General features: G+C 38.2%; 1 protein-coding gene across 7 annotated transcripts; it reads left to right on the plus strand.

The window, feature by feature from the left end:
- The first annotated feature begins 19681 nt into the window (after nucleotides 1-19681).
- Nucleotides 19682-85829, plus strand: FGF10 (fibroblast growth factor 10). 7 transcript variants are annotated; one of them, XM_052778332.1, is made up of 5 exons: nucleotides 19682-19918; nucleotides 20330-20404; nucleotides 20664-21063; nucleotides 78310-78413; nucleotides 82743-85829. In XM_052778332.1, the coding sequence occupies exons 3-5, from the start codon at nucleotides 20727-20729 to the stop codon at nucleotides 82938-82940; spliced, it is 639 nt and encodes a 212-aa protein (XP_052634292.1). In that variant the 5' UTR covers nucleotides 19682-19918; nucleotides 20330-20404; nucleotides 20664-20726; the 3' UTR covers nucleotides 82941-85829. The 7 variants fall into 7 exon arrangements, with proteins under 7 accessions (XP_052634292.1, XP_052634287.1, XP_052634289.1 ...); XM_052778327.1 differs by having other exon boundaries at nucleotides 19683-19918; nucleotides 20500-21063; XM_052778329.1 differs by lacking the exon at nucleotides 19682-19918 and adding an exon at nucleotides 20043-20240 and having other exon boundaries at nucleotides 20500-21063.
- Nucleotides 85830-144179: the final 58350 nt, after the last annotated feature.

The raw sequence follows: 144179 nt of genomic DNA on the forward strand, positions 1-144179 counted from the left end.
ACTGTAGTTGTTCCTTCAACAATAAATAACCTTCTACCTTCTTTACAGTGTTTATTTTCATCTAGGAACTAAACACAACATCGTCAAGCAACATCTCTCAACAGTCATGAAGTATTTAGCACAATATTCACCTGAGAGCATCACCTAGTACAGATTTTCAAAGCAACAATCTTAGGTTACATTTGCATTGGGTTTCCAGGAAGAAGTATGAGTTTTCCTATGCAGATACACAAGGCCAAATTCACCTCGTCAGTTCACTTAATTCATGTCTGGAATTAATTTGGGCTATTCTCTATTCAACTGTGTTGAATTAGACTTTGCATCTTCAGCTTTATTTAGATGGAAATAATTACCTGAGAAAAGCCCCACAGAATATTCATTGTTTAATATAACAGTATTACAGAGAAATATGCAAAATTTTGCATAAAGTTCATTATACACTGTATGTTCTGCCAGTTATGACTGGACAGCTTAGGTGAGCAATTCACCGGGCCAGTAATGTACATTGTGGGGTTTGGGGCTTTTTTGATCACTGGGGCAATACAAGTACGAGACGAAAGCTTAAAACCCTAAAAGCAAGCCATTCTTCAAATACTGAAATCTAAATCCCATTTTATTATGCTGTCAATGAACTGCCGAGATTCTCCTTTGCTTGTTAACATGATAGCAGACAGATGAGAAGAAATAAAAAGTACTGGCCTGTGAAAGGCAAATCGGAAGGGGAGATTGAAGGGATTTCTCAAGTTACTCAGGTGAGTCTTTAAGCCCCAGCCAGTGACCCAGCCAGTGGTCAGAACGGTGCAGGTTCCGTTTGGTTGCTCCACACGCTTAGACACGGTATCCAACTGTCTGCCCAAAAGGCTGAGAATTTGCAGTTTCTTTGTAAGCTTACTGCACAATAAACAAAAGAAGGGAATTTGATACTAACTAAACAGAGAATGAATAGTCAATAACATTGTATAAACTTTTTCAAGTCACAAATCTTTATGCAGCAGGAGCAACTTTGCATGTTACTGGAGTCTTCTACTGCAAAGATTTTTGTTCCCTCCCCTCATTTTTTAAGTGTAAAATGTATTTCTCTAAAATGAAACCCTCAACTGTTGGCAGATAATGACACCGAATCCCTAACTTCTATAAAAGAAAGGTAAACCATAGACTAAATAGAAGTTAAAGTGAATGAAGAAAACAGAGAGCACTGTGGTTATAGAGATACTTAAATATTCTACAGAACTGCAAAATAATTATATTACTTTCAACATGGGTGGCATAATGTTTAGGAAATAGATTATTCCAGTAAAACAAAGTATATTTTTTCCATTGTTGGATCTCAAGTTCTTAAATTTAAAAAAGCTTTTAAAGTATCACGACCAACATTTTTAATAAAAAATTAAAATATGTAACAAGTTCCATGCTATCATAACTCAACAACCATGAAATGAGGTGACATGTGAAGAAGAATCACAGAGGACAAAATGCAAACAAGGATATTTGTACAATTCTGAGTGCAGTTAACCAGAGTTTATAGACCTAAACCTGAATACTCTTACAGTGGAAACATTATTGTATGCATCATGGTGTATATTTCTCAGAATGCGCTAGCTGTCAAGTTTAAGTAATACCTTACATGCCCTTTTCAAACTTGCAGAATTAGCTTTATGAAACCCAGCTGTTCGAAATAAACCCTGGACTAGCAGTGCCATCTAGCATCTTTAAAAAAAAAACCAACAACAACAAAATCTCTGTGCACTTACAGAATTGGTAGGTTAGCATTTATTAAGACTATCAATCTTTGTAATAGATCTATGCATCAAGTTGTAACCCTCAAGTGAGCAACAGGACATGTTTTGATAATCACTGTATTACCAAATATAACATCTGTACACGTCACAAACCATCTGGACAATAAAAGTGTCAAACAAAACTCTTTAGCCTTTGGAAGAGCTGAACTAAGACTGGGAAGAAGAGGGCTGCATTTACTCGTGCAGTGTTGGGTTATAATACATGGATAGTGTGAAGCTGCAATAAAGATGGGAAGAAGGAACAGCAAGAGGTTTTCTTCCTTAAGCAATTCAAATACGCAGAATGCTTTAGATGACCAAAGAAAATATTTGCTTATGCCAGTAAAGAGAAACGTCTGCTTTGCATGGCTTAATAAATAAATTCCCCATTCTGATATCTAATAGACTTCTGCTTTGCACAGGTCTATATTGACATGTAACGATGCATATGAAATATATTCATTTGCTCCTCTCTATATGGAGTTAAAAGTCTTAAGATTTGCTAAAGTATAACACTGAGCGAAATTTCACCCACTTTTATTGTTTGTTGAACAGAATGAATTGCTTGGCATTGCATAAGACAAAACATGAAAACAAATACTGCCTCGCAGAGCCTACAGTATAGAAGACAGGCTCTGAAATGACAGGATGTACTGGGAAGCCTTGAAACACAGTCATTAATTATCTCCATTGTTAGGAGCAAGCCTTTAGAAAGAACTTGAGTGCAAACAAGGATGGGAGGACCTTAGCATAAGGAGCTTAGAGAAAGAGAAGTGAGATGAGTTATTACAAGCTCAGCCACAGCAGCCCCTTGGCACAACAGTGTACAGATAGGCACACACCTTTGCCCCATAGCTACGAATCATTTCTATATTGCATAAAACAGAGGAATTAATTATATCATAGGCATGATAATTAGATTATGAATCTTTCAGTTGAAAGCCCCTGAAGAACCATTACATTGTGAAAAATTACTAATGCCTTGGTGACTTCAAACAGATTTCATCTGCTACTGTTTTCCCCTGTTCCTGTGCATTTTTGCGTGGACATTCCCTGATAAAAGTTTCCTTGATCTAGAACTGTAAATTTAAGATACAGCTTGCAATACCCTCGATTATGCTGTTCGTAAAGCAAAATTCTTCCCCCACCACGGCAAAGCTTTCTTGGAATAGAAACAAAACCAGAGTACAAAGATTTAAACAAATACCTCTGGAGCAAAACTAACCCCACCGAGTCTAGATGCCCAGTTACTCAGCTCAGATAACCAATGTGTCCAGTCTATGACGCACCACAAGCAAACTTTGTTTCCACAGAAACACATACAAAACAAACCAACTGAGAGACAGTTTAATACACTATTCTGCATCTGGCTTACATGTTAAAAATAAACTCAGTTATGTCAGTGTAACTGTTTGGCAGCCACTGTAAAGTCACCTGGAAATATCTCAAAATCATTGCTTTGTTAGCAGCCCCAGTAGGAAAGTGCTATATCTAGATATATATTCAGGTGATTTTCTATCAGGGAACAAGTGCCTTTTATCAGTCAAAAGACACACTTTATTATTATCTACTTATTGCAACTGGTATTACATAAGGTTTTGTGACCTTCAACTATGGCACAGCATTCAGCTGAGTTAGATACAAACACTAAATACATATCCATGATATTCTCATGTTCCATGTAAGGACTTGGACTGTTTGATGTTTATTTTTCCAAAACACTTTTCTTCCTAGAGAGAAATACTACTCTGTAAAAACAGTTATTTTTAAAATACAATGTATCTGCAGTACTTTCAAAAAGACCAGCAGGTTTTACATAGAGAAGTGGAAAAGCAAACTGTCAACACTATAGTCTGTTAGAATATTTTTACCTTTGTAAAAGAATATACAAATGGTGGCAGCATGCCATGCGTTTTCCAGTGCAATCACCCTAACTTTAGACCTACCAACAGAAAGGAACAACATGCACTTTGAGAGAAAATCTGAAGGAAATGTGGGAATGGAGACATGGCAGATGTTTTACAGAGCTCCCTTCTGCCCTTAGTTGCTTATTTTAAGCTTGCTAGAAAGGAGGTGGTAACCAAGAGAATGTTTTCTTTTCACACTCTTTTCAACTTTCTGTTTAAATGCAAGTTAGTATCTTACCTTTTTGCTGTGTTCTAATTAAGAAACTTTTATTTTCCCTTCTTATTTGCGTTACAGCAGGCTGGTGTGACTGGGAATTCATCCCCACTGGATGACTCTCTGCTTATAGACCTAGGGAGGCAAGGAACCTTGTACACACTAGTATAGCTATTTATGCAGTTCACATCAGTTTATTCAGAAGACTTATCATATCCCTGCAGAGGTCAGGGCTTGATACAAGAGTGCTCCCATTTATTAAGCATCATCCCTTTAATGCTTAAACAGTAAGAATGTTTCCAAAGGAAACCAGCAGCAGAGAATAAAATACTGGGAAGGGGGAAATACATTCAAACTAGACACCCCCACACACACAGCTAACCCACTGCAACAAAACTGATTAGCTGCCTAAGGCCACTGAGAGCATAGGCACAGGATGTTTTCCTAAAGGGAGGAGGGGCTAGCTTGACCTTTTAATTTATAAAGGGAAACCACACACCCAGGTGTTGCAGCTCTGCTCACTAGGAGCAATTAGGACATAATCTGGGTTGTTTATTTTGTTGGGTTCAGAGGTCCACGCTGAAAGATCAAAAAAGACTTATAGTCACTCAGTAAGCTCCATGCATGTGATGTTTTTCAACTGGCTTTTGTGTTGGTACCATCTAGTTATTTGTCTGTTTGGAAAGAAAAAACAGTCTCTTTAAGTAGGAAATCCCACTTGGGCTACAACAAGGCAAATCACCCCTTCATGTTAAAGTTGGATTTTAAAGGAAAAGAAACTTGAAAGGAAATATGTGCCTGTACAGTGAGCAGCAGCCATTCAGTTAAAGGTGTATTCTTAAAACTGATACAGCCAATCCTTTCTAGATGAATGTGCTTTTATTGAATACTTTGTGACTTAAGGTATATTCTTATAAACAAATTAGTAAAAAGATTGATTTAGTATATTTTAAACCAGTAACAGGCTTCAGAGGCTAGAACAATTCTGCTTGTTATCCGTAGAGACGTATAAGAGCAAACATATAGCCATCAATGAGAACAGGTGCTTTAAGGGACTCTTCTGGGCAACAGTGACATCAATGTCACAGCCAAAGTTGCACAATTACCTCTGCAACTTTCCCAGAACGAAAGAGTCAAGCTTGCATGGCTCTTCTGACACAAACTGTGCCAGCATGGCAAAGAAAGTTGGGCAGTATTTCAAACAAGCAATAAAAAAATGTTTCTCAGGCTGTCAGCACAGAACCAATAGTGAGAGGAACAGAACATGCTGTGGTGTTCCCAGCCTCTGGCATCCTGAATCTCTCCGAAGATTTACAGGTGCTGTCCTAAAAGTGCTGCCTATTAGTGTGGTCTCAGGTTTCTTTAAAACAGTCCTGCATTGAAGATGTGCACAGTAGACCCTTTGGCCTTCATACTGGTTCAAGGATAAATCTGACTGCAACAGCTTAAGTTACTTTTTTTTTTTTTGATGGAAGTGGAATATAGTACTTAAAGGATGATTGCTTGTGTCATCCACCCAGGAAATGTAGGTCCCCCTGTGGGACAAGACTTATCATGTATTGTATGGATATGCAACTTTTAGCATATTGTAATGTCTCGGACAATCTTCAAGCAAGCAAGAGATTCCTCCCCTCTACTAAAGTGCTTGGTAGTTGATCTGTCATCAACTACCCACAAGAGAGAAAGAGGGTAAAAATAGCCATTCTTCACAACAAATTCCTTTCCAAATCTTTTAGATTCCCTGTCAATGCCTTTTCTGTGGTGACTGTTCTTGCAGCTACACGGGACCTTGGCCAACAGCATGGCAGGCCAGCCATACAGTGGAAACTCTCTGAAATCTTGAGATTGGCACAGAAAGATGTCAAAACTCGCCAACAGTTACATTACTGCAACGACTAACAACAGGCTGGGATACCGCAATCTGGCCACTACCCTTGCAAAGACTTGTACGCAACCTCAAATTAACATACTGGTAGCCTGATCCAGAAAACACTGATATTAAAGGAGACCTTTTTCCAGCTGATGTGACAGATCTTTGGCTCAGGAATTGTAAACAGCCTTGTTTGTGTGAGTATGGTTTCTTTCAATGTGTGAACTTAAATCATGAAGGTTATGATAGCAGCACCTACCTGGGACATGTTGGGGTTGAGCAGCCAAAAGCAATAGAAAGGAATTAATACAGGGTGCTTTTTTTCTTGAAATATTCTGCTTATTTCTAATGTTTGCTGACATTTAATCTTACATCAACAAGAAACTTTAAATGAAGATAAACTGGCTGTTTGGTCTTGTCTTCACTATTTAGAAATTTCCTCTCTAAGGTTTTCATGGAAAGAAAATAAAAACCAAGTCTAATATCTCAAGCTTCCAGAACAACCCATAATCCTAGACATGTCCACTTCTTTTCTTTTTTTTTTCCCACAAATATGAAGCAAGTATGTTTTTCTAAAGGAAATGGCATATGAAAAATTTGGCACTGTAAGATCTGATTCACTGCAGCATCTTCTTTTTCCATTCCATTTGGACTAACACAAAGACCAGTGATGTAGAAATGTCAGCCCTCATTTTATATGACATTAATATTTTCCACAGCTTTGATACTCTAAGACAAAAATTACGACAGAATCAGTTCTGCTATCTTTAGCTCCAACGAAGAAAAACTACAGCATTCTATAAGATTCACAAAACTCATTTTTCTTTCATCAGAGCTAAAAGCTAATTTGCCATGGCACAAACAGCAAAGAGAGAGAAAATCTGTTTCTCAATGCATCTGTTGGTTATGAACATAAATTAAGATTAGGTTTTGTTCTTTTTAACTGATGGAAAAGTTTAAAATATCAAAAATACAGTAAGAGCAGAAAATAAAATATAGAAGTTTCAACATTTCATCCAAAAGTAAATTTCCTGAACTTAGACACCAATTCCTTCACTTTTATGTAACTGGAACATGTTTTCATTGTTTCAGTTTTGATTTTTTGGGAGGTATGGCTCTTGTACAGATTCATGAATTTCTAGTCCATAAGCCAGTGGATGTCATACTCAGAGCTTGTTCCTCCTCACAGTGTTGACTAGAATCCACTGTTGGAAGCTTCTGGAAAGTTACTTTTAACCACAAGTTATTGTACTAGCCGCAGGAATTCTGTGGAAGATAGATACGGGAAAGAGGAGCTTTCTGTAGTATACATTAGAACACAAGATGGATCTGATAGCCATAATAGTTACTCCTGGCTCTATTGTTCATGAAAAAAATAGAATCTTTACAATAATGGATGTAAATTTTATTCCATATTTTAAAGAGAGCCTACCATGTACAAAGCTACAGAGCTACAAAGCTGGTAGTAATTTAAAAAGAAAGGCAAGATGTAATTGAGAAATAGAGAAGCAAGTTCAATGGTTTATTTCTTAAAATTTTAAACTACATCAGATAAGTAAAATAGCAAAAGAGCAAATAAGCGGATGAGCAAAATCCTATTTTGTCAGCTATTTTACAATCCAAAGTAAGTGGGCACTACATGGGAAGAAAGAATTTGCTGCATAGATGGAGTAGCAGATTCGGATTCAGAAGATTTGGCTCTTACCTCTGTTCCGGGTTGCCTTCTGGGTTGCCTTCAGCAAGTCACTTCACAGCTTGTACCTCAGTTTTGTAGTATGTAATGCGGATTTCCTCTGAAAAGCATTCTGAGATCTCTTGTAATGCTCTCATAGTTAAATTATATTGTTTCATATTTTACTGTGATCTTATCCTTTTTGAACGCAAAATATAGTTTGGGCACGTGGGATATAATTTAACCCATGGCACTACCCTTGGGCAAATAATGTTAACCCAGGGCTATCTGCAGTATCCAAAATGGGATTTAAGGCAGACTTACGCATCTAATCAACTGAACTTTTGAAAACCTTTGCTCAGAGATTGTTTAAAGTTCATAAGGGCCGCCGGCTTCCAAAAAAGGTGCATTGGCACCTACGTATCAACTTCTAGTGTGTAAAAAAGCACCTAAGCACCTAAAACTGGACAGGACCAACCAACTCTGCACACTAGTGCATACTTTATGTCATGGTGTAAGCACATGTTCTGCTGGAATCCTGAAACTAAATGTGCTTGTTTCCATGAGGGATTCAATCCAGTGGCTGTTAACAATCATACCTGTGAGAAGAGAGACTTGAAGTTCAGTGCCTGCTTGAACTGCCTCTTATTTATTTTGCATTAGGCAGTCATAAAATGCATAAACATACCATGGAGCAATGACTGGAAGCTACATCTTTATTTTAAGAGGAAAGCTTTAACCCTGGGCCACAGCTGGTGTTTTTCTGAACACAAGTGCATGCAAAGTGGAAAAATGACATTAGAATTGAGTAATAAGAAGATTATTTCACCTAACATGGCTCAAGCACTTTGTTGGACTGGAGATGTGCACCTAAATCCTCTTCAGGCAGAGGGATTTGAACCAAAAAGTCCCATCGCGTTAGTAAGAATCTGTGGATGAAAAGCAATCATCACTTGTGCTTTCACCTCTGTTTCAAAGTACTGATTCTTACTTCACTTGAAGAAAGAAGATTTACCTGAAGTGTGTGTCTATAAATTTAAAGGAGAAGGTGGCATCATCCTCTAGTATGGAAACTGCACCTAGGTCTCCAACAGAGTGATAACCAGGTCAGAATGTTTTCTTCTAGGTATAGAGACAACAGTCTAGATGCAACAGGCTGTAGCTTCTTCTAGAGGAGCCAAGCATCTGATACTGACGGACTGCGATGATGAACATCACGGTGCCGAAATCCTTTATTATGAACAGATGCTCATGGTGGTTATACTGCACAAAAACAGGAACTCAGTTGTAGACATGATAACGTCTCCAGACACCCAGCAACTTTTGGCGGTTCTTACCATGTTTCAGTTCAGATTTCAACTTTTTAACTGACACATTTTCTCATAAAAATATGTAGGAAGTTTGATTTAGATATCTTGCACTTACCAGTAAGAAATTACATTCTGACAGTCACATAAAGGCATAATCAGTAACTAATCTGACATGAGTCAAACACCGTCCCTGTCTAGTTGAGGTCCTTAGTACCTTGACCCACTGTCATATTTATTACAGCTAATTTCAAGAATGTTGCAAAAACCTGTTGGGGGAAGGGGTGGAGAGTGAGGGTGTCTGTATGCACACACATTTCTGAAGAGGTTGATCCAGTCAGGATTTGCGGCAGTATAAACTACAACTTTCTGAGTTTTTATTATTGAATAATTTATTTGAATGCCGACTATCTGAGGATATGATTCTTGATACAGTTCCCTGTTTTTCACATCTTTTATCTATTCAGAAAATACCACAAAATCTGGCTCAATAAAAGACAAAGACAAGACTACTTCAAACTGATGGAGTATTTACACAGTTAAATTTTTGACACAATTAACATGGTTAAATTTTTGACACAATTTAAAACCAGCAGGAGCTTTACAAGTAAACAGGCTGCAGAATTGGTCTAGGACCATTTACAGGACCTGGATTATTATTGTAGCCTTGAGTAAGAGTGACAAATAAACAGCATCATGACAGAAGAAGTCCTTCTGAGTCAGATAGCCTCTCGTGACTTTTTTCCCCCTTTCCATGAAGGTTGATAATATCACCAGCAAAAGATTCTTTCCTCTAACTCAGCATCAGAGGGTAAAAGGAACTTAGTCTACCTATTCTCTGCTACCACCATCCCCAGCTAAATACCTTGGTGCACCAAGCACAGGCATGCATAGCTCCTACTTACTGCTGCTATAGCAGACCAACGTCCAAGACAGCAGAACAAGGGTAGCTGAAGAGGTTCTTTTTTTCTCGGCCGTAAGGATGCATTCTTCAGACTAATTGGTTACAAATGTTCACTTAACAAGCAAAGTTATTCATATGTTACAGTAATGCAATAGTGAGTCTTGAAGACTTTAAATGTTGTTCACTTGTCTTTCTAAATCAAAATCACCCAGCAATTATTATGGGAAAAAAAAAACCAGTATGTAAAGCAAATGTCATTTTTAATCTAGGGGAAATTTGTATCCCAGAATTTAATGGATTGTTAGCATTCTTTTCTTTTTTTTTTTTCTTTTTTTTAACCAGAGAGCAAACCCTTTACATGAATGCATGCCATAGCTAAAAAACCCCAAGGATTAGAAATAGAAGTAGAAGACTTTTGCTGCTATGCTATTGATTTTTTTACTTAGATATGATCAAATAGTCATACTGTCTGACAGGTATTCAGTGCACTGTGTTAAACAATCTGCTAAGTCCAACTCCTAGGGGATGTGCATACATGACACAAATATACTACACTGGAAAAAATATAGGAAGAATGAAAAAAATCAGCGTGCACTGAATGAGCATTAATTACTGTCTTCCTTAGTCTACACTGGAAATTTCCAGGGAATTTCTAGAATTGCCACGCCCTGATGTATTTTCCGCAGTTTGGTCAGTGCAGGAAAACCACATAGAATCTGTTGAAGTCAGCTGCCCAGAATCAACTGAAATTTGAGTCCTGTTTATTCTCTAAGTTTTGCAGAATCAGAGTTTTAGACAGAGAGGATCCTCATAAAAAGAAATGGAAAATAAATTATTGTGAAAGGATGAGAGAGCTTGCTCTCTTCTTGCTTATGCTGTAGTTTCGCAGGAGATGTCACTTAGTAATGCAAGCATTTTGTTAAGCTTTTAATCAAGAGCTATCTGTTTTCTTCAGAATCATGAAAATCATAAAAAAGAATCCAGCAATCATCTAAACTGAACCCTACACCAGATCAGGTCCACCTAGAACAACCCAACAAATTTCTTTCTAACTTACTTTTGAAACTTCCCATGAAAAAGCTCATACAACTTACTGGTTCCTTGTAATACCAAAAACACCGAACATTTTTTCCATAATAATGACCTTCTCCTGAGAGGATACGTAACAGCTACTTTGGTACCATTCTTTCCAGTTATGAAAATGTTAGTATCTTTCAGACTTGAAGAAGTGCCACACAAAAATAGATTTTTATTCCCACATTTTGGGTAGTTTTTAATTCCTTAAAAATCTTGATAATCTCAGTCCTGATACTCAGATTTCTACAAGGAGAATTCCACACTTGAGGAACTTCTTATAAGCCAGCTGAAAGTCTGAGTAGAAAAAGCCGAATAAACCTCCCCTAAGAGTACTTAAACATACATGTAGCTCTGAACTTATGTGCTGTCATATTGAATTTATTGGAATATGCAGGTGCTTAAGCACAGGCGTAAGAAATTGTCTAGATGGCTGCCAAAGGGCTTATATTTCTGTAGGGCCAAGCCCAGCTTTGCTTGAAGATTGCTAATAGATTAGAGGGTCTTAATTATGGATAGTGTTTTCTATGTCACGAGTTGGTGAGTTGACTTGCGTTTATTTCCCTGACATTAATCTCAGTAATTGTCTCTCCACAGATATGACTTGCACATTTGCTTCTGCTGTAGAGGACAATACTTCTTACATATTAGCTGATATTGATTTGCTTTTGTCAGAGATACAGGCTGGACATAGTCATTCCTGGTGGCAGGCTGCTCCCTACTCCCAATTCTATTCAGTGTTCAGAAAGGAGATCTACCTGTGTCAGCCATCAGTCAAAAAAACAGGGAGATGACAGCCCAGTCTTCAGTTCTCTGCAGATGCTCCATGTCGGGAATGGGATAGGCAGTTTTCAGGGTCCACAATATGGTGGATTTCTGAACAGATCTTCAAGGCCAAGTATTCATTTTGGAGGATGTATGGCTTCTCCCTAGCTCCCATTTGAGGATACTAAGCGATTGCAAGAGAATGGAAGGAAATTTCTTCTGAAGGCCACCAGGGAGCAACTTGTCCAGTGGAGCTGTGCATAAGTTCCCAGTCTTAGACTTCTGGAGGAGCACCTTTTACTGCAAACTATAGAGTAAAAAGAGCTTTATTTCCCTCACACCCCTTTCCTCAAAGAGCTGACGTGTGGTGGCTTATCTGATGGTGTGATTTGTTGACAAATTTGAATGCATGTCCATAGGGAACCAGGACCAGAAAGACTGTTTGGTCATTAACTTGTATGATCTGAGTTAATACATTATTTGTAAATGCTTTTAAAATTTTTTTCACTAATTGCCATTCAATAACCAAGAATCTAACTAGCTGTCTCTCATACCTAGAGTTTTTTGTAGGGAGCGTTCACCTGCCACTTTACTAACTAACTAACTAGCTAACTAACTAACTAACTAAATAATAGAATTGTTAATTAATTGAAGAGTTTTCTGCCTTTTGGTGCATGCCTGACACAGGCACCAACAAGTGAAGCTGACCTGGGGCAGAATGAAGCAAGGGTCACCACTGCTTTTTTAAATCACTTGTACAACAGACTCACAGAAGTTCAGAAGACATTAAAAGCACTAGTGTTGAATGCCTCAGAAATTAAGCAAATATTTTTACTCCTCCATCATCTGTGGATATTGTAGGTCAGCCTATCTATTCAGTCCTTCCATATGCTCTCCTCTGCTTAGACAGTGCTTTGTATTAAGTAGTGCTTTCCCACAGAGAACAGTCAACATTTGCCACAAATAAGTAACTGGCTCTTTGTTGTTTCTACTTGTATCATTCAGATACACAAGAAGGGCTCCAAGAAGATATTCTTTCCCCAGCAATCACATGAATAGGATAAATTGGTGATTCAGGGCTGGAAGGAATACCAGAGACAAGGCAGCATGACAAGCAGAGCAGAAGAGAAAGAAATGGACGTGTCCTTCCTTCTTTGGCTTCCTCCCTCCATTCTTTGGGTGCAGGAAGTTCTTGTATGCTTTTAAAAACTGCTCAGAATGAGCTTATACCATATATGCAGGCTTCTACTGCTTGTTATGATCAGTAATGTCTCTTGGTTTGGCAAATTCCAGCCTTGTTTAGGGGGTACATATCCCTGAGCTCCACTGAAAAAAACTGCAGCAGTTTTTTTAGTATTTAGAAATATCCAAGGAAGGTATTTTACCAATCATTGGCATGCAAAAACAATGTGTGACATTTTCAAAGTTCCTTGCTTTTAACTACATGTAGGATACATGAAACGTGATGTCAAGTTTACTGAATCCGGTATTTAGGAGATAATCATTATCATCAGTAACTTGCAACATGGTTAAAATCCACAGTAATTTGGATCTGTGTGGCCAGTTGTTACCCATATGCTTTAAAGAAAAATAATCTCTTTAAGCCTTGCAGAATGGATGACTGCTCTTCAGAGAGTTGCTTAAATCTTTAACATGCTGTAAACATTTCAAATAATGCTAGAAAGAAGATACCACATTGTTATCCTTTGTCTCTGTGTTTTGATCTTAATAAAAAGCTAAACAATCTGCTAATAAATATAGAACTAATTAAGCTGCATTTCCACAACCATAATCAGCAGCTGGAGAGTACCCTATAACAGAAGAAAATATTCTTTAAAAAGATCGCAGCTTAGCAATAAGCTGACTTTGAGGGACTCGTTCTTTGGTACACAGCCTAGAACAGCAGTAGAGCCTGGCTGTTCTTTCTGATATCCAGGACTACATAATAAGAAGGGTGTATCTAGCCGGGCAATTATATCTGAGTCATGGTGTTCTTACTAATAACACTAAGGGTACTACTATGCCCTAAGCTATGAAGTGCTTAGGAAAAAATCCCGTATATTTGAGCTGACTCCACATTTGCTTTTTGTCTTCACGGTATCTTCAATGAGACGTGTTTGTCACATGTATGTGGAAAGGAATGTCTTAGGAAAGGTGGTGTCCAGCCCTGCACAGCACTTCTGAGGAAACACAGGTGGAACGTACCCTGAAAGAGATGCTGTGCTGCATACTTCCCATCCAGATGATGCCATGCTTGGGAAGGCTGATAGGCGCCCAGCCTGGCTTGCAGCAGCTCCAGCACTGCCTTCTCAGGGGGAGGCAAGGGGAGCTGTCCCTCGCTTCCCAGCCCTGCCCCACACTTCTCTGCAAGCAAAGGGCTCACTTCCATCACCCTTCCTCACGCTGAGAGGTGCTTGCTCACAGAAGTCATTCCAGTGACTGCTACAAATTAACTGACAAAGAAGAGGCAATGTGTGAGCTCCCCCTGCAATGTGTGAGCTATTAACCAGCTCAGAAGGAGCCCAGCTGGCTACCCTGGTTGCCTGTGGTGAGGCAAGCATGTTCAGCTGTTGGGCTGATGTTCCTAGCTGTCAGCTCTGTTTAAAATAGCTCCACAAGCAATGCCTAGAAGTGACTTCTTCACTCCCTTCCAGTAGCACTCAAGAAGGATGGAGCCTAGCAGAGCTGCCGAGTTTTGGTTTGGCTTTGCTGCCTTTCTAAAAGAGATCTTGGTTGGGTCCAGGATGAGTACCAGATAGTTAGCACCTTTCAGGGTACACACCCTTGTTCATAAAAAAGCTTGTATAACTTTTTTGGTTTTGTCTCAGTTACGTCCCACACAAAGACCTCTTCCAGTAAATTAAGAGATACAATTCAAAGATGACACTGAAGTACCAAATTATCTCTATTTCTGGAAAGTTTCCTCCAGCAAATGGGAGCTATAATGTCACAAATGAGCCAACACCTTGTTTCAGCTGAATGTTTGGATCCTGGGAATGATTAGTGAATATGTTTATAGTGTATCTTCAGAAGAAGTTGTATAAAAACTTAGAATAACCCCGGGGCGGGGGGGGGGGGGGGAATTCATTACCATCAGCATTATCCTTTACAAGTAAAAGTCACAGGTGCATAGGTTTATGTGGTGTGAGGGTATATCAGAATGCACAGAGTATTTCCTCAGAGTCCTTGTAGGTTTCTCCATTGAAAATGTAGGCTTACATGGTGTTGAGCGGGGGGAAAAAAGAAAGAATCTGCAAAGGCCTGACTGACATTTGCGGTTTCTGACAGTTTTGTTCTCAATCAGTCATATTTATAGGATTATTTAAGTGGCCTACACTCATGGTAGTTCTGTACGAAATGAGAAAGAAAAACAAATCCTCTAAGATTAAAGTAAATCCTTGAAAATATTGCCTTTTTAATTATGTTTGTGCCACAGAGTATGCAAAACTGGCTGCCAGCAGACCATTACTAAACACGGTCAGTGTCCAACCCACGCACATAGCTATTTATGGCAATGCAGCTCAATGTCTGGGGGTCTGTAGTCTCCTCTAGCTGACCTCCAATAGAATGCATTTTTTTACTTATTTCTTCTTAATAGCTGTATTTATCAAACAAAAATTGTACAGATATTTTCAAATGTCATACATCTCTGTAATTTCTTTGTCAGACATAGCATAACTATAAACATATTCTAAGAGAATAGCCATAATTAGCATTTTAAGAAGAATAAACAATTTGCTTAATTGTCTGCTTGAAGCACAGCATTCAGACAGTTTTGCCAATACATCCATGAGAGAGAAACACGTACTACTAATTTAAGTAATGGGGCAAATCCTGCCTGGTCCCTCAATTTATATGTCTGTTCACATGAAGATGACCTGTCTGGATGACCTGTGCAGTCGTAAGAGCTGCCATATTTTGATTCTGTTTCTTAAAAGAAAAACATAAAACAATGTATATTCCAGCTAATCATTATTTATCACCCGTGGCAGTACTAGTCCAGCCAACTCTTCATTATTCCACCAGATCTCACAGAGTGAGTACTGTCTCACTCCTCCTGAGGACTAGCCTCAGCCTGGGCAGGACACTTGGCCATTCTCACTAGTGACTCTGTAGGCTACGTGGAACCAGCTCTGGCTGAATTACATTTTCGTTATCTCAGACTCATTTTGCACGTGTCTGTTGTTATGTCTGACCTAGAAATGCAAGTGGTTTTGAAATAAAAAAGAAATGCTGAAACAAGCATTTTATTAACCTCTACTAAAATCTGCTTGAGTTCTTCTCCAGTTTTGGATACTTAGTTGGAAAGGAGTGTGCACAGAGGAGCCAAGGAGTATGCTCCACACACTACCAAATCCTACTACAGGCAGCTAAAATAGTATTCTGACTTTATATGTCTTATTCCAGCTTCATACACACAGATGAGTTACACCGACTTCAATCTTGATCTTTGACAACTTAAGGGCTTATTTTATACCTCATTCTATACATAAAATTAGAATAATATTAGTATTTTGACAATTTTAAAATGACATGGAAGTACATGAAATTATGAAGAATAGAGATAAATACAATAATAGTGATTTTGCAGTTTTCTCAGAAGAAAACAACTGTAATGATGATTTTTTTCTCAAGCTTTAAGACATGCTTTATTCAGATAAAATGCAATGGCCTTCAGTCCCTGTTGTTGGTGGGCATGAACTACTCCACAGTGTAAAGATTTCAGCAAGTAGCGCTGTATCTCAGATCAAACAGATTGTCTCATTGCTAGCTGGTGATTGTGAACACTATATGCCAGTGCCTTTTCTTTATAACCAAGATTAGTGTTTTACAACACTACCAAGTTCTGCAGTTCAGAACTGACATATAGACAGAGGCATCTGAGCCGTCACTGGCATTTGGCATTCCTCACCTCATTTCTGGCAGAGCTGCCTCTCTGGCAGTGACATTCCTGGCCCAAATCTCTCTCAATGAAATCAGTGGCAAATTTCCCAATGCCTTGAATAAGAACAGAATTGGGTCCCATGACTGGAAGATGCATGTGCATCTCTCATCATACTGTAAGCAGCAAATGGTCATGATTGCTATCTAGCAATCCAAATTGAGGGGCTGGTGACATCTGAGAGTGAGTTGATTATATTAACACTCAAAGGCACAGACAGAACTTATTTACAACACCAGAAAAGATAATGCCTTGCCCAAGGGAAATCATACAAGGCAAAATCTATTCCAACTATCTTAAAATATTCCATCTCTGATTCAAGTCATCTACTTAACAAGAAAAAACAAACAACCAAAACACAAACAAAAAAATGCCAAGACATCCCTCCTTGCTGATCAAACGACAGAAACATGACCTAAGCTACTGCTACAAGTATCAAAAAAAATATTTTGTTTAGACCATTTTCATTAAAATTCACCTGTACAACTCATTTCCCTGAACATTCTTTGGAAAGAAAACAGCCTGAAAAGAAAATTCTGAAAATATATTTTCTACTTTTTGCACATTTTTTAGAAAGGGTTTTCTTTATTTCATTCTGGATGGGTCAATGTAATTCAGCATTTATAAAACCGCAGTGCAGGAAACTTCACAGAATCTTAGAGCGCTGAAAGGCAAAACAGAAACACTGTTTTAGAAGCAGCAGGTACCGTTTCTAGTCTAGGACCTGTACTGAAGGCAGCCACTTTTCAAGTTTAGCAATGGAACAATTAATAAAGGAACCCATTAAGGTCTGATTGTTGCTGCTAAAAAGGAAGGTTGAATTTCAGTCCTTTGAAGTAACTGAGAATGATTCAGGCCTCATTACAGAGATATAATCTACATTCATACATTTATGTTAGTGATTCAAATCTATTGGGACAGATTGAATTCCGTTAAATAGTGCATCTTTCCTGTGGAACTTTTCTCAGGCTTTCTCAGGCTAACCTAAGAGGTGACTTGACAATACAAAGTAATGGGGTATTTAGGGATTCAACTGTGCTATAAAAGAAAGGCTATACAGAAGGTAGAAAAAAGAATGAGATATAATCTAAAAAGCTATGTCAGCTTTTCATTTGGACTCTGTTTTGTAAATGCCCTCCCTGTCATCACACGGGATAGAAAAGGACTCTATGCGTTGTAGGAGTTTTAAGTACTGCACTGAAAATTGCACCTGCCAGAAGCAGATTTAATATGAAATTCTGGATATGTGGGCTTTGTTCTTAACCAGCAGATCTTAAAAACAACATACAACCAATCACAAGCTAGAAATAGGTCTAAGCAGAACTCTTCTTGAGGAAACTCAAGACAGTACCTATTTTTTTAATGAGCAGGGCTTAAATATATCGGTTTGACCCACAAACTACTATTTTTTCCTGCCACCAGACATCCTAAAATGCTGATTCATATTCCAGTATTTGACAGGAAAAAGAGAAAAAATGAAAAAATCTTCAAATGTATAATTTTAACACATTATAGTCATTATCTATGATTTAAGTTGTTGGAATTAAAAGGACTTCCATTTTAGAAATAACATGTTGTACCCTTCATGACCTGGACACCAAGCAAACACTGACATCAGCCTTGTAGCTCACATACATGTAAGCTGTCAGGCATTCACCAAAAAGTAGGCTTTTGCTTTTCATTTTGGTTTTATTTCCTTTTTTTATTGGTTGCCACAAAAGGAAAGCCTAAATCAGATTCACAAAAATTTTTCTGAAATGCTTTGCACTCGGTGCAAATACATGCAGAATAAATACTCTGAAGTACCATAAACAACATCATAAAACATATTGATTCTAACATTAAATGGTTTCATTTTTAAGGCTGTTTAAATGCCACCCCCATAAGCTGAACACATAAATTTAGGAGCCAATTCTCTCCAGAATAAACACCATAATTGGAGATAATAATTTCTAATTTCTGTTGTGAAGTTAACAATATATTTAACATCCTAATCTAATGAATCAGTCTAATTTTAGAACTACTTGTTCTTTTCTGCATTTTCTGTTGCTTAAATTAAGATTTACTCCAAATGCCAAATGTAATTGCATAGACGGTTTTCCATTGCATTCCATTGATCTGCATTATTAAAGTGCCTCTATTTCAGAAAAGTTCTGGGTTTATATATTGAGCTACTCACTGTGTTTCGGTACCGCTTCACTTCTCCCCTACTCCATTCTCTTAGCAAATGTTCCACCTACTTGCATTCCAAAACAGTTATTTTACAATACTAAATACTGAACCAAAATATAATGTCTTGCATGGTGCCCATATCCTGTCAGTCCCTGATCCCTTATTCTGGTGTTAAAAGATAGTACATCATATAGAAGATGCCTGTTAATTACTGGGAAAGTTGACAGTTCAGTGATGGGCTAGAAATATGAATCTGTCGTAACTTTCAGTATGTGAAATGACAAATCCATTAGCAGGGATGGAATCAAAGGAAAAACCAACAACATATGCCCCTCCAGGAAAATAATAGCTTGAAAAATCTCTTTAAAATAGCCTTGAAAATGGAAAATTTGTTTCTTTCTGGCAAAGGAAACTGCATTAGTTTAAAAAAAAAAAGACAGCAAAATATTCAGACAGATTTTATGGTGAAACCTTTGCAATCCCAATAAAGCCCCTTTTGCTTTCAAGTCAGATGCGTGATTCAGTAAATGACTCATGTTAGCAATTAGAAAATGGTCATTTAGGGCCCTGATTTCTTTTGAGACAAGGAGGGTGAGGGTGGGGAAAGAGACACAATAAATCGTGAGAGGCTTAAAAGGAAGAGCAGGCTAAAGTGTGAACTTTTTATTTCAGCAACGGAAGCGAGAAATCAGTGATTCATTAAAGGAGGGAGAAAGACCTCCATGGAAGCTGGCAAAGAAGAAGGAAAAGGAGCTAATTATGCCTCTTCCCTTTTTACTCTGACCAGCATATAATCTGCTTTTCCAGGGTCTGCCTGCAGTATATACTTCTTTCCAACCTCTCCACCCAACCCCTCCTCCAGCGGGGGGGCGGGGAGGGGGAGATCTAGCAGGCAACAAGTTCCAGGTGGCTTTCTCAAGCACTTCACTGCCAACAAAATAAAATAAAATCCTCCGCTAGAAAACAAGTTTCTTGGGGGGGGGGGGGGGGCGGCGGCTGTGTGTGAAGGGGGAGGGAAGCCTCCCTAGAGGGGATTGGTTCAGCCTGGAAGACAGGGAAATTAGTAAAGCATGAGTCTCCAAGCCATGCCGGTGGCCGGCGCTCCGAGGAGAAGAACGCTTTAGGAGCAATTAGCAGCGAGCCGGCGGCGGCTGCTGCCGCTGCAGCCCGGGAGGAAGCGAGGGCAGCTCCCGAGGCTCCCTCCGCAGCAGGCACCGCTCGCTCCAGCTGCAAAAGGGTTTCAGATGTCCCACCGCTGCTTGACCCCCTGCAAATAAGGGCTGACCACCAGAGGCACATCCCACCTCTGACTTGTAATCGCTGACATTTAGGCTACAGCTTCCAACCTGTTTACAACCACAGGGGGAGGGAAAGGAAGTGGGGCGGGGGGTGGGGGGGGCGACAAGTTAGGATTTTTCCCTCTCTCTTTCTGGATGGTTGTTTTTTGTTTTGGGTTGTTTTTTTTTTTTTTTAATACTGTTCTGGAGAATTCAAAGCAAAACAAAGAAACTGCCTCCTCTGGGGTTGTCAGTGAGAAAGGACGAGTTGTGCAACTGGCTTGGGATTTGCAAGGGGGTGGGGATCAGAAGAAGGTGCAAAGCCACGAAGTGTGAGTGTATGAGTGTGTGTAAAGGGGTATGTGTGAAAAATCCCTTCCAGCATCCCTTTCCGCTGGTTATTATTTAGTTTTGTTGTTGTTCACTTTGCTGTCATCTATTTTTCAGACCTTTCTGCATCTAAGATGGTGAAGAAAGGAGTGAGGAAGAGAACAAAATAACTACTGGGAAGCCTCAAACCAGGTTGGGGAGTGTGTGTGTATGTGGGGGGGGGGGGGTGGGGAAGAGAAAAAGGAAAGAGGATTAACCACAGCAACCCCCCCAAAAAAACCCAACAGCTCTTTTTTCTGAGGGAGGACTCGAAGGATTAAAAGGCAGCAACTTCTGAGGCGATCTGTCCCCTGAGTTATGGATGTTGGTGCACTTACTTCAGGCCAGATCAGAGCTCAGAGGGATCTAACCAGGAGCAGCAACCACCGGCTCTCCACTTGCCTTTTACCAGGTTTTACCCTTCCAGTATGTTTCATTCGATAAGACATTTTCCAGCGCCCAGAGTTTCAGTACAATGTGCAAATGGATACTGACAAATGGTGCCTCAGCCTTTTCCCACCTGCCTCGTTGCTGCTTGCTGCTGCTCTTCTTGGCGTCTTCTGTGCCTGTCACCTGCCATGACCTCGGCCAGGACATGCTGTCCCCGGAGGCCACCAACTCTTCTTCTTCATCATCCTCCTCCTTCCCCTCGTCCTTCTCCTCTCCTTCCAGTGCGGGGAGACACGTGCGGAGCTACAATCACCTCCAAGGAGACGTGCGCAAGAGGAAGCTCTACTCTTACAACAAGTACTTTCTCAAGATCGAGAAGAACGGCAAGGTCAGCGGCACCAAGAAGGAAAACTGCCCCTTCAGTAAGTACCGCTCTGCCGCCGCGCTGCCGGGCAGCGGCTGCCGGCCGCCCCCAGCGCCCCGGCGGCGGCAGAGCCCCGGCCCCGGAGCCCCCCAGGCCCCTCGCTGGGGAGGGAAGGGGAGGGTGACGCCTGGGCGGGGAGGGGGCGCGGGGCAGAGGTGGGGTGGGCTCCTGCGGGACGCCGCTCCCCGCCAGCCCGCTTCTGCCCATCTCTCCCGTTACGTTTGTTTTGCAAATGGCTTCGCCCACCACAGTTCGTCTCTTCGCCTGGCAGAAGAGCAAATTAGAAAGACTTGTAAGGATGTGGCGCGGAGCTGGGGGGGGGGGGGGGCATTGTCTCCCGAATCTGAAAATCATTATCCCCTGTCATTAAAGTGCCTTGACGAGAACGCTGTATTGAAACAATGCATCGATTTCCCCCCACGCGCGCACGCACGCACACACACACACACGCTCTTCTCCCCGAGCCGCGCAAGAGCTGTCTGCTCCGCGCTCCCTCCTCCCCGAGCCCCGAAGAGGGGCGGGGGGGGTCCTTCGGGCTGGGGTTTTGCCCGGGTTTGCTCTTCGCCGTGCGGGTGGCGTTGCGCGGGCGCGGGGAGGCGTTGCGCGGCCGCGCAGCCGCCCGCGGGGAGACGATGCGGGTGCCCGGCGCGTCCCCGGCGCCCGCCCCGCCGCTCCCGGCCCGCTGTACCGCGACTCGCTCCATGGTAAACATCTGGGGCTGGGTCCGCGCAGACCTCACGCGTTTCATTGTCACTTTTTTTTTTTTTTTTAAAGAAATTATTTCAAAGCAAAAGTCATACGGCTCTTTCCATGGCTGAAGTTTCGAGCTTTTCTCTAGTACTAATTAGGTTTTCAATAATAGCATGCTTCTGGTAATGTATTTTTGGCTGTCAGTGCTAGAAACGTAACGTTTATTCGGTTTTCCTCCCTGTGCAATCTCAAATTGAAGTAACTGTAGTAATCACAATATATTGCATTGTAACTCCTGAGTGGCTGCATCCCACTGTAGTAGCATGCAGAGAAAGTAAGCTCTGTTATGCAACTGTTGGAGGAAACTCTCTGACTTGCTTCACTGGTGGAGAACCACATTGTGGTTCTTGGGTTGTTTTGCATAAATCCGGATAAACCTGGGGATAAATCTTCTGTTGAATTAAAGCAACTTACAGTGCCTTAAGTAGATCTCTTGTTAGCTAATGTGTGAAGGATGGAGTCCTTCAGCAGGTTGCCCTGCTGTATGATAGACACTACTGTTAATTCAGCTGTATTTCTATTAAATACCCATAATATAGGCTTACAAACAGGGAGGAGAGGGCTGCTGTATCATATGTCACTACTCCACTTGCTCCACCTTGCAACATCATACTTTATCACACACTTAGTGTTTGTAAAAGCTTTAAATGTCGAAGCAGCTGAATCTTACCACCGTCCTTTCTGTATTTCATAGGAAGCCAAATGCTTGAAAAACAGAGCTGTGATGAAGGCTTCACTTTGATGAATTTGTGTGGAATGAGGTCCTAGCACTGTATTTCGTAGATTACTTTTGTTTGTGGAGGGCGACAGCATCATTCCCCTAAAATGGGATTCTGAAAGCGTTGTGTTCATCTCCAAGAACATCAAGCCATTCTGTGTAGAACATTGCTGCCAAAAAGGCTATAAGCAGCCCAGTCTGACAACAGTGTACTTGGAGAAGTAACTACTCATCTAAGCAGTCCCACTTAGCCAGCAGAACTGTTCAGTGAGTAAAGTTGCACACATGCATGAGCTTCTGTGAGATCTTGCAAAGGAGAGGTAGAATACACTGAAATGCACATAGACATCTTTCTACTCTTTCAGCCTGCGTGCAAGAACAACCCCCTCCAACTATAGGGTGTGATTCTTTTTTCCTCGTTTTCCAGTTAGTGCATCAGAAAGAGAACTGGCATTCTTGGTGATGTCATGGTTATTGTAACATCTGTAGAGTATCTACTGAAAGAGAGGAGAATGTAATTTGTTTCATATAAAAGTAAAACAATGCATTTATTATACATATTTGTATCCTGTCCCTCAAGTTTATGTGCAGTGAGCGAAGAAAGCACTCCCATCATCTTAAAACTTAGAATTTGGCAACCTCACTTACATCACAAAGTCAGACCTAGTGTACAACATCTTTAAATACAAAACAATTAGGATCTTGTTAGCAGAAGATAAACAGTTGTGCGTTCTTCTTTAATAGTCATTATAATTTGCAATGTGAAATTGTGTTTTCTGTGAAAGTTTATAGTCTGAGACCATTCAAGAATATATTCACTGTGCCTTTATTTCAAGGGTGTCTGTGTAGAAAAGTGTTGCAAAAGATTCAGCAAATCTATGCTTTTTCATAACCTCATGTGTAGCTGTGCCATCATAATACTGCCGTAATCCCCAGCTGGACTGATTCCATGCAAATATATGGTATCTTCAAGATAGTCTAAAATATGTAATTACATGTGAATAGATTTCTGCCACGCATAAAGGGTTAGCCAGCCAGCCCACTAAATTGTAGCCTGTTTAACATTAAAGGCTATTTAATCTCTCATGCAAGTTCCTCTTTCAAAACCATGCTTTCCTGAACAAAAAATAGTGACTATTGACACACAAGACTTTGAAATATTCTAATTTGGGGGCTAATTTTCTTTTCTCATATGCTAATGTTTAAAATCCATTTATGCTGCAGTAAAGCCTTATCTGTAGGGCTGTAAGATCATGACATGTTGTGTAATTAGACAACAGCTTTCATGGCTGGCAGCCAATGAAGCACTGTCAAATAAGAACAGTTGGAGAAAGTCAGAATAAACATTCAGAAAACAGAATTTAGTCTCCAGCCTTTAAATGGCTCAAGCAGCATTCATTGATTTGTTCTATAAATATTGTGCAGAGTGCGCTAAATTAGAAGTTTACTCTGGCAGACGTTTTCCAACCTGATTGCTTGGAACTATTCCATCAGCCTTTCTGTACCTATAGGGCAATGGGAACAGTGGTGGCTTCTGACTGCTCTGTCAGGAGGCTGGGTGAACTTGCAGTATTTGGCACAGCTGGAGTGTGTCTGCCACTAGATAGAAGTAGGACACTTTTTAGGTTTTGTTTTATTGTTACTTACATCTGGAAATCTGTCCCCAAAATGCAACTACTAGCTTATCCTGCAGCACCACAGCTGTGAAGTCCCTTGCCCTGTTACTGATAGAGCTGTTTGCATGCATGAGTAAGGAGAGCTGTGCTGCTTTCTGGTGACTTAGGTACTTGTTGGGGGAAAAACAAAACCAAAAAGCCTCCAAAGAGCAATAACAAAAGCTTTCACTATAACTTCGGATCTGGGATGACCAAGAGAAGCTTAAGCCATATATTAAAATTGAGAAAGAACTGCATGTGTGCAGATCCTGACTTGACTTGCACCCAGAAAGCTTTCCTGAAGATAATGAAAGTCTTTGGGTTTAATGGATGGCATGCATTGGGCTACATGATATAGGATAAGCTGTTTCAGGAAAACTTGACTGTATTTTTGAGTATTATACTATGTTCAATTTACTTTTAAGGCAACCATTAATAGTGCTGTGAAGCACACAGACTTCAAATTTACAGGATAGATCTTAGTAGCTGAAGAATGTGAACACAATATGCAGTGCTTAATTAGCAGCAGCTAACCTGCAGTGTGTAGGGGGAGTTCTGCCTGAGCAAGGATTGCAGGATCGGGCCGTTATTTAGGTACGTGTTTAGGGAGTGGAGTCTGTGTCATTGAGCCTGGATGTTAGTGGGAAGCATTGCTGGAGCGATTCCTGCGGGCTTTGGACCAAGCAGTGCTATGCAAAACCTACGGTAGATGGCGGCACAGCCACTGTCTGGTGTCACCTCTGCGCCACGTAGGTGGACAAGGAGGGGCTGAATCCTCAGCTGTATGAGCTAATTTAGCTCAAGCAAAGCTAAAAGGGCTTACACCAGCTGAGATTCTATGAATTGGTCTTCTGAGCATCCACAGTGGGTAAATCCAAACAGTGCAAAGGCACTGCAGTTGCAGAGTGAGAGCGTTTACTGGGGGGGGGGGGGGGGGGGGGGGCTAGCGTTAAATAATTAGCTACTTCTCACAAGCTAAGCTACCCCAGACTTTTCCCCTGAGTATGCAGTTATCTTTTATACATAGCTTTAGGATCTGCTGCAGACCCTGATAGTCTTTGGTTTTGCTTTAGTTAGTGTGGGATCAGATTAGCAATATAGTGACTAACAGCAAGAAAGTTTTGAGCCTCATTCTGTAGCCCAAAAGACTGTAAAGAACCACTCTAATTACTAGAAATGCTGAACATTACTACTGAGGGTTCTAAGTGTGCGCACATATACATGACAAATACAGATTTGTACTATGTATTGGGTTATATACATTAAAATAGCATTAAATGTGTTTTAAGTACGCTTAGTTTGATACTCATGTGTTTGATAACACCTCAGGTGTAATAAAATCATAAAGCTTGATAGGTACCTTAACCTCAGCTGTAGAGCTCAAACCAGATTAGAATACTTGGTAAAACATGTTCTTTTGCTACTGAACTTTTTTTTTAAGCTAGCTGTTTGGGGTTATCGAATCATCGTGAGCTGGTGTTTGTAAATTAATGTGAGAACTTTTCTCTGTTTTTCTGAAGACCAATCAGTAGGCATATGTGTTTTGTTGTTTTACTCTCCATAGAGATCTGGTTTATTTTTTTACCAATCAAAAGACTTAAAATAGGAAATAATACTCTTTTAGCGAAGTAATTTGAAACAGGTTCTTTAATATGAAATGTATAAGTTCTTATGGAGATGATTTCTCACTTTAAGTTTTTTTTTTTTTCTGGAAAACTCAGTTGCATAATTTATAACCAACAGTATACAACCTTAGGCACTTAGGATTTATGAATGTGGAAAGAATTGTACTATTTAAGGTCTACATGACACTCTCCTGTTACCCCTACTGCATTCCTGCCTTGTGGACCCTCCGTGCTGATTCTGTAGCCCTGTCATAAATCTGTTCAAAATACACAGTTGTAAGAAGTCTTTTTGTCTTCATAAATCTAACTTATAACCACTTGGGGAAGGAAAAAAAAAAAAAAGAAAGAAAAAAAAAAGAGTTAGGGGCAATTGGAAGTTTGTTCTTAAAACCTCACAAGAAGGAAACCAAGGGGCATGCAGGCTTATAGATGCCATGCTGCTGTTTTAATGGGAGGCTTCTCAAGTAGTGGCTACGTCAAAGGTTCCTTGAAGATGGTGTTAACTCAGTGAGCACTATAGAATGTGCTTACACTTCTGAAACATCTTGGATGCATTCACTCATAGGATAAGATCCTCTGTTTTGAAATAAGGTATTTTAAGATGACTTTCAGATGTCTTTGAGCTGTGTGTGTGAATAGGGGCCTTTTCACTTCAAGTGGGAGTCAGATCAGGTCTTGCAATAGGGGAGTTTTTATTTATTCTGCAGAGCCATTCATTTTGGAAAAGGAAAAACCCTTCTATGAGCAAATCTTGTTAACCTGTGTGTCTTAAGTTAAAAATAGCAGGTACCTGTATGAACACAGGGCAGCATCTGTCATGGTGGATTCCTGACTTTTCCTCTGAGAAAGTAATATAATTGCACAAGGAAGATTCTAAATAGGAAAAAAAAAATCATTGTAAACCATATTGTATTTCTGTTCTTAAGCTTAATATTAGGGATGATAGAAATAGTGTCAGCAAAGCAGAGAAATTATTTGGTCAACTTGGGAGTTGTTATAATGCCCACTTCACGGCCTGGTTTTTTTGTTTGTTTTCTCAGTTTCCTGAAGAGCTTTCTGAATCCCTTCCCCAAAACAGCACTGAGTTGAAATTTCAGTTTGCACATTTCGAGCACTTGCTGCCGCTACTTGCAGTCACCATAAGACACTGAACTACCTTACCCTAATATTCTGGGGTTTATCAACCAATGACCTCTTTGCCACTTTGAACAGCACAAATAGTTTGAGTGTTTATCAGCATTAACAAGCAATGCCAGCTTGATGAGACTGCATGGAAGAGTAATCTTTGCTTGCTTTGGGCTATGAAAACCAAATTATCAGATCAGAAATGGAGGATGCATTTAATTAATGTTAGCACACGTATGGGTTTTGGTCGGTAGGTGTGCTAGTACCACTAGTCTAACTGTACGTACTTACCAAACGAATTCTCCTTTTACTTTGACAACTTATTTTGATGCAATATTTTAATATTTTGCAGCCTTTCATTGCTCAGATGCTTTGAACACGGAAAAGTAGTCAATGGTACTTGGCATCTAGTTCCATTAACTAGGAAGATCCTTTCTTAGCTGCATTAATTGCTTCTGTTTCTAGTGCCAGTTTGTTGTAAAACATCTCTGTTAGTTACAACATAGTAAAAAGGAGACAGGAAACACAGTTACATGACTTTTCAAAAGTCAGCCTGGGAAAACTCTCTGTGTTTATGAAGAAAATTAAAATCTTCAAGGGTAGGAGTGAGGAGGAAGTGGCTTAATCTTTAATCACTGAATGGATATTAAAACTGCATTCATTAGCTGAGTGGTTATTAAAACTGATTATGCTACTTCATGAGTACAGTGCAACCAATGGAAGTTGCAGGGGAAAGAAATGGTTACAAGTGAGCCAGGTCACACACTAAATAATGGCTTTAAAGACATTCTTTGCTTTTAAATTAGGTCACTTGTGTTCTTTCTTTGAACATTCAGTTCTAATTGCAACAGTAAATCAAAGAATACGCTCAAAGTAGATTCCCATGTAAGGTGGACAACTGGACAGTGCCTTTTTACTGCTACTAACACGTGCATCCAATTACTGGTTTGATATACTCACAGTGTCAGCTGTGAAGCATTCCCCTATTTTATAGTTAGCCTAAAGAATTATTAGCCTGTCCCTTTTCACATTTACCTCTAAATAATCTGTCAGTAGTGTATGTCTTCTACAGTTAAAGAGGAATTTTCACATGCATTGAAGCTGACTTTCAAGAAAAAGGAAATGTGAAACTACACCAAAAAGTTTCATTCCTTTTCTCCCTCTCCTCTTCCATAATTTCTGGTGTTGTGCAAGAGAGGAAAAGGCTACAAATACTAGAAACATGAATGTTCATGAATTTTATATAAAACCAAAGATCAGATCTTTCATAAACCTTGATTTAGTAAAGCAATATGATGCCTACTCCTTTCATGGTGGAAAGCATATGTGAAGGACAATAAACTTAGTTGTTTTTTGCAGTTCCTGACTCTTCTTCCTACATGGGGAGCAGAAGTGAAAATGAAGGGGCCTGAGGATTCTAGTTGCTCTTCCTTCTTCTGCCACTGATATTAGAGGTTCAAACATTGCATAGAAATAAAGGAAATGTAAATTTTTTTTCAGGTTGCTGATGCACATCTGCGCAGCTTTAGTCAGTGTGTGTGGGAGTTGGGGAGGGAATGCTGAAGCATTTTGGAAGCATTCAGGATGTTGTTTAATTGGAATCAAGGCACGGTACTAAGTGGAGGCTGGGTATAAATCAATGATATCGTGCCCGCATTAGAGGAAGGGGATGGGAAGTGTGACGAGTGCCAGAGCAACACTAGAAAGGATGAAAAAGAGAAATAGGGGCAGCATGTGTCATGAGTGGGAGAGAAGTGGGGAGAAGGGGAGTGTGGGTTACCCATTTTGGCAGCTCTGAACTGTCAGTGATGTTGAAGTGTCTTGTCGCATCTCACTGCATCATCAGTTTGCTCACAGACTAACTTATGAAGCCATTAAGGTGCCTGTTGAATTAGTCTAAAAGTGTGTAATCGGTTTTGGGATATAAACTCTTTCCACTCCCAATTTCATTGTGTCTTCTCTGACCTTATTCTATAGATACTATTTGGTACATGCTCAGGGATTTTCTTCTTCGTGTTATCCTCTTCAAGAGGATTAATAACCTGCTTTATTCCTAATGTCAAAGTCGCTACAGACTACTTGCAAGCAGAAGGGTGGGTAAACTTGCCCTTGGAAGTAATAAGCTATTTAAAGGAGCCACAAGCAAACCTGTGTTAAAGAAGAAAAAAGTTGGGGGTTTTGGCTGGTTGGGTTTTCTTCAATTTTTCACTATGCTATTACTATACACTTTATTTGTTATGAGAAACATATACCTGAAGGACATCAAGTTATCCTCAACTTCAAAGTGTTTTAATCTTTTGAGGGTGGAATAGGGTATTTTTGTGACTGATATGTTTAGTGTTATCAAGTATGTCATATTTTGGAAGCTTGTCTTTAAGATTCAAAGTAGTTACATAGTTACAAGTTCATAAATTCAGTAATTTTGTTACTACAGTGAGCAAGGGAATATATGCTCTAGAATAGGATATAGGATGACTGTATTTAATATGAAGTGGTTTTTGTAAGACTGCAGTTTTAGCGCCTTCTCCTCATACATTTTAATGACATTTTAGGGGATGCTAAAGCTCCTGATATTCACTGAAAGAGTCTTTTGACTTCAGCAGAACAAAGTTGTGTCTCTGTGTATTTCCTAGATACTTATTTTTTCCTTATGGTTTTCCTGGAGGTAAACATGAAAAGTGTAAACCATGTCAATCTGAAGTACCTCCCTCATCCACATGAAGTATCTTAGTAGCTGTGGCACCTGTTCCTTGGAGGCAAGGAAGCTAATGAAAACCTTCCTCTGAACTGTTAGCTTAGCTGACTTCACTGTGCCCTTCTGCCCTGTCTCAGGGGAAGTGGGGAGGTGCACATGGCCCATGTCCTGATGACAGGACACCTTTCCTTTGTCAAAACACTAGTGCTAATAACTGCAATACAGAAATTGTGTGCTGAGGATCTGCAACTGCAAAACTAATGGTCACATGAAAAGAAGCAGCAGAAAGAGTCTAGAGATAACCACATGAGCCAAGGTATGGCCGTTTTTTGTTAGTCTGCTTCACCGTCTAGGCCTGGTTGCTCAGCTGGCTCTTCAGATGCTGAAAAGATAACCTGCTCCCATAAAAGATACATGTGTGGTTTTGGTGCTACCCTTACTGGGTAGCTGGGTCAGCAGTAGGTAGTTTAGCCAAAGGGCTGCACTAAGGCACCGCTGCGTGTAAACTCGAGCAGAAAGTTAGTACAAGCTGAGTTTTGCTGGGTGTTTCTGAGGTACAACCAGACATCCAAACCATTGCAAGCTCTTTAAATTATCACTTTACCTGGTTCTGGCAGAAATAGCTTGAAAAGTGAGTAGCATGTGAGAAATGGAACGAAGTTATGATTCTTTCAGCTTCTTACAGGTGAAGATGCTGGGTGAAGGCACATGTTGTGCAAGTACACCAAGTATTATGAACAGTAATGTTTGCTGTCACATCTGTTAGCTTTTATTCACAGACTAGCATCACCTTTGCTTCCAAGCATCCCTGAGTGCACACAAGCAATGACTCCTTAGGACAATGCATAGTTTAAACCACTTAAGCAGCTAAAACAAAATTTACTAAGGTTAGAACTGGGAAGTGCAAATTATGCCCTTTCTGAGGCTCAGAAGTAGATTAAATTCAAGCAGTTTTGCTGCTTCTCTTGGGTTTTGCTTTGTGGGCAGCCCTAGTCCTAGGCCAAGGGGGATGGAGGGAGATGCTGAGATCATGCAGACTGGCAATTCTATCCATCCTGGCAATGATGATGATTTCCTATTGCCAACTTACAGTGTAAGACACTGCAGGACAGGAGAGGGGAGACAATACTAACAAAAATCTCTGCTTGAAGTACTATGTAGCGAAATGAACCATTTCTCTCAGCTTGATGTGCCTGAATAATCTGAGGAGTGGTAATTGGAACCCAGTCTGTACATCCCCTACATGGCATTTAGACTATGTCACAGCTATATATTACCTAGTTATTCCTTGGTACTTCCTCTTGTCATGGCATAAGCCAGTCAAGAACAGCAACTGCCAGTGCTTCAAAGCTGGTAATTGTGTTAAGGAGCTACAAGACTGAACCCACTGGCATTGCTAAAAACATTTTGAGATCACTGTATGGAAGACACAGAAAGATTACTATTAGTAAATGCGGTGTGTAAAATACCTTGCTGTAGGGCTTTGGATGAGGAAATGCATTTCAGCTGGATGGTATACCTCACAGAACAGCTATTCCATCAAGGTTCCATCTAAATAGGTTGGGAAAGAAAAGGTTCAACACCAGCTTTCTTTGTAGAAGAGTTTGTGGGGGTTTTTTTAACTTTAGAAAGATTCTTAATGACTACAATGGATTTTTTTTTTTTTTTAATCAAAACAAGACTGGAACACATAAGAGCTTGAATAATGATACAGGATTGTGGGACACTAAAGGCTCATGTCCTTCACCATGTGCTGTGAAGATACACTGGGCATAAAGGGAGCTGGGGGACTCTTCTGAGTTCCTCATGCTCCTCCTGCTGATGGTCAAGCAACACAGAGGAGGAATCTGCTTAAAGGGAGAGGGAAGAATATTGAACATTTTGGCACAATGATAGTCTGCAGGAACTAAACTTTGAATATAGGGAGCACCATAAAGTGTTAAGTATTATGAAATATCAGGTCCTATATATGTTTGTTATCCATTGTACCCCCAAATTTATAAATATATTAGACTCTAATCTCTCTTTGGCTCTTTGCTGCTTATAAAATGAGGATAGTAATACTTCCTACATGAGCAAAGGTGTTATGAAAACAAATCATTTGTGAAACACACCAGTAGCATTGTGATGAGTGCCAGGGGAAAAAAAAGCCTACCCTGAGGGTAATCATTCTCTTTTTACAGAAAGTTTTGGGTATAAGGAATAGCAAGGGCAGTTTTATCCTCTTATAGAACAGGACAGAGTAGGCTGCTTATTAACTCTAGCAGACTTAGATGTTTGTCTTTTGCCTAGAAAAAAGATTCCCCAGGAAAAAAAATATTCTATAGTCTCTCTTGCAAGCAATCTGTTAAGATAACTCAACAAATTTTTTGCATAGCATAATACAAAAGTTAATGGCAAGATAGCTCTTAACCAAACAGCATGGGAGTAGGTGCAGATTGGATCTGTCCTTCTGTCAAGCTGACTCTAGATCTGGTTGTGCAGCTTGAACATTATAGTCACAAGTGATGTCAAAATTTATTTTGCTTTAAAGGTATGAGCATTAGGAAGTTTCAGCTCAAGGATCTATATAATTTCCATGATTAAACAGTTAAAATATAATTGTGATTTCACTCTCTTCTCTTTACTGTCAGGCCTATCTATCGAAGAAATTTGAGCATGATCTCCACCTAATATTTATTGTATTTGGCCCTATTATGTATTTTTGGGACGGCCTTAATTTCCCTGAAATGCTGTCTATGCATTGGAATTAAACTACTGGAATTATTTGTTTGGTTTTTATTTCTTTTCCTACCATTTTTTTATTATTGATACTTCCCCTTTAGTGTCACAGATGTTATTCTTTCAGTTTAATTTATTAGTGTTACTTTTACATGTCACAACTTCTCTTTGAAATGACGGCCATCTAAGTTAAAGTCTTTTCAACTTCAGTGAAAACACATATAATGAGGCTGACACTTGGCTCATGTGGTATTAATCTGGTCTCTTGGTCATTTCTTCTGTGTCTCCTGCTGCAGTCTGCTCTCAGGAGGACATATCTGCAGCTGGGGAGTACATAAGATTAACTTCCGCCTCTCTGTGGCTTCTTGCCTCAGACCACACACCAAATAATTGCTCAAAGCATTATCCAGATTTGCTCAAAATTCACCATGCTTGCTTTATTCCTTCAGTTCTGCCACACATGCATTTGTGGACTCTGCTTGCAGCTGATTCTGCTTATGAGACAGGAAACATTTTGCAAAGATGAGGATTTGGAGACAAACACTATTGTAAAATATCGATAATAATTTTTCTGTGGAACTCTTCCATTTTTGGTTTTGCTGATTTTATAAATGTACACAGTAGACCATAAAGGTCAGCAAGATGTAACCTTTTTGTTTTGTTTTCAACTGCAGTCAGGGCATAACAAAGACAGATGTAGCTTTTTGGTACAGACTGAATTATAGCAACTCCTGTCTCCAAAATGAAATTTGAAAAAAGCAAACCACAGTACTTATATTCAGGAAGATCTTTAGTGCTGTCTGAACTATTAAATTCAATAATGCTACAAAAAAATTGCTACTGTGCGGGTGGAGGAAATGTTAGTCAGCTTTATTATCCAGGGACCTCCAAACCTTAATCACAGTTTAAAATCCTTAAAAAGGGAGCTACAGATGTGAGGAGTACAAGTACCCATGCTCACACACCAATGCAGACTCAAGAAGTATCTGTAATGATGAGCAGGAAAACTGTTAAAAACATCTAACTACTTTCTGTTACCTTGTGCTTAATACAAGAAGTTACAGCTGAGGTTACCAGACACTTCTTATTAAGTCCATAATGGGGGTGGGAACATAATTTTGGTGTTTGAGCAAACTTCAGTCTGGCATTTTCTAATATTCTTATTGTTGGTTTTTCAACTAAGTATTTTTTCATGCTAGTTTCAGAATCTTTCTGCTTTTCACAGTAGCCAGTCATAAATATAAACATATATATATATATATAAGCTCTTCATTTATAGATGTGTTTTGTGCACCAAGATATGGAAGTTCTACATGCAAAACTCTTGTTACACTCTCACAGACATACTGATAATGCAAGAGTAGATTGCATGATGATGCAATACGATGAAATTTCCAAAGAATCTGTAAGGGCCCTAACTGAGGAGCACACTTACATTTTTCAGGTGTAATCTTTGTGCAGCTATTGCTGTGAGCACTACTGAGTTTATGATGTGAAAGCTCTCATAATATGAAACGTCTTGAGAATATGTAGAAATCTGTGTCATTATTACAGTATTTGGACACATTAGATTAATGTCTTCAGGAGGACCATAACATATGCTTTACCTAGCAAAGGATGACAAATGTTAGAGACTTCTAGATATCTAATAATAGTTTCAGAGTTTATTCAGTTAAAGAACTTATCTCATCCTCTTGTTCCAACAAATACCTTGCTAATGAATCCTAGTTAACATGACCTTGTAGCAGAGTTTTTTGCTGTTACCTTTTTTTTTTTGCATTCCTTATCCAAATGGTGGATTTGTTTTCTGATTTTGAAGGAGAGCTGATACTCACAAGTCATATGTCACAAGCCACTAAAAGTGTCAAAATCTTACAGCAGGCCCTTGGTGGCTTGTTAATCTCTCCTTCCCTGCCCCCCCCCCCGCCCCCTCCTTTTTTAAAGGAAACAGACTAATTCACTTAAATATAATGAGAGCCATGCTTGCCATAGCCTACTTTTTAAACAGCATCAGCCCAAGTAAGATCTGTCTTATTTCTTTGCCTCCTTTTCTTGGCTCCAACAATTAAACACAAAGCTGAAAAATACAGATTTGTATGGCAGAGCTATTTCATATGTCAAATGAGAAGTGGAGGCTGTTGTTTTCATAACAGAAAAATATACAAGTGTTAGGGCAGGAAAGTGTTTCTTTTCCTTTGTGCCCCTTCTAAATTATCATCAGCAGCATGCAAAAGATAAACCTGTATGTTAAATAGGGAGACCAGATGTATGTTTAACCTCTTGCCCTCATTTTTCTAATTGGCTTCCATTAGGAACAAAAAGTTAAAATATCTCTAAACAAAAATAACTGATATGGTAAGGTGAACTTTTCAACTGGATAAGAGCTCTTTAGAAAAAGACAGTATTACAGAGTCCTGTGTCAGGCCAACAGACTGTTTTCCTGTAGTGATACATCTATATTCAGAACAATAACTCCATGTTGACTTTTGATAAGTAGTGGCAGAATGTTTGTTGAGTTGCAGCAAAAATGAAAGTAACAAGTAGTTAAAATTCTCATCTGTTAAAGAAATTCTAGAAATATCATGCTACAGATGTTAGGTTTGCTATTCAGTGTTAGACTTTTTTACCTCCACAGACATTAGCTAACCAAATCTTGAAATATGGCTGTGTCTTTTTTTCCCCTTCTTCAGAGACAGGGACTGAGGCAGAGAGTTTAAAGACCAGGATTTTATCTCATATCTTTATTCAAGCTTATTCCACCATAAATCCATTGACTGATGATTCTACTCTGTTCCTTGTTTTGTGTTCACAATACAAAGGATGATATTCATGTTCTTAATAGAAATGGGAATTGAAGGGTAAAGTGTAATACTGTTTTGTATAGCAGAGTATGTCTCCAACATAGATGTACATGTATGACAGACTAAATGACAACTTTAAAACTAGTTAAAGGTACAGGAAGTAGGAGAAAAGTCTACAGAAGTGACTGAAAAGAGCCAATAGGCAGTTCTGTCTAAAGACAGAAGTACTGGAAAGTGTCTTCTCTTGGTAAAAATGCCCGTCAACCAGTGGAGTCAAGAAAATTGGCAATGTTTGAAAATGAGTTGTTCTTAATGAGCAAAGCTAGGAGCTGCTGGGAACCCATAAGCTATCCTGTGGAAGAGTTTGGGAACTGAGTTTGTTTTATCATGAAAGATAAATGTTTTAAGTGCTGTTAAAGTATTCACTACAGATACCAGCTGGAGAAACTCTGTCCTTTTGGAAGTGCACAGTCTGAAAACTAGCAGATTTTTCATATGGATTCTAAATTCATAATTTTAATTGCTTCCTTCTCATATTGTTAAGCTTTTATGCATGAGTTAGTGTTTAGGAGAGATTTAACTAAAGAAAAGGTATTCACCTGGGAATAAAATGAAATTGCCTACAGAAAGGCAGAAAAACAGGTCTGACATCGAAAAAATGAAGAGACTATTGCAATCAGGGAATCACTACCAGAAGTGGGTGAGTAGAGGAGAAGCTCTCTAGCAACTTGTTCTAATTCCTCTGCTGGAGGTTACTAAATCTCACCAGCTCATGTTAGCGTTCCATAATCTCCCCCATGCAAAATCACACATCTTAGCTTTACTGGCTTAAATACAAGGTTTCAGCCATCCTGGCTGATATTATCTAAGCAAGTGTACACTCGAGTGTTTGGAGAGCAGCTAAGCCCCATCTGGGGATAAAGACTGGCTGGTATAGATTTTTTTTTTTTTTTCCTTTAGTCATGATTCATAACAGGGACGCAGGATGTTTTAGAACGGAAAAAAAGTAAAGGGAGTGTTAAAAGGAGTGACATTTGATATAAAATCACCAAAATCATTTAGACTTTGAACAGAGAGGATGGAGTTTTGACCCTGTACCTAAGTGTAGCAGTCCAGGATCTCAGTTATGCATTTCCCATATATCTCTGAAATTGGCAATATAAAGTAGCCTATTTATTCACACTGTGATTTCAATTTCTATCAAGAGTATAATTTCAGCACCTTATAAAAGTAATAATACCACCTTAGAACCTAGTCCAGGAGAAAATACCAGTTGATTTTATGGGTTGTGCCAATCCTGGAAAGAGTTGCAGATGTCAGCTTTACAGAAGGCTGGAACAGCCAAAGGAAAAGGTCAGTTGTGGGATAAAGAGGAAAAGGAAATTAAAAAAGAATTCTTTGTGCTGTAAGCTGCAAGCTGATGTGGGGAGGCAGGAGCACTCTGAATTCACACAATAAGCTCCTCATCTTTTGTGCCCTGCAACTATCTTAGAAACTCTGTCTTCTCCTTATCTGCATAAATTTCAAAGGCAAAAGGCTAATATTGGAACCATTCCTACTGGATAGCTCGAGCAGACAGCTTCTGTGGAACAGCAGTCTATGCATGGTATCAACAGCATCTTCACTGCACTTCCCGAACGCTCTCCCACCCACCAGATGGGCACTTCCAGGTGGCCTATCCCGCCTACAAACATCCTGTCTGCGGCACTTTGAGAGCCATAGGGAGGTGGGGAGTGGTTTGTGGCTCTTGGCCTAGAACAGCGAAGTTCTGCAAAGCCATGTCATATGTAACCAGTGAACTTATGGTACCCAAGAATATCTCTACTCATCTTTCTCTGGCTGCTTCTTTTAACATCAGCTTTTGGTGGATGACTTCAGGTTGGTCAGACGAGCCTTGTGTCCCAGGATCAGGAAGCGGCCGGCATTGCTGTGTGGTTTATGATGACTGGGGAGCTCTGCTGCATGCACAGCCTCGCCATGGGCATTTGTTACACTTGGTCAGTGTGTGTCCATTAATTAAAAATGTGTCAAGTCGCAGGAAAGCGGGACCAAGGAAAACCTCCTGGGAACCCCAATATAGCCCCTTTACCGCCAGTGCTTGTCATATAAATTTGTTCAGAAGTTTATCAAGTTCAATTCCTCACCATACTCCTTAGCTGAAGGCTGTTCCACAATCTCAATCCTCCAAGGGCTACAAATAATTCTTATTTCTAATCAAAATACCTTCATAATCAGCACTACTCTCCTGCTCTTTTGCCCCAGTAGCATCCTTCACTGCCCCACAGTTTTTCTTCTTTAGAGTTCACCACCACAATGTACATGTAGGAGGCCATTATATTCTCTCTTTTTTTTCCTGTGCTAAACTTAATATGCCAAGTTCATTGCTAAACAGAGAACAGTGTGCTGAGACATAGCCCACCATCTTCCTGCTGGTTCTGGACATGAAGCAAGTAGCTACTTCCACATAGGCTAATAAGCTATGCATCTTGGTGGAGCATACTACCTCCTGTATGGCACCCTGAAAATGTAATTGTCTTGCTTTCCAAACCCAATTTTAATAGATTTCTGGGGCAGTTTAATTTGAAGTATTTCTTGTGGGTCTTCTGGCTGGTTCTATGTAGACATGCCCTTTTCTTGTAAGATAATGCTTTTCCGTGCCTTTCTAGAACGGCTTCTAGGTGCCTGGTCTTAGACCAGAACTGTGCACCATGTCCCAGACCTAAAAGAAGAATTCCAAGATTGCCAAGACTAATAAACCCACCAAACAGACCTCACATCTGCCACTTGGCAAAGGCTGCCCGCTACCCAATTAGTAAAAGAAATGGGCTATAGAAATGGGCCTGGTTTGCAGTGTGTTTGACAGGGCTGAGTGTTGAAAGGTTGAGGTACTCTGTTAAGAGTGATGGTCAGAATACAGCTGATGTAGACAAAAGTGAATTGAAACAATTTATCACATAATGTTCTACTGTCATTGATTTGCATATAAGACTTCACTTGAAATTTAAAAGGAGAATATGGGTTTATGGGTGTTTTCCCCACTTTCTTAAAGATGTTGAAATGCCAAAGCATTTTCCAATTAGAGTGAATATGAGATATTGAAACAGACTTTCCTACAAAATCAAAGTCCAGAATAATGTCAGTTTAGGTGAAGCATGACATTTTGTGGGAATTAGTTAGAAATATATCATGAAAACTGTCCAAATGGAATTTTTTTTTACTATAGTAAGCTTAACAAGATGTTTCTCTTATTCTTTTAAATGTATAAAAAATTAATTTTATCATAATTTTTAGAAGGTTGAATTGAAAATTTGGTGGAAACCCATTATTTCTATGGGGAAATTAAATTAATTTATCGATATTTTCAAATGAAATAATGTTTGGTTATAAAAGTTCCATATATAGCTTACTAATTTCAAAATAGGAAAAGAATTGGAGAGTGAGCAAATAAACGCTCAGAAGAGAGTTGTAGTATTCTTTGCCAAAATAATCAGGCTCTTCACTGACATGATGCTAAACACAGAGAATGATTATGTTGTGTTTTTCAGAGGTCTGTGTCCAAGTTCTTGGTTCAGGCAAGCAGTTTGACTGTCTGTAAAATGTCTAAGTTAGTACTTGAGGCTCAAGGAATAGACAGTTCCAGCTAGTCCTTGGGTAGCTTCAGTCCCTAAGAGTTATTGAATTACAAATACTAGAGAATGAGGGTGCATACCCATGATGGTTTAACATTGTGCAGAGAACTGTTGCTTTCCATGCAGAAACTTGCCCACAGGTCATTATCTCTCTGTCCCATAATGTAGAAGGGAAGGGGCAGAGTTCTACCTTTACTTCCTTGGCTTCATTCTCCAGTGTTATCAATGGGTTTAGGGTAAACATTAGGAAATACGCTTGTTTTCTGCTCCCCAAGCAAAGCATTGCTTCCCCTGACTTTTTTCAGGAATAGCAAGACAACTGGCATTTGTTCTGGATAGAGTGCAAGCTGAGCAACCAAGACTTTCTTTCATGAAGTTGTATCTTTTTTATGCTAAACACACATGTGTGTTTAGAAAAGCACTTTAGGAAACAGAGTGTTTTATGTGGCTGTGTATTTGCATTTGATATAATCCATACAGGGCTCTTGCTTCTGTGTTGAGGAGGGGTGAAAAGAATGTGTTGACAATTTTTTTTTCCTATTGTGACAGATCTTTTCAGTATAGTATTTCCTGAAGCCTTTAGGTATAATTTTGCTTGTTCCTGCCATTCTAAGATAGATATATCAATAAAAGCTATTCTTAGTGCTGCCCCGATGCATCAAGATGACATAGAAGAAGTGTGGACTGTTGCAGCTGATATATGGAGATAATGGGCACCACATGACAATTTTTTTTTTTCTGTTTTCCTTTTCTTTCACTGTCTGTACATCTGGCTTTAATCAGTGAGTTTCTGTGAAATGTTGCAATTGGGCCTGAAGAAACTCTTTGCTCTTCTCTGATATGGACCTGTGGATTATAGGTGAAACTGCATTAAGGGGCTACAGAGGTTAATTATGCCTGAAAGTTTCCAGTACTATCCACATCAGTTGACACTCTCAGCACACTGCATAAACAATCTGGGAGAAGCTATCATTAGCAAAGCAGGAGAGCTGCACTTCCCCAGTCTCTGCTTGCATTTCGAAGCCTTCACACATGGTTGTACATTTTGCATGAGTCATTTATGCATTCAAATAAGTTTGTTGGTCTGCCACACATCCTGTGTGTGGTATTTCTTTCATATATACAAGGAAAAAGATTCCTACCTATCCTCCAAAAATTTAACACCTAAATAGACCTTTCTAAAAGCTTTATTTTTATTTAAAGTACCAAATCTTTCTTTTTTTAATAAAAGCTTGAAGTAATTTTGGTAGAACACCTGCATATGTTGTACTTGTCAAGAACTTTTGAGGTTCTGTGATCACATCTTGCTCATTTAAAAAATATTTTTTTCTCTGTTGTCCCATGAAAATTCCATGTTGAGCCAGAAGCTAACTTTCACTGGGAAAATAGTAAAACTGGGTAAACAGAAGTGTTGTCAAGAGTGCAGTGTAAGCATACTGATAAATCATTGCTCTCTTTTTAATAGAATCTGTAAGTGTTAGGTTAAAAACAGAAAGCATAAGGTTTTCAAACAAAAGCAGTCCTCAGGACAATCATGTCTCATTTAAGATTATTTTATTTCACACCAAACTGCAGTGAAATCAGTTATCTCCTATGCAAAACAAAGAAATGAAAGGGCAAGTAAGTACCTGCTTCCCTCTATCTCTTGTTATGATGTTTTATTACATTCCAACACCATTTTCTTTACTCTTTTTGAAGAGAAGAGGCAGCTTTATGCTTTGGAGTGTGCAGGAACAAGTTGAGGAAGGGTTGGAAGGTCAGCCAGTGAGCTCAAAGTGTGGCAATTCACTTCTGTCTCACCTCATTCCTGCTTCTTCAGAGCAGCAGCACAATAATCTTTTAAATCTGTTTGATATGGCTCATATGCTTGAAGCAACTTGGACACTGCTTGCATAGGAGCTGTCTTGAATTTGCCTATATGAGATCACAGCAAAAAAAAAAAAAAAATCATAGGACACTCAAGGAATTCTCCAGGTTGCTAGATTTAATTACTGGAATTTCTAAGGAATTCTTTTGTACCAAAAATAATTGGATCATCATTTTTTTAAGTGGATTAGATACAAAAATATAATGTAAACCAGCCATTATATTGAGATATGATGTGGGACATTTTTAGCTGTCAAAATGTGCTTAGAAATGTATAACAAATGCCAACATGATACTGTGAATTGTGAAAAGGAAAAGACACAAGTTCTGCTGTTTGCTGTTGGCAGTAAATGGCTACTTTTGTTTAGACATTATTACTACAAAAGCCAAGATAAGATTGTGATTTGCCAAATGTTGCATTGTGCTGTCCAACTCAGGTTTTGAATTAAAATACACATATGCCAAAAATTATGTTTATATAATATAGTATGTTGTGTAACAAAAGTGTGTTAGGTAGTCAAGTTAATGAAATTATTAAATTTTGGCAGAGTGGTGTTAAATTGACTTTATATTTCATATTGGTTTTGGGGAGAGTGGGTGGAAGGAGAGTTGAATTCTACTTCATATTAATTGAAATGGATTAAGCTGTTGATGTAATAATGCTTGTAAATAGCAATTAACTGCTATGTGATGGTAGGTTTTTCTAAGACGACAACTTAGAAAGAGTTTGTTTTAAAACAGAATAGTCTAAAGTGGAGCTTTTATTCCCTGTAAGCAAGAACGTGTGCAGCCAACTTCCCTTTTGGACAAGTGAGATGTTGCTGGTCCCAAGAGAACCGTGTGCTGGGGAAAAGGTCTTTTAACTCATAGTCCAAATCAAAAAATGAGAGTTAAATATTTTGTGGCAGAAGCTGGCCCATGGCAATTAGCATACCTTATTATCTTCTGTTAGATGAGATCTTGCTTTTCAAAATGAGTATGACCTTTTCCATTTTTTGTAAATTAGAGTACATGTACAATTTAAAGGATCTCATTCTTTATATCAAAACCGTATTGTAGTCACTTGGATAATTTTCCTGAGGTTAAATATCACTTGGACGGAGGAGTTTGCAGGATCAGCTTTGGTTTCCTTGCAAGTTGCCCAGGCACTTTTAGTTGGCCAAAATCTGCAGACCCCAGCTTTTATGAGTTATGTTTGTTGTTTATTTTTCAATTATCAAGATGACCAGTTATATGTTTCATAAGTAGTTTTTTGATTAAGAGTGTGGCAAACAAGCTCCATTCGTTCCTTGTTTGGTTTGAAACCCTTCCTGGACGCTAACACTTAATTAGTCATTGTCTGATGGGAGGAATTTGAGTAGCTTGTTGGTTTTGTTTGTTTATTCCATCCCATCAGTAAGTAGACTAGTGTAAGACATATCTTGAAACAGAACATGATGTGAAATGTCCATGTTGAAAAAATTGTTCATTATGGGTAACAGAAGTTAAACGATTGCAATATTCTTAATTTCATGTAGATTGTGCAATGAGACATGACACTCCTCTAAATTACATATCAGAAAAAGAGACGGACAGGTTGAAATTGTAGCTAGGAATATCTCTGAAGTTTTAAGGTAAAATTAAACACTTTCCTAGGAAGAAAGTAAGTCAAAATTTGAAAATACAATGTATTTAAGCCAGTTTGAAATAAAGCTGTCTGAAAATCAACAGCAGCAGTTGTAAAGGGCTTGTGCTGTCAGTCTAGACATATACTACTCTTTCTTCAGAGCATTAGCTTTCTAGTTTGGGTTTCACTGAATAAAAATGTTAAAAGAAAATTCAAGTTCTAGAAAGATTTCCACATAGACAAAAATACCAGCCCTGTTCCTTTTTGAATGATTTGTATAAACACTTGCAACAACTCAGTCCCAAAATGTTCATTAAAGTCAATGTCTGCTAAGCTTCACAATTTCTGGTTTCACTGTGAATGTTTCCAGTTGTTGCAAACTAGGTAATTGGGGGTTTTTTTTCCCCTTTTACTTAGCATATTTTGCTGTAGCAATAAGCAGAGAGGCAGGTAAAGATGTTTTAAAGTATTATTTTATTTGCATCAATTCAAGCCAAACCTTAACAGCTTGTATTTGTATGAAATCTTTCCCTTCATATTTATTTTAAATTAAAAGAACTTTAAAATCTTTGATGCTGCAAGCTAAGCCTTTGGGTATCCACTGATAGTGTCCAAATGTGCATACTTTTTTGCACATTCAAGCAGTTATAGCTGCTGTCCAGAAAGGTATGCCAAATAATAATCACTCTGTTCACATATATTGCAACAAAATAGTTAGGAGTAGATAAGAAAGGCGAGACAAGGCCCAGAACAATAAGATAAAAGATGAGAGAACTGGTTATTTAAAATTATGAACAAAAATGTCATCATTGACATACATCTCATGAGCATTTTCTTAGCAGAAATATTTATATAAGATGACCAGGTCTGACTGCCCAGCTGTAGGAGAGTATTAGGTGTCTTGTAGTGTTATGGATGTAGAGAAACCATAGGAATTGAAAAGAGTAGGTGTGTGTATGTGTGAGTGTGTGTCTGTACAAAGAACAGATTAAATAACAGATGTTACCCTACTCAAGGTTGTTTACTGCAAAATAGCTTTTTTTGTTGTTTTATTAATTAATTGTTTGGCTTGTTATCTAGCTGCCTGGTTTTGTTCTCATGGCTGCAGTTGTTTTGCCTAGATACACACATGCATGAACATATATTGCAGGGGATTTGGAGGAAGGATTTACAGTAATTTACAAAAGTTAGCCACATGAAATAAAAGCAAGGGCATTCCTGTTAGAAACCTGGCTTCAGCTAGTGTTTGTGTAATCACTGTTGAGTCTAATGAATAGCAATGGAGCCTGGTATTACGAAGTGCAGGGAATCATCAAAGGTAATAAAATTGAGATCAGACCAAAGCAGCATCTGGGAGTGAAGTTTTAAGTAGCAGACGGGAATGTGTACTAATTATTGCATTGTTAATATGTTGCATGTGTTGGTTGAGTAGAGATGGTGTGACTAAGGGCAGGCAGTAGCACAGCCAGTAGCCCTGGATTTTATCCATCACAGATTCTGTATTAAATCTCCAGCTGCTTTATAACTTTCTTAATACGACATATTCCCATGCAAAACCTGTCTGTCCAACTGAGCACACCACTTCTTTCAGATGCCACCAAATTTATGTAACAGCCTAGGACCATTTGGCTTCCTGCTAAACTGGATTGAAAGCTTAGAAGAGACAGCTGGACAATGTTTCACTGCTACTAAAATATTTGCGTTGTATACATCAGACACTCAAGTTCATCAATGTGCTTTGATGGCTTCTTTCCTATATATACAGGAGGAACATTTAGTCGAGGTGATGTTGCAGCATTGCCTTCAAACACAGCATTCCAAGGTGTCTTTTATCCTTAGAGAACACTGTTCTTCAGTCTGTTCCTCCTTTTTATAGATCAGGAGGCTTGGAGAAAGTATTGTTTTCTGTACAAGGTGTGCCAAAGAAATACAGAGCAAGCACACTTCACCAGCCAAAAAAAATCTCTTCATCCTGAATTTTACATGTTTATTATTTGAAGTGTCAAAGCTGTGAAATTAAATGTAACACTAATCAACCTCTTGAACAGAATAATATTTAGAAATTGCACTTCAAATTTTCAAAGCTATAGCAACATAAGCTAATTAATGTTCTGGAAGCACAGGAAGCAATAAAAGTCCTGTAGTGCTCTGAATGTGATGTAGCAGGATAACATAGTCAGCTTACATGTCTGCATAAGAAATAGTCTTGAATATTAGCTGGAGTAATAGTGTGGTAAGTGAAGCCATATTTGTTCTCTATGAAGTCTTTAAAATTTCAGGCTTTTGCCATCAGTATCTGTTTCAAATGCAGAAAATTCACCTGTTAACATCACTGCTGTTTGCATCATTCTCAGTTTATGTCCTGTTCTGCTCCCAGACTTCCTTGGGCTATCTGATGTCAATGAAAAATCATAGGATTATGACAGATGTCAAGGGAATTTGCCTCTCACACCTAGTAGCCTTGTGAAGCTCTTATGGAAAATTCTTGTTTTTCATGCTAGTTTGAATGTTGTCTTCATGTTAGGGAAATATTTTAATTGTTTATAAGTGGTACAAAATTGAATTTGTCTATCAAGGGCATTTGTAGGATGTGGTATCGAATACTTCATGGACAGTCTGCTAATGTCGTTGTAATCCATGATGAAAAATTTTGGTTAGAGTTAGTGAAAAGTAGAGAGGCACTGAAAGACCTCACATCACCATCCCTTTGACCTTGGAGTGGAATTGCATTTTTTATTTGATCAGGAGCATACGTTAGGAACAGTCACGTGTTGTTGTGGCCCCTGTCACAGGGCCATCAAGAAAGAAGGCAGCAGGGCACAGGCTGCCAGCTTGATTATGGTGCTCTGGATCTGCCCTATGATATTCAGGATTTTCTCACCCCAGTCTTAAACTATCAAATGACCAGATGCTGTCACACTGAAGAATTTACATTTGAAAAGAGAAGGGGAAAGTGTGCTGTAGCTCTTCTGGGCTTTGTTCATTCTCCTGTACATTATTTTTGCCAGGCTGCCACGACTCCAATTGGGTTTTTCCTATTCTAATTTTGCTCTCAGACTCTAGTGCTGAGAAAGTCTGATTTATCTTTTTTCCCAACTCTGTAGATTTTGAAACCTATCCTGTCACTATCTGTTTTGCTCTGTGACATATTTTACTTTGGACACAAATACCCACCTATCTGATTCCAGTGGGAGCAGTGGCTTGGTCAGCCTCCTTGGTGCAGAATGGGAACACTTAGGAAATCTTGAAATGTTTCCTGGGCTAGAGAGATGGTTTCCCACCCAGCTCTTCTAGCAGTCACATATTTATCCATGGAATCCCCATATGGCTTTGTGGGTGGTAATGTGTAGAGGGCAGCTTTCCCACCACAGCAGTTTTCCTCAATAGAGATTTATTTCTCTTTTGCTCTGCAGAGTTTTCAATCTTAATCACTGCTAAACTTAGACTTGGTGTTTGTAGGCCAATATTAACTGTATGAGGAAATAGCCTATATTGAACCTTACAGCTCCTTGGATACCCATTTGTTACTTTTGTCTTTAAATTGGATAATTATTTTGAAAGTTTCCTCATCCTGACTAGAGGCGGAATAGAATGTACAAAATCCTGGCACCAAGGCTTTCATTACAAACTCCAGCCTGGAGGCAAATTGGTGACTCTCTGAGGGTTGAAAACCTCAGCCATGCAGAAAGCAAAGAACCAACAAAAGCAGAGTCCTCTGGCTGACTCCTGTAGGTGAGAGTGCTGCAGTGCTCTGTGTACGTAGCAGGGGGCAGACAGCAGTCAACTTTTGGCATCTTTGTCAGCTCTGAAGTCAGCACTCCTCAGAAATTCATGGTACAAAAGTATGAGAGCAACAGGGTCACACTGAAATTGATAAATACCAGTTTGAAAATGTTTTCCATTATATGAAGATTGGCTGGAACCAGACTGAGTGTCACATATCTTGCCCTGTTAACTTGTGAGCTGAATCCAGGAATTTGAGATGTGTACCTGTCTTTTGTTATTAATATGCTTGAAGGGGCTGGGAATTCTTTTGGTTCCAGCCCAGTGGTTACAGATCTTAGCTCAGTTAGAAGATGCCTTTCTGGCAAATATCGCTTATTCTCATACTTTGAGGAAATATTATTATAATATTGTGGGAGAAAAGGGAAAGAACAAGGCATCATTCATATATCCTGTCCTCACTTGAGACCTAGGGTGCAAGAGGCATTTAATGCACACTGTGGGCTTCCATGGCAGTCTGGTCCAAAGGCAAATGTTGTGGCTGGAGACAGCAGGCAACCATCTCTCCTTCTCTTGTAAGGTGCATGAAGTACCACTATCCCACTCCCGTCATACTCATGGGGCCTAAGTAAACTGTAGGCATCAATGTGTTAAGATTTTTTCTTCATTTCATGGAGCTCATTGGAGGTTTCATACCTACAGGCCAAAATTGGTTTTAAAACAGTAGTTTTTAACAATATTACAAGATGATCTTATATAAAGTGTAAAAGCTGTTAGAGGTGTGGGTGTCCATGCAGAAACCTCACAATGGCATGCTAATGTGTATCATCTGGCTCAAGTCTGAATTTTTGTTTTTAATTTTAAGATTGCTTTCAAGATATTCTTCTTTAACTGCTTAAAATTACATGACTATCATCATCTCACCATGTCTTGTTATTTCATAGGTGCTACTGCCTAGCATAATAAAAGTATAAACAAAACAGGAAGGGAGATCAGTTGAGTCTAAACTCTGTATGGAAGTTAAACACTGCCATTCAGATGTTGCCATACAGCTGTCTTTAATGGATGATGTTTAAGCAAAAAAAGAAAGTAAATAGGACCAGTTAATAAAGTACACCAAAGCAAATCTGTCAGTTGCAATTCATAATTCATTTCATTTTGGTTTACGTCAGTAAGTTATCCCTGTATTTCCAACCATCAGAAAACCGAAGTTGTGAATTAAAACTAAGTGCAAGTATATATGTAAGTAAACACCTAGTGAATGCAACTTCCTTTTTGCTAATAAAACAGTCAGAAAAAGAATTTGATTTACTGCTGCTGCAATTGAAAGAAAGATTGCCCTAAATTTTGTATGTTGTTTGCAAGCTAAAGACATGAGATAGGTTCTCCTTTATAGTGACCTTATCCTGATTTAGTCTTTCCATAAAAAGTACTGAATATATTTGAAAGTACACTTAAAAGATGTCAGGCTGTTCTTTCATTGTTTCTAGTTGTTTGGTGGTTTGGGGGAATTTTCTTTGTATGAAGAAGTTGGATTCTGGGATCACAAGTGCCGCTTTATGAGGTGCTGTATGAGCACTTAAGAAAACATAGTCTCAGCACAAGTGAAGCCTTTCACTTGTGTCTTTGGAAGTGGCAAAGGAAAGAGGAGCAGGAAGAGGACATGTCAGGAAACGTCATCAGACTGGGGATGTCAGGATTTGTTGTAATAATTGTAGGACCTTAACCTTAGAAAATGAGGCATTTGCTCCTGGTTTAGGAACATCAAAAGGTTTCCATCTCTGGTTACAAGCTTAATGTAAGAGAATAATGAGTAGAACAACTGCAACATGGTCTGGAGTAAGCTGTGCCCAGGCACATTTGCCAAGTTGGGTGAAAGGGATAAGAAGAGACTGGTTCTTGGTACAAAATCAGAGAATTAGATTGAACTAAGGGAGCTGAGCACTGAAAGGCAGTAGGAAAGGCTCTTGCCCCTCCGTTTGCTTGAATAACTTAGTGGCAGTATATTAGAAACCCCAACTTTGACTACAAGGGAAACAGAAAGTTTAGCAGTTAATGCATGTTAGTGCCTCTTCTTTAGAAGGAAAACTCTCAGAATAAACCTTAAAAAAGATTTTTTTTTTTTTTTTTTTTTACTTTGATTTGCATAGTTCTGATTTACCCTCTTGTTTCTTTGGTCAAAAGCACTAAAGAACTCTTGCTTAAATCCAAGGCAAAAGCTTTCTTTATAATGTAAATCAAAGTTATCTTCCCATGACACTGTGGTGCAATCTCTTATCAGTGATAAATATAGAGTAACAAATTATACTTCTTTCATTTTCTTTCCTAAGTTGGCAAAAGTTAGTTTTCTGACAGAGACAAAGTCAGTGTCACGTCCTCAGGGGATTTTATGCATCTGTGCGTTGTATTACACCATAGTAAGAAAGTAGCAGCTGAAATTGCAGGACCTGATGTCATTCTCCTTCAAACCAGCAGTAGTTTTCCCATTGACTTCATTGGAAGTAGGGCCAGTTTACATTTCACTGGAGTGTAAACCCCTGTTTTCTGAAGAAGAATGGCACTTCTAAAGCAACCCTTGAACTACCTTTCACAATCTTCAAGTGTTAAGAGTGTCATGCAAATTTTATCTCATACAAAATAATCCATTGAAAAAATACTGCCCTAGGTAGAAGTCACTGACAGAGGCATTCCCAAGGGTGGTCTTGGTGCACAACAGATCTTAGTAGAGAGACTACTTCATTAGCAGCAAGGAAAACCTTCGCTCATTTGTCTTACAGTGGCATTTTATTTTATGCAGTTATCGCAATAGCATAGCAGTGTGCAAACTCACAATTTGAGACAGCTTCTTGGATGCCTTAGCTCCAGGCTTATTTATCTCCGTTGAAATTGCTGAGGTCTTTTTTGTGTTTTTAAGTAGCCTCTTAATTTGGTGTCACAAACAGAAATAAAGAAGAAAAACATTTTGGGGGCATTAGTTCTTTGTGGATTACTTTAATGTTCAGCAGGTGACAAAAGCTCTTGGCATCCCCATTTGAAAGTCACTACATAACTGAAATTCCAGAAACCAAAAACTTCATTAGGCTTTTGTGTACCACCACTGCCTTTACATTTCATCCCATTCACAAAGCCCAAACAACCTCATATCCAAAAAACTAATTAAAAGGTTTTTTATACTACCAAAACAATATCAATAAACAGAGTAAGACCTCACTGAGGTGTAAAAAAGGATACTGTATTGATTCCAGGGGAGCAGTTCTGGTATCAACTAGACAAGGGTTTGATCCTTTTATTTTACACAAGTTTTTGTTTGTCTTTGTGAGTGGGAAGGCTTGATAGTATTTTTGCTATTTTGTTTTTGGTATTCAAATATTTCCCTTTAAGAGGTCAAACAGGAAATGCCCCCTTGTATATGTTTGCTGAGAATTGTTGTTAGCGTGATTATAATTATTGTTTTTTGAAGAAAAATATGTCCTTCATTGTAGATTGGTAAAAAACAAGTGTTGACTGTATCTGGTACAGACATAGCTGATCATCAACATACATTAATATGTACTTTTGTTATGTTTTATTTTACAGACATTTTCTGTGTTGTGTGTATATTTTCAGATTGTGATAAAGTAGTATTTATTCTGATTGCGAATTGAGTTTGAGTTGCAAGGAAAGGGACTTCACTGAGATACATGCCATTAAAGGGTCCAGACTGAAGTTCATGGAAGTGTTTCCACTGACTCCAGTGAACTTTAGATCTGGTCCCTAATGAATGCCCTATTTTCATAGATTACTTACTTAAACTTACTGCCCTGCACTTTTGGTTCACAACTGGAAGATAACAACAACAAGTTTCAACAAGAATTTCAGTTCTCCTGTGTAAATCATTATTCTATATGAGAGGTTGGTCCCAACATTGTTAAAATGTGGCATTAAAAAGCAGGTACTTCTTTGTGAGACGAGGAAAAGGAAAATCTTTCAAACATACAGTTGACTTTTATTTTGTTTTATTTTTAAGCCTCTTGTCTTCAAGAGCTACTCTTTACCTTAACTTTTAAATAGGAGTTTTTAAATCAAGTTTAAATGCAGTTCCAGATAAATCAACTTCTAACATGGCTGTCTTGGCAGAATATTTGTTTTAAGTAGACCTAAGAATTAAAATGTGGTTTAGCTTAGATAAAAAGATTGAAAAGCCCAGAGACTGTTATATCTTTGTTTCTCAGAGTACCGCAGAAGATGCCCATTCTATGTTTCCAAGCTTTAATGATCCATAAAAATTACTGTATGCTTGGGATGGATGACAAAGTATCAAATTTCTTGCTTTGCCTTAGACACAAGCATGCATCCTCCTGAAAAATTATCCTGGATAGCAATTTCAACATGACTTCGAATTCATCCTTGACAGCATCTTACTCTGAATACAGTTTTGTCTCAAAGGGCCCTACTGGACACATGGCTGTCCTCAAAGATTCAGGTCTCTGACATCTGGAGACGATCTCACTGTGATTGCTTTCTCTCATCTCCCACCAATCTTCGCTCAAACAATTTCCAACTCATTTTTCTCACACAAGCATTATTATGCCCAGAATTCATCTTTGGGGTATTTTTATCTGCACAAAGAAATGGTAACAGTACAAAGCTATGACTCATTGAACAAAGCCTGTCAGTACGAATTCTGAAAACTGTTACCTTCAGAAAGCTTTGTTTGATTTCTGCTAGCCATGTTAGTCTTTATTGACCATTTACTCCAGCTTTTGCAAATGCCATTGCTGTTTCTTGTCTGTTCCTTCTCACCTTTCTCACACTTCCAAAAAGTCTGTAAAAACTATTATACCAGCCTTTCCAGTCTCTGCTTCCAATTCGTGTATCACAACAGGCCCAGAAAACTGTTGCTAATTGACCTGGCCACACTGTCACAATGTTAACTTGTGCTCACTTATCCTATTTGTTGTATCTTGACAATATCTTTTTAGGGTGGAAACTCTTGGGACGACGGCCATTTCATGTGTGAATACAGAACTCTGCAAAACAGGATGGTAGATCCGGCATGAGATCTCCAAGCACCATTGCAGCTACACAGAAATACTTTCTATGCATGTACTTACATACATAGCCTAAACTTTTCATGTTAGGAAAACTCTTCTTGTCATTGTAAAGAAGCAAGGCACATGCTTTATATGGTTTGTGCAGGACCATGTGGAGATATGGTTATGGACCAAGATCTGGTGTAATTCATTCCTATGCGCAAAGCCTTGTGCATATTAAGTTCAGCTTAAGCATATTTACAAGATAAGAGGAATAATTTTGTCTTGTTTTCCCGTTAGTGTATTCATCCCCTACTTTCAACTGCATGAAGACGGCAAGGTTGTAATGTCTCTTCCATCTGTTGATAAACAAGGACAGACTGTGATTCTTTACAGTGCCCTCCTGCTTGCGCAGGGGACAAACTTTTTTTTCCACAAGACGGATTCGAGCATTTTTTCAGAAAAACACCACTTTGTGAGCTGTTTTTCAAAGGACATAGAATCTTAAAGGCAGGTTTTATCAAAGAAGTGGTATTCTGAGACTTCTGTCCTGTGATAGCTAGCCACACCTATCCATTACATATTCTTTACTGAGTGGCATCAAAAAAAGAAATGGGATGCATTGCCACTGGCTATTATCAGTCCAAAAAAAACAGTTTGGGGATCTACTGCTGATTCAGGAGAAGGAGGACTGCTCTTTGTGATTCTGACTGCTCTTAGATTCTTCTGCTCATTCCATCCAAATTTTTCCTTTTTGGCTCGTCCACACAACTAAAAATCAGATAATCTAAAAATCATAGGATATAATTATTCTCTTCTTCAACATTCACTTTAAATGCATGGAAATAAATAGAAAATGGGTTAAAATTTAACATGGATTTTCCAAAAGGGCATAATGTCAGGGTAATCTGATATCTTTCTTTGATGATTGTTTTTTCTGGACAAGGAAAATAAATGAGATCTCATCTATCTGGCTGGACTTCAGGAGAGTTGATACATTTTCAATGCTTTCAGGAGTAACTTGGCCAACAAAGCAAATTAACTTTGGTGGTGTGACATTGAGAAATCTTGAAAATACAAGGCAGCAGTAGTATATAGGAAGTATTTAATGAGATTGGTGAATGGAGAGGTGGGAGGAAATCTGATAGTTTAAAGAGCAAGACATACCATTATGGGCCAGTAACAACAGTATATATTATAAGCAACTATTGACTAATCTGAAAGCAGGATTTCATCATACAGCTTCATCAAGGAATGAATAAGAATTTCTAACGTGATGTAGCCATGAAAAATATAAACACAAGCCTCTAGTGTTCTGCATTAGAGAGTTGCTGTAGAGGTGGAGTAACTGAGGTTCCATTCTGGCACTGTTAAGAGCTCATCTGAAATAAAATGCATGATTTTAGTCAAGAGAAAAATGGAAATGGGAGCTGAGGCAGACACGAAGCTGTGGATAGCTCTGCAATGGAGAGGCACAGTTTTACCAAGGAGTCTGAAGAAAACTTACTTGTTTAATCAAGCAAAAGAAAGGCTGAATGAAAATGTAAGACTTCTCTGTTAATACATCTAAGCAGGAAGACAAAAATGAGTAACCCTACAGATACAGAAAGAGATGAGATGACTGCTTACACTAAAAGAGACTAATGATACAGAAGAAAATGAGTAAAAACTGACCCTTTAAAAATTTTGCTGGAATTTATATTTTTTAACTGAACAATAAGGAGATTTTTGAAATGCACATTCAACAAAAGCCTAAGCAGGAATTAAGGTTTATCAGTTTATGAAATGACTATATGATGCAGTTGCTTCACATAACAAGTAACTTAACTCAGCTTTACTACCCTACTTTATACTACCATGATTTAAAGCATCAACCAGGAATATTTAATTTAAGAAGAATCATTTGGCATTTGTTGGTTTTAGTAATTTTGTTGGTTCTCAGTGCTTGGTACTGTTTAACACTCCTCTTTGCTAACCACAAAGCATCTGCAGATTTGTATATGCATTGTTATATGGCTTAATGAACAGTTATTCAGGTTCATAATTTTTCCTTTTTGGTTTTGCTAGAAAATGGTGGATGATAAGTTAGTTATTTACAAGATAATCATTTACATATGGCTTTTGTCAAGCCACATTTGGAAAGAAATTAGCATGTAACTCAAAAAATTCAAAAACAACAATTTAACATTGTTTTGTTTGTTAAATTACATTAAATGACATTATGTTGGAAACATAAAGAGTAATTTGTCAAAACATGCTTTGCATTTAGCATGAACTAATTTATTAAGCAAAAGAAGTGTATGCAGTTAGTGTACTGAACTGGCTGTTTCTGGTTACTGTTTCCTTTGGGTTTTTAAAAAGTGGTAGAACTCATCTTCTGACACCTTATTTTTAATCATCAATTTCTTTCCTGTTAAAAATGTCGCTATTTTTCAAAATCCCAGTCACTTCTTAACTTTGAATAGATGAGTTACTGACATGAATAAGTTGAATAAATCATAATGAAGTTATTTTCTCTGCTAAAACTCTGATGCAAAGTGTTTCATCCATGTCCTTTACTACTCAAGTGTTTGACACCTGACTTCATTAGCAAGTGTACTACTTCATTTAATACCATGATTTTAGTGTCAGTCTTAATATGTTGTCATACAGCTGAACTTTCTCATTAAATAATATTTATTAAATGAAAAATAAACCAGATAAGTAAATAACATGTTAAAAGTAAATAACATGTTAACATTGATTCTTTTCTAGTTAAAACAGATCTCATGCTACAGATTTGTATTTTTCCAATTATACAAAAGAGACACGGTGAACAGTTTAATAATGGGGAGTGCTGTATCATTGCCTATAATAATTACTTGAGCAACTTCTGTTGATTCAAAACTGTCATGGTTTAACCCCGGTGGGCAGGTAAGCTTCACACAGCTGCTTGCTCACTCACCCGCCCAGTGGGACAACGGAGAGAATCAGAAGGGTAAAAGTGACAAAACTCATGGGTTGAGAAAAAGACTGTTTAATAATTTCTTTTAAAAGGAAGAAAAAAAGAAAACAGTGAAGAGGAAAAGAAAAAAAAAACCCAAGAAAAACAAGTGGTGAATAAAACCACCCAAAAACCCAATTGCTCACCACCAACCAACTAATGTCCAGCCAGTCCCTGAGCAATGGCAGCCCTGGCCAAATGCCCTCCCCAACACTCTGGTCAGTCGGGGTCAGCTGTCCCAGCTGTGTCCCCTCCCAATTCTTGTGCACCCCCAGCCTGCTCGCTGGTGGGGTGGGGTGAGGGGCAGAAAAGGCCCTGACTCTGTAAGCACTGCTCAGCAGTAACAAAAACATCCCTGTGTTATCAACACTGTTTTCATCACATATCCAAAACAGCACCGTATGAGGTACTATGAAGAAATTTAACTCAATGCCAGCCAAAACCAGTACAAAACCCAATATTGCATTCAGACTTTTGTACACCCCACTACAATCAAAGTAATATCTGTTTAAGTACCTAAGAGCCAAATGCTCCATCAGTAGGTACTGAGGAGGCATAATGTTATAAAGGGATAGGGGGATGCAGGGTTGAAAGAAATTCAGCATTGATTTTAGTGGAAGCAGATTTAGCACGAGAATGAACTTGTTTGCATTTAGGCCAATCTTAAATGTCACTGTGTGTTTATCTTATTTGCCCACTCTACTGGCACAAATAAAATATTACTGCAATAAACAAGGCAAAATAATGTTGCCTTGGAAGTTGTATGATGAACTGTAAGTGTTCTTGTGTACTGTAATATCTACTAATTCTGAAATATTCACTAAACTCTGATTTTTATTATTCATTATGTTTTCAGGGACCTGAGGCTTTTTTCAGGCAGTAGATTGTTTCCAGTGTTGGCAAGACTTCCAGGTTGTAAAATGAAAGTATTTTACGTAGAGAAGTCAGAGAGCAAGCTTGAGATTTAACTATACCTGACACACCTCTACTAAAACTGCTGTCACCACTGTATTTGCCAGCCCTGCTTATGGCTCACAGGAAGAAAAACTATAAACTCCAGCCATTTTGTGCACCCATTTTCAGACACTGCATTTCATAATTACATTTCACAGTTCCTTTTCAGCAAAGCCAGCCAAATGTTTCATTGCAATCTCTTCTTTATTAATGAAGTGTCCCTGTAGAGACAAGTTTTTTGATGATGCTTTCGTGAGGTATTTGAGGTTAGTCTGTGAGCATGCTGTGTGAATACACTTCAGCCCTGTGGAGAAGTGCACATTGCAATATAGTCCATCAATTTCAGTTTTCATTTCTATTGTCTTTTATGTCACTTGACAATGTTTCTGCTTACTTATACTGAAAAATCATGCATTGGGACATCTGGCAGACGGTTTCTGTGGTGTGGAGAGAGATGCAAACACCTGCATCAATAAGCTTAATATTCATCAACTAGATTACTATTAGTGGATATTATTATCTTTAGGGATATATCACTGTAAACAGACGTGTTACCTGATGTCACCAAAACCAAATCCTGTTTTACAGATGTCTGCCAAAAGTTGGCTAAACACAGCTGAGCTGAAAAGATACCCATAATTAGTGAAAAGCTGGGAATACTTTCTGAAAGACATCCTTCTCTGGTTCTAGCTGTTATTTCTTTTGTTTGGCCTTCCTCCAGGTGGGAAATAGTTTAGGCAAGATCTATCCATTAGACAACATTGACATCTGTCTTGTGGGTAGAAATATGAGAAGGGAAGATGAATGGTGTCTCATGCCTCTGCTGAAATATATCAAATTTTAAGAGAAGCAAATTCACCCTGTGCCCTTGGATTACATAAAGTATTTACAAGAGGTCACTATCACTTTGCCTGTATGTAGAATCCTGTAACTTTTCTTTTTCTACATAATTTTCTGTATCAGAAATATTCATTACTAGCTAATGCACTTTATACATGTTCAATATAATTTGAGAGCATGAACAATTTGATAGCTGTCCAGCTGTTTGGCTTCTGATGGGAAATACACCAGGGATTTCACATCCACTTAGATGTACTTCAGAGTTTAGGAGTACATTCCTAAGTTAGATGTGAAATGCTCAATATATATAAGAAGTTTTCATAAACAGTATTTCAGTAGCTAACATTCATATGGTGGGATCTATATTTTTACATCAGAGACATAGTGAGGTACATATATACACAATGATATATATGTTTAGTACATATGCAAGAGTATACATGTGAAAAAAACTTTTCCTACATGCAGTTTAATGTTGTGAACAAGGTGATACTTGCAGGTGCATAAAGATATAACCTCTATCAGTTCAGTTTTGTTGCTGAACTTAAAAGTCATGTGTTCTTTAAGTAAAGGGACAGGTAAAACTGTTCACGGCAACTTAGCCTTTACAACCAGATGCCAGTTTATAAATACTATCTGAAGACACGATATGATTGGAACAAAAGTGGAAACATCACTGGTCAACTGGACCAATGGCCCACAAAAGGATAGCATCTAATGCAGGAGAATAGCTAAGCACTGAGAATCAGAATGAGTCAAACTGAAAGGGTGAGGTTTATTATGGAGAAGAGACAGAAGTATTTCTTCACTATGGTGTTACAAAGCTGTTCAACCGACTTTAAACTAGCTAGGCTGCGTATCAGCAGCAATCAAGCCACTGGGCTGAATTACTCTGCAGAGCTAACACATTGCATGCTGAGCACCTAGAAATGCGTGGTGCTAATCCCGTTATGCTAAACACAGTACACATACAAAATAGGAGGCCGTTCCTCTGAAAAATGTGATGACATTAAACATATTATTTGCTTGGGTTTTATTTTTTATCAGATACAGTGTAATGCCTCTAAAGGCATTACTTTAAAATCAAACAATTTTAATAAAGCAGTGCAGGCTCCTAGCCCACATGGGAGTTTGTCACACAGGCAGGGCTGCTCACTCAGATGGTGAGATGTCTTAACAAGCAGACAAGTCAAGTTTCCTTTTAAAAATTCTCTGTACTGCATCAACTGTTACAAAACCTCTGTAGTTTTGTTTTAATTGTTCTGGTAAGTGATGTTACCCAAGTTTCTCTAGTCACAAACACTAATGAATTCCAAGGATTTCAGAAGAGCTGTTTTCAGTTTACACTGTGGTATTTTCATTTCTCTCTAGCAGTCAAACTCCTACCTCCAGCACCTACACATGCGATTACACATGTTGTTTCTGCACATCATACATATGCATTACTTAGAATTTTATTGTCACAGATGTTCAAAAATCAGTGTTTGAAACCAATGCTTGTTTGATGGAAATGAATGCCAAAGTTACTTTAGTTTAAGTCAGTATTCACTATTTTAGCCTTGCATACCTAGAAGTGGTTGTAGATGTGCTGCTTTGTTTACCATACTGATTTATCCTGTGGTTTCAGAGAAAGCAACAGAGGGAGAATGGAGGACAATCTTAAGGAGTAAAGAATTAGGCACACTTTCTATTTATCTCAAAGGAGCAAACATGTTAAATTTTGATATTAAAATTAAACATATACTGACTAGATAAATCTAATAAATTACTGATTAACTTAGTTAACTTAAAAATATGTACACTTGGGAAAGGAGACTGAAAATGCCTTGCCTCTTAGATTTTGCAAGTTATGTTTTTTCTATTCCCCCCCCCACACACACCTCTTTTTGTGGGTGAAATTTTTGCATTTATTTCTACCTTTCATAGAGTGTTACCTGCATTTAGTAGTTCCTTCATACATGAGCTATGTGTATCGCTTTTGTGAGAAGAAATGATACTCAAATCCAGTTATAGGTAAAATAGCTATTTTTATCTTGAACCAAATTTTTGCATGCTTAGAGTTTTCTGCTTTCTTCTGGCTAAACTTGTTTGTTGCATTTGATTTATAGAACTGAATTTTTCACAATAAATCCTATAGCCAGTATACAGCATGTATACTCCTGCTGTCCCCAAGCACCTATAGTTTATTTCCATCATCCTCATTTATTTTTCCTGTGGTAGATAAATGGTCACCAACTAACAAAAAATGTTTAGTGATCTTAGCTCAGATATTATAGCATTTCTTATAAATGTTAAAACTCTATGTCGCAGTTCAAGGCTGTTAGGAAGCTTTTGTTACAACTCAGCTTTTTTATGGTATGTTTTCTTTGAATTGCACTGCAATGGGGAAGACGAGGAAAAGGCTCTACTGATATCTGAAACACATCAAAGGCTTAAGAAACCAAACATGCAAGACATGCTTTTGTTAACGTGTGCTGTATCACCATCTTTAGCAGCATATACAGCTTCACAATTTGACAGAATTACTATTTTGCTGCTTACTGATGTGAAAATTTGATATAGTAGGAAACAATTGTTTCTGGAGGGAAATCTCATTTTTTACAAAAATTCTAACCTAAAAATACAACTTTGAAGAAAAAGAAAAAAATAGATAATAAATTGCTAATATACAGCAATTCTCAGAGTTCTTAATTGTATGGAAAGGTAATAGCATCTAGTCTGACTGCTTGTATATCGCAGCCTATTGCACTTTCTACAGTTAACACTGCAAAGGGAATAGTAACTTCCACTTTGAGCATAACTAATATTTGACTAATCATATATCCCAGACAGGCATTAGTCTTGGTTTAGACACAGCAATATAGAGAGAATCTTCATTTTTTTCTTTGATAGCTAGTACCAAAGCCTGATCAAAATTTTTCATTAAAGTGCTTTCATTCTTAATGAATTTTCCTGGATTCAGCTTCTACAATTTGATCTCTGCTGAGTCTCTGAGTATTTTACATTAGGCAGTCATTAGGTTTGGGGGGGGGGTTTGTTTTGTTTTTTTTTTTATAATGAGCAGAAACCTCAACACAGAAATAATCCTAGAAGGGAGCAAGTTTGCCAGTATGGTTGTAACAGCAAACCCTTCCTAAAATAGGCCCAGCTTTGGACTTGAGTTCTGAAGTTTGAGTTGGAAACAGTAGGGGAAAGGGAGTGTGGATCTTCCCATTCCTGCATGTGTATAGCCCCAGCTGCTCTTCCCCTCAAGCTCCTGTATTACCAGATTCTGATTTCTGATATTTTTACTTGAAGTAAAACAATAATGGTGGTGATGATAATCTAATAAATTGGCTAATGAATATGAAATAAATTGGCTAATGAATGCTGCCCTCTACTGCATCAACTCTAGGGTATGCATAGGTCTAGGCTGTTTACAATTAGAGACAATTCTTACTAAGTTCAAGTGGTAGAGAGGCCTGTTACTGAGTCCTATCCCCACTTCTGCTTTGTAACCACAAATTTGTTACAGTATTTTACACATACTGCTTTCCATTTGTAGACCTCATTGAAAATACTCATCTCTAAATATTCCCAGCTTTTCCCCTCATTCAGAATATGATATACCACTGGGATTTCCTTATCTTGTTTAAACTGAAAATGGGCATGGACTAAGACTGTCAGTTTTGGTTCATTCCATTATAGTTAAAGTAGCAGCCTTTAGTCATTACCAGCAATATTAGTGCCACAACAGTGTTTACATCTCAAATATGCTTCTAATTTTCCCAGTCAAAGGCAAATTGTTGGTGATATCTTAATGTTTTTTTAGGTAGCTAATGCCAAAATGCAAGGTTATGATCTTGATCTGAATATTTCCCAGATGTGTGGTAAGGTGAAAGGTGGAACAGCTAACAGAACTTGACTTCCTATCCATGTTAGTCTAACTTAAGTGAATTCTAAGTCAGGCATAATTAGAGAATGAGACCCCCAGAAGCCTTCACCTTCACAACTGTTTGAGATGAAAGCTTAGTGCTTGGGTGGATGTAACATAATCCACATGTTGGAAGAGAAATCAGAATCAGCTGTCACTGTCTCCTTGCATATGTTTTACAACGCCCATTAGCCACCACCTTGTCAAAAGTCAGTGATCTTCTCCGAGCTTAATGCTTCTAATTCATTTACAGTGGAATCAGGACCAGATTCTGAATCTGATGCCAGTTCTACCACAGTGACTTCCACTGAGGTTTCAGTTTGCATATGGCAGATCCAGTTTTGGAAGAGATCATTGATAGAGATGGATTCTAAGGATCCTTGATCATGGAAGTCACTTAACTCTTTTCTAGGACAGCCACGACAGCAATAACATAGATATCAAAAAGAAGAAATAGACCAACTTAACAAAACTTTGAATTTGGCCCATGGGGTTTGGACCAGATGACCTCCAAAGGCCTTTTCCAACTTAAATTATTTTCTGAATTGAAAAGGGATCTAGAAATCTTTTCTATGCCCCACAACACTGGAATTGTTAAGCTGGGAAACAGAGATTGATATTCAAATCATTTAAGATAATTAGGAAAGTTTGCTTTTATTAAATATTGTAGCCTCACTGGATAAAACACTGAAATAGAACTCAGATAACAGAGTCCTATTTCAAGCTTTGCTATTATTCTGCTAGGTCACGGCTGCAAAGCTATCAGTCTCTTGAATCAATGGTGTTTACTGGCTTCTCAAACTGATCTTCCTGGCTCTGATACCTAATGATACTGGAATGAAGGTCACACTCTCTATGCTAGTATGTACATAAAGGGAAAATGACATCAGGGGCATGTCTGTTAAGAGTAAACAAGTAATAGCCTGTGTTTAATGTACGTGATAAAAAATATTTTATGAGGGCAGAGTGGGAGGACATTAGAGTGGTCCTATAACAAGTCCATCAGTGATTTGCTTCAGCCCACTTGTTACTAAGGTAAGCCAGGTTTCTTGAAGTAAGATTTAAGTATTCATGCTAGTTGTCTTGTCCTAATAGCTTTTGCATCTGCTGGAAATCTTCATTCAGGTTTGTTAATGAATAGCTCAGAGTTTTCATGTAAACAAAGATATAGCTCTTACGAGATAACAGGCAAGCAAGCAAAGAAGTGACAAATCATTAGTTCTACACTAAGAAAAATGGTAGATTTAATCAACCACAGGCCATAGATCTGCAAGAAAGTTTTTTGTTAGTTTTCAGAGCTATGTATATTTTGTCAGAAGCAGCACAGAAATAAGGAATTGTTGAAGTATCAGCTCATGGTTACAGTATATTTCAGGACAGTGCTGATCACTGGCTCTACATGTTATACATTAACTAAGAAGAAGATATAAGGCTTCATAAATTAGAGCATACTGCTCATTAAAATCCTTCTATTTCTGAGGCTGGACTTAAGATGGTTTTGAGCAAATAATGGGGAACCAGCTGAGAACTGTGCCAGTCTGGTCACTTATTGATTCATCTGACATCTCCTGTTGAAATAGGATTTAAGGAGGAAGGATAGATCTGGTATAACTTAGGTCAGCCTTTGGAAACTTCCAGTCTCCCTGACTGTGGGTAGTTTGCCTCAGTTTGGGAATGTGGCCACAGAGCTCCCTTTTATGTGCCCCACAGCACTGAAATTGTTACATTGGAAATCAGAGATTGATATTCAAAAGTTAAGATCAATTAGAAAGGATTGCTGAGGTCAGTGGGCACTGGGTCTTGTCAGCTGACATTTGGAGCAGTGGCACTGACAGCTTTGAGATCCTTCAGGCAACATGCTAGAACTCCTTGCACCAGAACTGTTCCACTTCGGTACTAGAGAACTGAGAAGGTTATGCCAACTGGGATTTTGTCATCTCTGTCTTATTAGAGATTTTACAGAGCACTAGCTCTTGCTCAGTATGTACATGAAACATATGGGACATGGAAATTAAAAATCACCTGCAACTAGTGTCAGTAATATATTCATGTTACTCTATTGTCATAACAAAGGAAATATTTGCAGTATAATTTCTATCCTGATACAAAAATTTCTTCCATCTTTTCTACCAGAGACTGGTTTATTATCTTCTGTTTTCCCTGAGGGCTTTTATTTTTTCATAGGCAGCTGACAGTGCAGCTGGTGGGACTGAGTGGGTTCAGGCAGTCCAATTGCTTTGTAGTTGCATGGAAGTGAGTTATGATTGTGCAGATGCATGACAATAGATTTAGCAGTGTCTTAGAACTGTTGATTATTCTGTTAGTTTATACACAGCAAGGAGCTCCCAGAGTGTGGTCTTGGCACACACAGATTTCAAAACAGCAAAATAAATAAAGTAAATAAATAGACTGACGGTTTAAAGGAAGCCACTGTGATGCTTAGTCGTATGTTTCAACTTACTCTTTTTCTATCAAGTTCTTTTGTTAGTGTCTACCACAAGGAGAGAGGAGGAAATTACAGTGTGGGCTTGAGGGGGAAAAGAGAGGCACTAGGAAAATCATGAATAGAAAGAAAATAATTCACTAGAGGTGGGCAGAGGAACATGGACCTTAAGAATCAAATTTTCAGAAGTGGTTCTGTTATCTTCATGCTTTGCTTTGTAGAATACTTGCTGTCTATGAGCCTGATTTGTGAAAAGAGTACCCACAAATTGTAAGTCTTGTAGGAACTACAGTTGGCAGTCCAGCTTTCAGATACTGAATCCTAAGTTCTGTAGGATGCACCAGCATGCAAGCTCATTATTTATTTTTGGTAAGTAGAAGTCCCTTCAAATTTCAAACAGGTCTAGTACTGTTGTCATAATAATGCTTTTCATTACAGAAATAAATAGATGTCTCATTTCTAAACGCCACTGACTACAGTGAATGGTTTTTAATAAAACAAAAAGGAATTATGGTCAGTGTTGCATTTGATCAGATATCAATTAGGATCAATAAGCACAAGACTGCAAATGAAGAATGTGAGGATGAGGGACATAAAGTTCACAATTTAGAGGCAAGATCTCCGAAGTTTATACATAATCTGTGAAGATGATGCACTGTGAAACAATTTATGGTCTTGAAGTTTTTGTGAGCAAAATGTAAATGATCACACTCCTACTGTCGCCTAGAGCTACCACATACCTGAACTGACCTCTTCTGCTGTCTAGGCCTTTTAATGATTCTTTGCATTTCTTCTAGAATTCCAATGCATTGACCGGAAATATCATACAGTAGTTCTGACTGGTTTCTGTGTAACCAAAAATCCTGAACAATTCAGGACATCAGCTGCACACCATGCACGCTGTCAGTCCATACATTTCTGGAAGTGTTTGATTTCCTATGCAAAGACTGTACAGAATACTGCTTTGTAGCATAGCAAGTCCAACATTTTCAGAAACATTTGATTGACTTCTTGTGTGTGGTAACACAGCTCTATAGGCTTGGAAGAAATTTCAGGAGATCATGTGGTGCATCCCCTTGTCTCACAATGTACATATGGATGATACCTATCATCAACTCCGCTGGACACTTTTATCACCTGCTCTTAAAGACTGCACACACTCCAAAACATCTTTAATGAATACAGAGAGTTTTTACCACCCTTATTAAAATCTTCTTATTCTTAATATTCTCTCTTATTCTTTTGTGCTCTTGAGCCCATTATTTCTGTTGCCACTTGCATGGAATATTCCCCTCCTCTTTCCAGATATTTTTTAAGTATGTGAAAGTTACTGATATGCTGTCTCTTACCAGATCTCCTCTTCTTAAGATAAACAGGATGAATTTGTTTAATTTTCCATTGCAAATCAATTTTTCTAGACCCATGGCCATGCTGGTTGCCCTCCTTAGACATATCTTGAAATGAGCATAGAGCCTAGATGAAGCCTTCCAAGTGCTGAATAAAGTGGAGAGATTGTCTTTTGCATTTCACACACTATATTCATGTTTAGACATGTTAGGAACATGTTTGCTTTTGATGTTGTTCACTCAAGCCCTAACTGTGGACCACTAGCCACCCAGACACTTTTCTGCAAAATGGCTATCTCATTTTTCTTCATCCTGTATTTGCATTTCTTCAATACTTCATTCCATTTTGGCAGTGAATCATTGAGAATTATTCTCTAAATATGGTTTTCTAGCCTGTTTTTCATCTTACTTAAAATACAGTTTTATATGAAACTGGTGTATTTGTGATAATGTAATGTGATAGTGTCAAAAGCCTAACTACATAGCTTTTTTCATTATATGACCTGTTACGTTGTCATAAAATGAAATTAAACAGAATTTGCTCTTGACAAATCTTTGTTGGCTGTTTCTCTGCTTTCTTCCATTTCTCTATATGAGGGGATGTATATGTAAGAATTAAAGGGCAACTCCACTGCTTCAGACTAAAGGTCAAGTCTGGTTTCCTGTCTCTGACAGTAGCAGTAGCAATAGCCTATTTACTTGTCCTAGGAACATGTTTTTGGAATTAATTGTTCTGATTGCTATTCAGTTCATGTAAACTGACATGCTACTAATGACTACTGTAATCTAACAAATGTGGAAAAATACCTTCTTTGGTTTTAAACATCTGGCCAATAATTTCATTTAAGATTCAGTGCATAGTTGCTCTTTGTTCACTTTCTCAATGTTGCCTACAATTTTGTAGATTCGCGCTCCTCAAGCCATTTCTGTTCCACCCTGCGAAGACCTAGGTTTTATTTATTCCTCAAACAATAGTTAATCCTTATTTCTGACCATGTATGTTGCCCTTTCCTGTAGCTTTTCCAGTTCTGTTCCATCTTTTATGAGATGAGAGGCTAGGGTAGCGTGCATGTTCAAAATGCAAGCACAGATGGATTTAAACTCTGCTGCTATATTTTCCATTTCCTAAACGTTCCCTACTCCTGTACTGTACATTCCTAATTTTTGTTTTGCTATCTATTATAAGAGTAAGAAGTGATAGCTGGGCCATAAGCCATTCTGTAACACATTCCATGTTTATAAACCTAACGTTACTTTCCCTGTGTGCACCAGTTTTTACAACATTCACGTACATTGAGTTTTATCTAGTATTTTATTGCCTTGTCAGCTTGGATCCTGAGATTCTTCTGCAGTTACTCCCAGTTCCTTCAGATTTACTACCCTGAATAGTTTAGTATAATCAGCAGGGTTTGTCATGGCATTACTGTGGATCATTAATGAAAATGTTGAACACAGACAACGCCAGGACTTTGCCGATTACTTTCCTGAGAAAACTGGTTACTTTTGTTCCCTTATTTTAACACATTACTATTTATTTATTGTTATCTATACATGAGCTACACAACATGTGTATAGAAATGTTGATGCTTCTTGAAATATAGGTGTGGAGTTTGTTCACACAGAAGCAGTAAGACATTGTACATAGTTTTATATTTACTGTCTGTGCCCAGGCTGTACAAGCAGCACATGCACTATTGCTCTGACATTGCTCAGAAGTGTCTGTCTCCAAATGCAAAATCCCAGACAAAATATAGCAGCTCTGTTCTTCAGCTGCTCATCTCAATAGCTGTCTAAGACTTTGTCTACAATGTCAGATAACTTAGCTCCCCAGGTGGCTTTTGGATGCAGCACTCCTGACCTTTCACATTGCACATGTTAGTTCACGCTTAGCTGGTTTTGGCATGAACAATTTCCTCCTGGGATGAACCTCCACAAAATTCTCAGGATAGTTCACTGCAGGGACCATTCCTAAGAGGGAATATGGACAAGACCAAGCCAGGCTTGGTTCCTTTGGTTTTATTCACTTTCATGCCAGGCCCTGCAAGAGGATCTCTACATGACCTTGGCATCAGACTATACAAACAGTGAACTGGTGGGTTGCCACACAGTCTTCACAATATGTCAGTCACCCAGAACAGAAAAACCACAGACATGTCTGAGGGCTACGGGTAAAGTCTCTAGAGGTAATAGTCCGAGGAAGATTGAACCAAGAACTCTCAGGGATGCACAAGACCACCCTAGAAGGCGCGAATACGGTTGTCAACCAGTTTTCACCAAATGGCCTAGGGGCCAGGTGCTCTTTGCAAGGTTAGACAGTAGTGTAAGGAAAGGTATCTCTGAGCCTGAAATAAAAGTACAGGAGGTTCTTTGCCCTCTACACATCCCCTGACAAGGATACTGCTGGGATCACAGCAGAAACTGCACTCACTGTCAGCTAAGTAGTTGATTGGGGGTGGTTGGCTGAGTGGGATTTTGTGCTGTTAGACTCCAGTGAGCAGAAACCCCAATTTAAATACAGAAGGTTGAGTAGAAAAGCTGGAAAGAATGTATCAAACCTTCTGAATTGTATTGTCTGTTAACTGTCCCAAGCATAGTTTTGTGAGTATTTGTGCAAGAGACTTACATAGTTCAAGGAAAGGGAATACCAAAAAGATTTCAGCAATCCAGGCTAGGGAATCAGAGTTTGTATAAAAGGACAAGACATGAGGCGCAAGCATGTGCACTTAGATCACATAATCCTGTGTGCAAAACATGCTTGTTAGCTGCTATCTGAGGATGTCAACAGAGGAGATGGGAAACAATATAGAAGGAGACTTGAAGATAATGAAAGCAGAAGGGTGTGAAGTAATTGTGCTCTGCAGATCAGCCTTTTAAGTTTCTGTGCAAGACTGACAATTTTGTCATCCTGCTTTTTGATGAGGTGTTGAATGAACGTTTAAGATGACAGCACTTATCACTGCTCATCAAAGTTTAAAAAAACCTGTTTGTACTAGAAGACTGAAGATACTAGGTCCAGCCAGGTTAGGAGACAGTCAAGTATTAAAGACGAAAACACTGTGAAAGACATATATCAGGTGCTTGCACTATAGCGGGCAATAGTTTACATCTGTGTGCAAGAGTACAGACCTTGTTACTTGCTTTAGTGTTTCAGCATACCTTTGATGATGAAAGAAGTGTACAAAATATGTAAGACAAAGTAAAAATCTAGCATTAAAAATGAGAAGCTGATCAGATAGATAGCATTATAACAAGAATAATACAGTTATTGAATGGTGTCTTTTTGATTGGTTGTAATTTAAGATTAAGTACACAGAATTATTTATGTCAGAAAAAAACAAAAAATGGACAAATCAATGAACTAGTGATCAGAGGTCATTGAGTTCTTTTCAGCTGCTAAACTGTTAGCCTTAACATCTCATATAGTAACAACTTGCAATCAATTTATCTTTATTTACTTAAAGACTGTGCAATAACAATTCTCATAATAATTGTGTCTTTCAATAAATATTTTGTCTGAAAAAGCTTAGACAGTAGTTTGTTTGCAAAGTACCCAAGGGGTTATGAGTTACTCACAACCTATGACTGGTCATCTTAAATCATATACAACATTGACCCAAACTATGCAAATATGAGTATTAGGGTCAGAGACCTGCCTTTCATTTGATCACATCCACGTCAGTTAAGAAAAGAATTTGTGGAGAAAAAAAAAAAGCTACAAGGGACAAACAACAGTTAGGAGTTTTAAGATAGACTGAAATAGTTTGCAGTCATTTACTTAATACTGATCAACCATGCCATACAGCTGCCCTAATCTACACTTCTCAGATGTTCATTCTGTTCCCACAGTCATTATAAAGTTTCCTTAAAAAAGTGATTATTGTGACCAAGCAATACTAGGAATACTTGCGGCATTGTAGAAGAAAACTGCTGAAAGTGTTGATAAGTAACTGCCACCAAAGATAATTATGTGAAAAAGAATGATCATTATAGCTGTCCAGGGGTAGTCTTGCATTATAAACATGTGGATGCCATATTTTAAAATACCATGGATTCCCTGTTCCTGTGTGAGGCGAAGACAGACATAAACCATTAGAACCAACAACTAATTGATGTGGTGGATTAGTGTGTTTGGCAACTTTCTGATTTGCAAGGAAAACACTAAAACATCCTTTTTTTCCAAAGAAATGTAGCAGTAGCAGGATACTGCTAGGAACTGTGCCTAGTCATGGTCTCTTAGAGAGGACCCTGTAGAACTTTGTGATTTTTCTATTTTACCACATTACTAGGTCATTATGCCCATACAGATTTAGAAGAGGATCCTACCTGCCACAGGCAGTGCAATGCACATTGCCAAGCTTTGTGGTACAGTTATGCAGTGAGTTTCCTTCTGTCTCCTACCTTCACCAGAAGATAAGTATTTGAGACTAGCAAATGAGAAACGATATTTTTCCGGTCCTGTTGTCTTGCACAATGGGGAGTCAAGTTGAGATCCATCGTAAGAACAAATGAGGCCCAAAATTAAACATAACTGTTGAAAGAAACTGTTGTCTCATTTTGATGTGCAGCTGAGCAGCCTTAGCTAGAGCAACAACCACAGTATGTGTCAGACAGTCCCAGTAGGAGGCAAAAAACCTGTCATTTGGATAAAGATTGTTGACAGACAAGTAACAGAGGCCATCTGCAGCACACTGACTTTCATAAGTCTCACAACTTCCATACAATGTCTCATAGGGATGCCTTTTTTCATCTCTTTGTACATACTCTGACCACTTTAGCACCCAGGTTTACTTCCATCTGCTCATATGTGTCACTGCCTAAGTAGCGATTGGCTCCATTTAATTATAATTTGTGCCCCACTTGCGAATGTCTGTCCTGTATCTGCTAGAAGCTCCTGACTGAGCAGCAGCTGACTGCCTGAGCAGTGAAGTCCTGCCTTTCCTGAGATTGCAGGTGATGGACAGCTACTCCTCCTAGCAGTCACCATGCATTTTGACTGTTTCTTCTGCAGTCCCACTGCTATGTATTTTCCCTTCCTTGTGTGTTGGGATGGGCAATAAATGGAACAGCCATAACTCCATCCAGTTTCTTCCAATTTGCAATTATTCACAGTGAAACTTATAGAAATGGTAAAATGCAGGAGGTGAACGTAATGACCATGCATGTGAAAGATAACTCGGGATTCCACCTAGGTTGAAGTAGGCAGTTCTGCACACCCCTGAGAAAATTTACTGAGCTGTACTAGTCTCTTATAAGTTTTCCATTCTCCTGTGTATTTCTGTGGAGACCTAGAAATTTAAGATTTGGCAGAAATCCTGAGTGCCTGTTCCTGTCTACTAAATGGAAACATATATGGACTGCCAAGTTTCGATTAGGATTTGGATTGGGATCCAAGTTTCCTTATAAACACATGAAGTAATCTTTCTGCTCAATTCAGTACCCATTATGCCTTAGTTAGAACATTGGTCCAGTCTTGGGCACCTCAATTCAAAAAAATTAGCCAATTGGAAAGAGACCAGAAAGAGAGCAATAGGAGGTCTAGAAAACATATACTACTAGGAATGACTGCAAAGACTTGGATTGTTTAGTCCTTAGGGGTTTAGGTTGATTTGTTTTCTATTCAGAGTTATTTCCAAGCCAGATCATTCCAATGATTTTGTTTATAATGCTGCTCCACAAACAGTTACATTTGAAAGGTTGGTGAACTTCAGCACAGAGGCAGGAAAAAGTATCTGGGGGAAGGGAGGGCTGAAACTGTTTAAGCCATCTTTGTCAAGAGATCTAACAAATCGGATAACTACAACCCTGCATCTAACCATATATACTAGGTGGGGTGGGGTCGAGGGTGTTTTGTTTTCCTTTTTTTCTGTTGGCATATGAATTGCTACCATTTCTTGATCAGTATGAGTCATCAGTTATAGCTCCTCCATCCCCGAAACAGATCAGATAATGGATACTGACACTGTGTCTAACCTACAAGTTATCAATCAATTCTTGCAATGTTGGTGTCAAGCATGCTGAAATGTTCAGACCTTTATATTTTCCATCAACATTCAGGTAGCTGGCTGTATGTCTTCCCATCTTGGCTTAAAGCATGGAGCTCAAGAAATCTGAGCTCTGATTAACAGAGCTAGGTACAGTTGGCCCTACCTGGAGCCACCCCTTGTCCACAGCATGAATTAAATCCATGTGAAGGAAGCAAACATGTTTATCTTCCCTCCTGCAAGACAGTTCTAGCACTTTGGCTAAATCTGATTACATGCTTGCATGTTAGTGATGAAAGTGATGGACAAGGTGTCCTTGAGGGCAGATCTGAACTCATCTCAACTGACAGCATAGATGTGTCCTCAAAGTCACTTCTGCATTTCCTTTGCTTAAGTTTAACCCATCTAACTTTGGACATTTAGGCTAACTGTATTCCTGAATTAATTGTTTCTGTTACGTGTCAGGATGTATACTAGCTAAATTGATTCCTGCCATTCCTGTAGCTAAACTTAAACTCCTCCTTTGCTAACCAACAGCTCTCACTACTGCATTACTAATGAGGTTCTCTCTTCCCGTGTACCCTACTTCTGCCACCTTTCCATTTACTTCCTCTACAGAGGAGCGTTGGCTGAGTGGTCCTTGCTCTGCTCTGAAATTAAAGCCATAAAAGCAGCAGATAAGGAAAAGTGGTTTAGTTTCCTTTAATCCCCTTGTGGGTCTGAGAAAGGGCTCTAATAATTAGTCTTTTATGTGGTCTTTATGCACCAAGGAGATTTCACATCTTATGCTGATATTGTGCTAATGCAGGAAGGCTCAGAGGTCCTGTTCCCACAGCCTTCCAGAAGTTTGGAAACATATCTCAGGCTTATCCAAATGCATCAGATGTGGGAATTGGACTGCAAAGCTCATGGGACATTCACATTTTGGCTATAGTCGATCTAAATATGACACATTAGCAGCTTGCTTTGTGGTCTTTCCGTACTTTCACTTCTGATTTAGAGCAGGAAGGGTGGAGGTCTCAGAAAATAGTAAATAATAATAAAAAGCACCAAACTGATTTTAACTTCAAGCAAAGTTTTAGTTTTAAGTCAAAGCTCAGGTTATGGATCAGGTTGGTTATTATTTGAGATTTCTGCCCATAACTGTGGCATCGTGGGTTGTGAGATTTGTATCTTAAGCTGCCTTCCAAAGACAACCGCAAAGTCTGTAAGAGATTACATTTTAGTGGAACTACTTTGCTTCATTGAAAAAGCTTCCAAAAGCAAGTCTTGCTCAGCCCATCTTCAGTTTTCTAGGTTTGTTTTACCTTCTACTTCCACCATCTTCCTCCTTCTGTTGTCAATAATTCTTATGAAAAACAAATAAAAGATAGGGATAACTATAACTTCTCATTTGGGCGATGTTTTCAACTTGCTTTGCACAGGTGTAAGTGGTGTAACAGAGTGGAAACAGAGTTAGTGGGCTCATAATCCTTAGCACTTCACTCTTTCATGACCACATCCAACCAGTCTCATTTCTTCTAACCAGCTACTAAGAGCAGCTTTTTGATATATCAAATCTTTAACATTATGCCTTATCACAAACTTTGTTTGACCCAAGCCAATGCCAGTCAAAGGTACCCCTTCAGAGAAGCTCCCTGGAGGATGCACACAAAGTTCTGAAAAGTCAGTTTAGAGGAATGTTACCAATTTCCATCCTCTCCACCAAGAGCAGCAGCTGTCTTCACAGGCCCAGCAGGTTCTTGTCACCATTTGGGAAACTGGAAAGTTTTGGAAGCTCTCAGTCATCATCACATTCCATCCAGCTGAACTCACTCTTCATCTGTGGTATTTCTGCAGACAGAAGAAAAGGCAAGGGAGGGAGGGGCTGCCTGTGGGTTGCCATGTATATGGGATAATCTCTGAAAGGGGGAGGAAGGTGCAAGGTGGTCGTGTTCCTTTACATTAAGAGGACTGCAGCTAGGGTTGCAGACATTTAAAGTGCATTTTAAGAACTTATTACACAAATGACGCAGGTACAGAAAAATGGTCACTGCCTCACACTGCAAAGAAGTTGAATTTGGTCCCAGAATCAAGTGGTTCTCTTTGCAGGGTACACTTGAATCCATTGCAGTACTGCCTTGATAATACATCTGGTACTCTGTCAAGTTGTCTTTCCTAACAAATTGCTTGACATAATTTCACTCAAGTTCTGGGATATTTTTTAATTTTTTTGCTTCATATTACCAGCATTTTTATAAAAACATAGGACATTTGGAATTAGCGTACAGAATTACGTAAGTGAAATTTTTCACTTGTATTTTTTACAGTCCCTCTGTGCAGAGCAAGACAGCCAGTCAGCTTTCTGTTGCCTTGTCGTTTATATAATGATCACTTTTACGAACTATAAAAATGCAGTTTATTTAAGTTAAATATATTTGGTTTCTATTGGGAGTATGTTTCTAGCCTTTGAGACCTGTAAAGAGAGCACATGCATAGCTACAGGGCACATCTCAAGTTGATATTTGAAATGTTTCTAATTATAATGACTTGGAAATGGTTTGAGTATTGAAAGCTATGCTTTTACAGTGGATGTGGTCAAAGCGGATTAGTTGTAATTGTTGAAGTTTACAGAGTTATGGCTGTAAAATAATAGTGTGCTATCTGTTTCAAAACCATAATGGAGGCCACAGAATAATTTTTTTTTAAATTATTTTATTTTCCTTTCCAAGTTCCTAAAAAGCATGGAACCGGAAATGAGTAACTACCAACAAGAATTTTCCCCCTAAGAATATTAATTTTTTGTAGTGCTTATTATCAAACATAATTGCAAGTCACATTATATCATGGAAATTACTTTACACATTCTCTTGGAATGAAAAGTTTTAAGGCATGGAAATGCCTGAGCCCAAGCAATGTTATAAAATCAGGTACAAGGAAGTATGCTGAAATGCCTTTTTTGTTTCAGTCTTCACAGAAAAGAAACAGGAGCTCCAAAGAGAAGCTAACATTAGTTGGAATAGAAAGAGAACAAAATGAAAATGAGTCGGATGTTATCTGTTTTTCACTTGATAAAATTTACTTGCTCTACTGAGTAGGCTGGCAAGCCTTTAGAGATTAATTCTGAAAACTTGAGGAGAAAAATGACTCCCCACATAACTGAGGAAGTAGTAGATATAATACCTGTCTTTTAAAAGGGAAAAAAAAAACAAAGACCTAGAGACAAATCATCATATCCTGAGAAAAAAAAAATGGGAAAAGCAATTTTTAAATATATGTTTATAAGCACCTGAGAAATTATCAACCAAAAATAATTAATCAAAGAATTAATCAAAGAGAAGTAATATCAAACCAACCTAATTTTCAACTGTGATGAGATAAAAATCTTCATGTGTAGCAGAGAAGCAGTAGATACCATCAATTTGGGAAAGATTTTTGAAACTAATGTCGCTAATGATATTCTCTTAACCAAGATCAGCAAGCAAAATATAAGTGGAATTCTTACAGTATAGAAAGCCATACTCAGGACTCACCAGTTTTTCACTGCCAATCTGAACAGAGGCATCAAGTTCCACAAAGTCTCTTCAAGGTATCTCATAATCAAAAATTCATAAATAATTTGAATGAAGGAATTGAAAATACGGTTATAAAAGTTGCAGTCAATATGAAACTTGGAATAGTTGCAAGTACTTTGGAGGACTAATAAGAACTCAAAACAACATTGACAAATTAGAGAAATTATAAAATAAACAAGAGGCCACTTAACTGGGGCATGTGCAAAGTACGACATTTAGTTAGGAGTAATCAAATTCACAACTACAGAATGAGGAATGATGCTTACATTTCTTCCATGTATGCAAGGGTGATGGATCGCAAATCAAACATAAATCAGTATTATCATATTACTCTAAAAAAAAAAGGAAGTATGCATAAATGTATGAGTATGCATATATCCTTTGCAGGAAATGTGAAATATTCCTTCATGTATTAACACTGGTAAGATTTCAGCAAGAGTACTATGGCCGTGTTGTGAACAAAAGCAACAGGAGTGTTCAAAGGTCTAGAAAACCTGAAAGCTTTAAGGAAAGCATTGAAAAACTGGGCTTGTTCAGAGAGCAAAAGTTCGTAGGTAGATAGGTAGGTGTGATAATAATTCCTGAATATGTAAAAGGTTTCTGCAAAGAAAAAAAAAATATCTTTTTTTCTGTTAGTTTACAGTTTAAACAAGAATTAATGGGCTCAAATTACAACAAGGCCATTTAAAGTGGATACTAAAAAAAAATTTCTAATGTAGATAGTGGAATATGTTACACGGTAGGTCGTAGAAACTCATTTTTTGGAGGTGTCTGAGACCAATCATCTGTCCAGAATAGCTTTTCTAACTGAGGCCAGTGGAGTACCCACAGTGGTCTGGTATCCTTTCTGCCATATTGTCTAATAGGCTCTTACGTCCAAGCCTGGAGCACTTGAAGAATATGAAATTTTACAGAGTTATTCTTGAAAGCCCATGGAAAATATATTTTTTTTATTGCAGTAATATAGAAGTCCAATCACAGCCTGAGACTCTGCTACATAAACCTTGAAGAAAATACAAAATTATTTGTGCCCTCAAAGAAGTCAGTTCCATTAGATGGTGAAAACACTACAGTTTTAAGCTTCATACTGTATGTCTCGATTTCTTTTTTTTATACATTCCTGCTGAATTTAATAATGACTCAAGAATAATCAAATACATATTTTCACCCTTACATCAAAGGCATTTGATTTAAATCCAGTCTTTTCAAAGTTTTGAAAAGTCCTTATGACTTCTGCTGGTAGATCCATGTCAGATGAATCGGTGCTCTCATGCTGACCTTTGAAATTTGTGTCTACATCACTGACACCTATGGAAAGATTCTTATTGCCTTCAGTAGATTTCTGTCAAACTCGTGAGGGAATCTCCTCCTGAGAAAATCTGTAAATAATACTGAATAATTTGCAATCTACACAAAAGCTAGTTCTGTGCTTGTAACTAGTATGTAACTCCAGTGAATTCTCCAGGGTGTACAGAGAGTAGTAGAGTAGATAAGTACCAAATTATGTCCCTGTTACCCAAGGGGTATTAGATTCAAGACTCTTAGATTCATTTGAAAGAAAAACAGCCATTAAAATTTCCCCTTCTCCCCCCCAAAGTACTGCAGAGATTAGAATATGCAAAATTGTCACTGAAAATTACACATTTTTCAACTTCCAAATATACAAAACACATTCAGTGAGAATAAATCTGAGATCATTGGTGATGAGATCAAACTAATAATATTTCTGAAGAATTCAGCTACATTTGGCTCCAGTTAAATAATAGTGTAACTAGGCATAATTGGGCTAGTTACTGTGGATGTAATGTAAATGTACTAACATTTGTCCTTATGACCTACTTTCAGCTACCCCGCTGTGGATATAATGGAGTTTGAGATTGCAAACAAACTTTACCAGAAAAAATTACTATATTTTCATGAATTATATGAATACTTCTGTTGCTTTAAATTAGGTATTGTACTGAAGAGCAGTGTATCTCCATCATTCAAGTGCAAGAGACTGAAAACGGGTTAATTCAGTGCAAGTTTCTTATTTAAGCACTGTTCTCCTTCAGCTGCAAGTGTAATAGTCAATTGAAATTAACTAATATGGTGTCATTGTTACAAGGATAATTTGACAAAATATAACTCTGTTTAATCCATTTCAACATAAAAATTAATAATGGCATATGTTATGCCAGTTTCTTCTTTTTTTTTTTTTTCTTACTGCTGCTGTTAGAAATGGATCCAGCCTAGTGGATCCACAGTGCCACAGTTCAGGTTACAGCAATTAACTTCTGCAGAAAGAATTAACTAAATTCTTCTCATCACTTTTTGGCATGGAAAATGCAAAAACCCATGTCACTCATAAAAAGAAGTGGGCATTGTAGCACTGCTTGCACCACATTCTTACCCTCTAATAGCTTCTCATCCACTTAAGGCACTCCACTCTAATTGATTTTGAGCACAAATAGTTCAGGAAGTGTCCTGCAGGAGAGTAATATTAAAGACCACTGCTCTGTATTAATGCTTTCACAGAAAATCAAGAAAGCAACTTTGGCTTTTCTTTACTGTGAAAATGAGCAACATTCTAAGAGTAATACAAGCATAATAGGTCTTGGCTGGTATAGACTCACTGATCTGCTTGTATCAACGGCATGACACTGGTATATATGAGCTGACTATCAATGACTCACAACTTTTCTTGAGATAAGAGAGTATAATTCTCTTCATTTTACATATGGAAAATGATATATGGCTGCTTTGCAACAGTAGACAAGTTAGCCTTAAAAGTAGGTCAAGGGTCTTAACTGACTCTTCCCTCACATTTTCTGCTTCGTCCTCGATTACAGTTCCCCTAATTATAGCTCCTCTTATTTCCACCTAAGCACCTTGTGCTAATTCTCAAGCTAACATTACATATAAGTAACTAATGAAGTTGTGTTTAGAGTTTTCATTTACATAACTGGCCATATCTTTTCTGCTTGGCAGTAGTTAGGCAGCTCCAGATATCAGAGGGGCCTTTTCAGAGGGGCCTTTGCTGCTACTGAGTTGGACACCACTGATGATGGAGTGAGCTGATTTTGGAAACTGTTGTTTTTAACCCCCTCACATGTAGCAGACTTGCAGTGCCATATGTAACTGCATTCACTCTGTTTGTTCAAGTCTGGGTTTCAAGCCCAAGAGGCGATTGGTACAGAATTATTCTCACATGGCTCAGTGGATATTCAGATCTTTCACTGCATAGGTGAAGTTTTCTTAGTTTATATGTCCATCCTTAGCACTGCTGATTTTTCATGCTGCAATTAAGAATGTTACCATAAAAATCTTACAGCAGAAGGCTTTATCAGGTTTGTTGGGTTTTTTAATAATACATGATCATTTGTGTCTATCAACATTTATATTTGCATTTTGATACCAACATTTAAACAAAATAATCCTCCACTTTCATGTCTTCATAGGTTTGGACAAGAAAGTTTTTTTTTTTAATAGTATTTCTGGTTTAATATGGTACATTTTCTGAAGGGCTTTACTAGATCCTAGACCTGCTGGTTTTTATCTTACAGTTCTCACTGAAGTCTTTCTCATATGCAGGGACTATAGACCTTGTAGCTGTGGCCAACCTAATGCTTCTTGCTAAGTAAACACAAAGTGTCTGGTAATTGCACTGGAATTTATATATCTTCATATCAAAATTTGTGCAGTTTATATAAGTATAGAATTTTATATATATTTAAAAATGCATCTAGGATTGGTTTTTTGACAATAAAAGGAGGTCTTTCATGTTAAATTGCCTAGTTTGATATTCTCTCTCTTCTTCACATGCATAAACTATGTCATCAGTTTACTTCCCAATAAAAATCAGCTATTACTTTTTCATGCTTAATTCACAGACACTGCCCCGATAACATCAAAGTCTGCTTCTAGTCACAGAACAAGTAACACCCTCACTCCTGAGTTGCATAGACCAGTTCAATAGCCATACAGAATGGCTTTTGCATCGTTATAAAGCATCCATTTTCAAAAAACTTTACAGTGAAAGAACTTCCTCCTCACCTCCGCTGCACATTGAAGTCCACATGGTTCCAAAGTCTGAACAGACAGCATTCAGTTTTCAGGGACAGAAAATCAGCATTTCCAGAAAAAGCACTGAATACCAAGTTACACTGTTGGCTTCAGTTGATGTGTGGTTACCATAAGGAATTTTTAAGTAAATGAAAAAACATATGGATTTTCCAGTACTACCCTACTCAGACAAAAAGCATAGAACATATTTTGGAGGAAATTACTGCAGTTTTGGGGGTTTTTTTATGCAGGTAGAAACTCATTAGTGTTTTTCCAGCTCATCTATTTGTCACATTATTTGTTGGCTTGGTCTAGGATGTTCTTTACAATTTCTCAGCACTTTTGGCCCTCCTTTAATTTCCCCACTGGTAGACCCTTAGACACCACTGAGTTAGATTGGCTATTGTTCTGACTACTACTACTTTAATATCAGGAGTAATGTTGGAGCCAAGCATACTACCTGGATAAACCATTTAGAAGTTATTTGGTTGGAGCCATTTTTATCCTGTATTAAGACTCAATCCTGAAACAACATAGCCATCCAGTTACTCTAGTAATAGCTGAAAAGGGATCTCTGAAGTCATAATGTAAGTTGTAGTAACTTCTACTACTCCCAAATCAGTATGCTCTAGGGCAGAAAACAGAGTGATGAAAATCTCTGTCTCCCATTACTGGCCCCTTGAGCCATCCAGAATCCCAGAGTTTGTTTTAAAGAAAAAAAATTAATCATATCTATTACAAACAGAGCAAAATGTTTCTGATATCTGAAAGACAAAGATAATGTGGCCATTAGGGTTAGTCTTACTATATCCCAAAATGTCAACATACTTGCCAAAAGTGAATTTATCAGGTCAGTGCAGCCAAGAGATTTAGTTTATCTGAATGTCCTACAAGGAATAAATAGTTTACCACTGGTTTTGAAGATTGGGGTAAATCTAACATTCTATTGACATATGCTACAGATTTAATTTAATGCTGTGATTCAGATGTCTCTTCTGATAAATTTCAGTAAACTCGGCTAAGAAGAATGGAGCTGTTTCAGTATTTATGGCATTTAAAATGCAGGGTTAGCAAAGGAAACGTTAATTGAAACAATGTTTGTGTATATTCTTGCAATGGTTTAGAGAAGAATTTAGCTAAAGTTTGCTGGTCAGTTGGTTCTGAATATTAGAAGTTCAGTATTTTTCAAGTTTATTACCTTTTCTATAGTGAGAAAATCCTCTACTGAAGTGTTAAAATAGCTCAATTTTTATTTTTTAGGCATATTGGAGATAACATCTGTAGAAATCGGAGTTGTGGCAGTTAAGTCCATTAAGAGCAACTATTATTTAGCCATGAACAAGAAAGGAAAAGTCTACGGCTCTGTAAGTATTTTTTTACCTTCCAAACGGATTGCAGTAGTCAGCATAGTTCCCTCTCTTACCTACTGAAAACCCCACTTGCCTGTGTATTACTACTAATTAGAGCTGAAATGAGCTGTTCATCAAAATTTCATCCTCTGGTAAAACAGCTGCCCCACTTCCCACAAGCTCCCTGTTGTTTATTAAGCTCATATCATACCAAAGCAGCTGCCAGGATTTATCATGCTTAACTGATTCAGTCAGGTTTCTAATTAAGTAGTGGCCAATGGAGAGGGTCCTACAAAATGTAATTGTTAAGGCTATTTTTCCATGTTTTTCTGCACTACAGTCACATTTAGCAGTAATTTGGGGGGATGGGAGTGGATAAAGTATACCTGAAATCTTGGAAACTTCAGGTGATGGAGCAGACACACCAAATTATCAACTGCAACTTTGGAGAAGATTTGTAGAGTAGCCAGCTTTAAATTGACTGTATTAATACTCAAGATTATGGGCAGTACAGAGAGACATAGGCTTGCATATCAGCAGATAGATAAGCTTTGGGCAGAATTTGAGTATCATTCAAAAATTGTCCATATATACTCTATTTGAATTTGTGTAAGTTTGAGGTTACTGATACTTTCAGGGGGAAAAAAAAACCCCAAAGATGGAAACAAACAAAAAAATAAAACCCAACCCAGCAAACCCAGTAACTGTCAAAATATTTTTAATAGGAAGCAATATGATCTATAAATCTGACTACTCAGCTCAAGTCTACCCTCACTCATCCACATGATTACACAAACACCAGATTGTTCTGGTATTACATCTAGTTTGGTTTGTAATTTTGCCATTTTTTGCCAGTTCCAGTGAGTTTGAGCCCACATAAATGTAAACTTATTCAAGTCATCTGTAAAGGTTATGAGCCAATCTTCAAATTGTCTGGTATTCAGAACATCCATAGGCTTTAAAGAGAGCGTGTGACAGATAGGTGCTGAGGCTGGGTTTATCCTCAGGCAATGTAGCTAAGCCTCCTATGTCTGCTGAAAATAATGCAATAATGCCAGTCTCAACTAAGACTCAAGAGGCTTGAAGTCGTTTGGCCCTCTTTTTTAAGGAAGCATTTCTACAGGATGGGTTTAGTTCATACAAACTATATAAACTGTCCTCCCTCATCTGCACTGTCGCTAGTCACTCCTGGTTCAAATGGTTACTTCTGACTTTCTAAACTTCTGGACAGTGTTGAGGAATCACATTAAGAAAAGACCAGAACACAGAAATGTTTCTTAAGCTCCTGTAAATGTGGATTTTAATTTCTAGATTTACACTGGTCAGAAATACAGGACGATCAGTGCTCAGTTCTGCATCATTGAGAGGTATAAGGGTGTACTGAGTTGCTGACAAGGTTACCATTTGTCAGTTAAGCTACACTCATTGATCATAGGTATACTTCTGTACATATGTGAAGGTGTTAGCATAAATCACCATCTTCAGTTCACACATCTCAGTTTACAGTGTTTAATTTAGTCATTTGTGATGGTCTATCCCAAAGCCAGAGATAAGTTTTCCTATCCAAGTTGCTAGCCGCATCTGCTGTGGTAAGAGTCCGTCCCAACCCTATATACACACAAAAGAAGTCAAAGTAGCTTTCATGTACCATAGGTGGAAACTGCTGCCATAAGATTCAGTAATTCATAGTGTATTAGAAATAGTGTTGACAGGAGGATACGAACGTGGAAAGCCTTTTTTTTAATTCCAGCTGAGATAATTTTTCAATATTCACATCATAAAATCACAACACAATGACTTATCGAAACCTATTCCATAATACTTCAGAGATTTCAAGAATGCTTCTGTTATTATTTTTCCCATCCTCCCAAGACTTGCAGTTAGACTCATATTACTACAATGTGGCAGCTTGCAGATGGATATGAAAAACAGAACCAATAAAAATTTTAAAAACACTCTTAAGCATGTGCACAATAGACATTGGTGCAGGGTTATGCTGAAATTTGTTTGAAATGAGCAAAGCAATCCTGGGCTAACACTCAGACCCCTGCCAATAAGACTTCTTAACCACATCACAACATCATCTGTTCTCTCTTTATTATCTAAGAATAGAGATAAAAGTTTGGATTTGAGTACAATTCTGCATCTGGGAAAACAAGTTAAATAAGACTGTTTCTATGTTTATCAAATACTTTTCCATTTGACTGACTTTGGTTAGAATAAGGGAGCAAAAGAATACTCACTATTTTGGTTTTTTAACAAAACAAGCTGCTGGCAGATAGGAGAAGTTACTGTGATTTAGAACTGTGATTGATGGCCACCTGCCTTCTTAATACCTTGACTCCAGAGGTGGCATATTACAGTAAATAAATATTAAATTATGTATATTTAGCTTTGTGAATACAGGCAGTATCAATGGTTGTTTTGTAGAGAGTTGTCTCTTGATAGTGTCTTCCCCACTAGTCATTGTTCAACTAACTACTAGTCCCAAAATCAAAGAGCATTTTGGGAGCCAAACTGACTTTGAATATGCGCAATCCTGTTAGGAAAACATAAGCTGTGGTCTTAGCAGCAAATAAGTAAAACAATAATTATAGACCCAAAAATTCTTACTGTATCAAAGTACTGAACATTAACTAGTTTAAAAATTCTGATTTAAATTAATAGGAATTGAAAATTTATTTTTTTAATATTCTTATGTCCTTTTGTATTAATCATAGAATCATAGAATCATAGAATCATTTCGGTTGGAAAAGACCTTCAAGATCATCGAGTCCAACCATTAACCATGCCCCCTAAACCATGCCCTGGAGTACCCTGTCCACTCGCTTTTTGAATACCTCCAGGGATGGTGACTCAACTACTTCCCTGGGCAGCCTGTTCCAATGCCTGACAACCCTCTCAGTAAAAAAATTTTTCCTAATATCTAACCTAAATCTCCCTTGCCTCAACTTGAGGCCATTTCCTCTTGTCCTATCTCCAGCCACCTGACAGAAGAGACCAGCACCCACCTCACTACAACCCTCTTTCAGGTAGTTGTAGAGAGCGATAAGGTCTCCCCTCAGCCTCCTCTTTTCTAGACTGAACAACCCCAGATCCCTCAGCCGCTCCTCATAAGACTTGTGCTCAAGTAATGTGGATACTTTCTATGTCTTTATTAGCTGAATATCTAAGGATTTTGATCATAATAAAAGATAAAACATCCCTGAAATTCTTATCTGTACCACGAAAATTGTTTTATTATTCAGACATATTTCTTGTCTTGTTTGTAGACACGTTAAAAATACCACATGTAGTTAGTATATCATACTCTGAGATTCTGACATGCTTCTGCTGAGCTGTGAACACCTTATTTTCTGAAATGCAGAAGCAACAAAATACTAATTTTTGGTTGTAATTTAAGTGTGTTGTAAATGTCCCACTTTCAAAAGCCTTCTAAATGGAATATAAGTAACTTGATAAAACTGTGGGAGTTTATATGTAGGAATTACTTGTTTGTGAAAACAAAGCATTCTTGGCTTCATTATAGAGAAGAAGATCTGTGTAAAAGTACATTTAACATTATAGAAAAAATAGTCTCCCCCTACATGCTTCCACATGCTTGTATTTTTTATTCTTTCTGGCAAACTGACAACAGGTTGTCCTTTAAAAACAGAAAACCTTAATCCCTTGTACCGTACACAAAGTTGCTTTCAAGTTTATTTAGTCAATAAGTTACAGGATTATACACAATTCTTTTTTAGGCTAAGCCCCTCTTCAGGTCAGCAGAATAAACAGGCCTCACATCCATTGTAACAGCAGCTTAACAGTGACTTGCACCCATCCAAAAAAGCCCTTTTTCAGGGCCAGTGTGGTGTAAAGGATCTTACTTTAAATAAGAAGTAGGCCTATGCCATGCATATTTGTTTAACATATGATACCAATAATCCAGTTCAAGATATTTAAGGGTTATATTTGTTAGAACTGAAATATGATGAATGATTCCAAGATTGCTACCTCATACCTTGAGTTTATGACTGAGAATTTAATATTGTTGTCATATTTCATCACAGAGAAGTTTAATTTCAGCTGAGAGTGAATTATATCATTTCACTGCTATAATTATGCACTGCATAACTGATCATGTATTTAGCTGGTTTCACTTTTTGCAGTCTAACTGATGTTGTTTTAAATGCTGGAGGCACAGTGAAAATATTCTTTAAATGTACTGTAGAATGCTAAAAGGGTGTCATATACAGAACACTGAAAACTTCCAAAATATTTCTGGAAACTACCTTCAGTATGCTGCAACTCTGAAAGATTATGTTTATTCTGAATTAGAGTATTTTTTTCTTCTTTTAACAGAAGGAGTTTAACAGTGATTGCAAATTGAAGGAAAGAATAGAAGAAAATGGATATAACACATATGCATCATTAAATTGGAAGCACAATGGAAGGCAAATGTTTGTGGCCCTGAATGGAAGAGGAGCCACAAAGAGAGGACAGAAAACAAGAAGGAAAAACACTTCAGCTCACTTTCTTCCAATGGTAGTAATGTCATAGATGAAGGAACTATTTTATTGATGCAGTTGAACCAAAGGCTTTTATGTCAAGAATATTTGGTAATCCTCTTGAAGCATAAATGCAAAGAAATAATGCAGACATCTGCTTGTTTGAAAAGAGAGCAGGGGAGGCCTTTGAAGGTTTTATACTTATTGCTGGCACATGAAATACTTTTATTTAGTTCAGTGTCATATCTTATAATGAAGATACAAGCTGGATCAAATGGGATGGAAGTTATTGCCAGTGTGAACAATTTTTTTTATCTCTGCAACAGAACTTAAGGGATGTGAGACAATCTGTTGAATTATCTTCGTGGGGAAAGTTATTTATGGAATACTAACTCATATCAAAGACCTTAATTGCTCATTCAAGCCTAATGATCCAATGAACTGTTAGACACGCAAGCATTTACTGGAAACACTTGGGTCATATGCACAAAAAAATGACGTTTCTGGAGAAGCCTTGTGGAAGAATGGATAGGATTAAGGTATATAAGCGAAGTAGTGTAAAACTGTTCTAACAAAACGAATAGTATGGTTTGCTTGTATGTTCTAAATTCATTTCTTTTTATTTCTAAGTTATTTATTTAATAGGATGTTAAATATCTTTTTCATTTGAAATGTTTTCCTCATTTGCTTCTTTGTTATTTTCCCTTTTTCTCAGTACTTCACACAGAGGTTGATAGGTTAAAATGTTAAAACCTCAGAAGTACTCTGAAAACAGGTATTAGACAAGGCTTTAAAGGCAGAATTTAATGTGTATAATCCATTTTTTTCCTAAACTGTCTTGCACTTAAGCAAAAAGACCAAACAAGCAGTGCTTGGATTTATGGTATTGGGTGTCTTTATGTTGGAGAAATTTTTTTACTTACTAGCACTCAAGAAAAAACTTCAAGAAGTATTTTGTTCACAGGGTCTTTCTGCTATTTTGAAATTGAGAGAAGGGGCCATATCTGTGCTTGGGTGTCAATGCATCTGTGTGTATATTCGTTTGACTTTGATTTCAATTTGGAGCTAAGATCTAATGCACAGCAATCAGTGTGATATTCTACAGCAAGCTTTGGGCTGGAACTTAGATGTGGACAGCCCTGTTAAAGTCACTGAGATTGCAAAGGTTAAAATTAAACAGTCTGTAATTCCCAAGTGTAAAATTTGGCCTCTGAAATATAAGTAAGAAGGCAAAACCGTCCTGCACTCCTTATTCAATTAATATGCCCATTCAGCACATTCATCCTTGTTATCAGCTTGTAGAATCACGAGCATATAGTGGGAGCGATACCTAAGTAAGGACTGAGGGACAGGAGATCCAAAATCATGCTCATGCATTTATCAGAGATTATTACTCACATGTATATTATATACGAGAGCCAACCAAAAAGCTGTGCTGGTATCCAGCTTTAGCATGCCTTTCACATCCATCATAGTAACTGAAGGCTCAAAATACATAATATCCAGCACATTTTTATGAAGTGTTACTAGTCCCATGGCTTAACTTGAGCAACTGCAGTATAATAAAGTTAAGCATAATATGAAGTCTGTTCAATTAAAGGTACATAAGGTTTGTTTTATGTTTTGCTTTACTCTGTAATTTTAGAGAGCTCTGGATAGCTCACCAATGTAACCATATTGAGATTCATTTTGTTAGAGCAGATAAATAGAAAACAGTACATCAAACAATTTGTACCACTGTCTTCACATTGTATTCCACTAAATAAATAAATAAGCCTTTGCAGTGTCTTTAGTAAGAAACAAAAGTAGTATAATATTATTTTGTTCTAAATACTTTAAGTGATAACTATGAGATTATATTGATGCTGCAGTTTTATCTTCAATATTTCTTGTTGTGAAAAAGTTGGTTTTATTTTTATTGTTTGGGAACTGTATTTTGGTACAAAGGAAAGCCTTGCTTAATGTGTCTTTTTGAGAATGTTTAACCTCTGTAAAGGCTGGTGGTGTTGGAATCTTCTATAACTTATTTAAGTCAATGTTTAACCAGCACTTCAATCTTAATCTGTTATTTAAATATTAGCTGTTTTTTTAAAAGAAGCAAAAAAAAATAGCTTTCCCATAAAGTACAAAATGGTCAGATTGTATTTCCTGTCCTTAAATAAAGTCAACTGTTTTAAAACCAGGAATTCATTGAGAGACAACATTTTAGCTGATAGCTGACATTGTATTTCATGGTACTTTATCTCCAGCTTTCTTCCTCACAAATGACGTTTTTCTAGAAAAGGAAATAAGAATTTCAGGTTTTAAATGTAATTGCAGGTCACAGCAAAACTTAACTACCATGATAAAAGTGAGTTTCTGTTGTTTAAATTTGTAATCAATAATTAAAACTGACAAGACATAATGGACCACCCACAGTGAACATTCAATGTGAGCTTGGACGAACACAGTATTGGATGACCACTTAAAGAACATTTAGGGTACAAATGAAATTCTCTTTTGACAGAATTACCTAGATTACTTGGTCAGAGGAGGGATTATGCATAAATATTATCATAGTACTCAAAACACCATGCTGCTCAGAGACAAAAATCGGAAAATACCACTTTTCGAAAGTGAGTCAGGAGCCATTTGTGACATGAAAAGTGGTTTCTGAAAATTAACAAAATTAAAAAACCCGTACGGGAATCAATGATTCCTGTGTGTTTGGTATACTGTAATACCCACTGTAGTGGGAGCAAACTGCAGACACTCTATCTAGAGTATCACAGATCCTCAATCATAAGCTCTGTTTTCTGTCACCCTCAGCATAACAGACTCCTGAGCAAAAGGAAAATGGGGAGGGATTTAAAAAAGAAAAGGGAAGCAAAAATCACTAAGCAACAATGTATAGTATGCTATATTTAAATAAAAATAATAAAATGTGGGGAATAGAGAGTAAGAGTATTGTCCTTGTTTGTTTTATTAACCTGAAATGATACTGCACAATAAAAATTAAAAGGGAAAAGATCCATTGTACTACTGGATGTCATTTGGTGCTGTATAGCCCCAAAACAAAACAAAAATCACTTGAACATTTGTAAGTTTCTTTAATTTTTTGCATGTGTGAGTGAGTTATCTCCACACTAATAACAACCAAATGCTTTAGATTCTTCCTGTATGTATTCAAATCCACCTGGTTTATACAGTGGAAAAAGCAACGAATTTGAAGAAAGCACATTTGATGAAAGAATGAAGGGGTTTAGGAAGAAGAACATGTACTCACATTTTTAAAGTAAACTTTAGATATGGAAAAATAGTTACAATTTATATAAGACTTCATTCAAGACATTTCAGGTTATAAAGTTCACTAAAGGTTAGTAAGCTTTAGTAATACAAGAATATCGGTGATTCATGCCCCTGCTGAAACTGATTGTCTCCATTCACACAATGAGTCGTACTGCTTCAAGAAGTGATCTTGAAACTAATGCATGAAGACAGCTCCTCTTTTGAAGTATCAAGTATCATTATTTACTCTATTAAGTTAGACTGCGGGGCTGAATTAATATTCCTAATTTCCTATTAAATTGGAGAAAGGAAAGTACAACACACAACACAAACACATTTTCTGCTGCAGCTGGTCAATGTGTGATTACTGATGGTATTTTTCAGATAAAGCTCATTGACTGAAACAATTTCAGTGCAACTGCAAGTAACACACACATGCAAACAAAAGTTTTTTCCCATCACATTATAAGCAAGAAATAGAATATGAAAAATTAATTAACTTTGAACCTATCAGATTATGATTTATAGTTATGCTTACCTGCTCAGATACTTGAACCTCATGTTTAACTATATGGAAGCTTTCTCCTAGTAAGTTTTGGAATTCTCTAATGAAGCACGGTGAAGCTCAGATACCTGATGAATGTCTTTTCACTCACTAATCCCAGAAAAAAAAAATAGTAGTATGTCTTTTGCCCACTCCAACAATATAAAGAAAATATGGTCCTGTGAAAGGCAAAATAAAGGAACCGTGACTAAGCCTCAAGTAACTGATATGGGAGCACTGGTCTCTAAGTTACTGCAGTATAAATGAGGAGAATTTGCACTCCTGAAATTCCTCGCCAGGACCTTTAGTGATGTCACTGTATACTATCTCATTAATGCAAAATACTAACTCATGCAACTGAATAAACGGACATGCTGGTGGTGACATCAGAAATATGTCCTTTAAGACCATTGTCTAAAGATGAGGCTATGAGAATTGCCATATCTGAAAAAAACCACAGAAAGTACCCCACTGTATAGTTCTGTGCAAAATATTTAGGGCACTGATAGTACATAGATAATGTATGACAGTGGAAAAAACAGACTCTATATTTACATCAAAGATCAGACTCTATATTTATCTTGTAATAATGTAGTAAATGAATAATCAAGATATTACAGGTTCTTTATTACTACTGAAATGTAAAGTGTGCATACCTTTGGTGTAGCCATTCATCCAAGCTCCAGATGTACTATTTAACCATCCGAACTATTCTGTGGCTGCTTTAAGTTATGTTATATGATTTTTTGATTATGAAACTGTTTTACTAAGTGCTTAATGAACTTTTAACCCTTTAATATGCTAACAGTTTTCACAGACGTCTGGGAAAAGGCCAAACACTGGTCTACACCTGAATCTGCACTTTTTTTCCTAGCTATAAGTAGCTGAAAAAACGGATCACATTCAATGTTGTACATGCAGGAACTTGTGTTATTCAGTGACATGTGTCTGAGTGGGATGAAAAATAAATCTCTCCCCTCTATTATCTTCATGATGCCCAGCTAATTTATATACTTTCTTGCATTAGAAATAGTCTTGAAGTCTCACTTCCCCTTGTTTCCAAAATGTACATCACAAAATTGTATGAGCACTTTAGCTTTCTCTTTTATCTCTTTTTTTTTTAATGAGTTGAGACAGCACTCAGCAAAGAAACTGCCTTATCAGGACCCTGTACATACAATATAGCATTCTTTCCAAATTGTACTGAAATAATCCATTCAGGACAATCAAAATGTTTTCAGCTTGGTCATCTAGTATTGTATCAGTAGGCTTCAGATACAATTAACTACTTGAAAAAACTATTTTATTTATACTCAATTGTAGAAAGACTAGTCCAGTAACAGCAGAATCTTGGGAAAAAACCTCAATAAACACCTTCTGGATGTCAGGGTCAATAGGCTGGGACCTTTCAGGCAATATTTCTAACAAATCACAATAAAAAATTGGGTGTCAATAAAAATCACAACATAAGTATTCACATGAGGTATTTTAAATTTTAGAATTTGCACCAAAAATGTGAGCTCAAAACCCACATTCTTCATTTCACCTTTTTGAAAAATATAGTTTTCAGTTTACTTTTATACTGCTAACTATGTGTAGTATATTTCTTGTCCAGTTATGGTAATTTCCTATTTCTTCCTTCATTTACATGTAGTGATGCCCCCAAACAATAAGATTCATAAATGGTTCACTGAGGCAGCTTGCACAACCGATGTCTGCAGCACGGTCTCATTCATGCCACATACGTGACTCTCATTTCTGGTTCCACATATAGAATATGACACAGAGATCCAGTTATAGTGTAGTGTTTTGATAACCCTTGGCTCCCCTGAATACCTATATACTTACTAGTAAACATGCAAATTAGGTTCAAAAGTTAAATATGCATTGTGATAGCTTGGCTCTTACAACCACTACCATGCACAAGATAGATACATTGAAAATGAATATGTATTTTTCTCCTTCTTTCCCTTTCACAGGTTCACTTGAGGAAAGGGAAGCAGAAGGAAAGGATATGATATTATTATTGTTAGTTACAGTCTTCATTGGTTTTCTTAATTGGTAGCCAATACATGACCTGTGCTGGTCTTTGACTGGATCTTAGTTCAGTGATGAAACAGAATAGAGATATCAGCAATCATCTTGTAAAAGAAGGGCCAGCCTCTTTTTTTTTTTCCTTATGGTCAGCCAGTTTGACTTACTGAGTGCTACTGATATAGCGTACAGTTTATGCTCACTTAAATATAGATTAAGCTAAAAGATTCCAGCTTTGGAAGAAGAGATATGGCTCTGCTTATCCTATTAAATGAGTACTGTATCCTTTGCCTGACAGAGACGGATAAGATTTAATTCATTCATTTATTTAACTGATTGCTTCTTAAATGCTCTGAGATGAACGATATAGTGTGAGAGAAAAGTCTTGCTGATAGCTGTAATTATTACATTTCTATGGTAATTGGGAGGTGCAGTGGGAAGGTACAGTGTCAGGACAGTTAAAGTACTTAAATACAAAATCCTGCAGAAAGGTTCAGCCTGTATTCGTACTGAAAGCCACCAATGAGTTGTAAATGAATGCCTGGGCCTCCAGATTGAGGAAGTCAGGTATCCAGAAGCAATGGTAGGCCCTTTGCTCCCCTGACTGCTCTAGTGTCTTAACCATTCTCCATATTAAAGTCACAACAAACTTGACTCTAATTATGTGTACAGATGTAGAATGGGAGGCAAATTCTATTCACAGTCAGAAAGTGTCAATGACTGAGTTTAAGTCATCTGCGGCAATCACGTGTTTCTTCCCCTTCACTCTTGTAACATTTTCCCTGGACTTGTTGTCTGAGTCCTGACACAAATGCAGTTTTTCCTCATTGCACTTGAAACGCGATACAGCATGAGATCTCTAACACCATGCCCTATATATCCCAAGTACTAAGGATTAAAATTCACTTCTGAAAAAGATAAGTGAAAACTGTCAGGTGGCACCTTGCAAACACAACCATTGCTGAAAACTGCCTGTGACTCACAGGACCAGATGTAAGAGGAGACTACTCCTCAGCACTTATGTGACAGGTATTCTGCTTGGAGTTAAGCCTGACGTATATTAGATTTTCCCCAAATATTCATTTATTTTTCCATAAAGGACTTCAGTGAACTTTAGACAGTTGTCTCAGCTTGTCCACTGAGAACTATAAATACGAGACACCAGGTTTTGGCCCAGGAAGTACTTGAGCTTCTTAGTGCTGGACTTTGGAAGTATACTTTAAGGAACTACTATAAAAGTGCTCCATTTTCTCTTCATCCCTCTTGCCACACTTTTATGTTCACTGTTGGAGGAACAACATTTTAGAGGATAGTTTTTAGTCTGGCATAATACGGCTGTTCTCATACTTTATTTGGCATGTCAATAATTCCATTTTGGCTTCTAGACTTCCAAAAATGCCCACCTAGCCACTGCTCTTATGCAGATCAACACATAAGCAGTACTGCAGTAGCTGGGCATGCCCAGCTCCATTCAGACTGACCACATGCACCTCAGTCATTTGTGAAACATAGGTATGGTACGTACAACAAATCCCAGAAAGCCAGACCCTTACCTTGTACTCTACGTGTAATATCTGTGCCCAAGAAAATCAAGATACAATGACACTATGTAAGAAATACTTAAACTTTTCTGCCCAAAAAGGTTTATATCAGATTACTAAATCAAAATGCAATGAAAGAGGTATCCAGTAACAAATTTTGCAAAATAATCATGGATTGATAATCCTACAGACTGAGCTCTTCTCAAAAGTCACAATGCTTGTGACCATCATATGACAGCATTTCCATATCACCCTGTACATCTAGCCTCATCTGACTTTGAGGTAGAACCGCTACTACTGAGGAAGCTGCTCTATTTCCAGAACCATTAGATTAGACTAGTTCTTCAAATATGTTAACACCAGTCAAAACTGGTTGTGTTGATTTTTTATACATATTCAGTTGGGCTATTCTGTTACATTGATAAATGAAATCCCACTATTTTCACCACAGACAGTTTGAGGACAAAATTATCAAAATAAAGTAAGGGAAATTTAAGTTTAAATATTTGCAAAAACCTTCTTAACACTAAGAGCTCTGAAGTAAATTGATTAGGATAATTGTACAACTTTCTTTCTGAGTTTTAAGCATGTAAGAGCTATCAGGAATGGTTTACTTTGTTGATCCTGCCAGACAGAAGGATGAACTAGCTCTCTTCCAAGGTCCCTTATAGCAATATTTTCTATGATTCTATGAACCATCAGCTGAATCTATATAAAACACTAGGCAGTCAGCTGCAGCCATAACTTTCAATTACTACCAACAAGCTCAAACTCAAGCCAGCAACCTGTAGGCATCCTATAAAAAAATACCCGGAGCCATCTTGTTGCCCCCCCACCCCGCCCCAATTACTTTACACAAGTGTGTTGCAGAGCCGAACAGCAAAGAGACATAAGTAGTTAAAATCTTTCTAACTAAAAGAAATCAGAGTGACTAAAAGCAGCCCAAGCATGAGTTTTTTCAGCAGAGCACAAACTCTTCCAGGAAATGTCAGCAAGATGGCATTTGGTCCCTTTTTACTAACCATTACAGAGAGATGCAGTCTGGGTCTGACTCAAGCTTCCATTGCACATTGATTACAGGAAACGAGACTGACCCAGGCAGTTAACAATATGCAAAGGTCAGTACCTACCTCCTTTTGACATTTAGTAACTTCACAAAAAACTGCAGATAATTTTCATAGATAATTGCTATATTTTTCAGTGGTTCTTGCAAGAATAATGCCATAGTGAATAAGCTTTTCCATTAACACACTCCTCCTCAAAATGTGCTATGTCCTAGTATAGGTTGACTTATGGATACTGTCCAAGAACCTTTACTTATTTCATCTGTCACTAACAGCACTATAAATCAACTAGTAAATCAGTTTGTTCTACTTAATGCAAGTTTTTGATCTGATGGCAGCTTAATAATTTGTATTTATCATTTTATGTTTAATTTCTTTTGTTCATTTTTAAAGTAAGCGTGGTAGTTGATCAAATGACGGGCTGACCCTGCATTATATAGAGCCCTGTATTTATACTGGGGACAGCTCAGCCACTCACAGTTTTTTCTTCTCACATTCTGTATCACCATTTTATATAAGCCCTGAAAAGAAGGACTGTTCTAGGGAAGAGGGAAAATATACAGTGTTCATGACTCTTCTGTTACTGCTTAGACTCTGCAAGCATGACAAGGGTTCAGCATAACTGAAATACAGGGAGAAGAGGCTAGCATTATTCTTACAGTTAATTGTAGCACTAATAAGATATGGATATATCATAAAATGTATAGTATGCTACACAACATAAACTCCATTTTCTTAAATTAATTCCATGTTAATGTATACAACATGTAACAAAATTTATACCCAGTAGTCATAAATACCACACACATGCACACAGACTTATACCACTTGCAGTTTCCTGCCAAACTCACTATGTTGTTTTAATTTTTTTCACCCCATAGGAGCACCAATGTTATCCCCTGCTGTTGCTTCTATAACTTAGGTAGGAAGTTAACTTAATCAGCACCTTTCAAAAATAACGTCCATCTCTAAATTTCACAGCTCTTACAAATCCATATGACAAAGCCTTGTACCTCAAAGTCATTGAGGCAGATGTTCTTATTTCTCTGTATATTTAGCAGCTATCAGTTTACTATTCATAGCAAAAGTACAGTTGTTAGCTACAGCTACTGCTGTTATCAAAACTCCATTGTTTTAGGTGCCAGACAATAAAAGGTAAGAGAAAACAGGTTACCGCTCCAGTACAATTACAACTATCTTGCCTGATATGGTGGAATACAACAGAGAACAATAAATAGATGTCAGTGTTATCATTAAAGTATCATTATGCATGCCTCTCCATATCAGGGAGGATGGGGTTATGGTCCTTACTGAAGAGGTGGAATTCAAGGAGTGATTTATAAGAAAATAAAGCAAAAGCTATACAGATTTTCATTTGGAGGGTTTTTTTTTTCCCTCAGTCCAAAGGAAGGAACATGAACAAAACCCCTGCAGACATTCTGAAGGTAGAGGCAACAATCACAGCTAGTGTCATGGACCAGTAAATCATATAAGGCATGTCAGGCAAAATCTCAGTGGAGCCCTCAAGTGTGTCAAAGATAGAAAAACAATGAAAGGGAGCCAAGCCCTGTGATAGAAGAATGATTTTAGCAGCTGTGTCCTTAATACTCATAATGAGGGGACTCAGCACAGCTGACATGCAAGCCAAACAGCAACAGGACATAATTCTTAAAGCATGTGATCATGATGGTCTCAGAACGAGGCACATGTTTCTCACTTAATAGATTCAGGAAGGAATTAGAAATAAATTGATATTTACCTGTTTGAAATACAGTCTCTAAACAAGACTTCATTATTCTAATTTAGAAAACAAAGTTACTGAGAAAAACAGCAATCATGCAAATACTGCTGTGCTTTGGAAGAAAATACTACATGTAATTTAGAGGAGCATAACATGAACCTTGCTAATGCACTGTAATGACCAACATAAATGCTCAGTGTTGTTCAGAAGTGGCAGGATCAACTGTGTCAACCAAGAGCTGCCGGAAGGGGAGAGTGGATAGATCTAGAGCCACACATGAAACATTTATTGAAAATGTTTTACCTCTAGTTACTTTTTCTTTAAACAAATAGTAAGCTCAGTGCTATATTATGAGAATAAAAGGGATCATAGCAGCATTGTAGAGCAAAATTAGAGCCTTAATCTTTACTTAGAAGGTATGCCCTAAGTGCAGCAAGGTGATACAAGTTTTATGCATAGGGGATCACTGCAAGAAACTGCTGGGCAAGGACAGGAGTCATATCACAAAAGAAACAGAAGAATTTAAGTGTGGCTAGACCAGGAAGCACAGCAGTGCTAATAAGCAGTATTGGAAAGAATGAGTTAAAATAACTTTGCAGAACCTCACAGAAAAGCTTCAATTTAATTTTTGGGCAGTGCCTAGGCTTTAGGGAGAAGTTCAAATTTTCTTCAAATCCAGTCCTAGAAGCAAGTTGTTATTTGGTTCTAATTATTAAATTAAATGTTATTTTTTTTTGTTTCAGTCCCTCCCAGATTGTCCGTGTTGTAAACATTTTACTGGTAACATTATTGTGTTTTGTGTAAATATGGAGAATTTTCTTAACTTGAGCCAGATCACATTTAAAACAAGCACGATGTAACAAGGACAGCCCTAATTAAACAGAGGCCAACTGGCAGTACTATTGCAATACATAGAAAACTTGTGCCGTTTCCTGTCTTTTTTTATTGAGCATGAAATCCACAACAGATTTCTTGCCACCTAGGTAAAACTGAACAAGACACACTCTCGCTCTTATTCTTCCCAGTGAATGCATACAGCCAGCACTGTAAGGAGCCACAGCATTGACTGGGGGACTATGCAGCAGGCTGTGTTTACCCAGGCATGTGATACAGAGCCCATGCCAACCCAGGCACTTCTACAGGGAAGAGTGAGACAGTTAACATGCATGGTAAAACAGATCTCTATCATTGAACAAGCTTTAGAAAATTCATTAGGGAAGAAGTTCTTCACATTGTCAGCTGTTCTTAGTTGCCACACAACATCAGACTTCACTCTTTGGAAGAACAGCAATGTAGAGCAAGAGTGGAAGTAGTTTACACAGTGGAGAAAGGGCAAATAGAGGTGATGTAGTCAGTGTTTCATATGACATGTTCGGATAAGAACTCCACTCTGCTCTAAATATTGCTTCCTACAAAGACCAATATAAGCAAGAGGAGAGAAAAGATCAGAAAAAATTAATGAAGTCAAGACAGAAGAGGAAAAAGGCTGAAGCAGAAAATGCAGGAAGCTGGCTGCACAGTGGTTTGGCAGCCTGGGCTTAGTGCAATTATCTGTACTTTAACATACTGTCTGCAGTGACCAGGAGAATTCCATCAGTACAAGAAATGATCTAATCATTCACTGCAAACACTTGACACTGTTTAATGAACCACTGCTTCCACACTCCCATGACTGTTGTGCCTTTGATCATGAGTAATTATTTGACCAATAGTTTTATACACATACTCAGATACAGAATTTTTCAGTAATTGCACTTGCAAACAAGACAATTATCTTGTTCGTCTTTCTCTCATGTACCCAAAAAGCATGAAACTACAAGGGAATATCTCTTGATCTTCACAAATTTCTCTATTGTATCTATATTTAGCTCAATCAGTTTGTAACTGACTACAGCCTAATTTGTGTTTGGCTGAAGCGTATTCTCTTGAAAATGATCTTATCTTGATGGGAGTGTCTGAAGAAAGAGTGAGTCCAGTTTTGTCCCAGTTATGTATGTTATTTAAAATTTGTGTTTGTCTGACTTAAATGCAAATCTTAGTTTCAATTGCATCTTTTTCCACTAGAGCTAAAAGGCAGTGAGAGCCAGAATTTACTCTCTGTTTAGGACCAGAATCAAGTCACTCTCAAACAGAATTCTTTCAGTTGCTCAGCATAAGGCACATTGCTCCTCCTCTGACAACGTTTAAGACCCTTTTTTTGTGTGGCAGTGTCTGTAGTGTCCTATCATGCAGAAACAACCCAAAACTTTCTTGTTTTATCACCCCTACTTTTAAGTCTGAGGATGAGACTGGTTCACCTTTTGCCACAGAAAGTTTTTTTATGAACTTTGTTTTTACAGTTGTGTAAGAAGTTTATATTTATGTCCAGGTCATTGATTAAAATCCTGAATAGTACTAGGCCTAATATGCTCACTTCTGGAACTCCTGTCTAAACCCCTCTATTCAGTTGTTTTTCTCTGATTGCTACTTTTTGCCAATTGGTATGTCATTTAACATGTGTTTTACTGCTATTTCATAATATTGATTTTTGTAACTGCAGTAAGATATGATGCTAAATGGAAAGTATATTAAATGTAGTATATCTACACTGTTAGTTTTATCAAACTTTTTATCTTATTAAAGAAAATCTAATTTACTTCATACGGTCTAAATTTCCTTTGAGGCCTATTAGCTAGTACTATGCTTTCATTCTGTGCTTCACAAATCCTGTAGCAGGAATTATATAATGCTGGCTGGCTCATATACCCCTGAGTTATCCCACATGCCTTTCTGATGATAATTACAATTTTGTATGCTACATATAAGGATTCTGATTTAATTCAATAATTCTGAATGTACTCTGTGTACATAGTTCCCAAAGAATCCAAGGGATTAAGAAAAACAAACCTATCATCAATATGCCTAATTTGCTGAATACAAGTTCACCTCTCCATTTCCATTGAATCTGCAAATGGGCTGAAAATTATTCATCTAATCATTAAGACAGTGGTTTGCTGTAAGAACATAACAAATAAGAAAATCCATGCTGGTTTTCTTGCTTATGAATCATTAATAATAAGTCACATAAGAAATTTGGCAGCTTATCCAGTAAAAAACCAAACAATGAATTACTAAATCTCTCAGAAAATTTACAGTTCATTTTCTCTTTGCCTAGAACTTACTACTTTTATCAGTGAGATGGAGATATAAAACTGATAATTTGCTATTCCAGACCTTTTGTCTAAGGTATAATCCATTACGTAGACCATCCCTGACAGAAGTTCATCCAACAGCTTCAACATATCTATTGATGGAAATTCTGCTGCTTCTCCAAGTAGCCTGCTTGGGTGTTGAACTGGCCTTTTGATGTGAAAGTTTTTCTTAATATCTAATATAATAGTCCTTGCTACAAATTAATCTACCTAGTTCATGTTCTATCTTTTGCAGGGATGAAAACACTTGATCACCATCTTCTTTGCAAAAACCTTTTATGCATTTGAAGCCTGTTATCATTATTCCTTCCTCATTCTTCTCTTTTCCAGACTAAACAAATGAATTCTTTCATACTTGCTTTGGAGGTCATGTTTTCTAAACTGCTTATCATCTGGATTATTTATAAGTTATCTCCAGTTTCTATGTCTTTCAGAAAAATTGTCCCCTCCCACAAAAGTGCTCACCAATACCAGGTAGCATGAAATAAACACATCCTAAATCTAACAAGAAATATGCTTTTAATAACGTTCTGGAATTACATTTGCCTCTTTTATAAATGAACATTCACTTGCATCTGTGTCCCCAACTTGTTTCCTGCATTTGCCAAGCCAGTCCTTGCCCATTTCCTATTCATGTAGTCAGTGAACAATAGGTAAGATAGTTTTCAACTGTCTGTGACCTCACTTTATATTAGTTTCACTGAGACCATATGTCCATAGCTTGCTTCATCATGGAACAGAGGACTGCATGGAAAGCATCCAATCAGTGCAGATAATTAACTCAGACTCTGATAATTCCCATCTAGAGCCAAAATTCATATAAACCAAGAATACTCTCCCTCTGCACTCCAACGTTACTCTCTACAGACTCCTGTCAACCTCCTATCTATTCCTGCTCTAATTTAGTTAACAGGTTTTCCTGAGATCCAGAAAGTAAGAGTCAAGCTAAATTGGCTAGGTTTTCAAATAAACCTCATATAGGCAAGTGTTTATTTTAGTTAGTTTACTTTTATGTGTAACATGTCTACTTTAACATTCGGCAAGCCTCAGTGTCTAACAGACAGCTAACTGCATCTATAACAATCTAAGGCAATCCTACACATCCCAGGTATCGTGTTTTAAATATCTGGAAATAAATATTTAGCCTGTCTGTTGTAACAGGCCATTTTCTGAACATTACACCCAATATTATATAATACAGAAAAAAACAGAAACATCTGTCATGGTTATGAGCAGCTAGTTAATTGAGGTCATCACTAGAAAGCCTTTTAGGTTTTTGCTTCTCTGCCTTAGGACAGGACTGATCAGGATGCAGCACATCAGTGAAATGCACCCAGTACAACTTGTGAGCATGCCCATGGTTATTCTTTTTTTTAATAAGAAAACACAAATCACAGGACTTAGAACTCCAGCAATAATTCCATATTGATCTCATGAAAGAAACAGAAATTTCAAGATGAAATAAAATAACACAAGAGCAAAGAAATAGCTGTGAATGGTCAGACTGAAAAAAGTCCTTCTTTCTGGAAATACAGGTATATCATACCACACAGGTACTGTGCATCAATTAAATCACATTATCCATAGGATTTTCATAAAGGCACAGCTTTCCCTCTACAGTATCCATGTTGTTCTCCTCCACGCTTACTGTATTTTCTTTGTATCCAATAGTCCTTCTTCCTACTTGCCAGTATAGTTGTATCAATTTGCCTTGCATGGTTCTTCTTTCACACCTCACCTACAGGACAGCCAGGCGATCAGGCCCAGTCAGCATGGGTTTATGAAAGGCAGGTCCTGCTTGACCGACCTGATCTCCTTCTATGACATGATGACCCGCTTAGCAGATGAGGGAAAGGCTGTGGATGTTTATCTAGATTTTAGTAATGCCTTTGACACCATGGAGAAACTGGCTTTCATGGCTTGGAGGGGTGTACTCTTTGCTGGGTAAAAAAACTGGCTGGGTGGCCAAAGAGGGCCCAAGGAGTGGTGGTGAATGGAGTTAAATCCAGTTGGTGGCCAGTCATAGGTGTGTGGGAGACTGAAAGAGTTAGTGTCTCAAACATTGTGGCGGGGCAAGTTCTGCCTAACAACAAACCCTGCACAACAAAGCAGCAAGTTCCGCCTAACAAGAAACCGCAGGTGAGAAGCCGGTCAGCAACAGGGCAGGAAGGGCAGGCCGGGGGTGCGCAGTTCCCTGTTCAAATCGGCTGAGTGGGGCAGCTCGCCATGTATGGCCAGAGGCCATGCGAAGTTTATTTGAGGAAGGGGCTCACAGCCGCCCGAGGGACCCTTCGTGACCCGCCCCGGCAATGGCGCCTGTGCACAAGATGGAGAGTTACATAAATCCTTACGGGCGGTGTGCAGAAGACCAAGAGGTGCGTGACTGACGTGAGAAAAGGCGGGAACTGGGCTATGAAAGGCGCCAACATGAGGAGCCCTGTGCGCGCCCACTGGAACTGGACCTCCAGGCTGACTGGACCAACGCTGGACCCAGGACCGGTGAAATCTTTCTCTTTTCTTTTCCTCTTCCTCCCTCTGCCTCGCTCTCTCTTTCTCTCTCCTTTTCCACAATCCCTACACCTCATCCGTTTCGAGATATAAACCGCTGACCGAGTCTGAGACTAAGAGTGGATCCAGCCGCCCCTGGGCCCTTCTCTGAGGAGGAGTCTGGAAAGCAAGGGGGTCTGCTCTGAACCTCGTGACCCAACGGGAGGGATCTCCTTATTCCCTGAATCGATGTATATGGTTACCATGGGTTACACAGTTCACTGAGGTCGCTCCATGCCAATTCCTGTTGTGAGAAACCCCACCACCTGCTGTTAATGCCTTCCAAGTTCAGTTTGCTTCTGCCATGAATAAAATGTTTAACTGTTCTTTTGGTGTCATTTCACCTCAATTTAGCCCGAGGGAATTCCGAACCCACCACGACCCCTCCCTGGTCCATCCAGCACGGGTCGTGACAAAGTGGTGTTCCCCAAGGCTCAATATTGGTGCCAGTTCTGTTTAATATCTTTATCAATAATCTGGATAAGGGGATCGAGTGCACCCTTAGTAGGTTTGCAGATGACACCAAGTTGGGAGACAGTGTTGATCTGCTTGAGGGTAGGAAGGCTCTACAGAGGGATCTGGACAGGTTGCATTGATGGGCCGAGGTTCAACTAGGCTAAGTCCTGGGTCCTGCACTTGGGTCACAACAACCCCATGCAATGCTCCAGGCTTGGGGAAGAGTGGCTGGAAAGCTGCCTTGTGGAAAAGGTCCTGGGGATGCTGGTCGGCAGCTGGCTGAAGACAAGCCAGCAGTGTGCCCAGGTGGCCAAGAAAACCAATAACATCCTGGCTTGTATCAGAAATAGTGTGGCCAGCAGGAGCAGGGAGGTGATTGTTCCCCTGTACTTGGCACTGGTGAGGCCACACCTCTAGTACTGTGTTCAGTTTTGGGCACCTCCCTACAAGAAAGACATTGAGGTGCTGGAGCATGTCCAGAGAAGAGCAACGAAGCTAGTGAAGGGTCTAGAGAACCAGTCTTATGAGGAGCAGCTGAGGGACCTGGTATTGTTTAGCCTGGAGAAAAGGAGGCTGAGGGGAGACCTTATCGCTCTCTACAACTACCTGAAAGGAGGTTGTAGCGAGGTGGGTGTCATCTCTTCTCCCAAGTAACAAGTGATAGGATGAGAGAAAATGGCCTCAAGTTGCACCAGGGGAGGTTTAGGTTGGATATTAAGAAAAATTTCTTCACTGAAAGGGTTGTCAAGCATTGGACCAGGCTGCCCAGGGAAGTGGCTAAGTCACCATCCCTGGAGGTATTTAAAAGATGTGTAGATGTGGCACTTAGGGACATGGTTTAAGGGTGGAGTTGGCAGTGTTAGGTTTATGGCTGGATTTGATGATCTTAAAGGTCTTTTCCAACCTAAATGATTCTGGAAACTTTTTATAGAAAGTTAGTGTCATATTTCAGGATACTTACACTGAACTCAATGGAGGAGACAAATGCAAAGAGTTTTCATCATTGCATGCCACGCAAAAGTTTTCTTTGAGAACAACTTTTTTTGCTTATTTTTTTGTCAAAATGCAAATTATTTTTCATTAGACTTAGTAAACAAGAAGCCAAATGTCAGAAGTGAAAAAGAACATTGTTCAAACAACATTCCTCATTAAAAACATGCTATCTTTAAAAGACATTACAGCAGCTTACTCTGAGCCACTCTAGCACCTCTATGCTTTGAAGAAGGGATTTGGAGGTTGGCAAGAAGTTTGAATTTCATTCTGTCATTCTCCCTGTGATGATATGTCTAACTTGAGCCAATTTATAGCATCTATTACACCTACTTCAAGCTGCCTTTTAATGTAAAGAACGTCCTGGAACCGAGGAGCAGAACTTAGGACTCTTTCTGTCCCTGAACACATCCTCATCCTTGAAATCAATACAAGTTTCCCCTTGCTTCCTTCCTTTCTAACCACACTAATTTGGTCCCTTGGCTCTACAGTAGCGATCCTCATGGTGAGAGGTGGGACAACGGCTACCTCCTGCACACCTTCTAAACTGATGGTTGTGTCACTTTCTTAGAAGCCAGAGGATGGTAAATGCCCTCAGATTACTGTATGACAGGTCACAGGTGGGGCTATTTTCTTCTCTAGTTGTGTTTTAAAAGAAAAAGAAAAAGTAAATGCAAAGGCAATGGCATTTGAGGTATAAAGCCTTTAACCAAACACTTACTCTATCTGTAAGGGACGGGTTCTGCACTGTGACCCTCACTCTCACACACACATTGAAAGCAGAGGAGATGTATGTATGGCCAGGAGACCAATGGGATCTGGGACACCTCTTCCTTCAGTCAGCTTGGGCTCCACCACACTGATGTGGAGGCCATCAAAAATCCTAGTACACTCCCAATTCTTCCCCTTAATTTTTAGGGAACTCATATCCTTCATTCAGGTTTTGAACTCTACTTGCAAAGCCAAGTACCTAGAAACTACCTTGTTTACCTCTTCTCCAGAAGTGGTCACTATGTAGTTATTAGGTAAGTTTTGTAAGTAATGTATTACTCAGCTTTCTTTTCTTTAAGTTCAGACCCCATACACTTCTACGCCTGCACCCCGCAGTGTCAATCCCCCATATGCAGAGTCAGAGCATCATTATCTGTTCATATTATTCACGGAAACAAACAAAAGAAATACTATTTCTGACAAAAATGTTTGGTTTATTTGTTTTCTGTTGTTTAGTGATAGACTGTTCTTTTTTACTCTGAAAAGATACTTGGGAGATTCAGTCAACCTATTGAATAGAAGCAGCAAGTCATCAGCTGCAAGTTCTTTAACTTTTTGTAAAATTTATAGATAAAAAGAAGGCAGCCTCCAGTTCTGCAAGACATGTTTTGGAAAACATTGTAAATATATCTGCTAACATTTTGTCATGGTTTAACCCCAGCCAGCAACTAAGTACCACAAGGCCGCTCACCCACTCCTCTCCCCCCACCCAATGGGATGGGGAGGAGAACTGAAAACAAATAAAACTCATGGGCTGAGATAAGAACAGTTTAATAGTTGACATTAAATAATAATAACAACTATTATTATTATTATTATTGTAATGAAAAAGAAGGTAACAAAAAGAGAGTGAAATGTAACCCAAGAAAGACAAGTGATGCACAATGCAATAGCTCACCACCCACTGACAGATGCTCAGCCAGTCCCCGCGCAGTCATTCCCCCCCCGGCCAACTCCCCCCAGTTTGTATACTGGACATGATGTCACATGGTATGGAATATTCCTTTGGCCAGTTTGGGTCAGCTGTCCTGGCTGTGTCCCCTCCCAGCTTCTTGTGCCCCTCCAGCCTTCTAGCTGCCTGGCATGACAAGCTGAAAAATCATTGACTTAGTACAAACGCTACTTAGCAACAACTGAAAACATCAGTGTGTTATCAACATTCTTCTCATACTAAATCCAAAACATAGCACTATACCAGGTACTGGGAAGAAAATTAACTCTATCCCAGCTGAAACTGGGACACATTTCAACTATATACTGTCTGGGATATTTTCTATGCCACTGTTCCAGTAAAACAAAAGGTTAAGATATTCATGGTACATGGGGTCAGGAGAGATTCAAGTGAGACAGATCTTTAAAACACATTGGATTGTGATTGGGTGATAAATGAGCAGTATGAAGATTAGCTTATCTTTAAGACTAGAAATCTACAGAGGCTCTGATATTACAGTGCATGCTAAGAGCAGGTTGCTGAACATAAACAGTGCCTTACTGAAACTGCTTGATGCTGAAACTAAGATGCAAAGGCTGGTGCCCTGATGTGATTTAAATGTGTGTCTTTAATTACAAAATGACTAGTTAGTTTTGCAGTTATCTAATGCTGAACTTAGGGCCTCAAACAAGCTTGCTTTTCAACTGTTTTTCAGCATGTTCTTAGAGTCACATGAGCAACGAGGCATTAAAGAACCTCAGATGAGGAAAACAGGTTAAATAGTTTGAAACTTCTATTTTATTTGGCTATGATAGAATAAAATTGTCTTTCCAGCCTAAGCTGGGGAGAACAGGAGAAAACACATATTAAATGTATTATTGCAGCCTTATGTTCCACTTCTGAAGGGCAACTGTTGAGTGCTGGATCATCCTGTCACCTCAAACCAAAAGCTATCCCTCTTTGAAATGTTTACTGTAGAAGACAGGAAATCTGTTTGCAATCTTAACCACAGACCAAACTTTTCAAAAGATGTCTCTAGTGTTGAAGCATAAAGATAATCTTGTAGCTAAGGCACGGGACTGGAATTTTGACATCACATCTCAGCTGCCAGAGTGGCTATATATGACCATGGCAAGACATGCAGAGCCAGATATAAATAAAAATGCCTAAAATAAAGATTCAGAAGTACTCCTGTGGCAGATGATAGGTGCCTGCATCAAAATTTGTAATGTGACAACCTTCATTTTGTGGATGCTTAAATTCCATAGGCACTTTTCTCTTTTGGTCAAGATTCCCTACACTGTATGTGTGGTACCTCTCATTGTGATCCACCATCTCACTTTCAAGCTCCCTCCTAAGCATGTTTTTCTTCTGTGTGAGGTACTCATGGGAGCTGAGGATTCAGACAGCTGATCTTACATCAGCAAAACCAAATCAATGAAAAAATATGGCTGCTGTCTTTCACAACAGTGTGACTGGCAGAGCTGTTTTCCTTATCTATCCCTCAGAACAGTGTTCTCAGAACTTTGGTAAGTATGACCTTTTTGTGGATTCATCCACTCTTGTAGGATGAACCCCCTCTCTCTGTCCATCACATTGCAGTTGCAATTACTAAGGACACAAATACTTTTAATTTAATTGTTTAAATTAAGAGAGTAACAACTGGTTGTAAATTTTTGCTTCTGATACTTCGCAGTAGTTAGCTGCCCCTGGCTAGTATAAAAATTCTACAATGCCTCTGACCCACCTATGGCCCATTTGGTGATTAACTTACTGCTTAGACTAAGCTACAGGTTACATCATCTGCCAAGGCAATTTGACATTTACTATAGAATCAAATGCTGAATTGTGAAGATTTCTCTTGAAACCACAGACTTGGGCACAGCTCTGTCTAATAAGTTTAAGTCTTTCTTCTTAACTTGTTCTTCCCATATTGCAGCCTTTTCCTCCCACCACAGACAGAATCATGTGCAGCAGGGATGTTTTCAGAATAAACTTCCAAGAATAAACTCCCAGGAGGTTACCTCTGTACAAGTTAACACTAAGCTCTGCAGAAAATTCTATCAGCCTGAAATGTGTGTCCTGAGAAGTGAGCTGTCTCCCCATTAGCTACAAGAGAAGCTTAGGTATCCAGTTTGGACTAACGTCATAAGGCTGAAGGCAGACTGGACTGTCTTAAGACTTTAATCTCTTCAGGAAAAGTACTGTCTTTATTATGTGCCACATACTTCCACAAAATGTCCATAATCTTGATAGGAGCTTCTGTGGCAACAAACAGCAATTAAGGTGTTGTTATTAAAAATTATGACTTCTCTAAGTTTATGCATTATTTTCAGCAATACATTTTAATAGCAAAAAGCACTAATGAGCATTTTCTACTCGTTGCCCACCACAGAAAAAAGGTAGCTGCTAATTTTTTATTTCATTTGTCCAACTGGACCCACTGGTATGAATTAAGTTCTCAGATCAAGATGAGATTAGCTTAAGTAAACACAGTTAAGCATAGTTCATGAATCTCATACCAAAGCTGTAAAGTGCAGTTCCTCCATTCTGACCCCAAGGAGGTCTGTATGGGGTTTATAAGCTCTTGTGTTTTACAAGCCCTTCTTCAAATGCTGTGTTTGATACAGTTGTTCAATGCTTAAGAACACTACATTGTTACTGGATGTTCGTCCCAATTCAAAATACCACGACATTAAACATTTTCAGCCAAACATAACGTCTAGAGAATGTTCCACATGTTTGGCCCACAGAGAAAAGTTTATAACACTATTGCAATTACATCCTCTACAGATGGCACATGCTGTATGGATTACAGTGTTGCTTGTTCTGTTGCTGTGGACTTGGTTTGAATTGTCTGTGAAACATTGGAACCATAAATCAATTCTTCTCCCTTTCAAAGAAAAGAAAAAATATTTCAAAGGGAATTTTGTGCAAAATGGCAAGGGTCAGGGAGGCTAGGGTAACCTTCCACTTTGTATCAAGGAGAGGAGGCCTTCTGAATAAAACAAAGAAGAGGAAGCCACCTGAATAAAACAACTTTTTTCTCCTGACCTCATACATCAGAAAGAAAATCTCCATTGGAACAAACTATAATGGAAGGCAGACTACATTCAACCATGTCTTGTATAGATCTCCAGGGCTGGCAACTGTCCTCAAGAACAGCTTTACCAGCCTCAGTGGAAGACTAAGCCAAACTCTGTATCTAACACACACTCTTTAAACGCAAACTGTTTGTGGCTAGAAGGATTGCAAAATATTATAACAAAATTATTTTCAAGCTGAGTGTTGAACCAGATGACAAGGTAATGTCATGGCTCTCGATTAAGCCTTATATAACTGTTTTGGTGTATGGTAACATTAAATGTCAGTTACTCTCACTAACATTTATCTTTAATACGTGAACTGATCATTAGAATTACTGTATTTAGAGAAACTCTTTTGATAAAAATGTCAAATGATTTTTGCAAAATTCTATCTTTTAATCTTGATCTTGTGTTGCAATTATTCCCAGACCTTATTGTGGTTTCCTGTACAAAATTATATCCTTAAGCATACCAGTTCAGCATTTAATACAGACACAGGATAATAAAAAGTCAGCAGCAGGAGACAATATGTTTTATATGTGCAGTTAACTTTACACAGTGCTGGAAAATATTGGCAAGTGGCACTTAATTATGGTACCCCTGGATTCTTACAACCTATCACAAAGAACACAAAGGCACAAAGCACTGATTTACTCTGGTTACTTTTAGGAACCCCTTTTCAGAGGTACAGGCATCTTAGAATGCAATTTCAAAATGTTCTAATTTTGCTAATACAATTATTCTTTCTTGTTTGAGTTCTTTGTTTACTTTTAATCAATTTCTGATTAATGATAGTATCAAAAGTGGTTTCATTTGAGACATCTGAGAAATAACTCCAGATAGATCTAATTCCAATTCTTTTACCATGTTGGCTCTGGGTCTGTAAGATTCAAACAATACCAAAGGTAGAGGATTTTCTGTTCCACTATACAATATCTAGATCTGGAAATAGGAGCAGCATTGGAAAGAACCCTATGAAACGAAAGGCAGGGTACAGAGAAACCAACAGTAGGACATTTAAGTTTGTGGCCCATTGAGACTACATCCTAACATGGAACTGCTGGAAATGCTGGGCTGCAAGTTATTCAGAAAAAGAAATGAAGAAATCATCTGATGGTCAAACTTTCCTATTTTCTACTTAGTGGTGCACTCAGATTCCAGTGATTTATTCCCATCTAGCTAATATTGACCAAACCCGTATGCAGAAACTGTATGTCATTTATTTCACATCCTGATAAAATGTTCTACCAAGAAATGAAACTAGCTTAGCACAGTCATATCTCTAGCTAAATGCAATGAAATCAAAAACATATCAGCTGACAGTAATGTGCTGCTTTAGTAGCTTGTGCAAGAATAATTTTATATATCTACATAAAGAAAAATACTTGGGACAGTAAACACCTTCTAAAAATTGTAACTGCAACCTACACTGTAGCATGCCAGTGTACAGTGTACTCCCTCACTGTCTGAAAAAGACTAGCTCATGGTCTGATTCAAAGGTCCCTGGAGGTACTAAAGGAAATTCTGGAAAATATTTGATCAAAATTTTCAGCTAAAGGTTAAAATGGGGAAAAGGGATGGCTGTAAAATACCTTATTCTCATTTATTAAAAATGTTTACCACCTACAAAAAAGCATCTAGAGGAAATGACTGACTTTTCTGTAGATTGTAGGCTGATAATTTTCTTAGTTTTATGACTGAATATTATTAGGAAAGTAAATCCATAATATGATAATCCCATATGGATTCCACAAAACTTGATAATGCTGTACTTTCAATAGTATGAATGTATCTTAAAAAATATTGCCTTTACTTTCACTGAGCGCTACAGACAGCATTACAGCTCAAACACTGTCTTTAGTAAACAACATTTTTGTTGCTACTCTGGGAGAAATGTGCTATTGAGTTATTATTAGAGTCAATACTGCTAACTTTTGAGTCACACATGGAGGAAGAGGCCAACATTTTTTCTTACCAGCCCCATAGTTTGACTTTATTGACAACATTTTAGTTTTGCCAGCTTGATTTAAAAATACTGACATTTGTCTCATTGAAAAAACTTCAGAAAAACAGCCATTCCTGCCATTCTCTTTTTAATTTTCTTATTACTACCAGGACTGCATGTAGCCACAAAATTGCTGTTGGCAATTCAGAAGCACATCTTCTCCTGCCGTCTGGAGATGTTGAGTGTGCATGACACAAGGCCATGTTCATGGGTCTACAGTTCTGTTAGACCCTCTTGCTGAATCCATCCTGACTAGCAGAATAAAAAGTATTGGGATTTGTTTTGCGTTTGGATGTTTTTTAGTAAATTTACACTTGGTTTCAGTTCTGAAAGAAGCAACAGAGAAACCTTTGACCAGACCCTTCTCTGACATGAGATACTGTTCCACTTTAGTGGCATTTATGCTGATTTATACCTGATCAGGATCTGTTTCAGCATGTCTGTGTTAACTCCAAGGCAGAATCTGAATCTGTGTTTAGCTCTCCTGCACAATGAAAGCTGCAAGCTGAGCATAACGAAAAAGAAATCGCCACGTGAGAAGCTGGTATGTGTTTGTCTTCTAGCCTCACTCAAAGAAAAATGGGTGTTGTCTTTGCACACAAGAAGGTGCTTTCAAAGGTCAAAATGGAATTCACAGAAAATGAAGACAGCACAGATTTAAAGCTACATAAACCAAAAAAATTTTAAGATTTAGATTCTTCACCCAGAAAAAGTAATGAAAAGTTCTTTGTGCCAAGCTTGCACTAAAAACTTGGAGGAAAAGAAAGGAATTCTGCCCTGTATCAGCCTGCTAGGAACGCCCCGGTATGTACCTGCACTCACAGAAGTATATGGCTCAAGGAAAACTCACCATCTTACGTTCTTAGTCTCCTTCATATTAAAAGAGAAAAAAAATTATGCCACTGGGTGTTCCCTGCTGTCATAAAGTAAATAGTACATGCTGAGCCAGGTATTTTATGAAGAATTTGCAGTTAGGCTGGCAGCCCAAAAGATGAATCCTTGTTTTCCAGACATTAGTTTAGTAGATTATGGCACATTAAAATTGATTCTTTATTTTGTTTATACTTTGCTAAAAATGAATTACAATTTGAGAATGCATGCATACTTTTCTTTAGCCATTTAGGAGAACCATTACAATATAACCAGTTAGTGTAATTTCACACTACTAGAAAAGCAGGATGCAAATATTGATCCTCACCATATAAACTGATGTTAGCCAATCTAGCATTTGCTTATGGCATCTGGAAGAATGGTATCCTCCTTTGTAGGAATGATACTGTAATGCTGTGTTTTTATCTTTAATTACAATGCACAGTCTGTCAAACCACAAAGATGTAAATAGTTAAACTTTACTTTGATCCTTTAACATGGTTCTATCTCATTAAGCAGATATATTTACAGTTTCCACTTCCTTTTCAGAGACAATATATCTTTGTTTTTCCTACATTTTAATTAAATAAAAAGTGTGCTAGATAGGAAACTCTTTCCTGAAGTACATTTTTAAACCTGCTAGTTCAGATGATACAGATTTATAGATATAGGTTCATCTGATTTATCTTTAGCCATCTACATGGCAACTGGGACCCCTCTTTATTCAGTGTGCAAAGTAACATTTAAGGATGGTAACTCCATCACTCCAGAGGTGACATCCTCCTTCCATCAGAGGGAGTCACTCAGACTAAGGCAATAGGTGAGAAAAATGTCACCCTTAGTTTTCCAATAAAATGCAATGTGTACTTTCAGATATACTGATGGGCATTCTTTGGACACAGGACACTTCTGTAGCCATGAAAAAACCCAACATTAAAATCAAGTGATGCATAATTTCACCACTCTACAGTTTCTGTGGGAAGCATTTTGCAGAACCAATACACACAACTCCACAAAATTTACAGTTCTTTAACTGAGCATAAACAGAATGAGTAAGGGAGATTACAAAATACCTCTGAGATGTCTACGCTTTGGATATCCCTGCGGAAGTTACTTATAAGCATGTATCTATTCTGAAAACTAAAATCTTGCTCCTACTACTTCTTACATACAGTCTCAAGAAGCAGAGAGCCAAGCAGAGAGCCAAGAGGAGTTCTGTTCTGCCCATGAAGAGGCACACGGCATTTGAATAAACTGTGCATTTTCAGCAAGTTAAATCTACCTGAAGCATTTGCAGACCCTTAAGTGTAAGGCAGTTTAGATCTCTATCATGTGGAAATTACACTGAAATATAACATTGAGCCTATAATAAGAGCATTAATAGACAGTTAAATTTACACAAGCAAAAGCTGAAACAGATGTCTTCAAAATTCCAAATTGGCTGTCGATTTTTGTTTTATAATAGCTGTTGGATCTTAAACTACTACTGAGAGGACAGGCTGGCTTGATGGGGTAGAAAGAATTCATCAAAAAGGCACTGAATAAACCAAGAAGGCTGAGAAGAAAAATTGTTAAAAATGAGAGAGTATATTGAAAATCACAGCTATTTTTTCTCTTATTCTTCTACTGCTCTTTATTGTTTGTAGTGAAAAGATACGGTATATGAAACTCTAAAGAGTTCAATGAAATATGTTAGGAGCAAGCTGCATTTAACACCAATTAATCATGTCAAGATGTACAGCAGTGTGCTATTAACCCACTTCTGAAGATACTGAAGCCTCTCAGCCTTTGGTCTCCAGGCTCACATCATATCCAAGTATACCAGCAATCTGCTAATGCACACCCTTGTTGTGGCTTATTATTGTATGTCTCAGTGTGGCTTCCACATGTTTCAGTTTTAAAACTGTCTGACATTTTTGGTTGAGTATGTTGTGGCTAAACATGTGCAGGAGCAGTTTTTCCAAAATTATGCATTTAGTTATTTTAAAATGTTTGTTTCCCCGAGTAGCCAAAGGTACCAGTCCACAACAACTACAGGGTGGATTGGGAGGGCTTGCAAAATTACATTTCAAAAAACAATGCAATATTTGAGTTAGAGAAGTGTGGAACAACATCTGAAAGCAGTAGCTTCCTCTTTTTTTTTTTTTTTTTAGTTTTATTTGTATTTTTTCATTTGCACTACTGTAATTTGAAAAAGAACCAAATGGGTTTCTCAAATATTATGAAAACAAATGTGCTGCTGGATTGAATACCTAAGTGTCAGACTGGGAAAACATTTTTACAACCACATTATAATTCCCTGAAAGATATCAAATGTCTTATTACTGAGTGGGGAATAACTCAGGTTTTAAAGCAGTTCTGTTCTGGTTTGCATTGTTGCACCCATGCCTAGAGCTTCAGCAGTGTTTCAGTGTGCAAAAGGGCAAATATATTAGGATACCATCATAGCTTGTGGAACTCTTGTGATCTGAATGGAAGAGTCTTTGACTTTTGGATGATTTTCTTTTATGCTCCTATCATGTTTTAAGGCAGTTTTTTTCAGCACTTTGGAACATTCAATTTGTTTGTTTGTCTTCATATTTTTCTACTTCTTTTCTTAGCTTTTTCATTTTTTTTTTTTTCACCCATTTAGGCCATTCCTATTCAAAGGTTCTCTTTCTACTAGAAATGAAGCAGAACTGATTGACAGTCAATAATAATCCCTATAAAATATCTCTGCACCTATTTCTCACTTTTATCCTTATCCTTCTTCTTCCTTACTGCCACTTCACTTCAGCCAGTTTAATTACATCCAATTCTTATTCTCATTTTTCAGCATTTCTTTACTTACATGCAAAGACCCCCATTTCCTTCCTTTTGATCTTACTTTTAGTCCTTACTGCAATCAAATTAAATTCGGACTGCTTACTTCCCCACCCACTCCGCTTTACTGAGTTGCTTGCAAAGCAGTAGTTATGCTGTCAGATGCAAATGCCTCACAGCCATCCCAGTGAAGCTGCAATATTATCAGTTGAGGATAACATTGCTAAACTGTTGCACTTCAAGACCACGCCAGATCACAGCAACTGTTTACCACTAAAAAAAATGCATGCACCAAAAGACAACCCATAACCAGGCTATTCTTTGCTTTAAAAATGGTATATACTTTCTCTTTCTACTTACTTAGGTATGGTCTTCATACCATTTCCCTATAGAAGTGACAGCTGACCAACAAGAAGTACAGATGAAAGAAGACTGGAATCCATATATTTATGGCCATTCCTGAGTCCACAAAAACTGAAAGGAGCACCACTTTGTTCAGTGTATGTTGGATGATTCACACTTCTGCAGGATTTGGCCAGTCCACACAGAAATGGAAAAAGAAATTCCACACAACATAGTTGATTTTTATGCAATAAACAAGATGCGCAACATTAAATTTCTAAAGAAATTATTTAAAGTTGCACTTAATTTGCCTGAAAATGTAAACAAAGAATTATAGGAATAGAAAAGGCTTTTGTAGAATTAATAGCTCTTGATCATGGCTAAATGTTTTAAATAAAGCACTATAATACTTTCATTTTATTCTGATCTATTAGAACTACAAAACCCGCCTGTTTTCTTAAAGAATGGATCAATACTAAAAGGCAGGCATCATTCTTTGAACACTGTTCAAGCAAGCAACAATGCAACCCAAAATCAGATTTCCACATACACTGCAGAACATCCCAATTAGTTTCCTGAAACTGAGCAGCTTCAAAAAGAGAAATACTCAGAGAATGGAAAGGTGTGAACAGTGTTTACATCTGCACATGCCAATACATTTACATATAGTATTTATGATTCCAGATACACACCTTGACGCAAAATTGTCACCCTTGTTACATAAACTTACAGGTACAGTCTGAAAGGCCTGGTGGGGACTTCTAGTCTATGTCTCTTTCTAAATCAGAACCAGTTCTTCCCTTTATCATTCCTGAATGATGCCTTTTGGACCCAATTTTTAAATTGTTCAGTAATGTAGATCCCAGAATTAGCTCAAAAAAATCTGCTTTAGGATTTATCTATCTTTAGAAACTGCAAGATTTCTTTTTCCTGTTCACCTTAAATTTCCCATACTGTTACACAAACCTATCAACTTAACAGTGTATTTCCTTATTTTTAATAACCTTTCACATTTTTAAAAACATAATAATGTATTTCTGCCTTCTCTTCTAGGTAAGTCTAATTAATCACAACTACTTAGTCTTTACTTATTGAGCATCCCCAGGCTTGGATGAGCAGAAATACTTTGATCCATTACCTAATGCTAACCAGCCATACCACAGGAAAAACTGAATTATGTTAAATAGAATTCCATTTCATACTGAACTCTGCAGTTCTTAGCACAGCTTCCATTGAGTCCTATGGAAGTTTACAACACTCCAGAGGTTCTCTGTACAGGATAGTTAAAAAATGAAGTATATTAATTTGAATAAAAGTATAAAATCAGTATACCTTTTATTTTTCAAAATACAAGAGACTGCAAAAACATGTTTAACAGAATCTATATAGATATGGACTGTAACCCATTACATTAAAATCTATTACTTATTTCCGTCTTGACCTATTCCTTTGCCTCTTAAAATTGCTTTGGGAAATTCGGTTGCCTGTATCATTGTTAAACAGTAAAACATGTTGGCCAAACTTAGACTTTCCAGCTAGAATAACTTGCAAGCTGCTATGATGCAGGTCCACCAAAACTGTACAGCAGATGGTCTGCAAAATGTCTACCTGAGACTGAAGCTGTTGAAGCAAAGCATGATATTACTGCTCTTGGAATGACAAGACAGTTTTTTGCCTAAGTTAAATTGTTGGATGACTCACTGATGGGCTTACGTCACGTGCACTAATTTAATCAGTCAGGTTTGGCTAAATTAAAAGCTACATATCATGAAGTGGCTTTAATTGGTCTTCCACTTGCATAGAAATTTAACATTAAAGCAAGAAATTTTTTTCAGTTTCCTAAGAATCAACACACAATATTTAAGGTTTTAGCTAATAAGAAACTACTAGCTTAATAATATATGAAAGAAAGCCCATTATTTCCATGAGTCTTTTTCTTGCACTGAAAACATTAGCTTTATTCTCTAATTAAGTACTTGCTTCTACCACTCTATATCCTACCTCCCACTGTAGAAAGAGGAAAACAGACTGAGAATGGAAAAAAAAACAACTTGAGGAAGATTTAAACCCCAAAATAATGGAGCCTGGATGGGAATGGACAAGGTTAAGATGCAAACAAATTAAGTTGGTAACCATTATTGCATCTGCAGACAGGCAGTGTTCAGTACTCACTGACAAGTCATGATGTTGCAGACAGCATAACCAAGATCAGTGAGTCCAGTACTTTATGTTTTGTGAAAGGATGGAAGGACTCTATTTAATTGTGAGCCCACTCAAACATTGTGGTTGTCACGTTTGTTTTCTTTCTAGAATAATGAAAGAGGGAGAAAACCCTGCTGTAAAAGTGAATTAAAAATGAAAACAAATACAAAAAGACACAAAGCAAAAGGGAAAGTGTGATTTCAGAGTCACAGTGCAGAACTACACCAAGTTCCAAAATACATCATAAATTATGATTCAAGACTGCTTGTGCTAGTATGAATGATATGATAATACACAAAGACACAAAGGAATAAGAGTTACTGAAAACCTACACTGCATATCACACAAGTAGAAAACAGGAATAACCTAATTTATTATATACCTGATAAATACCAAAAGATGGTCTGCTCAAACCTTTCAGTGCTGTATGTGAGCATCTTTTGGCCACGCATTAAAAAATGTGATTGACAGTCTCATGTCTGTTCTCCTGTCTTCTCCTAGCTGAGCTGTAGAAGCAGTGGATTGTTTGGGTTTGGAATTGTCCATGTGTTATCCTATATTGCACATGTGTATACATCTCAGTCAGCACTAGAAAAGTCAAGGTCAAAGAAATATGTCTTGCATTAGAATTAGAAGTCAATGAGTTTTGTGATTGTTATTAGACCACACCATAGTTTTGGTCTGTTACAGACATGTTTCCTGCATGAAAGAGAACTGGCACAAAGGAATTTCTTATAATTACATTCAAATATGACAAATAGGATCTTTGTCCTGGAGTTTTTGGAGGTCATCAACTAGCCTAGCCCAGACAAGCATAATCTGACAGCCAGAGAAGCACAGAGACAACTCTCCAAAGGTACATTGTAGGTCACTGCCCGGTTTTTAGGGTTAAGACAGTTTACTAGTATAGGCAGGGGTCATATGATGCTGGTTGGGAACAGTCTCAGTGCCTGGAGATATTCCACTAAATGACAGAGGATGGACGGGAGAAGTACAGGGACCTGGCAATCATAAAGTGGTACCACACACATTTGACTGTCATGCCAGTCTGCAAAATACCCTTGCTATAAGTAAGTTCACCGGTCACTGAAAAAAAAGATAATTGAGAGGACTTAGTATATCAAGCTCAAGAAATACAGCACTCATCGGTGTGTAAAATACCATTTTTTTCTCTTAAAAAGCATTTTTTTTCAGCTGTAAATGAAGCAAAGGAAGCTCCACTATTGAAAAATAGAGATGTGATTAACTTGCCATGTAGAATCATAGAATGGTTTGGGTTGGAAGGGACCTTTAAAGATCATCGAGTCCAATCCCCCTGCCATGGGCAGGGACACCTTCCACTTGACCAGGTTGCTCAAAGCCCCATCCAGCCTGGCCTGGAACACTTCCAGGGATGGGGCATCCACAGCTCCTCTGGGCAACCTGTTCCAGTGCCTCACCACCCTCACAGTGAAGAACTTCTTCCTTACATCTAATCTAAATCTACCCTCTTAAAGTTTAAAGCTGTTACCCCTTGTCCTATGACTACATGCCCTTGTAAAAAGTCCTTTTCCAGCATTCTTGTAGGCCCCCTTAAGGCACCAGAAGGCTGCTGTAAGGTCTGCCTGGAGCCTTCTCTTCTCCAGGCTGAACAACCCCAACTTTCTCAGCCTGTCTTGATAAGAGAGGTCCTCCAGCCCTCAGATCATCTTCATGGCCCTCCTCTGGACTCGCTCCAACAGGTCCCTGTCTTTCTTATGTTAGGGGCCCCAGAGCTGAACATAGTACTCCAGGTGGGGTGTCACGAGAGCAGAGCAGAGGGGGACAATCACCTCCCTCAAGCTGCTGGTCATGCTTCTTTTGATGTGGCCCAGGATATGGTTGGCTTTCTGGGCTGCGAGAGCACATTGCCAGCTCATATTCAGTTTTTCATCCACCAATACCCCCAAGTCCTTCTCTGCATGGCTGCTGTCAATCCATTCATTGCCCAGCCTGTATTTGTGCTTGGGATTGCCCTGGTCCATGTGCAGGACCTTGCACTTGGCCTTGTTGAACTTCATGAGGTTCACACAGGCCCCTCTCTCAAGCCTGTCAAGGTCCCTCTGGATGGCATCCCTTCCCTCCAGTGTGTTGACTGTACCACTCAGCTTGGTGTTGCCAGCAAACTTGTTGAGGGTGCGCTCAATCCCTCTGTCTGTGTTGTTGACTTGTGCAGCAGCTGATTTTGGCAACAGAGAAGGGTTGAATGCCACATTTTGAGCTCCACCTTTTTGCCATACCTCTGCCAAAACCAGATCAGTTTCTACAGTCATTTTTCACTATGCCCAATCCCACACATTAGAAAATCCTTACTGATTTTTACAGACTTTCTCACATCTTATACATAAAGTTGGGTATAAGCACATCATCGGGAATAGATATGAACTGATGATGACTGTTCACTTTTATTTGATGGCCATAAGGCAAACTAAAGCAAAAGTCACCGAATACGAAAAATAGAGAGCAGAGATAGAAAGAAAAGGAATACAAAGTCATTGCTGTGGGTGATATGTTACTTTGGACTTCCATCCAAAAAAACAAACAGAGGGTATTTTTTTGCCCTGTTTGTACATACAAAAAACTTCGTTCTTTTCCAATTCTTGTTGCATATCTCTGAAAAATATTACAGAAACAGAAAAAGTATAAATATATGGAGAGACATGCAGTCGCTCCCCTGGAAATAGCAGCTCAGATCAGATAAAGCAGCAGTAAATCCAAACTGCCACCTAATATGTTAACTTTTTCAAACCTTAACGGGTTTGATAATGTTATTGTTGTATATTTCTAAAATTATTTTCCTTCTTAGGTCTCATTCTAAAAATCACATGAAGACAGGCATTGTCCAAAGGTTTTGCACGTATTTAGTTCTGGACAGACAGACAAAAATAACTTCTCTCCTTGTGATCTATTAACACGTCTAATTTTAATATTTTTCCAGTTTGGTTTTAGCTTAAATAATAAAATAAAAATATTTCAGAATGCACACACCCTTTTGTTATTTTAGGTATTCATTCTCTGCTAATCACAAGGGTATCTCAGGTGCTTTTAACACTAAATATATCCCTTGGGTATTCTTTTAACACTAAATATGTCCCTCAGGTATTCTAAATATGAGATTGTCTGTGTTATGCCCTTTAAAAGGAAAAAAGCACACAGAAGTGGGTACATGTCATAAGAGTTAAGGCAAAATGCAAGTGAGCATAGTGGTTTTGTTCTCTGTCAATAGAGTCCTGCAATAACTACCTGCAATACTCTAGCTTTTCGTCTCATTCTGTCATAAGTGTGGCCAATACTCTGAGATGTCCTGACTCCCAGCCCAGTGCTATAATCATGCTTGTAACAACTTACTCACAGAGTATGTACATATATGTATATATGTGATGTCTCTCTGTATATAACGTACACACCCATCTCAAAAGCCATTGATATGCCACTTGTAGTTCACTTATCAGATACTAAAAAAGTAATGGTTCAGAAAAAAAGTTATGGGATTTACATTTTAACCACCATAGTCCTCAACTACGATAAGTCAGCATACCTCTAAGTCTAAATTTCACTGATTTACACTGGCCAAAGTCTGCTCTCAATGCTTGTAAAAAGGCACTCCATATGCAAAACAGCCTGGTTTATACTAGTGCTATATTCCATCAATGAACTTTACAGTAATTTTTATTCTCCTAAGCACAATTACAGTCATTAATAAAACCATAACGACCTATGTGGATTCTTAATAAATATAGCATAGCCCTATATTTAGATGCTTTGCTCTATTTGCAAACTGTTCCTTATATTATCTAAGAGATTCATGCCTCATGTAACTTATGTAGAAGGTCAGATTCTATGTTTAATTTCTTCTTTCCTGTGTTCTCTGTATTGACAGATAGTTTTCTTACTTAGCTGGAAAGCTGAAAAGGGAGTTTTCCTGTGAGGTCCAAGTAGGAACCAGTATTGATCCACTTAAGAAAAGCCAACATAACAGAAAGAAAAGATGAATTAAATTTAAACAGACAGTGTCAATTTATGGGACAGGCCCAAGCCTTTGTCTTTTTCCCCTTTGGAAGTAAGGCAATTAATAGCCACCTCAGAATATTACTTATAACTTGCTCCCTGTGGCTGTGCACAGACAGTGGAAGATGAAGCTGATTCCCTTTGGACTGCCCCAGAACAGATCCAGTGTACATCCATTATCTGGACTTCCAGTAGTGGAAAACCACTGAAGTAATTATGGACTATAACTATGTAAAATTTTGACATTTTATTAAGGAATTTATACTACATTCAAGTTTGCATGGAAAGGTCCTTTTTGCTGAGACAGTTAAAAACACTTCTGCCTGGGTATCCACTGCCAAGCATGTAGCAAGCTAAGAGAAACACACATAACTTTATATGTAAAGCTTTAAAAAAATGACAATTTTAAACTACACAGTGAGCTAGAAAAAAAGAAATAATTGTCAAACATGTTTCCAGGGTTTGTCCATCTACTTCAGAAGCAAGGTAAGACACTGAAGAGAAAAAGCCTTAAAAAGGGAGGGATTAGACTTAAGCATACATGGTCTAGATTTTAGTTCTAATACGGACTGTCATTAGCTCAGCAGTCAACTAACAACAAACTTTGCAGACAGGGGCAGTCTGATACACATACAGTTTTTAGGGAAAAGACATACACGTTTTATGAGCAATGTGTAAGTTTACATGAAACCTAGCAAAAGAAAAAACTGTAAATTTCATCAATGGATAACAGGAACAGCAAATGCTGCTGTGATGATTTGTGCTGGAAAACATTAAGATAATATTCATTTTTAAAAGTACCGATATCTTGGCATTAAATTCACTGGCACTTTTTAGTCCATATTACTAACTATGGAATAAAGAACAAACAAGGATTTGATCATCACTACCTGTTCTGTGTAGTTTTTATTTACATATGCAAATACAGTTTCAAAGTTGTATTAAAAATTTTTACTAGGGAATTGCCAGATTATACCCAAATCACACGTTTATTGTTCATTTTGCAGTACTAGTTGTCACTTCCTCAGGCATGAAGCCATGTAGGGGAGTCAAAGGAACAGGTGAAAACCTTGTTTTTCCTTTAAGAATCAGGTTTATTTTAGCATTTGTACCTTCACAGAAAAACCTTGAACTTAAAGTCAGAAGACTTAAGCAGCAAAAGACATAAAATCCCAGAACACATTTTATTACATTTTTCAATTTTCAAGACAGTCATTTCAGTGAGGCAGAATTACTGAGTTTTGAGTGTCTGAAAGAATTTCATATATCTAATTGCTGCATGAATTATGTCTGGGGTAATGAAACAGAAATCCAAGTGGAACAGCAACTATATTTTTGCTCCTCTGAAGTGACTCAAAATCTTGTTAACACAGCTAAAGGGGCCATATTGAAATGAATCTTCAGAGTCAGGGATCTGCTAGAATTCCAGGCATCCATATAACTGTTCTGTATTCCAAATGCTTTTTTTAAACAAAAAGCAATAACCAGAATAAGCAAAAAAATGGAGATCTAGATCCCAGCCAAAAGCAATTTCCTTATCATATTAAAAGTGAGATGCCAGGTTTCAAAGTTGTGTGATTGAAGACAGAAAGAAATTAACCTGCTTCAGAAGGAATTTAAAAGCCCTTGTCCTTAATTTTCACGATCACACACAATCTGTGCATTCAGTAACTGGCAAAACTGACAAGGAATAAGACAATGGGAAGGATGATTTCCTTGCATTCTGGCACTTGGGTGTCCTGAACATAATTTCTAATTTAGACTTTCTATGTAACCGAAGGCAATTATTTCACAGCACTCTCTGCCTCAATTTTCACAAAAAATATGAGGCAATACCTCCAAATTTCATACAAGCTTTCTGAGGATAAAATTCATTCACATGAAATGTTCTGACACTACAAAACTGGGGGCTGTGTACCTTGTTTGCCATTACAGTGAAAGGATACAAAGGTCATTTTTTTGCAAGAGGCTGAAACAGGGGCTATGTATCAATACCACACTGGCATGTCATGATGACAGGCCATTTTTTTTATTAGTCTTCTAAAACAAGAAAGAAGTGACTAAAATAGGAATCTCTAAAGTGATTCCTATGCCTTCTACCATAAACTCCCCCCTGTAACCGGTATGATCTTGTTAGAGCACAGCACAAGTCTCTTAGAGCCAGAATCCTCTCTGAGCCTGCAAATTAGGCTCCTTTACAGTACTCCAGTTGGAAAGAGATGATCTTGTTGGAAAGCTCAGAGAAGGATCATAATGCTTTGCATCAACTTGTCTGGAATATCTTGACTCAATGACTTAATACAAACAAAGCCTTGTCTTTCTAACCTGCTACGCAAGTGCCAAAACGTACAACCTATTCTGAATCAAAATGAAATAGATAAAAGCAGCATGGTTCTAGAGTTATTTACTATTCACTTGTTTAGGTCACTTCCTCTCCCTTGCTCTTCATGTATATCTTCTTACAATCCAAAGATAAAATGAGCTGTGCAAACTTTGAGGCTACTCCATCTGTCAGAGAGTCTTCAGAAACAGCAGAAATCTGCCCTGTGTCTGTGTCGGCAGGCATGGGATTGGAAAGACAAATGTTGTCATAACCTCCACCCACTGGAATCTGGTTGTTGGTTTAGTTAACACATCCTCTGGCTATTTGAACTGGTCACTCAAGAAGTCAACAGTAAGTCAAGTTGTCATGCATTCCTTATTAGTCATTTCCTCCCACAGCTGGATTGTCTGCATTCATGTTTACAAATCAGCTGAAATCTTGTTTGTGCTTTGAGAATGAACTGAAGACATTAGAGGAGTATCTACTGTTCAACTCACAAACTAAGTAGATTTAGGTTCCCCCATGCAGGCAAACACCACCAATTTGCTGTTTGCCACCTGTCTTGCTACTGCTGATTTGCATGGGTTTTTCACTATTCGATTATTCTGATTATTTCTTTTTTTTTTTTTTTTTTCCAGAGAGGGGGGAGGGGCACACTCACGAATGACACATCCTCTGATCCCTTCTATGTAAAGTACCCAGGCAGGAATCTCAGCTATTTTCAGTGAAGGAAATGTTTGAGTTATTTCATATAGTTTTTCCTTGACATGGTAGCACTGAGACGTTATGTTTTTTAATAGAAAGAAAGATGTGCATACAATGACTTTTTTGTCTTAATGCAGCAGCTCTTGCTGCACAATATTTCCAGCTATCTGGGCAACTGTTGAGACTGTGAGTCAACATAACTGCTTACTTGTGCTTACTTTCACAGAACAGAATAAAAATTCTACTTTTAGGAACTTCTTCACTTTACTGAATGCAGAACAGGCAGCATATGAAAGCAGGCAAAATGGACATGATATGAAGGAGGAATCTGGAAAATTTATAGCCAAATCCAGCTCATTATTTATGTTATTTCTCTTGAAGTACTGCATTTGTTGGCAAAATTACTCTTTCTCTTCCCTCTAAAGAGTTACCTGAAATACCTGACTAGTATGTCAGTCTTTTCCACAAAGATCTTTGCTCATTAAACACAGAAGACTTCTTCTATCAATTTGGTTTTTTTCCTCAAGTATTCTCGCTGGTCCTATCTGGTTTTTGACATCCAAAAATAATTTAATTCTGTTAAGAATTCCTGGAGATAATGTAGAATTGCTTGTAGAAAAGCAGAATACACCTGTCTTAAAACAAAAGCAGAAACAAATAAAAATCTCCAATAGGTAAATTTTGTTAATCTACTCTGAAAGGCACACTACTTATGCATTAGTCAGAACACATTTATGAATATGTCCTTTAAATATATAAAAAAATACTTTAGAAATAGATACTACCTAACCATCATCTTTTTGGAGAAGGGTTTGTATTCTACTTCTACTTTTTATGACATCCTTTTCCCAAGAGATTAATAAATAGAATGCAGCAGCTGTGAAGGTCAGACATGTCTACTGAGTTGAAACAACTGAATCCAAGACTCACACCCATTTTTTAGAATAGTTAGCCATATATTGCTCTTTGACTTTAGCTGCAGATAGAAATGGCAAGACTGGCTGGTGCTAAGCTGGGAACCCAGAGACTGAGGAATCCAAGCATATCATCCATAAGTGGGAATTCTGACTAATGCTCAGTTTTACAGCACTTGCTTATACAAAAACAAACCCTGTGGTAGAAGCAGGGACAGTTCTCAAGGGCAACATCTGAGTGCTTAATCTGTACAACAATCTTTTTCCCTACAGTCCCCCCAGTTCCATCACTGACCGATAATTGACTGACTGACTTACTATTACCAGGTTCTATAGGTAAGCTAAGAGATGCACACTAACTCACATCACTGCCTAACAATTATGTATTTCCAAGGTCAGGACCCACCCACCAACTAACTGAAGATAAGGCTTCTCTAACTATCATGGGGAAATTTCATTGATTGCCTCTGCTTTAACATGAAAAGTGATATTTCATATTATTACTTTATGCTAAAGCTCCTCAGAAGGCTTCTTCCACAAGAGTCTAAAGCACTGTCAATTTTACAGGAGAGCCAACTGACGGTGATGGGCTGCAGTGAAGAAAAATCTTTCATGGAAGTTTTCTAAATTGGCAAAGAGTCTTATATAATGCTTAATGTATTTACTACCAGGCCTCTTTAGTCATTTCTAATGAATAAGAGGTTTGATGCAAAATAATTCCATTGCTTGTAATGTCAGAGTTTCAGCAAAGTAGATGTCATTTTCATTTGTGTATATTAAGAGGAGGTAAGTACATTTTGCAAAAGTACCTGTTTGCACTGTCAGGACTATAACTTTTTTCTCAGACTTCATCTCACAGCAACCATTTTCTTAGTTCCAGATGAGACTTGTCTTGAACCAATCAAATATACATTATACAGCTATTCCTCCACCTATATGAAGACAGATTAACTGCTTGACACTGAATGTTTTCTTGTGTTCTTGTTGCTAGTAACTAAATGTCACAGCAGAAAAACATGTCTATTGGCACTAAGAAGTTTTTTACCTTGACAATAGAGGGTTACACTCACACACAGGAGACCCATTTGGTTCAAATTCAACTTTGTGCTAATGATTTCACAACCGCTGTTGCTGTTGCTGCTGCTGTGCTCAAGCAGTTACCTTTCTTGTGGTCCACTGTACTCTTAGGCTTATTTCCAGTAACTAATACAAACTGAGTCATGGGATGTACTTGGCCAGCAGATGGAAACAAGCAGAAGGAGGAGGGAGATATGGCTTCCAATGCTTTGATTATGAGAACATCCTTCCTGTCATCAATATCCGCATTCCATTAACGTATGGTTTCAATTCTGCCTTTGCAATGTGGTTCAAGCACTATAGTCAAAGCATATATGCTCCAGTCAAACAGATTTCACTTTATATTTAATCAAGTAAGAAGGGATACTATAACAGTTTCTGTGAAAGCTCTAGCAGCTTACTAACATGCTGCTCCTAATCATTTTCAATGGTACTGCAAAGCTTGACCACTACATAAGAGCAAATTCAACCTCTGATAAAATATTATGGACGATATACATGAAAAATAAGATGTACTCCAAAATGGTTGTGGATTTAGTTATTTATCTATTTTTTTTAAATTTACATGATTTAAACTAACATTCTGTCAAAAAATTGTTTGAAAGAGCAAGAAATGAGAAAGCAAGCCTGAAAGAGAACTCCTAATCATTAATAAATCAAAACCTCTATATATGTTCCTTCATTTCCATAGCATATACACTGTATCCAGGTTCATGGCCTGCCAAGAGCCTTAGGAAAATGCTTGGAACATTGGTATTGCAGAACCAGTAGTTGTAAGACAGAAACTGCACCTGGATTCTGCATTGCCATTTTTCTTGTTTACAGCAGGTGCTGTGTCTAACTTAAATCTGCTTGTGAGAATGTCTTACATGTTTGTTAAAGTCAATATTTAAGACTGATCTATTTCTCCTTCTCTGAAAATAAATAGAACGAAGGTAAAATCATTGGCTCCAGTGGAATTACTCCTGATTCACAAAGCTGAACTCCTCTTCAGCACAGCTTCCTCATGAAAACCAGCCTAATGACTGCTGGAAAAGGGTCTGGAATACTACAACTTCCATATTGTTATAATCAAATTCTCAAAGTAATTTCAAATAGTCTAGAACAGAATAGACTGTTTTAAATGGAAGGCACCTACAACAATCATCTAGTCCAATCGCCTGACCACTTCAGGGCTGACCAAAAGCTAAAGCATGTTATTAAGGGCATTGTCCAAATGACTTTTAAACACTGACAGGCTTGGGGCATTGACCACCCCTCTAGGAAGCCTGTTCCAGTGTTTGACCACTCTCTCAGTAAAGAAACGCTTCCTAATGTCCAGTCTAAATCTCCCCTGATGCAGCTTTGAACCATTCACACATGTCCTATCACTGGATACCAGGGAGAAGAGACCAGCACCTCCTTCTCTGCTTGCCCCCTCAGGAAGCTGCAGAGAGCAATGGGGTCGCCCCTCAGCCTCCTCTTCTCCAAACTAGACAAGCCCCAAATCCTTAGCTTCTCCTCACAGGACATTCCTTCCAGCCCTTTCACCAGCTTTGTTGCTGTCCTCTGGATGCATTCAAGGACCTTCGCAACCTTCTTAAATTGTGGGGCCCAGAACTGCACAGAACACTCAAGGTGAGGCCCCCACCAATGCTGAATACAGCAGGATAATCACCTCTTTTGACCAACTGGTGATACTGTCTTTGATGTACCCCAGGATGGGGTTTGTCCTCTGGGCTGCCAGGGCACACTGCTGACTCACATCGAGCCTGCTGTCAACCAGCACCACCAGATCCCTTTCTGCAGGGCTGCTTTCCAGCCACCCCTCTCCCAGTTTATACTTGTGCCCAGCACTACTCCATCCTAGGTGCAGAATCCGTCATTTGGACTTGTTAAATTTCATGCTATTAATGATTGTCCAGTGCTCCATCTATCTAGATCCTTCTGCAAGGCCTCTTGTCCCTCAAGAGAGTCAACAGCACCTCCCAGTTTGGTATCATCAGCAAACTTGCTAATGGTGCATTCAACTCCTGCATCCAGATCATTGAGAAATATATTGAACAGCACTGGCCCTAGAATTGAGCCCTGAGGAACACTGCTGGTGACCAGTCACCAGTCAGATGTAGTCCCATTCACTACAACCCTTTGAGCTCTGCCCTTCAGCCAGTTCTTCACCCAGCACACTGTGAACCTGGTTATCCCACAGTTGAACAACTTGTCCAGAGGGATGCTGTGAGGGACGGTATCAAAAGCCTTACTAAAATCCAGAAAAACTACATCTACCGCCTTCCCTTCATCCACTAGGTGAGTGACCTTATCATAGAAAGATATCAAATTAGTTAGACAGGGCTTTCCTTTTGTGAACCCATGTTGACTGTGCCTGATGATTACATTGTTCTTTAAACACCTTTCAACAGTACACAGTATAATCTTCTCCATAATTTTTCCAGGAACTGAGGTTAGATTAACAGGTCTGTAGTTCCCTGAGTCTCCCCTCGTGCCTTTTCTGCAGATTGGAATAACATTGGCTAGTTTCCAGTCAGCAGGGACCTCCCCAGACTCCCAAGACCCTTGGTAGATGATCAAGTTGTCTCCATCAGTACTCCTAAATGAATCCCATCAGTGCCCATGAATTTGTGAACATTCAGCTGATACAGCAGGTCCCTTACAATTTCAGTGTCCACAGATGGAAAGTCACTGTTCCCACACTTGTGGTCCTCTGACTCAGGGGACCAGGCAGCCCAAGGTCTGTCAGTTTTATTAAAGACTGAGGAAAAAAACGCATTGAATGCCTCCACTTTTTCTTCATCCCTATCAGTCAGGTGACCAACTTCAACAAGTATTGGTCCAATGTTTTCTTTGGACTTCCACTTGTTATTAACATACTTAAAAAAGCCCTTGTTGTCTGAGACAACACTGGCCAGTTTCAACTCTAGCTGAGCTTTGGCCTTTTGTGTCTTCTCCCTGCATATATGAACCACAGCTCTGTAATCTTCCTGCAAAGTCTGACTTTGCTTCCAGAGATCATACAGTTTCCTTTTCCTCTTGAGCTCCTTGAGGAGTTCCCTGTTGAGCCAAGCTGGTCTTCTGCCCCACTTGCTTGACTTACAACACAGTGGAATTGCCTGCTCCTGTGCTTTTAAAAGGTGGTTCTTAAAGACTGACCAGCACTCATGGACTCCTAAGCCCTCAAATGCAGATTCCCAGGCTATTCTGCTAAATAGCTCCCCGAATATCTTAAAGTTTGCTCTTCTGAAGTCCAGGCTAGCAATGCTGCTGTGCTTTTTTCTCATTACCGTGAAGATTTTAAAGACTCAACTATTTCATGATCACTGCAGCCAAGACAACCACCTACCATCCGATCCCCCATGAGTCCTTCTCTATTCACAAATAACAAGTCTAGGAGGGAATCTTTCCTAGTTGACTCACTGAGTACCTGTGACAAGAAGTTATCTCCTACAAACTACAAGAATCTGAATAAACAGACATAAAAAGAGGGAAAAAAATTATGTTCCCACTTACTAAGTTCAGTTGTTGGAGACAATCAAGCATTCTGGAATATAGACAAAACTGTTTTAAATAAGCATGTCATCTGAAAGTTTCTTGTGGGCAAAATAGCTATCATTTCCTGGAGTGGAGCCTAACTTCACTCTAATAAAAGTGACTCCAATATTATGAGAAAGAACTGGAGTCTGGAGAGATTAAAAAAACAAACATTTGACCACATTTCAATCTTGTGGTGCAGGAAGTGATGGGGAGACACAAAATTACCTGAAATCCTGCCAAAGCTTGCAGAGGATCTGTCAGTTCCTAAAGAACAGGGTGTGCCTCAAAACCATTGCGTGGTTGTTGTAGTCACCAAAAAATGGACTTCATTAATATGAACAAGGTATTCAGGGGTGGGGGTTGGTACTTCCACAGTTCAGCCACTTGGCATTATAGCAACTGACTCTTAAACAAAATGTTCCAGCAACGTGCGTCACAACTGAGAATTTGTGATTGATACGATATACGAAGATGTATTAATTAGGCTTCTCTCTACACACAGCTGAAAACACATGTCTGTTCCCCTGCAGGAATTCAGATGTTGTGACTCAAATACGAAAGACAAGACAAGGGAGCTGCATTCCCAAGTTGTTTCTATTACTTTGAATATTGATTATTCTCCTAGTGGTAGCAGCAGTTACAATGCATCAAAATAGGTCTTAGTTTATATTCATAGGTATGAGAAAAATTAGTTTCAACAAACTCATAATAGTTTTACTGGAACAAATCTTGCTTCTGACACTGTGAAATCTCCCTGACAGCACTGGAAGTGATGTAAGTTCATTTCATGGGAGCAGGGGGTTATGGGCACCTGGATACAGATGTCAGGACACAGAAATTAGGACTGCATGGACCAGTTTGTGGAGGGCCGGACAGTGAGTCACAAGGTTATGTTTAATACTCATCATTAAAACCAGGGCACAAAAATAGCTGTTGGAACTTCTACAGCTTCAGGGTTTGTTTTCACATAGCCAATTAGTTGGAAAGAACTAATTTGAGATAATAGATTACAACTGGCCTCTGAGGGATTTTGTAGGTTTGTAAATTATTGCTGTTTCCTACCCGTAACTAAAGTCCTTATTGCTTGTAGTCCAGCAGGCTAGCTGAGAAAAACAATACAGTAAGCAAGGCAAATTAAAGTGGACATGACCTTTACGTCACTTGTTGCACTACAAGAGAACTGCGGAATGAAAGGCTGAACCTGAATAAATGCTAATTCCCACAGAAGTTTTTTTATTGTTCTGGAATTGTAAGTCACAAAAAAATAAAAGATATGAACACTGAGAGGCACTGGTAGAAGGAAGAAGGCAAAAATACTGCTAGGAGAAAAATGCAACCATTCACAAGAAGCTACTGGACAACACCATGATACCCAAGTAGTCAAATGGGGTATGTCACTCTAGTACCGATAAGAGCTGGCCCAAAGAATCCACAGTCAGATACTGTGTGGATAAGGATTCGCCTAAAGAAGACGACATTAATGGATCTACAACTGAAAATGAAATCACAGTTTGTGATTACAAATCACCAAAAGCAGACACTAATTAATTATCCCTCAAAAAATTCTTTCAGTCCTCCTACTGAAAAAAGAAGCCTAATACAGTTCAAACAATAGAGTCAGTACCATTCACCAGATGACCCAACAGCTCTATCCAGCAATCTAAAATAAAAAGTAGAGTGAAAGAATATCATGTATTCAAGGAATAATTCAAACCAAAATCTAGGAGAACTATAAAATATCCTTTTGCTAATGTTAAGTGATAACATCTCACTACTAATACTGAGCAATGAACTGAACAGGAACACTGGCAGTTTCCACTCAAAACTTCATTCATTTGCAGAGTACATGGATATTATCCATAGACAGCCATGTCACTGGTCAACTATCACTGACTTTCATAGACAGCTTTGTTAGTAGTAACATATTCTTCTCTGCCATGTGCTAGCTTGGTGGTGATACTTACTGTGCTCACCCTTTTCTGCCCTTCCTCAGGCAATATACTAATGGACAGAGTATCTTTCAGAGGGAGCCAGAGGGGTGTGCTGAAGACTGGTCACACACCAAGCCATCCTCCCTCACTTACGAAAAAAAAATCAACTGTAGCAACCGGAACAAATGGCTTGGCCAGGAAGGTAGTGAACTAAGAATCCAGAATTTTGAACAGAATTCACAAATCAATATGGGAATTCTAAGGAGACTAATTAATTGTATACTGTGGTTTCTATCCTAAATAAGTGTTTATTTTTCCAAGCGGCAACCATAAAGTTCTAATTTGGAGCTTTTGTTTTGCCAGTGTAAGACAGATGCACTGTGGTGTCCTCCTTATTTAAATTTTGCTTAATTTTTCCAGAAAGATTACTTAACTGGTCTATATTTATAAGAACAACCTTCAAATCACATAATTGTGTTTGAACAGTCAATACCGTCTATATCCTTGAAGGCTTTGAGGAACTTCTATTCAATAGATTTCCATGAGAAATTTATCTACATGCAGATAAATCTCTTAACAAAGCAGAAACCACTATTCAAAAGTGCAGCTGAACTACACAGATGAAGTAGCAGTGAAGTAACATGCTCATAATTTTTGCCTTCTCAGATGCAGCCAAGAGCATAATGTGCAGTTATGTTATGATTATGGTTACTCATTATATATATATCACAAATAAAAATAGTCTCTGTAAAGCATACATTGATTCTAATTTCTGGTGAAAAGAACCAAAGGGGGTCACTTTATCTGAAATCAGCAGCTGCAGCTGAAAGCCAGGTGAAATCAATAAAGGTTTAGAAAAGGAAAATTCAGCTCTGTAAGAAATGTTGTAGTCTTACAGAGAACAATACTCACTGAAAATTACTCATCTTTTTTCTAGTATCTTTAGATACATAATATGTAGAGAAGTGCATCTCCAGGCTTTTACCAGGGGTCAGATTCATCTCGTCTCTATTTAGATGTCTAATTATTAAATTCTGAAGTCATAGAGAGTCAACATTTAGGCTCTTTCTCTGGTCAATGAAGAGTAGTAAAGTAGCCATAATTACGTGCATTAACAGAGATGTGAGCTTGAGTTGCACCCAATTACTTCAGTGCAATTCATATCGTCTTGAGAGAAGGTGTCCAAAAATCACCTTCCCTGGAAAAAGCCATGGTACTTCAGTGACTCTGAAGGAAGCCTTGGGATGCCCATCTGTTAGATACCTAAATTGGACAAAATAATCCACCCCTCAGTTGCCTAAATCCCACTAATACTTAAAAGCCTGTTAGACATTTATATTTTTTATGCTCAATTTTATTTAAACTAGGGACCTTAAAACCTGGGTTTGGTGCTGCTTGCTTACTTCATGCAAGTGCAAGATTCTCCCTACTGTGCAGTCTTCTGCAATCTTAAACCTAATCACTAATGCTCTGAGGGAAAACTGGGCTCCTCTGAGAAAAGGTGATTAATCTCATTCATTTAATTTTGGACTTTTTTTTTCCTTTAACAGATGGTGAACTTCTCTAACTGCCAGGAATCCTCAAGCCCATGTTGACCTGTAGTCATTTATTCCAGGGAAAGTGTGCAATAGTTTGACTCTCCACTTTACACTGGCTGACCTACAATGTTTTTCCTAATGTTTCTACTCACAGCAAACTGGACTTTTCACCATATGACGGTGACCTCAGAAGCCAACAGCATAATCTGCTACATAAACAGTATGCTTTCAAGATAAACATAATGGCGGATCAAAGCATGATGAGTGTTTCCAAAAAGGGGCATGTTAGCTTCGTATTTGTTACACAATCTTCCTGAGCTTGTTGCATTGCTGATTTTCTTTCCCTTGCATATTAGTTTTCAGCTGTATTTTATATATCCATTAAAAAACCCCATATATTTACTCCAGCAGAGCTTAAATGTCTCAAAGATGGATTTAAGTGCATGATGTCTCCTATTTCTATGTAACTACATTGCCTTCCATCTTGCGGTACTGGTCTCAAAATAAGTCCTCAGTTCCTTGCAATCAAAACTCCTGAGCTAGTTCAAGCTCCAGAAATTCAGCCTACTGAGAGCTCAAACTAAACAGACTCTGGTCTGATGGAGATCAGGCACTTTCCCAAAAGGTGATAATGGATAGGCAGCAGATGGCTGACAGAGGACGAAACAAACGCTCCCGGTGTGTGCCAAAAAAAAAGAAAAATGAGGAAAAAAAAAAAGGCAAAACAAAAGGAAGAGAAAACATTAGCATCAAAGGAAAATAGTAAAACCAGCAGTAGCTAGTGTGTCTGCAGTCTGAATTATCACAACAGGCAACAGGTTCACACACTGAATTTAGTTAAAACTTTTGTGCCATGCTTATTAATACACATCGGTTAAGCAGATGAAGCACAAGTTATGCTTTAGCTCAGCCACAAATTGTTGGGCACCATACAGGCATAAGTAGGTGAATTTGAAAGGCTTATGAAGAGCAAGAGGTCAGTCAGACAGGCCATTCCTTCCCAGCCTGAAACCCTGGAGCCTGTGAGACCCAACCTGCCCCTCAGATTGGGCTCTAATAAGCGTTTCCCTGCAGTCCCTCATCTGGATTGGCCATCCATTTCATCTGCTTGAGAAAGATATTTCAGCTCCATAATATGGAGTTAATGGTTGAATTTCCATGCAATGTCATCATGACTCAATAAAATAAACTTTCATTACCTTTGCAGACTCCAAGGATCTTCCACTCTCTTGTTGGCAAGGTACCTTGAACATCAAAACGAGCAGCTTCAAGAATGATGGAGGCAGCAAGGCTCTGTTTCCAGGCTACACAGGCTTGCATAAAGGCAGACAGTCTCTTTTCCTTCCAGGGACATGCAGCATTAACCTTCCTTTAACAGCTACTCTGGGGATGGGAGTCCTACACCAGATTATAATAGGGTGGGCGCTCCTCACAGCAGCAGGACACAGCTCCTGCTTCATCTTCCATGCTGTGCCGGGCTGCTGGCTTCCCTTCCAGAACAGACCACGAACCCCAGGGGAATCAGAGCATATGGGAGGCCAGAGGAGCAGTGGGGGTGAAGGGAGAGACCAAAATCCTATTGATAGCCCTTTCTCAGATCTTGCTGAAACTATCCTTCCTGAGGAGCAGTGGGACTGCCACTGCAAACCTGAATGCAGTGTCCTCAGGGCAGCAAAACACAGCACTGTCTGTACGGGCAGCCTCAGCCTCAGCCACCATCTCTGTGAGGATCTCCCTAGTCTGGACTCTCCAAATAGTACAAGGATGGATAGAGTCTTAACCAAAGAGAGGGGCTGGACAGCCATGGTTTCCACAGAAATGCAGCGAAATGCAAGGTGAGAGTGGTGTCTAGCAGATGGAACAAGGCAGAAATGGAGGCAAAGGGCAACAGGATGCAGGAGCTCTGGAGCTAGGCTGTGGGGACAGGGTCAGGTTTCAGTGGCTGTGTGTAGCCCAAGGCACAGCTGAGAAGAGAAGCAGAAAATGCCCTAGTGGCCATGCCCTGATGGCTCTGCCCTGATGTCAGAGGCTCCAGGCCTCCTGGAACCTTCCAGAAGGAGGAGCCACGTCAGAGCTGGCAGGCAGCCTGGCCAGGCGACAACCGCGGGTGCCCTGGGAGAACAGGCAAGGCCACACCGTGGGGAGGCCAAGGACGAGCCAGGAGCTGGTGCAAAGCCAACCCTTAGCAGAGAAGGGCCTTTCCCAGGGGTGCAGAGGAGCCTGGTTGGCAGTTGCTGCTGCCTGGGAAGCCACTGGAGATGTCTGAACAGGGAACAAGATGGCAGCAAGCCGTTCTTCCCTCTTCTGCCCACCACAGAGCTGCAGCTCCTGTGGGAAAGCATTATCCCGTCTCCCCCAGCACAACTGTGCTTTTAAAAAGTTTGCTGTTCTGCATTTTTTTTAAATTGCATGGTTTTAGTTTAAAACACAGCTTTGGAGTTTAAAAGGCTCCATTGGTGTTTGCTTGCTTTCAGGGAAATGAGACCTGAGCTACCTCAAAGCTCTGCTTAACTGGGATTTCATCAGGGAAGAGAGGAGGAATTATCTGGGGACAAGACAATACCACTATTGCAATAAACCACATTGCTGGGAATATTACCCCTAGATTCACCCTAAAATACTCTGCTTATATCATTCAAAAAAAGCATAAAAAACATGGGATAAGCTCACTCCCAGTGTAACTACAGGTAAATTTACTGGATACTGGCACCTCCGCAAAGGCAAATTATGTCCATTCCCACTTTAAATATTCAAGAAAGTAAATAAAGCATCTGCAGAGTTGGGGGAATTTATTATCCCACAAAATAAACCGACTTGACCATACTTAAATACTCTGAAGTAAATATATAACTGCAGATGCCTGTGTTGATCTGAAAATCAAATTCTGCAAGGGAATAGATGATCAAGACAAGGCCACAGGTGGCACAAGCCATTGTGTATTTCACAGAGGATCTTCCTACTTCCATTCAGGTTAAAGAATTTTAGTAGAGTTAGTGGATTTTTTAAAAGGAAAGGCAAATCAGTACAGTACTCTTCCTGCCATCATAGGTGTTTAAATTTTTGGCTTAGAAGTTGTACCTTCCATGTATATTGGCTACCACCTTAAACAAAGGAGACTGTAAGTTTTCAAGACAAAGCTACTTTAAAAATTCATATGTATAACAAGCCTGTTCATTTATATCAGTCAGTTTAAAATCTAAATATCATTAGACCTCAGAATCGAAAGGTGCCAAAATATGGAATTTCCACAGCTGTAAACAGTAAATACCTGAAATGGGGAGAATAAGAATGCATGAAACTTCCAGTAGAGTGTGTTTTGCATTAATGTACACAAATCAAATGTTTTGTGAACGATTTAAGTAAGTGGATGAAACATCAGGAATGAAGCAATATAATCCAGTAAAGTAAAGCATGCATACCCTGAGGCAGAAGTGTTTTTAGTTTTCTTGTCATAGCAGAGCATTTTGTAGTGTGTTTGTGAAATGAGGTAGGGGACACTTGAAACAAGGAGCTGAGCAAAAGTCTAGAAGGTCTTTGCAGATATTTCTGGTGCTAAAAAGCAGGTATCTGTTTAGGGTCACAAACCATACACCAAAGGGCTTTGACAAAGTTCTACTTTCCCTCACATAGGTTTTCACTTTCCTCTCTGTTCTAACCACAAAACTATTCCCCTGCCTTTTCCTGTATGCAAATATAATGCAGACTGCAGATAATGTATACTTCTAGCTTTGCTTGTTTAGTTTTTACTGCCACACTGAAAAATCCATTTTCATTTGTAACCACATTTTCCTTTATTCTCTTTTTCCCTAGGTCTGGGCTAAAGAATTTAGAAACTGGGGGCCGTAGTGTTCCCAGGGCTGTGAGTTACCCATAACACCAGTCTTGTCCTTCCCAAACAGGTAGTCCAGTGAGAATCCAAACACCCTAAAGATTTTTTTAACCCATTGCAAGATCAAACTTCATTCAACAGAGAAAAAAATGCCTCTGTAAACAACCTGCCACCCACTGACTGAGCTTTACAGAGTTCAGTCATTTGATACAAAGTGCTATCTTCAGAAGAACTGCTTTTAATTAAGTCTTTACTTCCTATCTTTGTTTTTTTGGATTACATATCCATGTATTCATTCTTTTAACAAATCATCTCTGTGTTTCATTTCAGGTTCATACGTTGTCTATTACTCTAATTACCAGTAGTAAAATAATCAGCTTGAGTTATGTCTTTTTGAGGGAGGTTAAAGTCACTATGCGTTATAACATCCTTAGAAGTAGGAGAAGGCTGGACCTTTCCAAAACCTTGCTTGGGATGATCACCTCTGCACTAAAAGTTTGCACTTCAGATGCTGTGCCTTAGTGCAAAATAATCTCCCATTTAATCAGAGAAGCAAAACCCAGTGTGTTCCATTAGTTTTCCTTGTAGTTTTTTTCAGTTCTTCTGAGAGTATGTATCAGGAAACACCAGCTGTATAAAGAACAAGCCCTCAAATATATTTCTACATATTTAATTTCATTAAATGTAAAGTGTACTTCATTAGTAGCCCATCCTGTGGAGGAATAAATCATAAGAATCTCAGCCTGTTTATGTGGTGATTTTTTTAAAAGGAACAGCCATGTTTCTCTTACGCTTTGCCTTTCCCAGATCACACAATTTATCCATGACATTTTCAACCCTGTCACAGTACTGTGTCCTCCTGTCTTATGGGCTGATAAGTGACTGCATGCCTGGAAACAATTCTCCCACATTATTGGTGGGGCAGGACAGGACTGCAGGTGAATCTTCTTGCAGGATTGCTTTGAGCTGTGCTACCCAATGTTGAGCTCACCAGAAGGTAATCCGTGGTGTTATGGTGGATGCTTTGCTGGTGAGTATACAGCACTTTCCATGCTGTCACAGTGCTTTTCACACTTCAGTGTGATTCTGCTGAAAGACTGTTATCTTTGATCTCTCACAGCTCTGCCTTTCAATGGTATGTATTTTTAGACACAGTGGAAGAAAGCCATTGCCATTTTTCTCGTTTTTTTGAAGAGGAGTTCTCATATGTTTTTTACTCTCCTCTATCTCTGTGAGCTTTAGTGGAGTATTTCTTCTCCACTGAGAGGAACATGCTGTTCACATGTACTCTTTCTCCTGTTCATGTTTGTATTGCCTGGAAAAGACCAATTTTCCCTAACTGCATCATGCCATGCACTATAAATCACATTTGTGTCCCATTTAAAATATAAACCACAACAGACACAGAAGAACAAAAGGAACCACACGCCCAGCTTTTTTGACAAAACTCCCACACATTGATAATTAGAAGCACATAAAACCATACATAGGCTAGGAGAGCTCGAGCGGCTGTCATGCCTCATGCTGTCTGTCTCAGCCTCCTCCACTTTCAATTCTGCCACAAAATTGCCTGGAACAGTAAAAAGGGCAGGAGAAGATTAACATAAACAATCTGTGAAACTATGGAGATTAAAATAATAGTAAAGATTGCCTGACAAGTGTGCTTTCATGAGACTCTGGGAATTCTTTGCTTTAATTAATTATCTGCACTTGTCCAAGGGATATCTGAAGCACTTAAACACTAAAAGGAGAACAATGCATATTAAAAGCCATCTCTAACACAAATAATTGTTGAAAACCTTTTATGTAACTTAGTGCATAGGCAATGTGGATAGGGGATTCTGGCTGCATGTTTGTTTTATATCTTGCAATCAGACTTACTGGCTCTACAGACTTGAACTATAATCCTGCAAACTCCCATGTGTAAGTATTCCCTCTGGACTGAACATAACTATTTGAAGGACTGGATTGTCTAGTTTGTTATATATACTAACAAATGTAATGAATAGTGCTCATTATATTCACTAATATTGTTGCTGCTGTTGCAAGGCTCCATACATTTGTGCTTAAACTATGTCAGACATGGTGAATCCCCATGCCTCATACACCTCATTGTCCTATTAGCAGTTTAAACACCTAAGAAGGAACTGAGCATATTAGCAAAGTGCGGCAAGAGAAATAATGGTTTGAAGGGCTAAAGGACTTCACCAAGGATGTTTAACCGATCAAAGGCAAAGCTCAGTAGGAAAACTAGGGCTCTTTGTTCCCCACACAACGTCACATACTAGATGGCAATCCTTACTTCACAGTAGGATTTTCTCCAGCTTGCAGAATCAGGCCTTTATTTTAGGCATGTTACAGCAAGTGTAATACATGGAAATGAGATGAAGAAGAACCTCACTGATCTCAGCAATGTAATGATGAATGTATATTTTAGTCTAAAAAATTACCAGCTTTGAGCAGTCTCATTTCTCAACTTAGGTAATTTTGGCGCCAATTTTTTCACATCAAAATATATTTATCTTCCATTAATTTCTTCTTCTAATTCAGCATTGGTACGACACAACCATCCTTAAAATGAAAAATGCTTTTTTGTAAAAGCCAGTTGTTTATATTATTTCTCTTATTTTTAGATCCACTCTTAAGTATCTCCCATACAGGTATTTGCTACTAATCCTCTGCAACAGAATGTCATAAGTCTTTTACCCAAAGCAAGGGAGATGCACTTGGGGAACTTTTACATAAAGTCACATGAGCTCCACACCTCCAGATCATCCAGCCACATATTCTATCACACTTGCTCACTTTGAGCAGTGCCAGCCTTTAGCAGGCCCTGATTTCCCCAGGACTACACCAAGAGTAAGTACCTACTGAATGCAAGTGAATGACTCTGAATCTAGTGATCATAAGAGTAATTACTCCCAGGACAAATTTACTCCTCTTCTATGTCTAGTCAGAAGCAATCAACAAGAACAATTATTGAGTTTAAAAGCCTAAATTAGTGCCTAGGTTCAAGTAGATTGACAGCAAGATGAAAGTTAATTAGCTCTATTTGCTAAATTTTCAAATGCTAGTGAAAAAGACCTTCTCATCTTGAGGTAATTAATTGCCTTTTGGCCATTCAAGCTGTTCATGATTGCAAGCCTGAAAGGGCTTGTTATGTCCCAAGAAAACAAACCAGCCTTATAAAACCCTGGAACATCCTACCACCACGCCGTCAGGAAATTCAAACAGCTCTTTGTTCAGAAATCAAAGAAACAACTAAAAACACGGGGGCGGGGGGGAAGGAAGCTTTTGAACATGGAGTTCTAGGAAAAAAGAGTCTTGAAATATCTGTTATCGAACAAAAAGGAAGAAGAAATCACAATTCTGTTAACTGTACGCTGATTTTCTTGGGTACTTTGGTTAATCTCCATCCTCCATCAAAAAAAAACCCCTAAAATACGTGACATATTTCAATTTATGCATTTATTGTATTATCTGAATTAATGATGCGTTGATATTTGATTTTTTTTAAAAAAAATTGAAAATACACCTGTATATCTTTGGCTTGCTGAAAAGTGTAATTTATTTCATATGATCTGAAATGATTTTTTCTCTTCAGCTGTCTAAAAAACAAGCAATGATTTATACATTAGCTCCAGTACAACTGAAGTCATCATGAGTTCTGCCACTTACTCCAATAAAATGTTTTATTCTCTAACAATTACCTTCTATTCCTCCTGTCTTTACTTCAAAAATCTTAACACAGTTGAAGACTATAAAGAGGTTATATAGAGTGTTGCTCAAAATTTTAAACGTTTTTAAAGTATAAATAAAATATTTTCAAATTACGTGTTATTTGATACAGTTAGTCTAGAAATTGACCAGAAAGCAATGATACTATATTAAAATCATTCTGTAACTTTCTACTTAAACTTATACAAAACTGAGATGGGGGGGATAGACAGAACTTTTTAAAAAGAAAAGTAGAAAAATAATCATTCTGGGTTTCATCTGGAAAAGGGAATGAGAGCTGTAACTCAGCATTTTAAGCTTTTCATAGTGGTCTTTGGAATTGCAACAATTGAGCACAGTACCAAAAACTATTTTCAACAAATTTTTTATAAATTTAAAAAAAAGAAGAATAAATTAGACATATCTATGTCTGATTCTATCATGCCACTCCTGTACATATGCTAATTTTGCTTAGCTTTTAAAACTGAGTTTTCACTCTGTTGTTGCTTGCAGTTTTTACTTCATCCTTCCTGTGAGCAGTTTTTTTAATGTATCTAACTGCAAGCTTATTAACACAGATATCTTATTCTTTCTCCAGTTTATTGTTGCAATATAAAAGAATTATGACTATACTGAATTAGTCTACTAAGTAAATATTATATGTGGTATCTACCTTGACTTCTCATGATGCTTCACTATTTCTTGCATATTGCAAGGTAGAACTCAGGAGAGAATCTTGAGTGACAAATCTAAGCTGTTTTGTATAAGCCATTTCCAAAGTACTGCAGTGCTTGCATATTTTGTTCTACTTTTTAAAAAAATTCCCTGTAGTTAAGTAGATGCTGATGAAGGTAGCTGACTTCAAAATCACTGCAAATTACACCAGTTTTCTCATTTCCTCAAAGAAATAATTTCACTTGTGACTGGGAAAAAAAAAAAAATCTTCCCTAAATCATTAAAAATTCTTGCATATTCTCAACTGAGAAAATCATAAATGTTTTTTTCTGCAGGGGCTTAATTAGACCTCATACTTGGGGATTTGCCATATGGAAAAAAAGGAAACTGAAAAGTAGTCTTTCAGTAATTCCTCAGTCTCTCAGTGATTCTTATTCATAAAAATTTATGTGAATGAATTTTTTCATGGAATGTCCTCCTAAACAGCAAACTGAACTGGCCCTTTCCAGGTTTTGCTTAACACAGAATGAGGCTCGAAGTCCTAGCCCAAGAAGTGATGACTTAGAGGTCCCCCATTATGTGCTCAGTCAATTGTTTATGGAAAGAGAATTGAAAGAACATCTTAATTACCTATACAGCAGACACTTTTACCCACTGAAATTGTTTACGAAAGACACACACGTGCACAAGAAATTCTATAAATTTGCTACATTCAGCCTAGAATCTTGTCTAAAAATAATGATGCTATATTGATTTTTTTATAACTTTCCATTTAAATTTAATAGAAAGCTGAGCTGGGATATTTGGAACTGTGGTTTTTATAATTATTTTTGGGACAGAAGGGAGAGGAAGATTTTGCACTTTTTATTTAAAAATGATGGGAAAGGGGGGAATTAAAAAGCCTAAGGAAGTGGAGGTTATATACACTTAAAAACCAGAATCACTCATGTTGTTTGGCTTACGTCCAGGAAGAAAAATCTAGTGAGACATCTTGAAGCCTTTAAAATCATAATTTTCAACTCTAAGGAATTCTTATATTATCCATGCTAAAAAAATAAAATAGAAAGGAGCATAGGTCCTTTTTCTCCATGCATTTTCAGATCACAGTTAAAATGTGTTATACATACTGTAGATGTTATTTTTAGGTCAGATTGCTGGTACTGTATTCTAGGTAGTTTATGTACGGGTCACAGAGAGTTCAGTAATAGACATACACTGTTGCTCTGCTGCATGGATAGAATGTGTCTTTCCCAAGACCTTTTACTCACAGAAACAGCACTTGAACTTTATAAGACATTTTAAAGGGTTGTTGGTTTGTTGGGTTTGTTTTAATTTGTAACACTCCCCTTAGGAAGGTTTTTGTTGTCCCTGTTTTGTTTGCTTGCTTTTGTAAGCTGAGAAGCCATGTCGGCTGGGAATTAATTAGCAAAACTTCCCAACTCAAAAGTAATTGATCTTTGGAAACTAAGTTAAAAATGCTGGTCCAGCAAAGAACGAGTATATCAGGACTGTTTCAGTTTAAGTGTTTCTCACCCTTCACAAGCACAAAGACCACATGAGGCGATGGAAAGCCTCTGCACATGTTTCATAACCCTGCCAAATTATTCAGCTGAAAACTTGGTAATTACATGTAACTATTTTTGGCCATTTAAGCAGAGGCCTCACACAAGCAGTCAGAATTTCATTGGTCCTCAGCCTAGATGATTACCAATGACACATCCTCTTCACCAGAATTTTCCTTTTTCTCTGTAATTTCTATTATACTCTTTGGCAAGATAAAGCATCTTTCTAAAATTCTTTCTTAATCAAAGCTGCTGTAAGCACAACAGAGAAATCAGTCTGACTACCTGGCGTGGCTGCTGCTCCCTCAGCCCAAATATGCACCTTGGAGCTGCCTCCTGCTGCCCATGCTATCTGTGAGTTTTGTTCATCAGTGTTAGAACCCGATTGATGAGACCTCTTCAGCTGATGGACAGATTAGGAAGAGCATTAACAACTGCTCCATTGCCATGTTTTTTGAAAGCAGTCCAATCATTCCATCTAGGCAGGATTAAGAGCCAATCACAAGTAAGCCAAGCAAATGGTAGCCAAAGCATAAATCATCATTACATGATGGCAGCTGGCTGCAACTACATGACAACTATTCACAAACAGGATGCTTGGTGCCCTTTTATGTGGATCTTGTGTTCTTTGCACATGTTTGTTCCACATGAATTGTTCCCTTGGAAATACAGGGAGAGAGCTAAGGTGCTGAGAGAATAATAAAATACCTCATTGTCTCCTGCTGTCTTTTATTCTTTGACAAAGGACCCTTTCATTCATGGACAAAATAAGAGTTGCAGAACTGATAGAAGGAGAGATAAGCAAAATTTGCAGTGTGTCCTTTAGATGTGATACGCAAAGCATATATGTTCTCAAGTCTTTGCCACTGACATAAACTGACTTACAAAATTATACAAACTACAATCCATTCCCCAAGGTTTCCATCCATCCACAGCTTTCTAGCTAGATGGTATTTCTACCCCACACTGTGGTCTCTTTAGTCAGAGAAACATGAAAAATATCAGCAAGAACATAGGGTTCCTTTCCTCTTGGAGTGATCCCAGTAGTGTTTATCACATATGTGAAGGTCATGTCCCCTTCAGGAAGAATATTGTATGTTTAAATGACTCCATTTTTAAATGTCACAGTTTAAAATTCAATGTGATTTAGTGGCTTGGGTGGCTAGATGTTTTTCTATATTTGTTTTACTGTCTTTTCACTCCTTCTAATTGTTTTTCATAAAGTCAAGGATACATATATTTCAGTCACATAGACAGATAAAACTGTACAGTTACGCCAAGAAGAAAATGCAAAAGGAAGCTCTACTAACTTGCAGAATATATATTTTTCCATCATAATCAAAACCAAGCTTTGTGGCATGTTTCCATGCCAAATGTTATTCTTTATGGCATTATGTCAGTCAGTCAAATACAAAGACCCAATATCCATAATAAATACCCCGAATAAAGGGTGTTAGAACAATCTCAAAAATCAACAGATTAGCCAAGAAACACATTCTTTTCTCTGCCTATACACTCACATATATTCATACCTCTTAGCATGGGAAATACTTTTGAAAATCGTTATAAACTATCTCAAAGCAATCCAAACATCTGCTATTCAGTTGTTCTGCCATTCAGACTTAGAGGTCAATACCTTATCTGTAATAGTTGTAAATACCAGATGTAAATATCAAAGAAAGGTGTAAGAATTTCAGCATAGGCAGGTGTTGGATAATCATCTGTCATGTTAGCTTTCATCTTGAATCCTAATCTTTGACAATGGTTTATGCATCAAAACATGACACTGAGTCCTTTCAAAATGTGTTAGTTTTAGCAGGTGTAAGTCTGAAGTTCGTAAACTTCATGTAAATGTCCAGGACTTTTCCAGACGTTGCTGAGTGCTTTGTCTCATTGACTTTCACTGGAAAAGTGCTGCATGGGTGTTTTGGTAGGCTTCCCGGTTATTGCCAAGTCTGGGAGGGCTTACTAGAATATATCACTGTGCTGCTGTTTTGTGTATAATACTCCTTTAGCTACATCAAGAAGTGTTTAGAGAAATCCCAGACTTTTAATTTCACAAATCTTACAGCCAGCACAGACATAGTCATCTCATAGAAGAAATTTATACCCACAAGGAAAATCAGAACCCCACTAAAGTCTGTTTTTAAACACTGCTATGAAAAGAGCTTGACATACTATGAAACCTCTTCCAAAAGTTAACGCAACTTTTCTGACTAAGATTGTATGTCACTTAGTGAGACAGTGGTTGCTTTTCTGCACAGGAACAAGCATCACTCTTATCTTCTTTGGATTACTTTATGTAAACAATAAATTGCCTCCAAACAGCCTTGGTTATTAAATGTGGCACTGGCACATTAATCCACTGATTTCTTGCTGCCCATATACTTTGTTTTATATGTTATAAATATACATATGTTTTATCCATATACTACATCTAACAGACCAAACTTAAATACCTGAATGCTAGATTCGCTAATATACATTGTCAGAATTGTCAGTAGCTTCATATCCTGATAACATATTAAGTAATATGAGAGCTGTTAATTATTCTAGAGCTGGAACCTATTAAAAATACCAGAAAGCTAAACCAGAGAAGGGTGCTTTCTATTAAATTCCCAGTAGGAGTGAAAAGTCTATGAATCCAATTAAGTGACCTCATAATTTATGCTTGAAACCAAGGCCTTGTTGGTCTACACACACATTTTGTCATGAGATAGCTTTTCAGACAAATGGGATTATTTTAAGCAAAGGCTGTATTCATATCCTGCTAATAGGGTTCCTTTTACTTCAGTAACCTTATTTGTCTTCCTACAGCATATAAATCAATTGTAACACTTTTATATTTGCATAATTGAACACACAGTAGTAACTTTTATGTCACTGCAGAAGTGTCAGTAAGACAAAGTAACGTAAAATAAGCAGCTGGGAAAGGCTGGCAGAGGGTCACATAAGCTTCATAAACTTTTTCAGGGAAAGGTGGTGTCTACTTAGGTCTACTTGGCTTAGACCTTAGCCCACAAGATCTTATGAGTGTGTCTAAAAGCCACTGAAGTCAAAAGGCTTTAAAACACATGCTAACTATTAGAATACACTTAAGCACCATTTCTGAATAAAAATGTTTTCCTGAATCAGGGCCACAGACAGGCTCAGAGCTTCTCTCTGCAACCCAGCATCCCGTGTGGGTTGCTGTAAGTGTTGCCCTGAGGAGCTGGAACTGGATATTCCACACAATGATTCAACAGTCAACATTTTTCCAATTTGTGCTGGTCCTTTATATTTCCAAGAATGGGTGGTCCCAACTGGCATTGCCCCAGTGTTAAATAAGGTAAAGGTGTGTTGAACAGCAAGCCTCAGGAAGATATTACTATTATACTTACTTGTATGGCTTGTAAAAGTAGTTTTCTTGCCAGCAGCAGCAACAGTAGTAAGTAACTGGAATTGTTTTATTTCAGAGACTAATGGCAAATGCAAATAAAGACTTCTTTGCTCGGAAAACAACAGCCCTGTGCGTTAACAGAAAACAGAATAACTGGTAGCTTACCCTCTAAGTAACAAATCCAGTTTGACAACACGTATATGTCTCAGAGGAATTTTTCTGCTACATATTTCTCCCTAGCTCAGTTACTATCTACAGGGATATACCTTAGGTCTGCTATTCAGAACTGCTCCAGCAGCTTGGAGAAATTAATGTACATTACAGAGAAGAACTAAGTTAGCATCTCTACTGAATCTGAGCAAAATTATTTCCTTCAATTGTAAGTAAGTGCACCATTTTATAACATGAACAGCTATAATCACAGCCCTTCCTGCACCATAGAATAAGCGATAAGGTTTAGCTGCTGATGCACTTTTTCTGTGGCTGATGATCAGTCCAATAAAGTATTGCAAGATAGGCTTTAAAGTAAGTTTTGAAGCCTCCTTCAAACTGAGATCCTCATTTTGGTGCACAGGAATGAGAAAATCAGCCATAAGAGATGGAAAAAATGAACTTATGACTGGAAACTATGGAAAAAGGTATATTTCTTTTCAAGGTGGAAAAACCCCACTGTTACAAGCAGTCCACTCCCCTGTGGAGTTTTAATACAACACCATTATTTGGAAGTAATGTGAAGGTTTTTAATTTATTGATGTCTATTCTTCTTCCTACGTTTTGTGATGCTTTCTCTCTAAAGTAAAATTAATTTGTTTTCTGTAAGATTCCTGTCATAAGACTGTAGTAAACAAATATTTCCATCTGTTTGGGGAGAGAAATGATTAAAGATTTGCCAACAATGGAAGTCAGTATGGATACAACCCAACGCAAAATCAACCCAGCCCAGTCCCCAGACTTAATAGCAATAATCAGAGGGGCAATGGACAGAAAAAAGGTGGCAGAACACAAACTAAAACCCTGGATATAAATGATCGAGAACCAAGGAACAGATGAGCTAAAATATCATTCCAAATTTAGTGACTTGATCTCATCCCAATGTGGATTGAAACTAGGCCCATGACTGCACTGCTTTGCTAAGTGGGAACAGAGCTGTGCCACAGCCCTGTGTCTGGTTTGAGAATAAGAGGATTCATTGTTGCAGTTTCGATAGCTTAAATATTAAATGCAGATTGAGCTAGTAAATTCAGAGTCTGAGTTTTGAGCAATATGGGAGGTATATGAATCCAACACTGAGTCAGGCCTCAGGGTCTCTTGCTGTTAAGCCAAAGCTGTATGTCTACCTAGTATGCATTTCCAAATTCTGTACATAATGGTTCTCTCTCTCCACATATTTCTTGTTCTGAACATCCCCCCTTGCCCCGACGCTTCTGATTCTTTTCTTCTTCTTCTTCTTCTTCTTCTTCTTCTTCCTTGGATTGTTTTTTATTTTTTTCCTGTTGTTTGGTTTGGGGTTTTTTTTTTCCTTGTTCTGCACTTCGATTTGCACTTTTCTTTGTGGTCCCTTTATTGCTCATTCTATTTTATTCTTCTTTTACATTGATTGACTGACCATAACTGTGTGAGAAATGACTTGAAATATTCAGCATTCTAGCATAAAATTAATGAGTCCTTACTATCTGAAACATGAAGAATCTCTGCATTTCCTT

The sequence above is a fragment of the Harpia harpyja genome, chromosome Z (genome assembly GCF_026419915.1).
Source record: "Harpia harpyja isolate bHarHar1 chromosome Z, bHarHar1 primary haplotype, whole genome shotgun sequence".
NCBI lineage: Eukaryota > Metazoa > Chordata > Aves > Accipitriformes > Accipitridae > Harpia > Harpia harpyja.

Coding starts and splice junctions, on each gene's coding strand:
- FGF10 (XM_052778332.1), top strand. CDS start 20,727: ATGTGCAAATGGATACTGACAAATGGTGCCTCAGCCTTTTCCCACCTG. Junction 21,064..78,309: donor GAAGGAAAACTGCCCCTTCA/GTAAGTACCGCT, acceptor TTTATTTTTTAG/GCATATTGGAGATAACATCT. Junction 78,414..82,742: donor AAGGAAAAGTCTACGGCTCT/GTAAGTATTTTT, acceptor TTCTTTTAACAG/AAGGAGTTTAACAGTGATTG.